The sequence below is a fragment of the Elgaria multicarinata genome, chromosome 2 (assembly GCF_023053635.1).
Source record: "Elgaria multicarinata webbii isolate HBS135686 ecotype San Diego chromosome 2, rElgMul1.1.pri, whole genome shotgun sequence".
Lineage (NCBI taxonomy): Eukaryota > Metazoa > Chordata > Lepidosauria > Squamata > Anguidae > Elgaria > Elgaria multicarinata.
Window position 1 is genome coordinate 5067906 of NC_086172.1, and position 144179 is coordinate 5212084.

The 144179-nt window shown below is 43.2% G+C and overlaps 5 protein-coding genes across 8 annotated transcripts in view; all 5 read right to left on the bottom strand.

Annotated features, from left to right (window-relative positions):
- Positions 1–4631: 4631 nt before the first annotated feature.
- LOC134392010 (cytochrome P450 2K4-like) lies at positions 4632–79281 on the bottom strand. Of its 3 annotated transcripts, none has more exons than XM_063115955.1 (9): positions 79231–79281; positions 28401–28563; positions 18221–18370; positions 17699–17859; positions 13860–14033; positions 12725–12869; positions 6291–6475; positions 5672–5813; positions 4632–5082 (listed from the first exon to the last, which is right to left on the bottom strand). In XM_063115955.1, exons 1-9 carry the CDS (start codon positions 79264–79266, stop codon positions 4895–4897), a joined length of 1344 nt encoding a protein of 447 aa, XP_062972025.1. In that variant the 5' UTR covers positions 79267–79281; the 3' UTR covers positions 4632–4894. The 3 variants fall into 3 exon arrangements, with proteins under 3 accessions (XP_062972025.1, XP_062972024.1, XP_062972023.1); XM_063115954.1 differs by lacking the exon at positions 79231–79281 and adding an exon at positions 31862–32596 and having other exon boundaries at positions 12725–12866; XM_063115953.1 differs by lacking the exon at positions 79231–79281 and adding an exon at positions 31862–32596.
- Positions 37785–54855, bottom strand: LOC134392011 (cytochrome P450 2K4-like). The gene is made up of 9 exons (XM_063115956.1): positions 54673–54855; positions 49329–49491; positions 48551–48700; positions 47516–47676; positions 45664–45837; positions 43597–43741; positions 40844–41028; positions 39165–39306; positions 37785–37972 (listed from the first exon to the last, which is right to left on the bottom strand). Exons 1-9 carry the CDS (start codon positions 54853–54855, stop codon positions 37785–37787), a joined length of 1491 nt encoding a protein of 496 aa, XP_062972026.1.
- Positions 67806–76433, bottom strand: LOC134392012 (cytochrome P450 2K6-like). Its single transcript, XM_063115957.1, has 6 exons — positions 76355–76433; positions 75317–75490; positions 74017–74158; positions 71530–71714; positions 70500–70641; positions 67806–68579 (listed from the first exon to the last, which is right to left on the bottom strand). Exons 1-6 carry the CDS (start codon positions 76358–76360, stop codon positions 68392–68394), a joined length of 837 nt encoding a protein of 278 aa, XP_062972027.1. The 5' UTR covers positions 76361–76433; the 3' UTR covers positions 67806–68391.
- A 13678-nt stretch (positions 79282–92959) lies between the features above and the next one.
- RHAG (Rh associated glycoprotein) lies at positions 92960–116916 on the bottom strand. Of its 2 annotated transcripts, none has more exons than XM_063115958.1 (10): positions 116671–116916; positions 113310–113493; positions 110620–110770; positions 107369–107516; positions 105207–105373; positions 101143–101280; positions 100054–100175; positions 98408–98481; positions 97427–97500; positions 92960–93166 (listed from the first exon to the last, which is right to left on the bottom strand). In XM_063115958.1, the coding sequence occupies exons 1-10, from the start codon at positions 116828–116830 to the stop codon at positions 93092–93094; spliced, it is 1293 nt and encodes a 430-aa protein (XP_062972028.1). In that variant the 5' UTR covers positions 116831–116916; the 3' UTR covers positions 92960–93091. The 2 variants fall into 2 exon arrangements, with proteins under 2 accessions (XP_062972028.1, XP_062972029.1); XM_063115959.1 differs by lacking the exon at positions 116671–116916 and adding an exon at positions 116134–116168.
- A 20895-nt stretch (positions 116917–137811) lies between these two features.
- LOC134393496 (cysteine-rich venom protein-like) overlaps positions 137812–144179 on the bottom strand; it is a gene marked incomplete at its 5' end in the record, with an annotated part of 27292 nt that continues 20924 nt past the window's right edge. Inside the window, 3 exons of the mRNA XM_063118522.1 lie at positions 137812–138212; positions 139769–139857; positions 140500–140594. Of these exons, the coding sequence (XP_062974592.1) occupies positions 138085–138212; positions 139769–139857; positions 140500–140594 (312 nt within the window). The remainder of the gene's footprint in view (positions 138213–139768; positions 139858–140499; positions 140595–144179) is intronic.

The window sequence follows — 144179 nt, forward strand, 5'->3', positions numbered from 1 at the left end:
GCTGACTCTGAAGAGGACTCTGAGCAGGAGGACGGTGAGATACCAATTCCTAAAGCAGAGGGAATGGCAGGAGCTAATATGTCTAGTTTGCATCAATTGTTGGAAAAGCTGAATGACTCTAACTATGCATTATGGTCTTACAAAATGCAAATGTATCTGATTCAGGCTGAACTGTGGTATGTAGTCACAGAGGATCCACCAGATAGAGCAGATCCACAGAATGCTAAATGGTTTAAAGACGATGCAAAAGCAATGGCAGTTATTGCATTAGCTGTGGAAGACTCTCAAATTTCCTTCATTCAGTTTTTGAATACATCAAAAGAGTGCTAGAATGCGCTACAAGCTGTATATCAAAGAGAAACAGCGGGCAGTAAAGTAATTCTAACCCGGAAACTGTATGGAATGAAGCTGAAACCAGGGGAGTCTATGTCAAACCATTTGAAAAGCATGAGAGAAATCTTCAATCAACTCAGGGCACGAGGGATGGAGTTTACAACTATACACCAAGTCTATGTGATTTTGTCAAGTCTTAATTCATCGTACGACGCGGTTGTCACCATGATGGAAAGTCAAGAAGAGAAAAATTTAACCCTCGAATATGTAGCTAGAAAACTACTGGAAACCTATGAAAGAAGACAAGCTTCAAAACAACAGAGCTTTAAACATCCTGTAGCTGAATTTCAACAAAGCCATAAATCTTCTGACGTGGTGGCTGCATTAAAGGCAAAGAAATGCTTTAACTGTGGTTCCACAGAACACTTAAAGCGGGATTGCAACAAGAAAAAGAAGAAGCTGTTGACAGCAAAATGGAGAGAAGAAAACAACATGAATGAAGCTGAATCAACAAAGAAGTGTCTTCTAGCAAGAGTCAAAGAGACAATGAATCCTTGGTTTTTAGACTCTGGGGCTTCAATAAGTATGGCAAAAGACAAACTTTCATTTGTAACCTTAGAAACTTCTACTTCAGAGCAAAAGTGTGTTACCCTTGCAAATAGAACAAAAATCCAGATATGTAGTGTAAGTAATGTATATTTTGATTGTCTGAGAGTTGAACTACAAAGTGTTTTATATGTACCAGAATTAGAAACAAACCTTCTAAGTGTGTTTCAGTTAACAGAAATGGGGTATGAAGTTTGTTTTACTGAAGAAAATTGTACTATAAAACAAAGAAACAAGGTGTGTGTACAAAGAATAATGAAAGAATCTTTATATGTGATTAATACTTGTACAGAAAATGAAGTTGTAGCCAGCAAAGTCACAACAAAAACAATAGCCAATTGCAAACCACACCAAGAGTGTATCCATTTAACTCATAAAAGATTTGGTCATGCTAACTATAAAACAATTTCTAAGATTCCAGAATTGTGTGAAGGGGTGAAAATCAAACCATGTTCTAACTATGTAGAATGTAATGTATGCAGTGAAACCAAGTGTCATAAGTCAAACATTCCAAAACATAGTGAGAGAACAACAAAAAGAATTTTTGAATTAATTCATGCAGATCTTGCAGGTCCTTTTGAGACAAGTCAAGGAGGAAACAGATTTTTCTTGTCTATTGTTGATGATTACAGTAGATTTGGATTTGTGTATGTGTTAAAACAGAAGAGTGAAACTTTTGGAAAGTTTAAAGCCTTTGTTAAGTGGAGTAAAAATAGATTTAAAGAACCTATAGCTAATCTAAGAACGGACCGGGGAGGTGAATTTCTTAGCAACCAATTTAAAAAATTCCTCAGTGATGAGGGTATACAACATAACCTTACTGCTCCATATTCACCATTTCAAAATGGAGTTGCAGAAAAGAAAAACAGAACCTTGCAGAACATGTTAAGAGCTCTATTGAAAGAGTCAGGATTGTCTAATCTGTTCTGGGCAGAAGCTTTGTCCACCTCAAATTATTTGTTAAACAGGCTTTACCACTCTGTACATGAAAAAACTCCATATGAAATGTTTTACAAAAGAAAACCTAGAGTGTCACATATAAGGGTTTTTAGAAGTAAATGTTTTGCTCATGTTCAGAAAGAAAACAGACCAGGAAAGCTAGCTCAAAGAGGTTTGGAATGTAAACTGTTGGGATATGATACACAAACAAAAGGCTATCGTTTGTAGTCTCCATATCACAAAAGTGTAATTGTGAGCAGAGATGTAGTTTTTCATGAACAAATGCAGGAAACAAAACAGTATGTAAGTTTGCCTGTAGAACAGAAAGCTGTAGAAACAGAAGAAATTCCTGAACAATCTCAGCAAGAGAAGGAGGGGGAAGAAACTGTAGAAGAGAAAACTATGCCTGTAACTATGCCAAGACGATCAGAAAGGGAACGCAAAGCTCCAATTCGTTATTCAGATGAATACCAAAGCAAACAGGTTTCTCATAGAGCATTACTAATAGCCTATGAACCTACTTCATTTGAGGAAATTCAGGAAATGGAACCTACAGAAGCTCAGGGCTGGCATGAAGCAATGTCAGAGGAAATCAGAGCAATAGAAAAAAATGAAACGTAGGAGCTAGTACCTTTACCTGAAGGTCGCAAAGCCATTACCTATAAATGGGTATTCAAAGTAAAACAAAATGAGAAAAGACAGGTGGAACGTTACAGAGCAAGATTGGTAGCAAGAAGATTTGCTCAAAAATATCTAATAGATTTTGAAGAAGTTTATGCACCTACAACAAAATACTCAAGTGTAAAACTTTTGTTAAAAATTGCAGCAGAAAAACAATTGAATGTATTTCATTTTGACATCAAAACAGCTTTCTTATATAGAGATTTAACAGAGAAAATTTACATGACTCAACCAAAAGGTTTTGTTAAAAATCCAGAGTTAGTTTGTAAATTGAAAAAATCCATATATGGTTTGAGGCAAGCAGCAAGGTGTTAGAATAAGAAACTGGACAATGTATTGATCAAAATGAGTTTTAAACAAAACAAAACTGATCATTGTTTGTACACAAAACAAGATGGTTCAAATGTAGTGTATTTGCTGATTTATGTAGATGATTTGTTACTGGTTTTTAATGAAGAAGAACAGAAAAACACATTTGTAAACCAGCTGCAAAGACATTTTGAGTTAAAAGACCTTGGTTCAGTGAAAAGTTATTTGAGAATGCAAATTTCAAAAGATTCTAACACAGAGTCATTTCTGATTGAACAAAGTGGCAAAATTAAAAAATTGCTAGAAGAACACAGCATAGAGAATTGTAAAATTGTTGCCACTCCTATGGTCACTGATTTTCAAAATCAGACAGACAGTACTGAAATAGAAGACATACAGAAATATCAGAGTGTGATTAGAAGTTTACTTTATCTAGCAAACCTAAGTAGACCAGATATTACATTTGCTGTAAATCTTTTAAGCAGAAAAATAACAAAACCTTCTGTAACTGATTGGACAGCTGTAAAACGTGTATTGAGATATTTAAAAAGTACAATCAATTACAAATTAGAAATATCTACACACAAAGATGGAAACTTCTGTGTTTATGCAGATGCTGACTGGGCTAACGCAATTGATAGAAAGTCTACCAGTAGAGCAGCATTCTTTTACAATCAATCCTTGATTGATTGGTATACAAGAAAACAAAATTGTGTAGCAACCTCTAGTGCAGAAGCAGAATATATCAGCTTATCTCTGGCTTATAATGAAATTGAGTGGTATAAACAATTATTTGCTGATCTAAGGTTAGAAATTGAGACACCAGTAACCATATTTGAAAATAATCAAGCATGTATTAGTATGGCTACATCTAAAAAGTGTAAACCAAGAACTAAACATGTAGATGTTCGTTATTCTCATGTGAAAGATATAATTCAGAAGAGCTGGATTAAGCTTGAATATTGTCCATCTGAAATGATGTTGGCTGATTTATTCACAAAACCAGTATCAATGATAAAACACAAAAAGATGCTTTTAAAGCTGGGTCTCAGATTGTAACACAATTTAAACAACATGCGCAAGAAGAAGACTGTTAAGTATATGAAAAGAAATACTTGCTTAGTCATTAAAATTGTGTGTGTATGGCTATCTCAGGGTTAAACAGAGAAAGTATATCTGTGAGCAATTACCTCGAGATAGAGGCTGTTCTGGGAACCTTGCCAAGATTCTAAGTTAGCCTCATCACAGCTGTATGTAATGTAGATAAGAATTGTGTAGATCTGTATATAGTTTCTCACTTGTGTAAAATGGAACTGATCACTGCTTACTGATCACTGCTCTATGATCACTGCTCTCTGTGTATGCCTCAGTGTGCTGATCTGAACTGAACTGCACAGAAGCCTGAAAGAAATAAACCAGCTCTGCTGTATAAGACCTGCGTGATGTGTGTTTGTTTCTGAGCACAAACAGAGTTCCAGAGAGAGAAAAGTTCTAGCACAATAACCCAACAAATGCAACCAACAGGTCTAATACGATGGGCATATAGGAATTCTATATCAGCACATTCTCAACATTTTGTCCACATCCTGTAAGCAAGACACTGAAACTAACTGCACAATGTGGATGAAAAGCCGAGTCTGTGGAATTTAAGTCACAGGCTTGGTTCTCAATTGCATTATCAGGGCCGAGAAGTTGCATAGTTAATCCGCATCTCAAATGCTATCTCGAAGAAGAAGAAGAAGAAGAAGAAGAAGAAGAAGAAGAAGAAGAAGAAAGGACTTTCAAAGCAGTGAATGGTCTTCTCACATATTTGATAGACTACAAGAAACTAGCTTTCTTGGTTTGTTCTTGATGCAGTGCATGACACAATTTTTAAGCTACGCTACATCTCAGTACTAGCTTTATAGGGCATATGGCATAATTAAGGTTTGGGAGAAAGTATGGGCCAGTTCCACCAAGATTCCATCAAAATATCCTATAGCTCGCAGAGCATGCGTGGAGCATAAGCAATGGAGGTGCTTGGGTTTTATAAACGTGGCAGAGCACAGATCTTGTAGGGCATGGGGGGTGTTGTAAACCCAATTGCAGGGGTAAGGTCCAGGTCTTCTCTAGTTGTTCCAGGGGCTGGTTGGAAGGTGAATCTCTGCAGGAGGCTTGTAAAGAACAGGAAGAGCTCCATTTTGGCAAGGGTCTCACCTGCACACACTCTCCGACCTGCAACAACACAGGATTCTTAATAAGATTTTATACTGCTTTTCCATAAGATCAAAAATGTGAAAATAGGCTAAAAGGCCACCATCTAAAAGTAGCTAATAATATATTGGAACAATACTAATCGTGAATGAATTATGAACTCCCAATAAGAACCACCACTCCTTTGATGAAAATGAAGTGCCGTGAGCATCTCACTGAGTGGTGACTAATGGACGGAAACGCTCCCATTTTCTAGAGTGGGCAATGTTCCCTGTCATAGTTTTCTTCCAAGTAAATGTGCTTAGGGTGACCTATTAAAGAAGCCTGCATGGGATATCAGTTCACATATTGCACATAAAGGAGGTTGAGATAGTTTTGACCATTTGAACAGCCCACACTTCCAGCAGCAACAGCATCTACGGCCTGAGGAATGGAGATTTTCCATCAGCATCCCCTTGGGACATTTGTAAGTCAGCAGGACCTTCTTTAAAATATGTTTTGTTATGTACTGATTCTCATATTGTCTGCTATCCTGGAACCATGTTCACAGGCAAAATGGCAGGATAGAAATTTGTTAAATAAAAAAGTAAATAAATAATAAATATGTTACCTGCAGAGAAAGGCATGAATGCTTCTTTCTTTACAAACTTTCCTTTGGAGTCAAGAAAATGCTCTGGATAGAATTTATGTGGCTTCTCCCATTGGGATTCATCATGGAGCACAGAGGACAGCAAAGGAACGATGTGAGTTCCCTGCAGAGTTAAAGCAACGCATGACTTAGAAATGAATATGGCCCATTATGCCCATGGCAATGGTATAATCCTTTAAAAATATGTGTAAAAATGCCACCCCAAATACTGATGTGAGCATTTGTGCTCAAGGGAGATGAGATTTGAGTTTCTAAGATAGAGTAACGTTGACGTTTCACAATCTTTTAAGGCAGAGATATAAAGCTAATCAATGGGATTTAGACATACTTAGGTGGCTGGAACTAATGATGGACACCTGCTTGAAAGGTTGCACAAAGTGTCATAATGTTATGAATAAAGAGTCTTCTCCAATCTGATGCCTTCCAGACGTTTTTGATTTCAACTCCCATCAGCCCTGGCCAGCATGGCCATGATCAGGGATACTGGCAGTTGTAGTCCACAACATCTGGAGGGCATCAGGTTAGAGAAGGCTGAGCTAAGACTGGAAAGTGAGCTGTGCAATTAAATGAAACTGATCACCTTTGGAATGAAGTAGCCTTCAAAAGTAACATCCACAGTGGTTGCGTGTGGCAGATTTGTTGGGATAATATCAGCAAATCTTTGAACCTCGTGGATTACTGCATCTGTGTATGGCATTTTTGTTCGGTGTTCCGTCCTTGGCTGAGCAGACCCAACAACTTGAGTAATTTCTTCCTGGACTTTACCTGGGAAAACAAAACAACCCTTTTCTTAAGATAAACTCCATTTGGAAGATAACACTAGAATGGAAATAGACTGGAATTTGGAAAATTTATTTTTTAGAGAAGGAAGTAAAAATTGGGTTGAAAGAATAAGTAATCCCTATTTAAAGTTCCATTGGGAAATTTGGAAAAAATATAGAAAGGAGCTACTCTCGAGTATTTCTCCTTTAACACCAGTGATTATGTTAAGGAATTTCCCTGGGAATTTAAAAAAATAGTTTGAGTAAAATTCTATTAGAGGAAAATAAAATGAGGTTAAGAGATTGGTTAAGAGGGATGGATACACGTGAGAAAATAGAAGAAGTGTTAAAAGAAAAGAAATTAACTTGGTTAAACTATTGGCAATTGGAACAATGGACGAAGAATTGGGTAAGAGTAAATGGAGATTGTAAAGTGTTTACGAAATATGAGGAATTAATTATTAAAAAAGAAGATTATAAGAGAGAAAACAGAATGATAAAAGGGTTAACGAGTGAGATTTATAGAATATTGCTTGGGAAAGGGGTGATGGAAGACTCAGGAAAGATGGTGTGGGAGACAGATTTGAAGGTACAAATAGAGCAGCAGAGTTGGGAAGGATTATGGAGACAAAGGCCATAGCTAGACTTAAGGTTTATCCCTGGATCGTCCAGGAGTCAAACCTGTTCATCTAGGTGACACACAGGGAATCCGGTGCTCAGGCAGGGGTGAACCCTGGATGATCCCAGGATAAACCTCAGGTCTAGCTGTGGCCAAAGAGTGTTAAGGAATATGTCAGTGAGAATAATAGAGAATTATTATAAAATTGTTTGGAGGTGGTATCTAACTCCTGTGAGATTAAATATGATAAATAAACAGTACTCAGCAAATTGTTGGAGAGGTTGTGGAGGAAAAGGAACGTATTTGCATATGTGGTGGGAATGCAAATATGTTCAAAAATTCTGGAAGATGGTGTTTAAAGGAATTGTAGGTATAAAGCTTGAAGAGACACCAAGAGTGGCATTACTATCACTTTATGATGATGTAAAGTGTATCAAAGAAATTAAAGAATTGATAACTAATTTGCTGACAGCGGCAAGATTAATTCTAGCTAGGAACTGGAAGATTCAAGGAGATTATTGCATTGAAGAATGGTATAAAGAAGTGTCGGATATTGCTATTAATGATAAACTGACATGTAATATTAAAGTAAGAAGAGGTATAGCAAAAACGAATGAATTTGAGGGGATTTGGAGACAGTTCCTTGTATATGTGTTTTCTAAGGGAAGTGGGAAACTGCCTCCAGAAGAGGTTTTAAGGTTTTGGAAACGGGAATGATCCCGAAGGGAAGGGGGAGCACTTTGTTTTCTTTTGTTTATGTTTATGGATAAAATTACATATGTTAACAGTTAAATACTCAAGTAAGTTGTTATGTATTATGATATGTTTCTGTGTGTGATGTTTCTGTTGTTGTATTATTATTATTATTTAGTTAGTTAGTGTTTAATAAAAATTATATTAAAAAAAAAGATAAACTCCATGGTTTTAGATCTTGACTTAGTCTTGGAAAATACTAAACTCTGAAGCCTACGGCTACCATGAACTCAGATCCCCATATTTCCTGGGAGAACTGGGTCTGGAATGTGTAATTCCAGTCTCCGTACGTTGTCCTGATAGTTGAAAGGGCTGCTTTACATCCACAAGGGATTTTGTGCATGAAGGTTTCTCTTCCACTGAAGAAAAGTAGCAGCTATAGGTGTCTATTGACAAGGGTTCTGCATACAAATGATCATATCTAAAAAATTTCACTGTTTAATAAACAGCTTAAAGTCGCAACATATTATAGAGATAAGGAAGATGCTAGCGTTAGAGCATTTTCTAAAAATACTATTATTTTTTTAAAAAATGTACAATACAGTACAAAATGCAATAACATTTAATAAATAAATATTCAGCAATAGAGACCTAGCTGAATGAGACTGGGGGATGAATTCCTCCCAGCCATGCACACCTGGGTTCTCTGTGTTGCAGCAGGCAAGACCTGGGGGTGGGACAGTGGCGTCACTGTGGTCTATCGTGATTCTGTCCCAGTGTCCAGGTGCCCCATCCTGTGGTCTTTCAGTTTGAAGTAAGTGTACCTGAAGGTAGGTGTTTGAGACAGAATAGCGATTCTGTTAGTGCACTGCCCAATAGATTCCCTTCCTGAGCTCTCCAAGGTGGTCTCATGACTGATGCTGCAGTCTGAGGGATTTCTGCATAGATATTGAGGCCACCTTGCTGGGTCTGACCCCAACCCTAACTGGGACAGACCCATAGGTGCGATGGAGGCCTGAGCTGGTGAAAAGTACTCCTGGCCACTTCCATGACTGCAGCTTCCGCAGTCAGTGCTGAGCCCACAATTCTCTGGGGAGAATATCATCAGATAGTACAAGGAGAGCAGTGGACTTTCTGAACGTAATAAGAATACTGGTTTTGCTTTTTAAACTCTGAAAAAGCTTTTGATTGTTTGGAGCGTAAATTGCTACATAAAGCAGTAGAGAGATTTAATGCTGTCATTTGCTTCTTAAATTGTATCAAAGCCCTATATGATGAACCATATGCCACTCTTTTTCTTAAAAACTGTAATTCTGAATTCTTTCAAATAACTACTTACCTGGTCTACTTTTTGACTGCTGTATTGACCATTTAGTAATCATGATTCATTCATCAAATACAATACCAGGTATAGAAATTGTTCCAACTAATTTTAAAATTAGTTTATATGCAACTAATATTATGCTTTCTTTAACAAATCTTCTTGTGGCTGTTCCATCACTTCATAATCTACAGTAGATTTTGGAAGTATATCAGGATATAAAGTAGGGGTGTGCACGGACCCCCCGCTCTGCTTCACTTGCAGATCCGCCATTTTCCGGATCGGGCCGCTCCGCCCCACCCCCGCTCCGCCCACTTCCGCTCCGCTCCGCCCGGAGCTCCGGATCCGGATCCGGAGCTCCGTTCCCCCCCCCATAGGCTTGCATTGAAAGCTAAAAAATTATACAACTTTTTTTCTGTTCAAGTTAGAAACCTCATGTTTGGCACCATGACACCTCATGGGGATATACACACGCACGCCAAGTTTCAAAGCAATCCCATCATCCCCTGATTTTTGGGGAATTTTTGAAAATCGGGCACCCCACACACAACATCCCTGCGAGGTGGGCAGGGGAGGAGGGAGGGAAGGCAGGCAGGCATGCAGCTGGCATTTCTGGGGGCATAAGGAAGTGAGCCAAGGATAAGCCAGTAATGCATATAAAATGGAATAAATCAATCAATAAACAAAGGAGGGGTGGAATTAAAAGCAGCAGTGTTGCTCAATAAACAGCAAGAAGAATTTTTTTAAAAAGGCTATATCTGTCTTTTACCAGCAATAGGGGGACGTGCCCGGGGGAGGGGGAAGTAGCTGCCAGTTGAAGACACTGACAGCCACCAACAGCTCTGAGAAGAAGTAAAACGCTCACTTCGACTCATAACAGGCATTGCTCTACCACTGAAAAGTGACCATTCACTTCAACTCATGATAGGCATTGCTCCACCGTTTTACTCTCTTTGGAAGGCTCTAATGGCCTTCCAGTGCAGGAGAGAGTGGGGGCACGTCCACGATGAGATGCCCTAGGGGAGCTCATCCCCTTGCACCACATCGATTCAGTTGTTCACCAAGGTTAGGGTGGGGAGCAGTGCTGTGTTTCTATCTCTTATTCTTGGCTTAGTATATGATTTCAGGTTGTATTTGTGCATTTGGTGGGGCTACTGTGTTAAAAAACACGGGGAAAAGCCCGTTCAGATGAAGAAAGAGAAGTTTCCCAGAATCCCAAGTTACCTGTTTTGCCTATGCCCTCCTCCAACTTTGGGATCATCATGACCGGGAGCTGACTCTGCCCCTCAGCCCTTTGAAAAAGGTATTTTTCCCGCCGATTTTTTAAAAACTTCTAGCCCGCGACCCGTACGATGCAGAAAGTTGAGAGTGGTCTCAAAATGACCCCCATCCACGACTCTCTGTGCACAAGAATTTTCAGAATGATAGCTTAAACCCCCCCCCAGTTATCCCCGATTCTTTCCCTCAATGCAATCCTATGGGCGAAAAGCCGAAAACGCAGTTTGAGCCGCGCGGTTGACCCGATTTTCACAAAAATATAGCACGCGACCCAGACAACACAGAGAGGTGAGAGTGGTCTCAAAATGACCCCCATCCACGATTCTCTGTGCACAAGAATTTTCAGAACGATAGCTTAAACCCCCCCCCCAGTTATCCCCGATTCTTTCCCTCAATGCAATCCTATGGGCGAAAAGCCGAAAACGCAGTTTGAGCCACGCGGTTGACCCGATTTTCACAAAAATATAGCCCACGACCCAGACAACGCAGAGAGGTGAGAGTGGTCTCAAAATGACCCCCATCCACGACTCTCTGTGCACAAGAATTTTCAGAATGATAGCTTCAAAAACAACGTAGTTATGCGCGATTATTTGCCGCAATGCAATCCTATGGCAAAATGTTTTCAAGATGGCGACCGGAGCGCTCCGCCTGAACTCGGAGCTCCGAAAAATGGGCGCTTCTCTTCGCCTTGCTTCTAGGGGGTCTGCGGTCCGCTCCTACTCCGCCTCTGGGTAAGGCGGAGCAGGCCAATCCGCTACTGCTTCTACGCTCCTAATCGGAGCGGAGCACATCCCTAATATAAAGCTAAATGTTCACAAGATAGAATACAGTCATGGCTCTTCTTGGGGGGATTCCTTCCCAGTGAAAGAGCTTGTCTCTCGGAGCAGGTGTCATCAGGAAACAGGTTACCTCCGATGACCCTGGCCCTTCCAAGATGATCTTGGCCCTTTAGGGCTGGTGCCTTCAGATCTTCCTCCTCGAGAGGCAGAAAGCTCAGCTTCTGAGGCCAAGAGCGAGGCCAAGCGGCCACCTAGTCCTGAAGAGCATTGGCTAATAGGGCCCCCTTAAGAAGAGGTGCTAAACTACCAAAGAGGACTCCTCAGGTGGAAGGCTGATGCAGCTGAGCCCTTGTGGGGCTTTGGCAGCTCTCGCTATATCAGCTCTCCCTTGAGAACTGCTGGAAATGCCTGATCTTCAGTCTCTGTATCCTGTCTTCTCCCTGATCTTGCCGTGTGTTTGGACCTCTGTGCTACTGAACCCTGGACTTCTACCTGACTCTGTTTTTGGACTGTGTTTACTTAATCAATCTCATAGCTTTGGACCGTAGCTGGGCCTCAGACATCACTTTGGAAGAACCCTTCTGTGCCTGGTAAATCTGTGCTTGACCATTTGCCTGCTAAATTGACTACCCTGTTACATACGTCTCTGTATTTGTTGAGCAAACGTCCAGGACTCCGTTTACAGCAGGACAAATATATGGGAATATTCCATTAGAAATCTGTAACATGATAGCTACCAAATATGAAATCAGGTGGATAAGCATGGTCAACTTCTGAAGGAGATAAATTATATCAATGTCATTATCAGCCTTTGTTCGATTTTGTGGTAGCTGACTTTAAAAAAATGTCTTCTGTGAGGATCTGTTGGATGGGCTGTTTGTTTCTGAAAATATTATATCAGTGTCATTACCAATTCTAAAGAAATGGCTGGCTATATTAGATTTTATATGGAAAGAGAAGAGAGTTGCAGCAAAGATCTTAGAAACCTCATGAGAGAGGAGGACTGGAAGCACCTAATTTGATAGCATACTATTATACGAGTCATTTAAAGGTGATGGCGCAATGGCTTAATGTATGTCCTAACACACCATGATGGCGCTGTTCAGCCAACACGCTATGGTGGTTAAGCTAAACATTATGCCATGTGAGCCATGACTTAGCGTATTGTGTGAACCATTCCTAACCATGGTGGCTACATTATAACCAACTCCTTTTCCGCCATTTCCCCATGCTGGAGAATGGCAGCCTCCACTCAGCCCGATCCCATGGCTTTTCGAGACAGAAGTGGCTTGGGCCATGGCGTCATGTTCCGCAAACCATCTCGCAGTGCAGGCAAGCGGTAGGACACCCCCCCCAAGACAACCCCCCCACTCTCATGAATTCCTTCATACTAGCTGAGCAAGAACTGGAAGCGTAACTCACTCAAGCTTCCTCTCCCCTCTCATTCTGGCGTGATCTGAATGTTGCCCTAAGTTTTTTTTCAGTTGTTTCGGGTGTTCTAATACTTATCTGTAACTGAAATCAAGATAAAATAGTAGAAGCCAAACACACGAAAGCACTTACTCTGAATCTCAGGGTACTTCATCATTAGCAGAAGGCCCCAGCGCAGTGTGGTTGAGGTGGTCTCCGTGCCAGCAGCAAATAAGTTACCTACAATACTTCTTAGGTTGTCATTATGGAAGTATTCATTAGTCTTGTTCTTGTTCTCCTAGAATGAAACAAAGTAAGAAAAGCTTAAAACAAATAGTATTTGAGAATTTTATGGGCAGATATTAAATAAATAGTAGAGGGCTGGGAGGACACTTCACAACATTCAGAGGGTTGGAAAGAATAGAGACATTGGCTGGGGAAGTCCTCTACTTTAAGGCAGGAATACCAGCTACATATAGAAAAATATAAATAAAATATGCTAAGTCTCTACAGATAAATCCCATTTATTCATCCATCCATCCATTTATAACATATTAATTCCACATTTTAGCCAAAAAGAGTTGTGCCCAGGAAAGAAATGTAATTGATGGGGTAAAGGCAATACTGTTTCCACAAGAGGTTTTGTTTGCATATTTTCTTGATCATGGATATAATATATATTGCATGCAACATTTCTTCCTGCAGAGGCAGATACATATTAAAGATTGTTGAATATTTGGAAATTGTTGCAAGGTATTATGTCACTAAAGAGCCTCATGTGGCGCAGAGCGAAAAAGCAGCAGTTTCTGCAGCTGTTAGCTGGGGTAAAGGAAGTAACGGCCGGGGAAGGCAACGGCAAACCACCCCGCTATAAGGCCTGCCAAGAAAACGGCGTCCTTCCAAGAGTCAGTAATGACTCAGTGCTTGCACGAGAGGTTCCTTTCCTTTTTCCTTTAGGTCACTATAATACGAACCCTTCCTTAAATTTTTAGCAAATTTCTCTTCACTTATAACAAGTAAGAGAACAAGTTTGATACTGACAACAAAGATTGCGTGGCAGAATATTTTCTTTGTAGTAGTCAAGGTATGTGAGTGAGTTGAATGCTATGTGGATGTGTGAACAAAAAAGGATGTGTATATGAAAAAACAGATCTCTGCTTGTTCAGTCAGATGAAAACTTGATAAAAGTTTTTCTGCTACTGCATGCATTTCATACGCAAACATATTTTCAAGACATTATGTGAAAATTTCACCTGTAATTCTTGGCGTATTTAAAAGACTCTGTTACCTCTTTTTGTTGGATGAGAAATGAATCAATAAAGCTCCGCTGGTCATTTTCATCCAGATCTCTGAGGTGTTTTAAGAAGGTGGCATTTATGAAAACCATTAGCTCATCTCTGTTTTTAAGGACAGTCTTTCGACCACCAAAAAGGAAGCCAAGCGTAGGAAACATGTTATACAGCTGAAAGTATATAATGCAACAAAGAAAGAAGGATGTTAAGAAAACCGCAAAGCAACATGATATTCTCAGGGGAACATGTCAAAGTAAATTTCTTGGTATTCCAACAATTATATTCTACAACTAAATAACCAATGACTTAGAAGAATAACACTGGAGCGATGTGTAGTAAATATCCCTTCAAGACTAAAAGCTTCTCTATACTGAGGACTTTTGAACTGCGATTTTACCGGGGCTTCTGGATTCTTTGCAAGATAAGACCAGCATTTTACTGGCTTCCCTGCACCTTTTCTCCCATTTATCTGCAAGAATCTACATGTTTCAGTAATAATGTCACCATCTAGTGGCTGTATGTATTGGCGCCATGTTCAAGCACAAGATCGGAGGATCTTCTTGTTAGCTCATTATTTCTGCTTCAAATCAAGTCATGGAAATGCTTGGAAAACACAAGAGAGGCACTGGAGGTTGACAATGTCATGGAAAGGATCTGCAAACCTCCATGAATAACCAACCTTAATCACAGAATAAAATCTCCATGTGAGAAACCCTGAGATCACAGTCCAGTAGGGTACAGGTATACAGAGAAGGGGAAGTTTTCATTGTCAGCTCTTATCAGTGAATGACCTCCTTGGACTCACAGGGCAGTATTCAATACTTCTGTGATCCCATCCATCCCATTGCACTGGTGGGACCTGCCACTAGCGCAGGGGGTCCTGAAATCACCCCAAAAGCAAGCTCTGCTCACCTGTTCTGTTCTGGAAATGAGCATTTGTTCTTGTTGCCAATGGCTCTAAGCACAACTCCCCACTGAATTAGCAGTGGATTCTGCTGGCATGTGGCCAGTATAAGATGCTACCCAAAACCTTTTGTGTCCACAGCTAGCAACAGGAAAGATCCCTTTAAAAACCGAATGCATATACTAGTTACTGAAGCTATTTAGTTTGACTGTAGAAGTTTTGGAAAAGCAAACAGAGAAATGTATATGTAGCATTTGCGTGGCATGTTTAGTTGGGTCCATGCGGCAAATGAAAGGAACAAACCAGACGTTCCGGTTAGTCAATTGGCCACAACTTTATTGTCCCCCACCTAATAGGATTGGCTGAGGCATAAGGCATGGATGCTGCCACTGAACAGGCTGCCTGCTGGCCGATTTCCCTTCCTGGCGTGGTGGTGGTGGATGGCAGGCTCAAGAGCCTGAACCCCTTTATGGGGCGGAGGGGAGGACCAGAGGGGAGCCTGCCTGTAGACACTCTTGCCCTGGTGTGCTGCCTTTGAGCTGATCAGCACAGGTGCCAGCTCCTTCCAGCTCTGTCTTTCCTTTGCCACAGATAGGGTGATCCTATTTGGGGAAGCAAAAGGAAGGACAACAGGGCTGGCCCCCAAGGGGGCATGCCCACCAACATGACCGGCCCCAGGGGGCATGTCTGACTGGATCCTAGCTCGTTGCAAGCTGCTGCTGCTGCTGTTGATGGGGTTTGTTGCTGGCTGGCCAGCTGGCTGGCTTTATTATTAAATTTCATTTTTTTAAAAAAAAAAACTTACGTACAATTGTCACAAGTTTTTCTACTCTAACATTAGGGTGGGTGTTGTGGGCGGTGGACACTACTTTGCCCATGCACACTTCTCACTTATATACATCAGCTCTCAAGGCTTGTGCGTTGGCACCACTTCACACATCCAGACTTTGAACTCTTGTCTACTTCCCGCACAAACATGTGACTCTGAGACCCTCTTTCTAATGCTCTGTGTTGCATGCCAGCACCATCGGGCTATCTTAAACAGGTGTCTCTGGGTTGTCTGTGCAGCCTCTGTTTTCTCTCTCTCTACGTTACTGGAGCCAAACCAAAGCCTCCAGCCTCAAACAAACTCCCGCTCCCCCTGCCAAAGTCTCCCAGTGGTCCAGCTGGGCTGCGCACTTGTGACTGGGGATATTGCTTATTGCAGCTTATTGTTTGGTCATGTCTGGTGACTCTTACTTTAAAAACCTCCGCCACTCGTCGCCGACGAGCGTTTCACTGCATGCTCATTACTGGGCACTCATGGATGTGAAGGACAGGGGTGCAAATCTGCGCCTCAAAAACTGCTGTTGCTATGTGGTTGTAAAATCTGCCCTCTATGCATGGTCTATGGTCTATTGTTTCAAATTGGCTGTGCCAGGCTTGGGTGGGGAAGGCGAGAGTTGGTGGCTGCCAGCCAAGGTCATCCCTGCCTTGAGCCAGTCCAACTCCCACCAGCACCTGGAGGTTATCAGGGTGGTGGAGAAGCTAACGGGATCCAGCTGTGGGGAAAAGAGGTGGGCCTGCCCTTCTGGGAGGGGGTGGGCAAAAGCCCGGGAAGGGCACTGGTTGGTCTGCCAGGGTCATGGGACAGGGGTCCCCAAAGAGATAAAAAGCCCTATGAAGAGCACCCTCCATCATCCTTGGTGGTGCGTGCGTATGTCAAATGGGAAGATCAGGTCCGAGGCAAGCAGGAGGGGGTTGCTCAGAGTTAGGAAGGTTTTTTATGTTTTAACGTGTGTGGGTGTCCTGGAGAAGGCCAGCCATTGTTTCGGCTGGGTGTGGGGACGTATGCTTGTTTCTTGGGGTAATGGCTAATCCTTAGAGCGTTTCCTCGCCTTCTCTCTTCACTCCCCTTTTCCTCATCTCCCTTCCCCCCCTTTCCCCCTTTCCCTTTTTAAGAGGCGTTTTACTGACCAAGGCTTTACGTGTTACTTTTAGTGATTGCAATCAATTTGCTTTGGTCCTTAAAGGTGTGTCTGTGTATTATTCTCTGAATCTCTGGCTCGTCCCGGTTGTGGACAAGGCTAGGGAGGTGGGTTGCTTGGGAGTTCAGGACCTTTGCTCCAGGAGCCTACCTTGCAGGGTTGTCAGGTGGACCCTGACATCTGTTACAATGGATTGCTCACATGGCGTTTCTGCCTCTCGCGCATCTTCCACCCCTTCTGGTCTTTGTTGTGCCGCAACCCCCCCTCCCCCCCTCCGAAAAAGTCTGGTTGCTGCTCTCTCCTACCGGACTGAATGGGGCTAATTACTTCCTGTTTTCAGGAAGCAACATTGGAGTGGCGACAGAGAAGCGATGGGAGCCGCGCGTTTCGACTAAGATGCGATGGGGCTCTATTATTACATGCAATAATACCCATTAGACCACTAGGGGAATTGCTGTAAGTGCCACATCCTGCAGAGTCCCATCCGGCAGGAACATGGAAACAGGTCTTCTCGGTGGTGGCACCTTCCCTCTGCAATAACCTTCCCTCTGTGACACATCACACATCAATAATGAGGTGCTTTCGACGATCATCAGGAAAGTACCTTTTTAACTCTTACTTGGCTTTCCCCAACCACTAACTTTTCTAAATGTTTTGCCATTAATATGATGTATTGTTTCGTAATTTCCTGTAAACTCTTTTGAGATTTTTTTTTAATAATGTGAAGTAGTATATAATTCTAAAATAAATAAATATCCCCCTGTTCCTGTCCAGTTTTCTAAAGTGGTACAGTTCTGGAAAGACTGTGCCACCCGCTTTTTCCAAAAATGATTTTAGGTAAACATTCACAAACATGTTTACAGTAACAGGTTCTTCTGCATGACAAATCAGATTCTATGTTTTGTAATGAATCCTAAATAACAAGGACTTCACCCTGCTCTGTTCACACTACATTGACTGTTACCATGACTGACGGACTTCCAACGAGCTTGATATTTTCACTGATTAACTTCAGTAGTCTTAGAAACGTGGTATCCTCATATTCACATCGCTTGCCCAGTAGTATGGACACTATAATATTGGCAACAGCTGCATTTATAATTGTAGTGGTCTCAAATGGTTTTCCTATAGAGTAAATATTAAAACCAAGCAATAATATTTAGGTAGTATACAGATTATGAAAAGACATAATAAAATTTGCTTTTCATTACTCCAGACCCCATGCATAGATTGCATTTTTTCTTAAAAACTGATCTTAAGTGCTGGTATATTTGAGGTTATTTGGACTAAGAAATGCTAAAAGCGCTTGAGGGTTATAAAAGGTCTTGGGATATACCTGCACAGTACATAGGCTGATTACGTCTCCACAGGGAATTCTGGGAGCTGTAATTGGGGAGTTTGGGCTATGCAACACAGCATTCTCAGCACCTCTAAGCTACTGTAGTGTACATATCCCCTGGAGCACTAGAAGGAAACACCAACCCACCTCTGTAAGATTCAAATGTTTTTATCAGAACATGGCACTCTTCAACAATTTTGTCCTCAATGGTCCTCTTGCCCATTCCGTAGTCCCGTAAGGTGGTCAGTGTAAACCGCCGCATCACTTTCCAGTTCTCACCATGAGAAAAAATAATACCTGAAGAAAAGGGAGGGAGAGAAAGGATGAGGTTAGCTTGATAGTCAGACTTGTGTTAAGGAGCTTTCTTCATAATGAACAAAATATGTGGGAGGGATTATTTTAGAGGATCTGTGGGTGAGGGAGGCTGTTGGTAGGGGTGGAGAAGTTAAAGTGTCTCTGTGTGATCCGTGCACAGAGGCATTGCACTTGTGGCCCTCAACATCCCTGTTGGTTCTCTGCTGGACTGAATAGCAGCTATTAATACCATTGACCATGGTATCCTTCTGGCTTGCCTGACCACAACGGGCTTTGGGGGCATTGTTTTATGGCGCCTACCATCTTTCCTAGAGGATCGTTCCCAGAAAGTGGTGCTTGCAGGCTTCAGATCCATGCCTTGTCTTTCAGCCTATGGTATCTCAGATTGCCTCCAATCTTTTTCATCATCTACATGAAACCACTGGGAGAGATCCTTCAGGATTTGGAGTGTGCTGTCATCAATATGCACATGGCTCCCAGCTGTATCTGTTCTTGCCATCAGATTCTAGGGAAGTTGTTGAAGTTGTAAATCAGTGTTTGGAGCCAGTAATGTGCTGGATGAAGGCTCATGATCCAAAGACGGGATTGGAGAACCAGCCATTTTCTAGCTCACTTAAATTCTCTGAAAGTCACATTTAAGCTTGCTCCCATTTTCATTTTCAATTGTTGGTTTTTTTGTTTTTTGTTTTTGTCAAATAGGAAAATCCCCCATTTTGAACAAGGGAAGTGTGCATTTGTATGCATATTTTTCAAAAACTGCACACTTCCCCTCCCATTGTCTAAAGTGTGAAAGTGCTTTTTAAAAGCTTTTATGAGCATTTCTCAGGTGGAAAGGGGAAGCACTCCTGTTTGTATTCAGGATTGTGAAGAGGACATGTTCACATGATTTGCTAATATTGGTAGTATTGATTAGGGTGACCATACGACTGGATTTGCCCAGATTTGTCTGGGTTTTTGATGGCAAATCCGCGAGGGGAGGGGAAATCCAGATATTTTTTTCCAAAGAGCAGCTCTAATGGGAATTAACAAAAATGCTTAGAACTCTGTCATTTTTTTAAGATAAAGACATGAAACTTGGCACAATGGTAGCTCTTAGGAAGGGCTTTAGTCATACCAAATTTGAAACAGATCTGTTCATCCATTGATTTTTTAGGAATTTTTTAAAAATTGAGGTTTTAAAATTATTATTTTTAAAATTGTCATTTTTAAAGTAAAAGAGATGAAACTTTGCACCATGATAGGATTTAGGAAGAGCTTTAGCCACACCAAATTTGAAACATATCTGTTCATCCATTGATTTCTTAGGAATTTTTTTAAAAATTAGGTTTATTTTTTTAAAACAGTCATTTTTAAAGATAAAGAGCTGAAAGTTGGCACCATGATAGCTTTTAGGTAGAGCTTTAGCTGTACCAAATTTGAAACAGATCTGGGGCAGTAGCAAACCCTGTTAACAACAGCAGCTTGCAATGAGTGAAGATACAGTCAGAAAAGATATTTGAGGGAAGGGGAGAATGTAACACACAGAGTGTAGCAAAAGTTTCAAAGTACAGCAAAACCTACAAAAGTAGGAGTGAGTGAAGTTAATTTCAGGTACATTGAATCTCTCACTTATTTCAGTGTTTTTAACATTAAGATGTTATGTAGAACAGATTTGTCTTAAATGTGTGCTGTAAAATCAGACATGTGACCAAGGCTATGTTCGGGTGGGCACATCCCCTTGGTACTGGACATGCCCCCTTCGGGGCGACCATGTTGTCCTCCTTTTTGGTTTCCAAAATATGGTCACCCTAGTATTGACATTCAAAGCCCTAAACGGTTTGGGGCCAGGTTATTTGAAGGAACGCCTCCTCCCATATGTACCTGCCCAGACCTTAAGATCACCTACAGGGGGTCCCTCTCCGTGAGCCCCTGCCAAAGGAAGTGAGGCAGGTGGCTACTAGGAGGAGGGCTTTCTCTGCTGTGGCACCCCGGCTGTGAAATGAGCTCCCCAGAGAGGTCCTCCTGGCACCTTACACTGTACTCCTTTCGTTGCCAGCTGAAGACCTTTTTATTCTCTCAGTATTTAATTTAAATTTAATTTAAATTTAATTTAAATTTTACTGTTCTAATTCTGTATTTTAATCTTATATCAATTTCTGCTGCGTGGTTTTATCCTGGTTGTGCTTTTTATACTGTATTTTGCATTTGTGTTTTTAGACTATTGGTTGTTTTATTATGGTTATTAAAACCATATTCTGTGAACCACCCAGAGAGCTTCGGCTATTGGGCGGTATAAAAATGTAATAAATAAATAAATAAATAAATAAATTCTTGTTTATTGGTAATCTAAAGTTTAATCCAGACAAGAACGAATTCATCCAGGGCCTCTTCTGCTGCCCCTTACGCCTGGAATGCTCTTCGAGAACATTTGAGAACTACAACTTCAATCGCAGCTTTTAAAGCTCAGCTAAAAACTTTTTTTTTCCTAAAGCTTTTAAAACTTGATTTTGTTCTGACTTTATACTGCTAGTTTTACCCTACCCTGTGCCTGTTTGGTGCATTCTCTTCCCCTCCTTATTGTTTTATTATGATTTTATTAGAATGTAAGCCTATGCGGCAGGGTCTTGCTTTTTACTGTTTTACTCTGTACAGCACCATGTACATAGATGGTGCTGTATAAATAAATAAATAAATAAATAATAATAATGATCCCATTATGGCAATTCTATCTCCCTCTTCCACAATTATACTTTGTAACACACACACAGGGCCAGCGCTTCCATAGAGGCCAGTTAGGCGGCCGCCTAGAGCGCCAAGGAAAGGGGGCGCCGAATGGCACACCCAGAAGTCGCCCTCCCACTCCCAGAACCACTTTGGCCGAGTGAGGGCAGCTTCCGGGTGCGCCGTTCCGAAGCCTTCCACCACCACCCCTGCCCCAGCGTCCCTGGCTTGGCTTCAGCTGGGGGTCCACCCAGCAGCCAAAGCCAACCTGGGACACTGGGGTCAGGGGGGAGGAATGGATCCACGTTCTGACTTCTGGCGCACGCTGAAAGTCAGAATGTGGAACTGTCTGACTGCCCTCCCCCAGTGTCCCGGCTTGGCTTCGGCTGGGCCCTCCCAGCCAAAGCCAAGCTGGGGGGGGGAACGGACAGAAGTGGAGCTGCCTGCCTGCCCACCCACCCCACCGCAGCGTCCCGCCAAGCCAGGAGGACTTTGGGCGAGGGACAGGTAACCTGTCTCCGCCTACCTGGGGTGGTGGGGGATACGGTGGGGTGGTAGGCAGTGTGGGGCGGGGGGTTCAATCACGCCCGCCTTGTGGGAATTCAATGCCAAAGGAATGTGCCTACGCTCCCCATGCAAGTACAAACATGACTGCCTCACAGGTGGGGGAGCGCACCCCTCTGCTAATTGCCCTAAAACACGCACACACAGGAATTCCTTCAAGGACGGGTAAGGAGGCCAGCGGCAGGGGAGCCAACAACAACCCCTCCTCCTAAAGGGCCCCAGCCCTGTTAGAATAGGCCCTCTCATGGCTTTATTATCTCAATATCCTAACAAACAAGACGCCGATCTGTTGGAAACTGGTTTCAAGGAAGGTTTTCGCATCCCTTTCAACAGTGTTAGGACCTCTTCTTTCGCTAGCAACCATAACTCAATCAATTCGATGGAAGCTTTAGTTAGGAAAAAAATAGACAAAGAATTAGCTGCAGGAAGGGTGGCAGGCCCTTACAAAGCTCCCCCGCTACCCAACCTCAAAGTCTTCCCATTAGGCATTGTGCCAAAAAAGTGCCCGGGTGAATACAGGCTGATTCATAATCTTTCTTTTCCCAAGGGTGACTCCGTTAATGATTGCATCCCTGAGCAACTATGCTCAGTGCGCTATGCATAATTTGATTATGCAGTTAAGATGATTTCTAATAATGGCAAAGGAGCCCTTATGGGAAAGTGTGTCATTAAATCAGCTTTTTGTATGCTCCCGATTCATCCAGATGACTTCAATCTACTGGGATTTCACTTTCAAGGGCATTTTTACATGGACAAAAATTTTCCAATGGGCATGTCGGTCGCATGTGCGCTGTTCGAGAAATTTAGCTCATTCCTCGAATGGGCGTTACAGGCCAGAACTGGATTTAAAAATGCGATCCATTATCTCGATGATTTTTTATTTGTCGGCCCAGCTAACAACAACCTGAACACTATGAATGAATTCAGAATTCTCACTGAGCATTTAGGTGTCCCTTTAGCTCAGGAAAAAATGGAGGGCCCCACAACAACATGAACCTTTCTAGGCATTGAATTAGACTCCAACAGGCAATGTTGCAGACTCCCACAGGATAAACTAGACGCATTATGCCAGAGATTGAGCCAACTGGCTCAGGCGAGGAAAGTGACCCTGCGGCAATTATAAGAAGTTGTTGGCCACCTTAACTTCGCCAGCAGAGTCATATCTCCAGGCAGGGCCTTTACACACCGCCTATGCGACGCCATGCTTGGCCTGAAACGCCCCTTTCACTGAGTCCGGGTTACTGAAGCCATGCAAGAAGATTTGAATATTTGGCAGGCATTTTTATCTGAGTTTAACGGCATCTCATTCTGGAGGCAGGACTTACTCATCGAGGCTGAGATGCAGATCCATTCGGATGCATCTGGTACATTAGGTTTCAGTGTAATTGGAGCGATAGATGGTGCACCGAGCGATGGCCCATGGAATGGCAGCTCTCGAATATCTCCGAAGATTTAACTTTTCTTGAGTTCTTCCCAATAGTTGTAGCGGCCCACATTTGGTCTGCTGAGCTGTCTAATTCCATGGTTCATTTCTGGTGCGACAACCAAGCTACCGTGCAGGTCATCAACACTTTAACTTCTCGGAACCCGCGGGTAATGAACCTTGTCTGCGCTTTCACTCTGCATTGCCTGCGCCACAATATTCTATTTCATGCCCGGCACATACCTGGCCTAGATAATTCCATAGCCGACGCTTTATCGCGTCAGCAGGTGCAGAGATTCCGGGACTTGGCACCATGGGCACGTCAACAACTGGAGCTCATGCCACCCAGCCTTTATGACATTGGCAGCAAGAAGTTGAGCGCGCCATATGGCAGTCGGTAGCCCCTAGCACAAAGACAGCGTACCTGTGTGCAGGTAAGGAATTTCAGGCATTCAGGGAAGCAAAGCAGTTGCCCCTTGTATGGCCCATCCCGGTGGAGCAGATTCTTGAATTCCGCGTGTCGGCCCATAATAAAGGCCTTTCCACAAGAATCATATCCAGTAAGTTAGCTGCTCTAGCCTTTTTAGCCAAAATGCAAGGTGTGCCAGACAACACGGTTGACTTTCGGATCAGGCGGGCCTTGAAAGGATGGTCCAGATCATCGCCTCAGCCCCACGATAATAGCCTCCTGTGGCGTTACACCCCACAAGTCAATTCCCAAAGGTATGCCTGCAGTTTGTAAGTCTGTGGTTTGTAGAATGTTGGCCTGAGTGGGCGGAGTTAGAATGTCTTGGGAGGGGGAGGAGTGATATATAAGGGAATGACTGAGGGGATGGAGAGTTCTTGTTCTGTTCGTGTTTGGTTCTGTTCTGTTCTTGTTCTGTTCTTTCCAGGGAGACTTGTTAGGGACTCTTAGAGTCTGTAGTGCTCTCTGTGTTTATGGTACTTAAATTCTGGGAAATTTGAGAGTCAGTGTAGTGAGTGGTGTCTTTAGAGTGTGGTGTGCACGTAGTGGAAGTATATTAATCAATACTGATAATAAAGAAAGTTCAAGAGTGATTGTGTGAGAGAAAGGAAAGCGCGAATGTGAGAGTGACAGGATTGTATGGAAGGTTTCAAAAAGGTTTTTAAATGTTGTTATTTGAAACAAAGCTTATGAACTTTTAAAAATAAATTTTGATTGTTTGTTTTAAAACTACCACAAAAATCCCACGTGTCTGTTTGGCATTTATCATCTTAAGTTTACATCATTCAGCACCCACTCTGACAATCATTCACCTCAACAGATATAACTCACAGCGCATTATTATATATATATATTAAATCCTTCTCCATTTTAAACCCCTTTCTCCACATAGTTTGGAGGAAGGTGGTTCTTATCCCTTGCCTCAGGCGTAGCAAGCGGTGGTGCTTGGCTTGAGCAGGGAGTAGCCTCGGCCGGGTCTGGTGTTCAGAGCCTGTGTTGCCCCATAATAAGTGGTGGCAGCCGTGAGGTCTGGTGTTCAGGGTCTGTGTCGTGGCACCTCCCAATTTCTCCGGATATATTGGTCAAGCTAAAATCACAGTGGCTCAGTTTATGCCAATCGCCTTACGAGGCAGCTTTATTCCATGCAGTATCTGCGACTGCATTCTTTGGGGCTTTTCGTATATCCGAGTTGCTAGCCCTTTCAAGACATGACCTTTCATGAGAGCTTTGCAATGCAATGACTGAACCTGGCACCAGTTACAGACATTTGTCCAGTGGCTGCACGACGGACTTACATTAGCTTCTGAGGCAGCGAGGCAGGCAATCTTTTCTGCCATAACAATCACAAGCCCCTCACAAAATTCCAATTTTGGACCATTACCAAAAAAGCAATTAATTCATTAGGCTTACAAGAGGCACGCTTCGGCACCCATTCATTTAGAATTGGGGCAGCTTCCACGGCCACAGTTCTAGATCTACCCCCGATACGATTCAGGGCATTGGCAGATGGCGATCCACAACATTCTGGTCTTACATCAGGAAAATCCGTCAGGCGGCTAACTTTCATGTCTATTTTAAATCGTTGGGGAAGACAGGTGCCGGTTCGCGTGATCATCTGTGGCCACAGTATGGTCTTCTGGGCTGGCAGAAGGGCGGCCACCTCTTCCTTCGGAACCCAACTGGGCATGAGCCAGTTTGCATCCATACAGTGGTTGGGTAGATGCGGAATGCGTTGGGAACGCCTGCTGCCCACATTATTCCAAGATCAGGTGGCTTGCGCACCACCACAAGTTGTAATGATACACCTTGGAGGAAACGATCTGGGGCTTCTGAAGGGCAAAGCCCTTATACCGCAAGCGATAGCCGATTTCAAGATTACTCGGCAACATTGGCCTGGTGTAGTAATAATCTGGTCTTGCGTGCTACCCAGGTTCACATGGCGAACAGGCTGCAACATCAAAGCAATGGAGCGGGCTCGCGACGCGTTAACAGCGAGATCTTCAGAGATCTAATTAAATATGGGGACTTCAGCATCATGCATGGTAACCTGGAGGGAGCTATACAGACAAGACGGTGTGCACTTGTCTGACATTGGCAATGATTTATGTTTACACGATCTGCAAGGGGGTCTGAGAAACGTCATACTAGGTAGATGGGGGGGGAGCGACTAAGCAAGTGGCTTGACGCCCCCCGTGGCAGGTAGGGACAGGCATCCAGAGGGATTTGAATGGCGAGCATTCATAGGCACTGTTCCAGTGATAGGTGATTCCCGAGGACTCCCAGTGTTGAGCCTTGTGGCCGGGCTGGGGGATAAGGACCACCTCTGAGGCCGACCTCTCTCACCCACCTTGAGCCTGGGGGGCTTGGGTTGGGGGTGACAAAGGAAGGTCTCCCTACCCCATCAGGGGACAGACAGCAGGGCGGCGAAAAGCTGAGTGCCACCCGCTGGGCCAAGAAAGCTCGCCCCCCCTTTACGTAGAAAGGTCTGTACGCAGGCCAGACTGAATGCCCGATAGGATACCCTTTGCAGATCTTGAATAAAAGTGGCCCAGTTTAAATCCAACAGTCTGTGTCATCTCTTATTTCTTGCGTCCGTCCCGCAATGGACTCTATGTGGTGATAGACTCATGTTAGATCTCTGTGACTCCACCTCCCCACCCATCAGAACTAGCCTGCTGCTGCATGCAGAAATTAGCTGGGTACAGCTGTGTCAGATCCACCCCCTTAAACTGAGCTAACCAGGTCCAGATCTTCACCTTGTGTAAAATCATTACGATCCCATCATGGTGATGCTGTATCCCTTTTGCACATAGGACAAACAATGACATTAGTTGCAGTATTTTGGATAATGTGGAATAAAAAGCAGGAAATAACACCATTAAAGCGGCATATGGACTGTGTAATGTGCCCAGCTGTTATCAGTGCACTTCAGTAACGCTAGAAAGCAGTAGGGTAGATCTAGCCCAGGTCTCGGTCAAATATGCCAGGTCAGCTTCTCCCTTCTCCTTCACTGGTCAGTTTCACTTCCACTGACACACCTCTCCCTGCTGAAACAACTTCAATAGTGGAATGCTTATTGCTTGTTATTGCCTCCTAGAGGTCTCTCCTTCTTAGATTTTGGCTCCTCTTTAGGTCTGAGTCCTACTATAATTACCCTGTCTTCCTCTTCACCAGATCATTCTGTCCTACTATTGGGCTGGAAGAAAGATAGTAACGGTGGCATTAATCTCTGTCCCTGTCTTGATTTGCTCAACTCATCACAGTTCTATAGACTGGAAAATGTATTTTGAAAATAATAATAATAATAATAATAATAATAATAATAATAATAATGAACCGCCCAGAGAGCTTCAGCTATTGGGCGGTATAAAAATGAAATAAATAAATAAATAAATAAATAAAATAATAATAATAATTGTTACCCAACTCTCCCTCTGGATCGAGGTGGAGTACAACACAAATACAAACACCATAAAATACATTTAACTAATTAAAATGTATAAAACTAATACATTATTAAAAGCAGCACATTATTAAAAGGCATCTTAAAATTGACCTGGGTAGGCCTGCTGGAAGAGATCAGTCTTTATGGCTTTCTTAAATTCTGCAAGGCTGTTAAATTGACAAATCTCTCCTGGCAGGCCATTCCATAACCTGGGAGTAGCAGAAGAAAAGGTCCTCTGGGTAATAGTTGTCAGCCTTGTTTTTGTTCACTGGAGTAAATTCTTCCCAGAGGACCTGAGTGTGCGGGACGGATTGTATGGGAGAAGGCGATGGACCCAAACCATGTAGGGCTTTAAAGGTAATAACCAACACTTTATACTTCCCCCAGAAACTAATTGGCAGCCAGTGAAGTGATTTTAAAGTTGGTGTAATATGTTCACCCCTAGGTGTACCGGTGACCAACCTAGCTGCCATATTTTGAACTAGTTGAAGTTTCCGGACTAGGCTTCCAACTCTAGGAAGGGGCACAGCTGGTGTATCAGCCAAAGCTGATGGTAGGCACTCCTGGCCGTTGCATCTATCTGGGCTGTCATTTGGAGTGACGGATCCAGAAGCACCCCCAAGCTGTGAACACAGTCTTTCAAGGGGAGTGTAACCCCATCCAGAACTGGTTGACACACTTCCAAACCCAGGTTTGCAGCCTTTGACAGCAAGCACCTCCGTCTTGTCTGGAATCAGCTTCAGTTTGTTTTTCCTCACCTGAGTTTACACTTGGCATAGACCAGACCACAGCTATAGTTACTAGGGGTGTGCACGGACCCCCCACTCCGCTTTACTTTAAGATCTGCCATTTTCGGATCGGCCTGCTCCGCCCCGCCCCCACTCCGCCTGTGCCCACTCCGCTCCGCTCGGAGCTCCGGATCCGGATCAGAGCTCCGGTCCCCCCCACAGGGGGGGTTACCGGGCCCTGCCGCCATCGCCGCCCATGCGGCGACGGCGGCAGAGCCCGGTAAGGAGGAGGGGGGCCTTACCTGCCTCCGTCCGCGGTCCGTCAGCGTCTTCAATTGAGCCCGCGGTTGCACCAGGAAGTCTGGGCCGCAAGTGCGGCCCAGACTTCCTGCTGGAACCAAGGGCTCAATTGGAGACGCTGACGGACCGCGGACGGAGACAGGTAAGGGAGAGGAGGGCGGTGGGTGTTACCGGGCCCTGCTGCTGTCGCCACATGGATCCGCCTTCACCTCGATCCTCTTCGCCACGCTCTGCCGGCCCCCCAATTGTCTTCGCCTCCGCCTTAAGGGCAGGCGAAGCCCCCCGCTCCGCTACTGCTTCTCCGGTCCGATTAGAAGCGGAGCACATCCCTAATAGTTACACATTTGCAACCAATACCAGTTACTACAGAGAATGAAGGACCTCACCAAAGCCCTTTGCGAACTCTTCAAACATTGGGATGATGGGCCTCTCTGCAAACGCATCAGCTTGGTTCACCAGCGCTTCCTTCACAGTGTTATACCCTGTCAACACCACCATTTTCTGGACTCCCATTTGGATGCTGAAGATAGGACCATACTGTTTTGATAACTGGAATTCAACAGAAAGGGGTGAAAAAGGAAACATAATTCTGAATATAAAGTAGATCCCTTTATACCGAGGAAAGAGTATCTAGATGTAAACTCTTTCTCACAATTCTAAGATTGAAATCTTACTGGTTCTCTTATTGGTTTTTTTTTTTTTTTTGGCATAGTTGTAATTCTGTTTTTTTATTATTATTATGGTGTTAGGTTTCAGTTATTTTAGTGTTCATTGAACTGTATAATTGGTTTAAATGTGTAAAATGTCTTATGTTACTTGGGTAGGGTGACCCTATGAAAAGGAGGGCAGGGCTCCTGTAGCTTTTGTAGTTGTGATGAAGAGGGGATTTCAGCAGGTGTCGTTTGTATGCATGCAGCACCAGGTGAAATTCCCTCTTCCTCACAACAGTTAAAAATGCAGGAGCCCTACCCTCATTTGTATCTGGTCAAGTGGGGCAGGGCTCCTGCAGCTTTAACTGTTGTAATGAAGAGGGGATTTCACCAGGCACAGCGTGCATACAAATGACACCTACTGAAATCCCCTCTTCATTTTTAACCTTGCTGTTTTAAATCTGTATTGGTATTTTAAATCTGTATAAATCTATTGCTGCTCAGTTTTACCCTGGTTGTACTTCTATATATTATTTTTATTGTGTTTTTATAATATTTTTTGTTTTATACCATTGTTTGTTTTGTACTTTGATGCGTGTGTGATACAAATGCAATAAATAAATAAATAAATAGTCTTCTTAAGAAGGGTGACCATATTTTGGAAACCAAAAAAGGAGGATAACAGGGTCGCCCCGAAGGAGGCATGTCCAGCACCAAGGGGGCGTGCCCACCCGAACATAGCCTTGGTCACATGTCTGATTTTACAGCACACATTTAAGACAAATCTGTTCTACATAACATCTTAATGTTAAAAACACTGAAATAAAGAACAAGTGAGAGATTCAATGTATCTGAAATTAACTTCACTCACTCCTACTTCTGTAGGTTTTGCTGTACTTTGAAGCTTTTGCTATACTCTGTGTGTTACATTCTCCCCTTCCCTCAAATCTCTTTTCTGACTGTATCTTCACACATTGCAAGCTGCTGTTGTTGTTAACAGGGTTTGCTACTGGCCGGCCGGATGGCTGGCTTTTTTTAATTTCAATTTTTTTAAAAAAGCTTGTGTATAATTGTCACAAGTTTCTCTATTCTAACATTAGGGTGGGTGTTGTGACAGTGAACACTACTTTGCCCATTCACACTTCTCACTTGTATACATTAGCTTCTCAAGGCTTGTGTGTTGGCACCACTTCGCACATCCAGACTTTGAACTCCTGTCTACTTCCTGCACAAGCATGCGACTCTGAGACCCTCTTCCTAATGCCCTGCATTTCATGCCAGCACCATGGGGCTAAGTTACAATAGATGTCTCTGGGTTGTCTGTGCAGCCTCTGTTGTCTCTCACTCTAAGTCATTGCAGACAAACCAAAGCCTCCAGCCTCAAACAATCTCTGTCTCTCTCTCCCCCCCCCCTCCAAAGTCTCCCAATGGTCCAGCTAGGCTGCACACTTGTGGCTTGGGATATTGCTTATTGCAGGTTAATGCTTGGTCATGTCTGGTGACTCTTACATCATCATCATCATCATCATCATCATCATCATCATCATCATCATATCCCGCCTATTGCCCAATACTTTAAAAACCTCTGCCACCAGCCGCCTCCACCTCCTCTCCTCCTGCACAACTCTGATACACTCTTAAAACACTCTGCGTGGCAAGCCGGCCTCAGGGCCAAGCAACAAGTGCATCTGGGTTGCCTTCAGCTTCTATCTGCCTTATGCCAGCCTGCCAGCCAACATTTCCAGCCTCAAATAATCCCCCACCCCACCCCTCTCTCTGCCAAAGTCTCCCAACAGTCCAGCCAGGCTGTGCACTTGTACCCTGTGGCTGGGGGTAGGGCAACAGCTTATAGCTTGGTTGCATCCGGTGACTCTTTTTTTAAAAAAAACTCCGCCGCCAGCTGCCTCTGCCTGCACCAAAACTAGACTCCGAGATACTCTTTAAAAGGCTCCAAAAGATGGTGTTTTTGGAGATTGAAGAAATTGTGGAAATGAAGATAGAACGAACACCAAAAGTTGAATTGCTGTCACTATTTGAAGAAGATTTTAAATGTAAAAAGGAAATTAAGGAACTGATAACGAATTTGTTGACTGCAGCAAGATTGATTGTAGCTAGGAACTGGAAGATTCAAGGGGAATATTCTATTGAAGAATGGTATAAAGAAGTATGGGATATAGCTATTAATGATAAATTGACAAGTAATATTAAATGGAGAAGAGGTATAGCTAAATCAAATGATTTTGCAGGAATTTGGAAACAGTTCCTAATATTTGTGTTTTCTAAAGGAAGTGGGAAACCACCAGCAGAAGAAAGTATGAGATTCTGGAATCAGGAATGAGATCCCGAGGTGGGGGGTGCACTTGTATGTTAATCTTGATTATGTTATTAAGATAAGATATTATGTATTCAACATTTCAACATTATGTAGTATGTTGTTGTTGTTGTTTTATGTGAAAATGTAAATGTGTATGTTTAAGTATTGTAGAAAAATAAATTTTTTTTTAAAAAAAGGCTCTGTGTGGTACAGCAGCCTCTCAGGGCTCAGCGACAGCCACCTCTGAGTTGTGTCTTCAGTCTAACTCTGTCTCTGAGAGATATGCCAGCCAGCCAAAGCCACAATAGCTATTTTTCTCTGGTATGCATTTCAAATGTTCTACATTGCATCCCAGCAGTGCAGTCAGAGCCTAGCTCTCAAGTGTAGTGGAAGCGAAGCAAAGCAATGATATGCCAGGTTCCAACATTCACAGCAAGAGGGCATCTGCAAAGAAGAGAGCCTCTCTCTCGACTGGAACCTTACTGTTGGTCGTGAGAGTTTTTCTCTAAAGATGACCCTTCATCGCCCACGATGTGGAAATTCTGTTTTGCCCTGTGGGAAGCTTTGAATGACCTCTCCGTTCCCACATTTTGATTTGATTTTTAACAGCCCTTTCTTCTGGCCCCTTTCTGAGCCCACTCCTGGTTTTGTCACATATTCTTCAGTCCCCTAGCACCCACGCCCTCCCCCCCAATTTTCTAATGGCCATTCGAAACAGAAACCCAGCTATTGCAAAGAAATAAGCATCATCAAAACAGTATGTAACATAGGTTTATTAATATATGCATATTGCTACCTGCATTTGGGTTGGGGCAAGCGGGCTTCACTGATCAATTTAAGGCAGTGATCGTTGCCCTGCCAAGGAAAGAACAGAAAGCATTACCTTGAACATTGATCTGTAGGGCCTCTTCAGATCCATTATGTGGAGATTTCCAATAAGTGGTAAAGGCCTGGGTCCTGGTGGAAGATTTTGAGAGCTCTTATTCCAGAAACTGGCCATTTTCAAAATGAATATCGTAGTAAGGGCAAATAGGAAAAATATTAAAAAGGGATCAGTCCAATCCATTTCCTTTCAGCAATGGAAGTTCCAATACTGCTTGTTCAAGGACAAGTGCTGCTAGTTGAGGTAACCCACACAAATGTTTCCTACAGCTGTATTAGTCATTGCCTAGACATCATCTCCAATGAATCATTAAACTATTTAGTCCAATGTCCCATTCTCCCATGCCCTACGCCAGTTTTCTGTCTCCTCCCCAGCTGTTCAGGTTTACATTTGATAGTTTACCTTTCACTTGGATACGTGGGTGGGTGGTGCCTCCTTCCTCAAATGATAACGTTGCAAAACAGGTCTCATGAACTTGAGGGCTAGCCAATACTCCGGATTAGCTGTAAGTTTCTCTTACTATGTATAACGAGCAGCATTGCCAAATCCTCCTGGGTAATTATTGAACTGTGAGTCCTGAGAGATTTTTGAAAGTGCTATTTATTTATTTAATATGGAGATGGGGAATGTGTGGGTCTCCAGCTGTTGCTGGATTATCTCTCCCATCATCGCTCACCATTGACTATGCTGGGAGTTGCAGCCCAAGAACATCAGGAGGACCACGTATTCCATACCGCCGATGTCAGGAATCCATGACATGGAGTTAATTAGTTTAGTAGGCCCAAAGAGCAGCACATATATATCTCTTTTTAAGTACTGAACTAATGTTTTGATGCTTTTCACAGCATTTTTATGTTTAAAGCCCTATATGGCTCGGGTTCAGGTTATTTGAAAGACCGTATTCTCCCTTATGAGCCTGCCTGTGCTTTGAGATCTTCTGGAGAAGCCCTTCTTTCAGTCCCACTATCTTCACAGGCACGCTTGGTGGGAACATGGGAGAGGGCCTTCTCGGTGGCTGCTCCAGTGCTTTGGAACTCTCTTCCCGGGGAAGCTAGGCTGGCTCCCTCCTTGATGGGCTTTCGGAAGCAGGCTAAAACTGGTTTGTTCCAGCAGGCCTTTGGAGAATAATCTGGCCCTCCATCTACGTTAATGTCTTATAATTTTGTTGTGTATTTTAAACATTTATGTTTCCCGACCCCTAATGTATGTCTTAAACTTTGTAAGGACGTAGGCCCAGCATTGGGCAAAAGGTGGGATACAAATAAATATAATAATAATAATAATAATAATAATAATAATAATAATAATAATTTTTCACTCTTTCTGCCACATCTTGTCTCTGCCTTCATCTTCCTCCAGACTCCTCTTTAGGCTAGCCATTTATGTATCAGCACAAATGAGGAAATATGTTACAAAAAAGAAGACAAGAGAAAAGATAGAGATTTGCAAACAATTGGCATATGCTTGTTTATAAATGTGTCAATGACCTGCCCTTTTAATGTCTATTTCTTCAAACTTACAAACAGCCTTGACCCAGATGTTGGCATCCATAGTCCCTTTGGAATACCACATATTTTTTGCTGAGGCTTCCAAACTCAGAAAACAGGAAGCTTTTTGATGTATCAAATGTGTCAGAGAGCTTTTCCATATGGGGCATTTATCCTGCAATTGGGAATGATAGTTTGCAAGTCCTTTAGATGATGTTGTCATCCTCTAGTGCCTGTCCATTTCTATTTTCTTTAAAATGGAGATAATGAGGTAATAAAAAGTGAATTGAATTCGTCATTATTATTATTATTATTATTATTATTATTATTATTATTATTATTATTATTGCACCAACAATGTACTTTGTGTACATTGTACAGAATATACAAATAAAACAGGGAGTTGCCCTATAAGAGTAGTGCCATCTAGTGGCTTTATAATGAAGCATATAGAACTTGCAGATAAAGGCAACCCCTGGGGAAAAAAAGAAAAGAGGAAGTGTGCATGTGAAGAAGCCGATCTTAATCCCACAAAGAACCCAGAAGCAGAAGCCCTGGTAAAGCTGTGGGATAAAAAGCCCTGTGTAGTGAAGCTATCAAGACCATCCCTTTTTTAATTAACACTTTTATAACCCATGGTCCAGCCCAAAAGGTGTGAAGAGGGGTAACTGCCTGCATGCCACACCTTTACATCATCTATTTAGTGCTGCATCGGTTTTGGAGTTCCTTGGTGGATCACATATGTCCTATCCTAATTCAGGGAAAGAGGATGCTCTAGAAGAGGTATGAGCAGAAAGAAGCTCTCCGGAGTTTTGGACTTCAACTCCCAGCATTCCTGACCATTGGCTATGCTGGGCTCCCGATGTTTTGAACTACAAAACAACTGGAGATCTACCTCCTGCTCTAAAACAGTGTCCCCCAAGCTGGTCATGCTTGCTGGCAATGATGGGACTTGCAATCGAACACATCCAGAGGGCACCAGATTGTGGAAGGCTTCTGTAATTTTTTTTTTAAAAAAGGGTCAGAAGGAGGTGGCCCTAAATTGCTCTTCATCAGTTGTCCACAACCCCACAGTCACCTCTGCTATCATGTTCTCCATCCTGTCTTCATGGTTTATCTGCTTTGAGAGAATGAGAATTTCACTTGCGCTTTCTACCTCCTGTCGTAAATCACCGAGGTTACAGAGATTAGAAGGCGAGAAATGTCAATAAACAGTCCGTAGTCGAAAGCCAAAATATCTGTCTGAAACCTGGTCAATAATATTGTTTTTATTGTGCTTGTTGCAACTATGGGTTGGAACAATAAAGCTTTGTTGTTACTACTACTACTACTACTACTACTACTATGTTAATGTACTTTCCCATTTATTTAGTAGTTTATTTCTTACAGTTCATATTATATACTTCCACTTCAGAAAGGCTCAGAAGCCCCTGACCTTTATTTATTTATTATAGTCATTTATATACTGCCCTTAATAAAATTCTCAGGATGTCCTATAATTATATATTTTTTAAAATCAGAACATCCAAACAATCAGCAATATAATCATTTAAACAAAATAAAAATCAATACTTAATCAAAATTAAATTTAACTTCCATTTTAATGCTATCAGAAAGTACAGCAGTGTATTTTCTTCCACATCAGTGGCCTTCTCAACTATTTGATGGATTGCAGCCTTACTTGTATTTCTTAGGTAATATTCTGTATTGCTGTTCAAACAGATTAGAGAGATTAGAGAGCTAGTCAAAATGGTAAGATTTTATTGTACAGCACCATGTACATTGATGGTGCTATATAAATAAATAATAATAATAATATTGCCTTACTAATTTGTAAAACTAACTCTCTCAAAAAAAGAGTCTTTCGAGAAAGACTGGTGTACAAAACATCACTACTTCAAATTACAGATGTTTCTTGTTTAGTTTTGTTCGTCTATCTGATAAACTTTGCTGTTTTCTGCACTTCAAATCCTCTAACACTGGGGGCCTTCCTAGACGAGGCCTTAGCGCGCCTTCTGACCCGGTTTCCCTGCTGTGCGTCCAGTTGACGCACAGGGGAATCCGGAGGCAGGCCATGCTGAGGCCTGGTCTAACGCGCCATAAGCGAATGCGCTTATGGCGTGCATTTTTCCCAGCTCCGGCCTCAGGCCGGGGCTGGGGGAAGTGTGGAGACTTCCGCGGCTCCTCGCTTACTCACGAGGAGCCGCAAAAAGCCGCGGACCTGGCACAGCGCTCATAGGAGCGCTGTGCCCATCGGCGGGGGGGGGCGAAGGATGGCAGGGGCAAGGATGGGAGGGTGGATGGCACGGAGGGAGGGCGGGTGCGATCGCGCCGCTCGCCGCCCGAGCAAGCAGGCAAGCGGCGCTTGCCCGGGCAATGCCACCCCTTCCCAGGCATTGCCCGGGCAAGCGCCGCTCGCCTGCTTGCTCGGGCGGAGGCGGCGCGATCGCACCCCCCTCCCCCCGTGCCACCCCCCCCTCCCATCCTTGCCCCTGCCATCCTTCGCCCCCCCCCCCCCCCCGTTTTTTAAAAAATAAGTAAAAAAGCCACTTACCGTCTCCGGAGTCTTCGGGCCAAACGCGGCCCCTTTAAACAAAAAAAAAATGGCGGACGACGCAGGGCTTGCGTCCTCCCTGCGTCTCCGCCGTCTGGAAGCCTGGGGGAGGCGCGCTAACGGTAGCGCGCCTCAGCCCTGCCTCCCTGCCGGCGTAAGCCAGCAGGTCTAGCAAGGCCCTAAATCTCATTTGGACATAATTAGTTGTTTGACTGAATGTGGTCAGTCAAACATTTAATTATGTTTTAGAGTGTCTCTACAGCAATCACATTGTTTACCTGAGGCTACTGCGCTTCCTTTTTCTTGGCGTCATTGATATGAGCTGATTACATGCGAGGAGAGGGGTGACAAGATGGCTCCTTTAAAGATTTGAATCAAGGGAGTGCCTCCTTTCCTCCTTGGTAGGTATGCAAAAGAGGGTGGGGAAGTCTTGTTTTCCTAGGTGAATATGTGCTGTACTGTTTCCTTGCAGCCCCCAGGAAAGCCAGAGCTTACTTCTGAGTAGATGTAAGATTGCGCTTTAAGTCAGTAACCCTTGGCACACTTACTTGGGAGTAAGCCCCATTGAACAAAATGGGACTTACTTCTGAGTAAACATAAGACTGCATTGTTAAGGCTATATTGAACTTAAAGGGGTGGGATGGGGTGGGGTGGGGGATCAGATCTTCCTCCCTTGGTTGCAGGGAGGGAGATTTACCCTCTTCTCCCTTGATCGCAGACATGGGAAAGTCCTTCCTTGGCAAGTTCATAGAATAGCAGAGTTGGAAGGGGCCTACAAGGCCATCAAGTCCAACCCCCTGCTCAATGCAGGAATCCACCCTAAAGCATCCCTGACAGATGGTTGTCCAGCTGCCTCTTGAAGGCCTCTAGTGTGCCCACAACCTCACCAGGCAACTGATTCCATTGTTGTACTGCTCTAACAGTCAGGAAGTTTTTCCTGATGTCCAGCTGGAATCTGGCTTCCTGTAACTTCAGCCCGTTATTCCGTGTCCTGCACTCTGGGAGGATCGAGAAGAGATCCTGGCCCTCCTCTGTGTGACAACCTTTTAAGTATTAGAAGAGTGCTATCATGTCTCCCCTCAATCATAGCACAACCCAAGCTCTACACGTTGCCAGTTTCACGCCATTAGGATTTATTTCAGCTTTTCTTTGATCTATTTTATAATGGAATAAGTGTGGGGGAAGAAGCTGTGGGAGACAACCTGGCTGATGTCGCTGTCAAATGGACGTGCAAACTTTTGGGAGTGGCCAGTCATGAGTGTGCTTTATATTGCTTGTGTGAAGAAACTCTTAGTGGGTGAAGAATATGAAACTAGACTATGTGGACGCAAGAAACCAGCTTTGGTGGGGGGTGGGGTTATGCGGCAAATGATACAGGAACTGGGGTCCAGTTTCTTAAGCACACCTATTTGTCAACGCTAACATAAATAGGGTGACCCTATGGAAAGGAGGACAGGGCTCCTGTATCTTTAACAGTTGCATAGAAAAGGGAATTTCAGCAGGTGTCATTTGTATATATGGGGAACCTGGTGAAATTCACAATAGTTGAAGGTGCAGGAGCTATACTAGTGTGACCAGATTTAAAACAGGACAGGGCACCTGCAGCTTTAACTGCTGTGATGAAGGGGAAATTCCCCCAGGTTCCCCATATATGCAAATGACACCTGTTGAAATTTCCTTTTCAATTCAACTGTTAAAGATACAGGAGCCCTGTCCTCCTTTTCATATGGTTACCCTAAACATAAAGACATATGGCGTATTTAAGGTTTGTGAGCCAATTCCACCAAGAGACTGCTGCACCAACATATCCTTGATGCCAAGAGTGTGCAGAAAAACATCACAGAAATATACACTGAGGCTAAACAATGCAGCAGCTTGTGTCTTATGAACGTGGCACAGCACAGATGTTGTGGATCATGGGGGGTGCTGTAAACCCAATTGCAGGGGTGAGGTCCAGGTCTTCTTTATCTGTTCCAGGGGGCGGCTGGAAGGTGAATCGCTGCAGCAGGCTTGTAAAGAACAGGAAGAGCTCCATTTTGGCAAGGGTTTCACCTGCACATATTCTCCGACCTGCAACGAGATAGAACAGCAGGGAAGCTAGGATTATTAATGATCATGTGAATGGAAATCCATTCGCGCAATGGGACTTCCTTATCTTATCTTTCCCCCTGCAGCCCTCTCCCCACTGCCCCACACCCCGCATGTCTCAGATCTGCTCCAGGGGTTCCCAAACCCTTCAAGCAAGATTTGTAGTGTGTGGGTAGGGGCTGGGTGCATGGGGGGAAAGAGACCATCTATTCTGTCAGTGGGTCTATCCCACTGGTGGAACAACAGCATTGGATACAACCCATTGGATTCTTAACAATATTTTATACGGCTTTTCCATGACACATTGCTCCAGATAGCTACCCATAACAACAACAACAAATTTTCCCCCCAAGTCAATGTGATTAGGATGGCCTATTGTCGAAGTTCACATTGGATCCATACACATACACATCAAAGATGTCACACTTTTGACCATGAAAACAGACATGCCTCAAGCGGCAGCAACATGTAAGGTCTGAGGAGAGGACATTCCTATGCTTGCTCTCCCTCCGCTCTCCCGCCCCAAGGATTCATAAGTCACCGCTGTCTGTTTTAAAATGGCGTGATTTATTCATTTGTTTATAATATTTATATACTGCTCCCCATTCAAAATTTTGGAGTGGTGGACAAGATAATATTCAATAAAAACTGAATAAAACACTTTAAAATAGATTTTTAAAAGCAAAATGAAAGGTGAATTGTGAACCGTGGCTGGCCATTAAGGAAAGGCTTCCTTGAACAATGACATTTTCAGAAGCCCCTTAAAGGAATACAAGGTTGGCGCCTGCCTGATCTCCAGAGGCAGGGAATTCCATAAGAGGGGTGGGGGCCACCACACTGCAGGCTCTTCTCCTGGTGGACTCCAATCAGAGGATGGGTCTATGTGGAACCACCCAGAACACCACCAGGCCTGTTATGTATTTGTTATGTATTCTCATATTGTCAGCTAGCTTGGAGGCCTGTGGTCATGCAGAAGGGCAGTATAGAAATATTTTATTTATTTATTACATTTCTATACCGCCCAATAGCTGGAGCTCTCTGGGCAATTCACAAAAGTTAAAATCATTCAACGTATAAAACAACAGTATAAAACCATAATATAAAATACAATATAAAAGCTCAACCAGATAAAAACAGCAGCAATGCAAAATTACAAATTTAAATGAATAAATACCTGCAGAGAAAGGCATGAATGCATCTCTCTTTACAAACTTTCCTTCAGAGTCAAGAAAATGCTCCGGATAGAATTTATGTGGCTTCTCCCATTGGGATTCATCATGGAGCACAGAGGTCAACATTGGAATGATATGAGTTCCCTGCAGAGTTAAAGCAAAGCATGATTTAGAAATGAATATGCCCCATAAAATATGTGCAAATATACCACCCCAAATACTTAGGTGAGAATTCCCATGCAGAGGAAATTATTGTTGTTGTTGTTGTTAATTATTATTATTATTATTATTATTATTATTATTATTATTATTATTATTATTTTCCCCCCAATACTGTGCCTCAAGACGGCTTTACAAAATTAAAACATATACAGGTAAAAGCTATAAGTAAACATATACAAAAGTTAAAAATAGAATTAAATAATAGAATTAAGTAAGTTTCAGTTTTAGTTTCTCAGACAGAAAAAAAAAGGTTGACATTTGAACGTCTTTAAGGCTAAGATATGATTTAGGCCTTTCCACACGTCGTACTGAAGAAGACCCGCCTTCTTCTGCCGAGCTCTCCTCGCCAGCCGGCGAGGGGGTCGGTGGGTGGCGGTGGCGGCAAGGACGCCTCTTCTTTGTCTCTTCCAAAGGTAAGCTAGACGATCGGTTTGGGGTCGCACTGGGGTCGTTTAGAAGCGGCTTCAGTACGACGTGTGGAAAGGCCCTTAGACATGCTTCACTGACTGAATCTGATGACTGACATTTTTTTTTAAAATGTAAGACACTTAGAGAGCCCCCCTATGCCCCCTAGACAGGGCTCCAACCTCAGAGCCAGGAATCCATGCTCCCTCCCCCTTGGAGCTGGTGTAGAGAAGAGCTACACTCAGAAAATGGAGTGTGGAGATGAGGGAAAGGGGGTGGGGAGGGACCAGGGAAGCAGCCATGTGACAAATCATTTAGCTGCCCCTGCCTCCTTCCCCCCCATCCCCAAAGCATCAGCTAGATGGGTGAAAATGCCCATCTAGCTTAAATACAGAATGGGAGGTCTGAATACCCACTAGGACTGTGCACCCACTCCCAATCCACCTTAGAGGCCAATCTGGAGCCCCCGAAACAGCCCCGATCCGCCTCAGGGCTGCCTCCAAGGTGACTCAGACTTTTCTGGGTGCCAGCTGCGCAGCCGGCACCCAGAAAAGTTTCCCCTTCTCCATTAACCTGGTGCCTCCGCCGCCTGCTGCTACTGCAGTCCTTGCAAGGATGGTGGCAGCAGCAGCAGCAGATAGTGGAGGCAAGTAAGCCCCTCCCCACTTACCTGCTGCCGCTGCCATCCACTGCCGCCAATGCATAAGCCCGGAGGTAGGCCGCAGCGGAGGCAGAGGCAGCAGGTAAGGGACCCACCGAGGGCTGGCTCTGAAGTGCTAAGGCGGTTCAAAGACTTGGAATCAATTGGCTTCAGCTTCAGGCCACCTTGGCCTTCGCCCGAAACGCCTCGGATCCCTGATTCAGAGGTCTGGATCACCCCAAACCACTTCGGATTTGGGTTTCGGATCTGAGGCGTTGCACAGCCCTAATACCCAGGGCAGATCACATTCTATTGCACCCTTAAAGTCTCATACTGTAAAAAACAGACCAATCTATCATAGGCACCTAAGCTGTAACTGCAAAGCAAACAATTCAATTAAATCAAGCTGATCACCTTTGGAATGAAGTAGCCTTTAAAAGTAACATCCATAGAGGTTGCATGTGGCAAATTTGTTGGGACAATATCAGCAAATCGTTGAATTTCATGGATTACTGCATCTGTGTATGGCATTTTTGTTCTGTGTTCAATCCTTGGCTGAGCAGTACCTACTACTTTGCCAATTTCTTCCTGAACTTTATCTGGGAGGCAAAAAACAATCCTTTTACCAAGTCCTTCTCCACACTGGGCTTATTTTGTACAATCAAGATTGGTTACTCAATTTTCACATCACCATCATCCTCCGGTGCCTTTCTTGAATTTTTTTATTCTGCCATGGAGCTCCATCACACCTACTTTTTTCTCCTGGCATGCACCCACAATTTTGACCTCAGTTTCATTAGTGGGGCAAGTGCTGGTCCCTTTCACAATCGTCACTATACTGGGACACTCTCTTTTCACTTGTTTGCTCTCCCACTATTGCTCCCACCCCACCCCACCCCACCCCACCCCTTCTCCTTCCTCCTCCAGTTCATTGGCTCTTGTCGGGTGATGGACATGGGTGCCTCCACTCGGGACCTGATTTATTTATTTATATACAGCATTTCCTAACATCGAAGTGATCACAGTGGTTAAAGTTTGGGGAGTCTCAGGCAGGACTTCCTTATGTCACAGAAGTCCCCAAAGTGTTTGGGAAGCGCTGAGTGGGGAGGAGTTTAAGCCAGGTGTGGAGTCCTCCTAACAGCACAAAGGTGACTTTCTTCACCACCTCTTTTCTTAATTTCCCAACTTTCACACACTCTTTTCCCCATGCCTTGTTGGAAAAGCATAACCAAGGCTGCCCCCCACCCCTTCTTTGGTGTTAAAGGATCTCAGCACATCCCCCATTTTCTCGCTTCAAACCCTAGATATTTTATCCCCCTCTCCCAATCCCATTTAATAACACTTAACAAATAAGATCACTGCACCCATTCTTCCCAGCCAAAGTCCCAATGAAACAATCAACAATTTTGTAGGTAATCTTGGAAAATCCCAGTGTGATGGACATAACCAAAATGCTTACAGCTCCCTCATTTTAAAGTTAAAGAGATGAAACTTGGCATCATGATACCTCACAAAGGGCTTTAGGCATTCCATGTTTGAATGAGATCCCTTCCTCGGTTAATGTTTTAAATGAATTTTAACCCCCCCCCCCCCTGAAACCATTCATCCACATAAACACACCCACCAACCCCTCTATGATTCTGCTTTAATCCACCCCTGCACATTTATGGAGGGAGCTTTTATCCTCCATAAATGCACAGGGGTGGATTAACACAGAATCAGAGGGGTGTGTGTGTTTATGTGGGTGAATGGTTAGAGGGGGGAAATTTTTAAAAAAACATTAAAAATATATACCGATGAACGAATCTTGTTCAAACTTGGCATGCCTAAAGCCCTACTTAAGAGCTATCATGCTGTCAAGTTTCCTCTCTTTATCTTTAAAAATGAGGGAGCTGTAAGCATTTTGGTTAATTCCCATGACTGTAATTTCGTGGCAGAGAAGGCCCGCTTTGCACACTCCTATTGTCTAATTTTACAATGCAATGAGGGTGAGGTTGGAGCAGTGAAAATCTTTTCAACTGATTCAGCATAAGCCAGCATGCTGGAGAAGCCTCCCCGCCCTCCTCTTTTGTGAGCAAGACCTCCCTTCAAAGCACACACCCTTAACAAAGGCCATGACATGAGAACAGCAATACACGGGGGTGGAAGAGCACTTTAATCCTGCATGGAGGAAATAAACCAGACTTTTCCCACTCTAGGCAAACACAATAAATGGAGGGGAAGAGGCAGGGTGACTGCAGCACAGGCATGACGTCATGTGAGTCTGCAAAACAGCAAACCAGGCATAAAATGCTGGTGTGATGGAGCCCATGATTTAACTCTCCAAAAATGTGGTATTAAAGAGGTGGTGTAATTCTGGGATCGTGCAATATCGCAGTGTCATCTACTTACAGTATAAATGGAACATATGGAACTTCCCCACAAAGGAAACACACCCACCCAAAAGGAGAGGCAGTATATTTCTCCTTTGTTTTTGGCTTTTCCTTCCTTCCCCCCGCCTTTTTTTTTTTTTTTTTTTTTTTTTTTTTTTGAGCGGGGGCTTTTGCAGTTATATTGTGCCAATTGCAATCCTGGAAAGACTCCAGAAAAAGGGTGCAGGATTTTTGCTTCAATGTAGAGTAGTGGTTTGGGATTTTGCATTAGTCTCTGAAAATATTTAACCCTGAAGAATATGTCTGCCGTGGACTCAGGTTCTCAGATTTCCTAGGGGAATTAGGACCAAAACTCCCAATACATTCACCTGTCAGTTGAGAGGTCAGCTCTCTGTAGCTTAAACTCGCAACATACTACAAAGGTAGGAAAGATGCCATTGTTATGTCAACTTCTAAACACGATAAGGATCCAGTATAGAAGTTGCTAACTTTCTGTTGAGAGCAATTATGGAAGGTGAGGGACCCAAAGTACACACACTGTGGCTGGTATAACATTAGAAAATGAACTGCGCTGGGTGAGTGACACAAACTCCAAATGTTTAAATAGCTCACAGAATCCCCCAGAATTCCTTGGGACCAACTGAGCAAGAAAAGGAAGTGCCATTCATACAAGCTTCTTGTTCCCTCTTCATTCAGAGAAATCAAAAGTTTTATTTTACCTGTTGTGATATTTACATATACCTGAAATAAAGGTATATTAGATTAATGGAGGCCAAGAAAATGAACAGCGCTCACTCTGAACGTCAGGGAACTTCATCATTAGCAACAGGCCCCAGCGCAGTGTGGTTGAGGTGGTCTCCATGCCAGCAGAAAACAAGTTACCCAAAAGAGCTATTAGGTTTTCCTTATGGAAATATCCATTAGTCTTGTTCTTCTTTTCCTAGGGTTTAAAAAGAAAAAAGAGAATTGGTTAAAACAAATTCCATGTCCTGATATTAAAATAAAAAGCAGAGGGCACTTTGCAAGAGACGTTGAGCTGCATCCCACCTACACTTTTCTCCTTGTTTTCCCTTGAATTATCCTATTTCGTTTCCACAGCACATGAAATCTTGCAAACTTACACCTGTGCACTTTTAAGTCCAAAGCCTCTTTACGCCTGTCCTGTAGTGCGTTGCTGTTTTGCCAAAGATGTTCACTCTCACACGCTGTTGCCTCCGCCCATTGATCTCCTTTGTACCTCCCCCTACAGTTTATTGGTTGTTGGAAGTCAGAAAACCTCCTTCCCCCCTTCCATGGACTGCATGTATATGGGGAGTGATCACTATCATTCATCTGCTGTAATTCCCTTTTCTATGCAACTCTTAAAGATACAGGAGCTCTGCCTTCCTTCCTGCAAAGGGGAAGAGTTCATTAATGTATTCCTTTAAATTCATAAAACAACAACAACAATGGATGATCCAATCTGAAACAATTTTGATATGCTGAAAGCCCTCCTTAAGACCTACCGTTGTGCAAATTTAGATCTCTTTATCTTAAAAACTTACGCAGATGTAAGCATTTGTTTAATTTCCATTTAAGAAATCATTAAAAAAAACCTGATTATCCAATTAGATTCACATTGGCCATGCTGAAAGCCCTCCTTAAGACCTATCAGTAAGGAAAATTTGATCTCTTTATCTTTAAAAATGAAGGTACTGCCGGCAAGGAGGGTACATTTTCAACATTTCTTTTAAGGTGAAAATGCCTACTCAGGAGGAAGCAGCAGGAAGAAAGGATTTGAATTGGCATTTAAATACATCTGCTGGAGAAAAAGCACACCCTTCTCTTTCATCAGCAATACCGCCCCTTGAACACTTTCGTCAGCCTATTTCCGTCCTTAGGCCTGGGTGGCAGTTGAAGCCACCCCACGGACCATGACGGATGGCAGAGCCAGGTAAGTGGGGGAGGGAGGCTTACCTGGCTCCACCATCCACCACCACCGCGGTCCGTGCAGCGGCAGATGGTGGAGCCAGGTAAGGGGAGAGAGAGGCTTATTCAGCCCCCATTTCCCCCCTTCCCCATTTAACTGCCTCCATCATCCACGATGAAGGCAAGTAAGTGGGGAAAGGGGGGTAAAATGGGGGCCAAATATCGATCCAGACCTCTAGATCTCGCTCCAGATCCAGTTCTGAAGTGGATCGGGGGAGGTCTGGATTGACCTGAATCGGTTCAGGGGGCGCACAGCCCTACTTTGCATGCAATTCGCCGTGACAGCAGACTATAAGGCTGGTGTGATAAAGCTCCTCAGTGAGGAACATCCTCTACTTTAATTCAGGATTACCTAGCTACCTATAGACAACAATGTACACAACACATTAAACTTTCCACAGATTTAATTCTGTTTATTTGTGTGGTGTTTTTTTTAAAAAAAGGTGTGTTTAGAAAAGAAATGTGATTGGTGGAGCCAATTTGTACCATAGATGTTATTTGCATATTTTCTTGATCAAGGTAAAGTTGCATATTTTTTGATACACAATCAGTGTTTGTTCCTGTTAAGCAGGGATGGGACAGTTGTGGTTCTCAGGTGTTTTTGCCTACAACACCCACCAGCCCTAGCCAGCATAGACAATGGTGAAAGATGGAGGGAGCCGTAGACCCAAATCTCTGGAAGGCCACAAAATGTCCTTGTGTGCTGTATAGGAACGGTCTGTAACGTGTTAATGATTGCTGAATATTTGGAACTCGCTAAACTTTTGTTCAGTTGCTCTTTTCAAAATGTAGGTTTCTTGCCAGCTGCATGCTTTTCATATGCAGGCATACTACTAAAACATGATGTGAAGAATTTCACCTGCAATTCCTGGCATACTTCAAAGACACCATTACCTCTTGCTGTCGGATAAGAAATGAATCAATAAAGCTCCGCTGGTCATTTTCATTCAGATCTCTGAGGTGTTTTATGAAGATGACATTCATAAAGGCAAATAGTTCTTCTCTATTTTTAAGCACAGTCTTGCGGCCACGAAAAAGGAAGCCAAGCGCTGGAAACATGTTATACAGCTGAAAGTATACAATATGACAAACCTATTAAGGAATTCTAATACCTAGTTGATATTCTCAGATGGACATCTCAAAGTATGTTTCTCAAAATTCGTTTGCTCACATTTTACAGAGGAACAACACAGAACGTTTAAGGTTGAAGCTATATTTAGTAAAGTTTCCTAAAAAGACTAGATCTGCAATATGGTGCAACTGAAATGATTGTGCCCCTTAAGATAGTAATCTTTCAGTCCCATGATCAGCAAAGGTAAAGAATATGACAAAGAAATAGAGATACTAATAAATCTAGAAACCTAGATGATATTCTCAGGTGGGCATCTCAAGGTACTTTTCTCAAAGTATGTTTGCTCAAATTCTGCAGAGCAAATATTCAGCAAATAACTAACTAACGACTTGGCAGAATAACATTGGAGCCCTGTGTAATCTCCTTAAAGACCAAAGCCACAACCCAGTACTGTACAGGTATACACAGCAAGGAGGGCTTTCATTTTTAACTATGTCACTGAATGACCTTTTTTTGGACTAAAAAACGTTTGCTTCCACAGCAAGCACTGGAAATAATAATTTTTAAAGGTAAATGCATGTCTTAGTCCATACAACAATTTAGACTGATCGTGCAGATTTGGAAATGCAAAGAAGCAAACATGAAAATGGCATCTATGAAACCAGCCAAAGGCCACTCTCAGATCCACACCAGCCTGGTGTGTGTGAGGCTTTACATCTGGCTGGCTGTATGAAACTGCAGTAACAAGTATGTGCCCAATTTTATTTTTTTATTTGTTTTATTTATTGCATTTTTATACTGCCCAACAGCCGAAGCTCCCTGGGCGGTTCACAAAAACTAAAACCATTCAAAGTATAAAACAAACAGTATAAAAACATGATATAAAATACACATTAAAAACTGATAAAAAAAAAACATACCATACATGATTAAAACATCTTTAAAACATCCTAAAAACATTCTGAAATTTCACTGGATAGGCCTGCCGGAATAGATCAGTCTATTGCTTTTTTTAAATTCTAAAAGACTGTCAAGTTGACGAATCTCCATTCCACAGTCTGGGAGCAGCAGAAGAGAAGGTCCTCCGGGTAACAGTTGTTAATCTAGATTTGCTAGCTGAAGTAGATTCTTCCCAGAGGATCTGAGTGTGCGGGGCGGATTTCAGAGAGTATTTGGGAGACGAGAGTTCTGAAGATGCAAGAATTGCTGCTCCCTCCCAGTCTTCTGAAGCGGTACAGACAGGGCCGGTGCTACCATTAGGCCAACTAGGCAGCAGCCTAGGGCGCAGACATCAGAGGGACGTGGTACTGACCTTTAAGGGTCACCGTTTTATACAAATTAGCTGTTTTAAGAAAACACATAATGAAAGGAAAATATAATCGTTCAGAAACTCTTCTCGAACAGCTGAATCAAAGTTGGCAATTTGGTGGGGGGATACAAGTAGCTTGCCTTGCCTAGGGCGCAAAATAGTCTGGCACCAGCCCTGGGTACAGACTGTGCCCACCTGCTTTTTCTGAACATTTTGAATCAGTTCCATGTTTCTTAAGATAACAGATTCTTCTGCACCAGCCATAAGGTTTTGTATGTTGATGTGGACCCTACACAGCACCCTGCCCAAGCCACATGGACTGTAATATAATTAACTGTTTTTACAAAAACAAATTGTTGGATTACCATGACTGAAGAGCTTCCTATAAGACGGATATTTTCATTGATTAACAATAGTAGTCTTATATATTTGGGATCATCATATTCATATCGCATTCCAAGTAGTATGGACACTATAATATTGGCAACGGCTGCATTCATAATGATGGTGTTCTCAAAAGGTTTTCCTATATAATAAATAATAAAAATACACCAACTTATATAAGTAAAACACAGATTATGGAACAGGCATCAGTATTAAATTTGCTCTTCACTACTAGTGTCTGCCTACCCATGTGTAGATTACATTTCCCTAAGAATCTTTATCGCACACTTGCCATTCCTGGTATGTAGTTTTGCAGCGCGGTCCTCACATGACATCGTCCCAGTCCTGCACTCATCTCATCACCCCCTTGTTGTGTTTTATTTTGGTGTAGGGAAAGACTGGATTATTTTCCTCTCTTGCTTTTTCCTTTGTTGGGGGGCGTGTGTGTGTGCTAACGGAGTCTTACTGACAAAAGGGGAGGGCAGGGTGGTTCTCCTCCTCCAGCACATCATCTTAGGGAATTGTTTGTCAGTTGAATGGACTTTTTAGTGCTCCAACTCGTCCCCTTTATTGCCCGCAGAAGTGGAGCCCAGATGAAACCTTAAAAGTAGTTGCTAGATAACAAATCCCATCAGACTACCACAATCAATGAACTGGAGGAGGAAGGAGAAGGGGCGGGGTGGAGAGGAAGAGTAAACAAGCGAAAACCCACGTGAAAGGGACCATGTGTGATGGAGCCCTTGATGCGGTTAGGAAATGGAGGTAAAAAAATGCAGACACAAACCAGAGGGGGGGAAATAGGTGTGATGAAGCCCTAAATGAGGGGTATTTGGGGTTATTCAGGTGAAGAAATGCTAAGAAGTACTTAAGCATTACTGGACCACTTAGTATATACAGGGAAGTAGACTTATTAAGGCTCCACAGGGAATTCTGGGGCTTGGAAACAAGCATTAAACACATTTAAACTACTACATTGTGGGTATGCTCTGGAGCACCAGAAGGAAAGGGCAACTCACCTTCATAACATTCAATTTTTTTTGTCAGAATATTACACTCCTGAACAATTTTTTCCTCTATGGTACTCTTGCCCATTCCATAGTCCCGTAAGGTGGTCAGTGTAAACCGTCGCATCACTTTCCGGTTTTCACCATGAGAATGAATCATACCTGAAGTGAAGGAGCAGGAGAAAGGTTTCAAGTTAGCTTGATAGTTAGCTTGTGTCAATGAGATTTCTATTATAATGAACAGAATGTGTGTGGATTGTGACCTCTTTATCCCTGATAATCTGAGTTTGGGGTTGGGGAAGCAATGTGTCTCTGTGTGACAGATTGTTTTTATGGTCCTCAACAGCCACCTCCCAAAACTAGTTGTCCATCTATCGCCAGTCTCTCATCTAGGTGATTTGCTTATTCCTGCTGTCTCGGTCATCTCCGTTACGCTAATATTGACACCTTGTGAACTTCCTCAATTTCTGCTTCTACTTGCAATATGTAGCCTCCTACTGGTCTCTTCTGCTCCTATTTAGAGTCCTCTTAACATCTGACCCTCACCATCCTTATCTTTCTCTACCTCAACTCGCTCAGTCCTAGTATTTGGCTGGTGGGGAGAAAACAAAAGTGGCAACGAGAAAGGCTTTTCCTTCACTTCTCCCGCTGTCTGTATTTGGCATATCCATCCCAGTTCTATGGACTGGAAAAAATATATTTCCCAATTCACTTTTGGCATAGGATCTCCATGGCTAAAGTTAAGTAGCGGCACGCAAGGCCAGTTACTGCCCAGAACAAAGGGCCTCACCAAAGCCCTTTGAGAACTCTTCAAACATTGGGATGAAGGGCCTGTCTGCAAACGCATCAGCTTGGTTCACCAGCGCCTCCTTCACCGTTTCATACCCTATCAACACCACCATCTTCCGAAATCCCATTTGGATGCTGAAGACGGAGCCATACTGTTCTGATAACTGGAATTCAACAGAAGAAGAAAAATGGAATTACAGTTTCAGTCACTAAAGCAAAGAATAATCATATGTAAAACCTGTATCACAATTCCAAGATTGAAATCCTATTAGTTTTCTCAGGGCTTTTCTACATGAGCTTTTTAACACATCACTTTACTGAGGCTTCTGTTTTTGGATTCCTTGCAGGAAAACACTTTACATGTGTTCCCCCCCTCCCCAAGGCTTTTGTTCTCTTCCTTTTCCTCGTGTTCCATTACACAAGTACTAGGTGTTGCTGTGGTATAGCGGCATTGACAGTTACACCAGGCTTTAAAGATCCTGCCATTCACAAGTAACACCAGATGTTGGGCAAAGGACCTGCAAACTATCATAAGTAGATATGGCACCAGTGTCTATTTGTGGGAACAAGCTTGCGGTTCCCACCAGTTGCACACACCCTCAGTTCATGGATCTCTGTGCTTGCCAGACTCAGTGGGCTCATCGACACCAAGCAGGATATAGCGGTATGAAAGTGGGAGGGTGACCCTATGAAGAGGAGGACAGGGCTCCTGTATCTCTAACAGTTGTATTGAAAAGGGAATTTCAGCAGGTGTCATTGGTATATATGGGGAACCTGTTGAAATTTCATCTTCATCACAACAATTAAAGCTGCAGGAGCCCTGTCCTCTTTTAAATCTGGTCACTCTAGTATAGCTCCTGCAGCTTTAACTGTGGTGATGAAGAGGAAATTTCACCAGGTTCTCCATATATACAAATGACACCTGCTGAAATTCCCTTTTCTATGCAACTGTTAAAGACACAGGAGCCCTCTCCTCCACTTCATATGGTCACCCTGGTATATGCTATGTCTCAATGGGCCCCAACAGTTGTCAGTGCACTTCGATACCGCTATAAAACAGTAGTGTGGCTCCTGCCTTTTATAGACCACTTTCATAGTGGAATATCCTGCTTGGTGTAGATGTTCCCAGTGTCTGCTGAATTGGGCAAGCTCAGCTGTTGCAAGCAACTGCGATCATCATCTGATGGTCACCGTGGGTTATTTTTGTTGCCTACAAAGTTGTGCAGCAAGACTGTTCAGATCATTGCCACTCTGCTCCTTGCAAGTGTTCTCTGTGAAATGGAAACAGTTTACACGGGCTATTTCAGCAGTGTCTATGGGGGGAAATTCACAATTTGAACACCCTTGAACCATTCATTCCAGCAGTAAGTCGGGAAACGCATTACTGTGTTTTAGCACTTCAGTGGTTTTGGGAATGCCAGCAATGTTTATGGGAGGTAATGTGCAACTGCGCTTTAGCAAATAAGCAAAAAAGTACTATAGTACTTTAGTGAATAAGTGAAAGAGTGCTACAGTGCTGTAAATGCAGTTCTACCAATGGGGGAAACACACACACAGAAATGGTGTGGGGGGGAAATGTTTCAGGGTTTTGAGGGTGTGTTGGGTGCCCCCGTGGCAGAGGAATCTGTGAGTGAGATTTTGTCATGTTCCTGCAAACTTTCAAGGGTTTAATTTTGTAAACCGCCCAGAGAGCTTCGGCTATGGGGCGGTATATAAATTAAATAAATAAATAAATAAATTGCACCACCCCTTTTTTTCCACTCCTTTGAGTGTATTTGCGCAGGGTTTTGATGCGGGAGGCTGTGTATGGAGTTTCGTGCCAACCCTGCAAATTTCTAGTGCTTAATGCCACTTGTTGGGGTGATGCTGGAAGCACTGAATTAACCTATCCCCTCTCATTGGGATATTGTGGAAGGTTAAAACAGGCTGCTACAATGTTGGGCGCCACTGTTTGGGCAGGAGGACTGGAGCAGGACAGGGGGCAGAGGGATGGCTCAGATTGTGCACAGTAGTTGAATAAACTATGCACAGTAGCTTATTTTCCAATCTTGCGGGGGATAACAGGAGCTTATTTCCAAAAGTGATGGTTTAAAGTGATGTTCAAACCCAACCATGAAACTAAAATCAGCTGAGACAGGGAGCCTGATGGATGCCAAGAAAGATGCCCTTGGAGCCAGACTTAGCACCTCTGGATCAGAAAATTCTTCCAGAAATGAGGAGGCTGAATAATGATACCTTCAATGCCAATGCCCGTACTTAACTTGACGAAAGCTGAATTATGGAACTCCCTGCTACAAGGAAATAGATGTGGCGAAGAATGTAGCCATTTTCAAAGAATGATTAGATATCAATATAAAAAGGTATCAGCAAAGAATATGCCAAACTCCACCTCCATCTCTCACCATTTTGTGATGGGAGGGTATCTATTTTTTTCAGCTATCTCAAGTAGGCCTCCAGGGTACAACTTTTGAAAGTCCCTTATCCAATAAAGCATTTCATTTCAACGTTCTAGCTTTTTTCTTTTTTAAAGAGTTCATGGAGAGCAGTATAGATTTGTTCACCCAGATCTACTCCCAAATGGCCCATGTCCTCCACTCTTTGTGCTCTAATCCAAATACGTTTTGTTTCATCGAACTCAACAAATCATAAAACAAGGGAAGGATATTTTCCACAAAGAAGAAAAGGATGTTTAGAAGTTATTGACCCTGTTCAAACAACACACTAAGCCATGGTGGTTAAGCATTTTGAGCTAAACATTATGGCTTAGTGCGTCATGTGAACCATGGCTACATAACCACAGTTTAAACATGGTAGCTAACCATTTGCTGCAAAAGGTTAAGTATTTTGGCTTAGCATTTTGTCTGAACAAGCCCACTGAGTCTATTGTCTGGGACACCTCCAAATTCCAGAAGCCAACTAGGGTGCTGGTCAGCTAAGCTAGAAACTCATTTATAAACATCAGGAAGCCACCTGAATCATAGAATCATAGAATAGCAGAGTTGGAAGGGGCCTACAAGGCCATCGAGTCCAACCCCCTGCTCAATGCAGGAATCCACCTTAAATCATCCCTGACAGATGGTTGTCCAGCTGCCTCTTGAATGACTCTAGTGTGGGAGAGCGATCATCCATACTATAAAGGTTGAAAGTTACTTCTAGTCTAAAGAAGTACAGATAGTGATCTGCTCATGACAACGGAACCATCTAGTTCCCCAAATCACGTCCTTCCTTTCCCAAACAGAACAGAGATCTCTGTAGGAACATGCCCATAGAGCCTGCAAATCTTCAATGTTTCTGCACCAATCACAATTCATATGTTTTGTGCATCCTCTACTTTTCTCAATCTTAGGCATCTACAAGAGCTAGTGGTGTTGACCTACAAGACACAGAATATTATACTAATACTAATACTAATAATTAATAATAAGAATTTCTTTATTTCTTACCCGTCTCTCCCTCTGGATTGAGGTGGGGAACAACATTAAATATATCTGTTTGGTGTGATTTCAGCTTAGGAATCAGCCCTCCAGGCCCAGAACCAAGATGCAATGAACTAGATGTATCCATTATCAATTTACATTTTCTGTATCCAGGAAATCAGCCTTGCAGCTAATTCAGAAAGCTGGGGAGTTGGCAAGTATTATGGGCATTCATTTAGGAATGAATGAACAGGGGAATCAAATGGGGCCCATTCAGTTCAATCTTCATTTATTCCAAATGAATTAACTGAATAATGAAGGTGTTTTTGGTATCCATATGTGCCAATTTGGAGGTGATGATGCTTACCTTTCTTTGGTATCATAATCAGAGCTGATTTCAGAGGTAACTCCTCTTGACCGCCATTTTATTTTGCAAGAATGCCCTAGACGTAAATCATCTCCCCCATCATCCCCCCCAATGATAGAAGAAATGTGAGTAAACAAAGGACTGAGCAAAGAAATGGCAGTTTTCCAAGGGTACATCTTGATGAGGGGTTTGCTCCGGGGTGCATCCAGAGTGGCAGCAAGTCACCTATATGACACAGCTGCCATCCTGAAGCCATCCAGGGGCAAACCCCCAAAACGCCACTTAAAAAAAGTCGGGCACTTACCCCAACTTTTTTTTTTTTTGCTGCGGAGGCATGTCACAGCCGATGGTAACCCCTGTTTGGCCACCATTGGCTGGACAGGGAAGGAGCAGACCTCCGGGAGCTCCGAGTCAAGAGAGCCAGGTCCGGGTATCCCTCTCTTCCTCCCCTTCCGGCTGCCCAGTTCCTCACCCTCTCTATTTTTTAATAAGTTGTTTTATCTGTAAATAAACATAAAGGCTTCGCATTTACAGATAAAAAAAAATGGGAGGGGGGTTAGGAATGGACACCATTCCCCTCACCATTTTTTAAATTTACTGATAAAAATCAAAAACGGAGGGGTGAGAGGAACAGGGCAGTCAGAGGGAGGAGAGCCGGTTTGGGTGGTGGCCGTCCCTGTCCTCCTCCCCCTCTGGCTGCCTCGTTCCTCCCCCCCCAGTGCTTGGCGCAGCAATGGTAGGGTGACCCTATGAAAAGGAGGACAGGGCTCCTGTATCTTTAACAGTTGCATAGAAAAGGGAATTTCAGCAGGTGTCATTTGTATATATGGAGAACCTGGTGAAATTCCCTCTTCATCACAACAGTTAAAGTGCAGGAGCTATACTAGAGTGACCAGATTAAAAAGAGGGCAGGGCACCTGCACCTTTAACTGTTGTGATGAAGAGGGAATTTCACCAGGTTTCCCGTATATACAAATGCCACCTGCTGAAATTCCCTTTCCAATACAACAGTTAAAGATACAGGAGCCCTGTCCTCCTTTTCATAGGGTCACCCTAGGCAATGGGGTGAGGGCAACTCCGCACTCACACTCCTTCCTGTGCAGATGCTGGGAAGGAGCGCCAGTGCAGGAGTCTGAGGCCTCGCGGCGCCAACGCAGCACAGTCAAGTTGGGGCCTAAATGAATAATTTTTTTAAATGAAGACTTGAGTAACAAAAACAAATGGAGTAACACAATGAGAAACAAACACAAAACGTGTACCACATTAGCAGTTCTGGAAGGGCCTCTTTTCAGCAGTTCCACCCACTGCCTAGTCCACCCCTTCTTCTTCAGCCACCCTGCTCCCATGTCCTCTCCCCACTGAATTGACTAATGCGCATTCCACACTGAAACATAGCAAGTGCAAAGAATTAAATGGACATCCATGCAGCGGTATGTGACTTAGGTATGTGATTAGGGTTACTGTGACCTGCGCTTGGGTTAGGGCAAGCTGACATCAACTGGCCTCATAGATCATTATAATACAGTGATCGTTGCCCTGCCAAGGAAAGAACAGAAACTTACCTTTAACATTGTTCTGTGGGGCCTCTTCAGATCCATTATGAGGAGATTTCCAATAAGTGGTAAAGGCCTGGGTCCTGGTGGAAGATTCTGGGGGCTCTTATTCCAGAAACAGCCCATTTTCAATGTGAACATAATCACAAGAGTAAATAGGAACAATATTGAAAGGGAATCAATCCAATCCATTTCCGTTCAGTAAGCAGTTTTCTCTAGTGATGACAATGAAAGCTGTGATGCCATTCAGTCAAAGCCAGTGTCTGCCTTTGGAAATTAACTGCACACAAATTTCAAACAATTGCATTAGACATGGCCGAAGTACTCTCTCTAGTGAATCATTAATCTATCCAGTTTAAAAGAATATGTCCCACTTTCCTCATGGTTTTCTGTCTCCTCCCCAGATAATTAGGTCTACACTTGATAACTCTTCCTTTGGATACTTGGTTGGGTGGTGTTTTCTTCCTCCAATAAAAACTTTGCAAACTGAGTTTAAAGGCTTGTATCCTAGAGAGGTCCAATATTTAGGGTTAGCTGCAAGATTCAATTATACTTAATTATGCTGGGTATAATGAATTATACTGTGAAATCCTCACGATTAATTATTGAAAGATAATTTGGAACAGGTTCAGAACAATTCTTCTCCTGTTGAAACTCTAAAAATATTTTGGTATTTTTAAAAGGAATCTAGGACTTGGAGTTAGTTTGTTCATTAGCGTCCAAGGTCCAAAGAGTAGCATATCTTCTTGAGCATATTTTAGCACTCAAATCTTTCTTATGATCAGGGTACAAAGTGGAAGAGACACGTCTGTAATTTTCCATTTTGCATTGCTTGGCCTTCTTCTTTGAGCCAGACAGGCTTCTGTGGTTTATTTATTATTGTTATTCATTTATGAAATTTATTACTCACTTTTCATTATAAAATAATCCTAAACGGGGAATAAAACTAACAAAACACAGTAAAATCATACAAACATCAATGGGGGTGGGGGAGAATAACCCAGATAAATAGCAATTTACAAGATGCAGCATCACACATTCAGTGGCATCGACTGTATATGATGGGGAGGCGGGAGTTCCACATCAAAGCGCCTGTATCAAGAACACTCTCTCCCATGTTGCAGCCTATCAAACTCCAGGCTAATGCAGCACCATCAAGAGACCATCCCTAGCATAGGCGTGCGCAGCACATTTCATTAGGGGGTTCAGCCAGGGATTTTTTTTTTAAGGTAAACATTGATTAAATATATAGTAATAAAGGACTTTTTTTCATTCATCAAACAAACAAAATAAACGAAAACTGAAGTAAACTGTATTTTTTTTAATTAACAAGTAATCTGTACTTTAAAAATACACATTTTAAAATGGAGACTCTGAATACTATTTTTTTGCTGTAGTGATAACCAGGCATATATAAAGATACAGTCAATTTTCACCATCTTTAAATTTAATCAGATAATGACCTAATCCAAACTTACTAAAACAGATTCACATTTAAAACAGATTCTATCACATTAACAACAATGAGTGTCATCTTAAGTTCCAGCACCATACAGAGAATACACCATACATCAAATGCCCTAATAATGATTTTAAAAGATTGCCCTGTGTGCTGCTGAGCAAAGAATTTGGAATGAGGTCCAGGAGAGAGTCTTCTGGGGTGAATATAGTGAGGACGAGGGGTGGCTGCGAGCCTAGCGTAAGAGAGGGCTGGCTGGCAAGATTTGGAAAACTTGGGGGAATGTAGGATTATTATTATTATTATTTATTTATATAGCACCATCAATGTACTGGAACTAGGGGCATCTCTGGAAGGCCGCGAAGGGGCTATTGGCAGAAGACAGGAGATGAAGGAGAAAAGAGAAGATGGGAAACCGTCACAAGGGCACATCAGTCTTCTTTACTGATCAATTGTAAGCCGCTCCGGGAGACTTTTAGGCTGAGGTGCGGGATAAAAATACTCTAAATAAAAATACTCTAAATAAAATAAGGGCAGAAGAAGAGGATTGGCGTAGGGGGAGCCCTGGGGAGAGAAGAGAGAGAAATGCCCCTATGTGTGGGGTAGAAGAGGGAGAGAGGGTGCAGACAGGAGAGGTATGAGTGTCCCGGAGGGGAAAGGAAACAGAGGTAATGTTTAGCCTTGAGGAGAAGCCTGAGGGGAGACATGATAACACTCCTCAAATACTTGAAAGATTGACACACACAGGAGGGCCAGGATCTCTTCTTGATCCTCCCAGAGTGCAGGACACGGAATAATGGGCTCAAGTTACAAGAAGTCAGATTCCAGCTGGACATCAGGAAAAACCTCCTGACTGTTAGAGCAGTATGACAGTAGAACCAGTTACCTAGGAAGGTTGTGGGCTCTCCCACACTAGAGACATTCAAGAAGCAGCTGGACAACCACCTGTCAGAGATGCTTTAAGGTGGATTCCTACATTGAGCAGGGGGTTCGACTTGATGGCCTTATAGACCTCTTCCAACTCTATTATTCTATGATTCTATGAAAACAGTAGTGTAGATCCTGCCTGAGACACCTGGGCCCTGTACACCTAGGAAACCCAATGCATGTTGTTCAGTATCCAAATTATAGCCAGCTCTTGCCAGGGCTGTCCCAAGACATTTTGCTGTCCAAAGTGGAATAGTCCTTTGCCTCCACTCATCTTCAATTGATGGGTCATCCCCCCCACAACTGGTTAATTATTTAGGTGGGGGGGGGGTTAAGTGAAAGATGACGACGAAGAGAAAGAGTATGAAAAAGGCAAAAATAGTTAGATATTGGGAGTGAGTGATAAGTACAGTAGCTTAGATCGCTTTAAAAAGGAATTCAATATAGTTATGGAAGAGAAGGAATCTGTGAACAGCTACTAGTCATGACGGCAACATGGAACACCCTATACGCATTTACCTGGGATTAAGTCTCACTGAAATCAATGATTACTAGACAACTCCAGGATTGCACTGCAAAGACTTATAGAGTGATCCTACACCTGCTTCCTCAGAAGAAAGCCCAACCAATTTCAATGAGACTATCCCCTGACTGGACTCTGTATTTTGGTGCTTTTTGGGGGGTAACTTTAGTGCCAATTACACTCTGATATTCTATGTTTTGCTTTTGTGCAGATTTAAGCCACCTTGAGACCAACCCATACAGGCCATATACATATATAAAAAGCAACTAGGGTTGCAATCTTCATGCCACTCTTCCATTTTTTAATACGTCCTCTTTTATTTGTCCATAGGAACTTAAACACACTAGAGGCCTTCAAGAGGCAGCTGGACAAGTATCTGTGGGGGATGCTTTAGGGTGGATTCCTGCATTGAGCAGGGGGTTGGACTCGATGGCCTCGTAGGCCCCTTCCAACTGTGCTATTCTATGATTCTATGATATATTGTTACCATCCTTGGGCTTAATTCTCTGCCTGTTCAGACAGAAAAAAGTCCTACAACTTCCAGAATGCCCAAGCCATCTATGCTGGCTGGGACATGCTGGGAGCTGTAGGACTTTTTCTGTCTATAGGACTGCACCCTAACTCAACCTAACTTCGCAAAAGCACAAGCTCCTGGAACTAGTTCTAACCTTAACCCTAAAAAGAGCCCTGTGCAACCCCATGCATGTCTACTCAGAAGTAAACATGCTGGCTGGGACATGCTGGGAGCTGTAGGACTTTTTCTGTCTCCAAATCATTCCCCCAAGTCACAGAAAACTACAGCCACCCCCACTACAAACATACATTCATTCAGTCAAACAGCCAGGCATCCCATTCAGACATCAATACACTCACACTGTCAGCACACACATACACACACTCAGCATCACTCACTCCAAAAACACACAGGCATGCACACGTGCATTCACTCAAAGACCCCATGCACCCCCACAGTCTCTCTCACAGTCTCTCTCTCACACAAACCTCAGTCTTGCCTCCTCCTCTATCTCCTCCTCCTCCTGCTTGCTTCTTCTTCTGCTTCTTCTTGCTTCTTCTTGTGCTTCTTCTTGCTGCTGCTTCTGCTTCTTCTGAGCTGGGGGGTGGGGTGCTGGAGGCTGCATTGTTGCACGCAGCCCCCAACCACTCACCTTGCTCTCATCGCCCACCCCACATGGCGGCCATCTTGAATCTCGCCCGAACTCACGTGAGATGTCGGCTGTTGGCTGGGTCTCACAGAGTTCCCAGCCAGCTGCCGAGATCTCGCGTGACTTCGGGCGAGATTCAAGATGGCCGCCGCCACTCACAGGAGAAAGTTGGAGTTGTGGTTGCTGCGGGCCCAGTAACCACAACCCCGGTATTTTGGCAGGGATGGGGCAAACATGGCGGCGGCAGCGTATTAGGGGGTTCAGCGGAACCCCCTGAACCCCCTGTCTGCACGCCAATGATCCCTAGTAAATCTAATATCTGGGCAGATACATAAAGGTTAAGGTACTCCATCAGGTATCTTGGTCCTAAGCAGTGTAGAGCGTTATATGTCATCACAAGCACCTATAACATGTTCTGCTAGTTTACGGGTAATTCAGGGGCAAATGACACAGGCAATCCCATGTAAAGTGCATGGCAGTAGTCCAGTTTTGAGATTGCTAGTACATGAATCCCTGTGGCCAGACTGTCCTTGTCCAGGAATGGCTATAGCTGGTGTATCAACTGAAGTTGGAACATTATGCATCTCCTTTTTACTTGTGACAACTGATTTCTGGATTATGTCAGTTATCTGTATGTGGTAGCAGGAAGGTAAGGTATGGTGGCCCTACCTTACAGCAGAGGCTGGATTGTCTTTTTTTGCGGGGGGGGGGGGATTGGTTTTATTGATTGATTGATTGACTGACTGCTTGACAGATAATTTTTTTATGGCAGGCCTTGAACAAACATTCTCTGGGCAGCTTACAAGTCAAAACAAACAAAATAAAATGTAGGAAATACCTGCTCGACTAACGTATTAATTTTACATCACTTTTTACCGTCATGGTCATCTCCCAATGTTGGGAGCACTCTGTGGTGGCAGTATTCGATGACAATGATTTTCTCTAGAGCTGTTTTTTCAACCCAGCTTCAGGCCTGTTTGGGGAATGAATCCTCTTTGTCCACCCTAATTGACAACTCATATCAGTAACTGGCCAGAAGAATGTAACCCTGTTGTCTCCAGTGGGAAGTATTCTATCCTGCTACTGCACTTCTGTTGCACCAGTGGGACCCACAGGTAGCACAACAGGTAGTTAGTGCTGTGCAAAGGAACTCCGAAAAGTGGAGGAACTTTTGTCTGGATTAGGACAGCCCAGCAAAGCGCCTCTCAGTGACCTGCTCTGCCCTGTTCCTTTATGAAGGATTAACTCCCATTGTGTTAGCAATGCACTGTGTTAGCAACTGGTATGTGGGCCACATAGGATACTGATACTCTCTCTTGAACTTCCCTGCCCTGAAATCTTACCAATTTTATTTGTCCTCATATCGGACAATCAGATCTTGCCTTCCACTGCTTACTATTCTTTGCTTTCTTTTTTAGGCTCATTTCAGGCCCCATCAATTTCAACCAGCAAAGGGGTCTCAGGACTCTATAAGACTAGAGGTAGTTAGGAGGACAAGGGAGGAGGGAGCTTACTCACCATACAGGGAAAGACTGTGCTACACCCAGGAGAGGACTGGGATGGAACCTCTTTTGCTGACATCTAGTTTTCTATTGCTTCCCTTTTCTGCACCTAACCCTTTTCGTCCAATAGTGGTCATCTCTCTCACCTGCATTGAGTACAGATAGTACCTTCCAAAAAGTTTTCTCACAACCTCTGTTTTCTTTTGGAAATCAAGTTCTATTCTTTGGGGTGAGGGGGTTGAGATTTTGGGGCTTGTATCAATTCAAATACAATATTGTCTATCCTGAATCCTGTGTAGAGGTACAGCACAACATTTGAACCTCTAATTGGACCATTGATATTACATTATCAGATTCCACTGTTTGTGTCTAATGATCCGTTGAACAGATTTTGGATGCTGCAAAGCACCACAGGGTTTGCAATCCTGGAAGATCCAGTTTACAATTCAAAGTGTCCAGTTGTCGCTGCCACATGCAAGTACTCAACAAGTTATGGCCAGCTGAATGCTTACTTTGTTCAGCAGAGGTGGGTGCGCTTATGTCCCTACAACATACCTACATAAAACATGTGGGTTTCTTTAGGGCGGGGGGAAGTGTTGTTGACATCCAAATAAGGGGAACAAATGGGGCCTTGGGTGGATGGGTAGTGGGTAGTATCATCTGAGGTTTCTTAGGTGTAGGGCTAGTATAATTCAGCAACAGGAAATCTTGACAGACTGTTCAGTCCAAATTTGAGACGTAGTACTCTCCCATTTTGGTAAATTAGGGATCTTTTTCCAGCTCAGTTAAAGTTGAAACTACAAAATAATGTGAAACTGGTGGAAATCTGTTGTAGGAAAGCAGTAGGGAGTGAGGCACGTTCAATCCCCTTGAAATTACAAATTCTGCAATTATGATTTTTTACCATTTTTAGCTATTATTATTATTATTATTATTATTATTATTATTATTATTATTATTATTTATTTATATAGCACCATCAATGTACATGGTGCTGTACAGAATAAAACAGTAAATAGCAAGGCCCTGCCTCATAGGCTTACAATCTAATAAAATCATAGTAAAACAATAAGGAGGGGAAGAGAATGCAAACAGGCACAGGGTAGGGTAAGCAGGCACAGGGTAGGGTAAAACTAACAGTATAAAGTCTGCACAACATCAAGTTTTAAAAGCTTTAGGAAAAAGAAAAGTTTTTAGTTGAGCTTTAAAAGCTGCGATTGAACTTGTAGTTCTCAAATGTTCTGGAAGAGCGTTCCAGGCGTAAGGGGCAGCAGAAGAAAATGGACGGAGCCGAGCAAGGGAAGTAGAGGCCCTTGGGCAGGCGAGAAACATGGCATCAGAGGAGCGAAGAGCACGAGCGGGGCAATAGTGTGAGATGAGAGAGGAGAGATAGGAAGGAGCTAGACCGTGAAAAGCTTTGAATGTTAACAGGAGAAGTTTATATTGGATTCTGAAGTGAATTGGAAGCCAATGAAGAGATTTCAGAAGCGGAGTAACATGGTCAGAGCGGCGAGCCAAGAAGATGATCTTTGCAGCAGAGTGGTGAACAGAAACCAACGGACTGATGTGAGAAGAAGGAAGGCCAGAGAGAAGAAGGTTGCAGTAGTCCAACCGTGAAATAACCAGTGCATGAACAAGCATCTTGGCAGAAGAGACAGACAAAAATGATCGAATCCTCGCAATATTATACAGGAAAAATCGACAAGATTTAGCTACTGCCTCAATATGAGGAATAAAGGAGAGCGAGGAGTCAAATATAAAGCCAAGACTACGAGCTTCCTTGACCGGAGTAAGCGTAACATCATTGTCAGTAAGGGAGAATGAGAGATGAGGAGAAGGTTTAGGAGGAAAAACAAGCAATTCAGTCTTTGCCATATTGAGTTTCAAACGACGATGAAGCAGCCAAGCTGAGATATCTGAAAGACATGCCGAGATACGATCGTGAACATCAGGAGAAAGTTCCGGAGATGACAGATATAGTTGTGTATCATCGGCGTACAGATGATATTGGAGGCCATGAGATTGAATAAGCTTGCCCAAGGGCAACATGTATAAGGAAAACAACAACGGGCCAAGCACCGAGCCTTGCGGAACCCCTACTGAAAGGGGAAAGGAGGAAGACGAGCTGCCATTAGCCAACACGCTGAAAGAGCGACCCGCTAGATAGGAGGCAAACCAGTTATAGACAGAGCCACAAAATCCAAGGTCATGAAGGGAATCTAAGAGAAGATCATGATCAACCGTGTCAAAGGCTGCAGTTAGATCAAGGAGAATAAGAACGGAATAATGGCCTTTAGACTTGGCAGTAAGGAGATCATTGGTGATCTTAGTAAGGGCTGTTTCGGTGGAATGCAGAGGACGGAATCCAGATTGAAGTGGATCCAAAGCAGAGTTACTAGAAAGAAAGTCAAGACAGCGAGAGTAGACCGCCCGCTCCAGGATCTTTGAAACAAACGGCAACAAAGAGACAGGTCGGTAGTTAGACAGAGATAGCCTATCAAGAGTAGGTTTCTTGAGAATGGGAGAGACTGTAGCATGTTTAAAAGCAGAAGGAAATGAACCAGAGGACAGAGAAAGATTAATAATATGAAGCAAGGAAGGGAGGATAGCAGGAATAAGATTAATAAAGACGTGAGAAGGAATCGGATCACGAGAACAAGTGGAAGGCTTCGAAGAGCGCAGTATTGTAGACAGTTCATCCGCTGAGACCGAAGGAAACACAGAGAAATTTGCAGGAGGAACTGACAGATGAGGAACAGGAACTGGAAGAGGAGCAGAGCTGGCCAGATCAGAGCGGATAGTTTGGATTTTAGCATTGAAAAAAGAGGCAAAGTTATTAGCAGACAGAGAGGCGGGGAGAGATGGCGGATTAGGCTTCAGAAGAGAATTGAAGGATGCAAAGAGCCGCTGAGGATGCCTAGCATTTGACTGGATCAGCGTTGAGTAGTACTGCTGTTTGGCCAATGAAATGGCAGAAGAGAAAGAGGAGAGTACAAATTTGTAATGGACAAAGTCCGCCCTGTCCCTGGTCTTACGCCAAAGGCGTTCAGCTGACCGGGAACAAGAGCGAAGGTAGCGGAGGAAAGAGGTGAGCCACGGTTGGGGTTGAGAAGGGCGAACTATCCGAGTTGTAGATGGAGCAAGATTATCAAGAGTTGAAGATAAGGAGGAATTAAAGGAGGAGACAGCTGAGTCCAAGGAGACAGCCGAAAAGACAGAAGGAAGGGAGGAGGCTAGAGACTGGGAAAAAGCCTCATAATTGATAGATTGCAAGTTGCGACAAGAGCGAGAAGCGGGACGTGAAGGAGGAGGATTATGAGTAATATTGAAAGAAACTAGGTGATGATCTGACAACGGAAAGTGAGCAGTAGAAAAGTCCAACACAGAGCAATTCCGAGTGAGAACAAGATCCAGACAGTGTCCAAGGGAATGTGTGGGTGCATCAGACCAAAGCTTAAGATCATAAGAGGAAGATAATGAGCGAAATCGTAGAGCTGCAGCATCTTGAGGGTCATCCACATGAATATTGAAATCACCCAAAATAAGAGTAGGACAGTTATCAGAGAGGAAAAAGGACAGCCATGAATCAAAATCAGAGATAAATTTTGAGGACAAGCCTGGGGGGCGGTACAGAACTGCAATCCGCAGTCGCAATGGAGCGAAGAGCCTCACCACATGTACCTCAAAGGAGGAGAAGCAATGTGAAGATGGAATGGAAAGAGGCTGGAACTGGCACAAACTAGATAATAAAAGACCCACACCACCACCCCGACCCTCTGGGCGACTAGTGTGAGAGAAAGAGAGTCCTCCAAGAGAGAGGGCAGCAGAGATGGCAGTATCATGGGCAGGAAGCCAGGTCTCAGTAAGAGCAAGGAGGTGGAGAGACCTAGAGATAAACAAGTCCTGGATGACAGGGGCCTTAGAAGCAAGAGAGCGACAGTTCCATAAGGAACACGAAAAAGGCAGCTGAGAAGGGGGGAGACACCGGATAGGAACTAAGTTAGGAGAGACAAGATTGGAACGAGCCATAAGGAACAGATATGAGGAGAAAAGAATTGAGAGGAGACAATGAGAAGATCGTATCCTGAATCAGAAAGTGGCAGCGACCGGACCGTGGCTGGGGTTTTTCCTGCAGAGTAGAAGTTCCGCTTGACCGGCTTCGCGCCGCTCTCGGCCTTCGGCTCGCGCCTCCAGCAGACTGGAGGCTAAGTACCTGAAAAGGAGAATCCTGAAAAGGAGGAGAGGAGCAGAAGCTGCAATTCAAACAGACCAATCCCTGTTAGTCAATGTTGCTCAATGGCTTCTCTTGCAAAGCTAAGTTGCTGCTTACTCTTCAAGCTGCAACTGCAGACTGGAGGCTCAAGTACCTGAAAAGGAGTGGAGGAGCAGAAGCTGCAATTCAAACAGCTGAGCATAACCTAAAAATATACCAAGGTGTTGTTGTTTTTTGCTACTGTAGAAGTAAAAATCAGCTATTTATATATGGCAGCACCTACAAGTCCATTGTGCTAGGCAAGCAGGAATGTTATATAAGCACATTCTCAACATTCTTTTACTCTTTCATGCAACCAACAGAGAACCCAAAAATGTGCTATCTGGATGAAGGGCTGAGGCCACAGAATGCAGGGACAGGCTTAGTTCTCAATGGGCGGAGTCATTGGAGCAAACAGTTGCAGATTTAACACGCATCCCAATACTGTCCTAAACTACAAAGGTGGAAAATCTGCCAGTTGGCTCAGTTTGCTGTGGACTAAGTCGGGGCAGCTGGCAGTTGTTGGACCACAGCCCATGTTGGTCCCCCAACATCCCTACATGTACGTAACCCAAAAGATTACGGATGGATGACAAACAAAGCTGAGAATTTTGTCATTGAGCGGATGCATGGACCACCAGCACCAATTACAGTTTGGAGGTGCTGTCATGCAAGTATGTGCATTTCTGTCAATTGCACATGCCTATTCAATGGATTTTCTTGTACTGCTATGTGCAAACTATAATCATGTAGCAACCGGAATAAACTGATGTAGACTTTGCAGCTGGACATGAGGACTCAGAAGATGACTGCAGCGGTGATGAATATTAATTAAATTAAATTAAAGATTTCAAATGGTAATATTCTAACATTTATAAATAAAAAGAGTTGCATATTGAACAGTTGCTGAACTCACAAAATTACTAGACATTTCTTTGCAATAGCATTAAGTTATCTGTTATCCATATACTGCATAAAATTACATGAAAATGGATACACTCATATGTGTCTACGGCCTATCAAAATTAATGTTGTCAAGCTAAGGTCTCTTAGAAAAGCAAAAGCGTACCATACAATTGTTTAATACTCTTTAGGTGCATACCTAGATCCGGTAACATGTCATGTTCAGTAGACTATAAAAATGAGGAAAATTTAAACTTTTTTATTTATTTATTTATTTAATTACATTTTTTTATACCGCCCAATAGCCGAAGCTCTCTGGGCAGTTCACAAAAATTAAAACCATAATAAAACAACCAACAGGTTAAAAACACAAATACAAAATACAGTATAAAAAGCACAACCAGGATAAAACCACGCAGCAAAATTGATATAAGATTAAAATACAGAGTTAGAACAGTAAAATTTTAATTTAAGTTAAAATTAAGTGTTAAAATACTGAAAGAATAAAAAGGTCTTTAGCTGGCGACAAAAGAGTACAGTGTAGGCGCCAGACGGACATCTCTGGGGATCTCATTCCACAGCCGGGGTGCCACAGCAGAGAAAGCCCTCCTCCAGAGAAGGATATATTTTTCTTGATATATGGCTTGTACCACATAAATGGCAACAGATAGGTCATTATTACAATTATTTATTTGTAAGAGAATTGATTAGCTTTCTAACACAGTTTTAAAATTTAAAATTGGACATTTTTTTTATACGCTACAGCTTAAATTACAAAAGTTAGAAAAAGATGGCTTCAACTATCTTGATAACGTCAAAAAAAGTGTAAGCCATCAGAATGGGTTATCACATGAAAATACAATCCATAGAGATACACCTTTCAAAAAATCAAAATGTAATTTGGCCACCTTACATGATACCGAAATTTGGTTTGGCCCATTTTACTGTTCTATCCAAGGCTACCTTGTGCACACCCGTCAAACATCAACATCCACAGATATTTTATTAACATAAAACCAAACCAAGAACAGTAAAGCCAAATACACATATCAGTGTCCGTTATTACTGTCCTTGCTAAGTTTCCATTTCAGAATGCATGGTGCTTCGTGATCTTAGAATCATAGAATCATAGAATAGTAGAGTTGGAAGGGGCCTATAAGGCCATCGAGTCCAACCCCCTTCTCAATGCAGGAATCCACCCTAAAGCATCCCTGACAGATGCTTGTCCAGCTGCCTCTTGAAGGCCTCTAGTGTGGGAGAGCCCACAACCTCCCTAGGTAACTGATTCCATTGTCGTCCTGCTCTAACAGTCAGGAAGTTTTTCCTGATGTCCAGCCAGAATCTGGTTTTCTGTAATTTGAGCCCATTATTCCGTGTCGTGCAGTCTGGGATGATCGAGAAGAGATCCTAATTAAATATGATATCTTAATCATATTTAATTAGCTCAATGAAATGGTCATGATTATTCCCAATATACAGATCGAAGATTGAAACAATGTGATTTACCCAGCATCACCCACTGAGATTATGGCTGATCAGAAGTTTGGAACCATAATATACAAGAAAAAGCAGTAATGGTAGCAGAACCTACTGTGTAGAGAAAAGTGGAGAGATGTAAATGCCAATATATTCTTCTCAGGGGGAAATTTAATTCACAGCAAGGCAATGGGATCTATTCAACAACAGTCTTCTGTCTCTTACATATATTTTTCAGGCAATATCTACATTAAGGCAGCATTGCTGCTCAAACAGAACAGAAAGCTCATCAAAGGGATGAACAGATCCAGTTGCCTTACTTATTTTCTAGCATTCCACAGCTACTCTACCTTTTTCTCCTTAACTGATTTTCTGTGGTAAGAAAAAAAGACAGAGGAAGCGGTGAAGAAACACAGGACAGTTATGACTGGAAGACCATGGGCTTTGATAGATGGAGGTTTCAGCCCGGGCTGACCCCAGGCTCACCTCTGTGCATCCAGATGACGCACAGGGGATCCCGGGGTCAGCCTGGGCTGAAACCTCCTTCGGCCCGGGCTAACTGGAACCTCTTTTGGCCCGGTATTACCCACGGCCTCGGGCTGAGCCCAAGACTGTGGGTGTCTAGCTTGTTCCGCCACTTTTCCCAGCTTCCGCGCTTATTCGTGAGTAGCCAGGACAAGCAGCGGAGCCTGGGGGAGGTGGGGAAACGAAGCCAGCAGGAGAGGGGGGGGGAGATCAGAGCCAGGGGGAGGTGTGTGGGGAGATCAGAGGCAGAGGGAGGTGGGGGGAAGATCGGAGGCAGGGGGAAGGGGGCTGGCAGGTGGGTGATGGAGCTGGTGGGGCTGGTGGGCGGGCAACGGAGCTGGCGGGGATGGCGAGTGATGGAGCTGATGGCGGGTGGGTGATGGAGCTGGCGGGGATGGCGGGCGGGCGGTGGAGCTGGCGGGAGAGGAAGGGACTCATTGCCAGGGTGGGGAGCGGGGAGAAGTTGTTTTTTTTTTTTTAAGGGCCTTACCTAAGCAGGAGCGTTCCTGCACCCGGCCCCTTTAAAAAATAAAAATAATGGCGGACGCGATGGGGCTTTGCTTTCCCCGTTGCGTCCACGTCTAGCAAGGCACGACAGCCCATGCTACTTGTAGCACAGGCTCGCTGCTCCTCCTGCACGGATTAGCCGGTAGGTCTAGCAAAGCCCTAAGTCTAGACACCAGTAACATCCCATCAATGAGGCAGGGTAATGGGATGATAAAAGCCTTTTCTGGGAGAACATCTGGTTCAAGAACATCTGCAGTGTGTGAATACATGAAACCATATTGTTCTTTATGCAGTGAATGACACAGCTAAGCTATGTCTTAGCACTAGCTTTATATAACTAACAGAATGGCAAATGAGACTCTTAAGGTTTGTGATGACGCTTGAGCCAATTCCACTAAGCTTCTACCAAAATGCACTTGGTGACCAAAAGAGTGTGCAGAAAAATCTCACAGCTGCATACATGGAAGCTAAGCAATGCAGGAGCTTGAGTCTTATAAACGTGGAAGAGCACGGAAATTGTAGGGCATGGAAGGTGCTGTAAACCCAATTGCAGGGGTAAGGTCCAGGTCATCTTTAGATGTTCCAGGAGCTGGCTGAAAGTTGAATTTCTGCAGGAGGCTTGTAAAGAACAGGAAAAGCTCCATTTTGGTAAGGGTCTCGGCTACACATATTCTCCGACCTGCAGCAACATAGAGACAGTAGGAAAACTAGAACTATTCATTCCTTAAGAGCATTTTATACTGCCTTTCCATGACACATTGCCTGAAACAATTTACCTTAAAAGCAGCAAGGACAAAAATCAAACACATGAAAATAGAATAAAATGCAACCATAGTTGTTAACAACATAGAGGAGTGATGCTAATGAATGAATAGTGAATTCCCAGCAAGGAAGTCCTTACAACACTGGAAACAAAGACCAGATCTACACCAAGCAGGATATAACACTTTGAAAACAGTTTGAAAACTGTATCTGGCATGTGTCTTGGGCCTCAACAGTTGTCACTACTGTTCTAAACCATTATAAAGCAGTAGTGTAGATCCTGTCATGGAGTCATGAGCATATCTTTGCAGTAGCAAATGATGGATACAAACGCTGACATTTTCTAGAGTGGGCAGTGGCCCTCTGTGACAGTTTTCTTCTTAGAAAATGTTCCTATCTCTAGGGTGACCATATGAAAAGGAGGACAGGGCTCCTGTATCTTTAACAGTTGCATAGAGAAGGGAATTTCAGAAGGTGTCATTTGGATATAGAGAGAACCTGGTGAAATTCTCTCTTCATCACAACAGTTAAAGCTGCAGGAGCTATACTAGAGTGACCAGATTTAAAAGAGGGCAGGGCACCTGCAACTTTAACTGTTGTGATGAAGAGGAAATTTCCTCAGGTTCCCCATATATACAAATGACACCTGCTGAAATTTCCTTTTCAATACAACTGTTAAAGATACAGGAGCCTTGTCCTCCTTTTCATATGGTCACCCTACTATCTCCAGTACCAGATTTAGACCATAGCTAGACCTAAGATTTATCCCAGGATTGTCCTGGGGTCATAGAATCATAGAATCATAGAATCATAGAATAGCAGAGTTGGAAGGGGCCTACAAGGCCATTGAGTCCAACCCCCTGCTCAATGCAGGAATCCACCCTAAAGCATCCCCAACAGATGGTTGTCCAGCTGCCTCTTGAAGGCCTCTAGTGTGGGAGAGCCCACAACCTCACCAGGCAACTGGTTCCATTGCCGCACTGCTCTATCAGTCAGGAAGTTTTTCCTGATGTCCAGCTGGAATCTGGGTTCCTTTAACTTGAGCCCGTTATTCCGTGTCCTGCACTCTGGGAGGATCGAGAAGAGATCCTGGCCCTCCTCTGTGTGACAACCTTTTAAGTATTTGAAGAATGCTATCATGTCTCCCCTCAAACCTTTTCATCTAAGGCCACAGCTAGACCTAAGGTTTATCCTGGGATCATCCAGGGTTCGCCCCTGCCTGAGCACTGGATCCCCTGTGTGTCACCTAGATGCACAGGTTTGACCCCTGGATGATCCAGGGATAAACCTTAGGTCTAGCTATGGCCTAAGTGCCACACAGGGCATCCAGCGCTCAGGCAGAGAAGAACCCTGGATGATCCTGGGATAAACCTTAGGTCTAGCTATGGCCACAGTAAGCCTATGTATCCCAGTTGCTGGGGAATGTGGGCAGGAGGGTGCTATTGCACTTGTGTCCTGCTTATGGGTTCTCAACAACAGCTGGTTGTCTACTATGTGAACAGAATGCTAGACTAGATGGACCTTTGGTCTGATCCAGCCTCAGGGCTTTTCTTGTGGTCTTACTAACAAAGCTCACATTGGATACATGCAGATGTCAAGGCAGATGTTACCACTGAAACAGCTACACCTCTAGCAGTAGCAACATCTCAGGTCTGATAAGTAGGCATTTTTCATCCTCATTCCTCCCACAAGAGCATTTATGAGTAAACACTGCCTGTTTTTAAAATGCTGTGATGTATTGTTAAGAATTCATTCTCCAGTCCCCTTGGAGGCCTGTTGTCAGGCACCAGGGTAGGAAATATTTTTTAATCAATCGATCAATCAATCACTATGTTACCTGCAGAGAAAGGCATGAATGCATCTTTCTTTACAAACTTTCCTTCAGAATCAAGAAAATGCTCTGGATAGAATTTATGTGGCTCCTCCCATTGGGATTCATCATGGAGCACTGAAAATAGTAATGGGATGATGTGAGTTCCCTGCAAAGTCAAAAGAAAATGGGATTTATTACACCTACGACAATAGTGTAATCCTAACATAAAATGGAAAATCAACCCATGTTCTATTGCTGGGTTATGCAATTATTATTTAAACCTCGTATAACTGATGGTCCCTGGGTTTGCTTGATGTGAGCCATGGCTGGGAGTTGAAAATGCAAGCCCCACTTGGAATGCACCACAACCGGCTGTGGCTTAAATAACAGATGTTGGCTATTTTAATTGTGCAACCAGGTCTGAAAACCCAACAAAGGTCAATTGGTAGCCATAACATACTGGTGACGTGTTTCAATAGGTGCTAGGATGGTCCAAGAGGGCATAGAAGACTGGCAGAGATTACTTGTCTTTCCTCTCCCCCACTAGACAAGAGTAGGGAGCCAGTGAGAGCTCTGTGTGCAGTAGGACACCAGTCTTCGCAGGAATGCAAAAATAAAAAGAAGGCAAAGAGCAGAATTTTCTCTCTGGGAAATCCTATGGCAGTATATGGGCTCCCGTAGAGGAATGTGTTGGGGAGCAGGAATGTGTTGGAGTGTTACTGCTGTGAATCCACATCTCAGCCTGTATGTATGTATGTATAAATAAGCCTTATATCACATGTAATTCCATTAATCTCCAGTGAACTTCTTCTCAAGAGACTGAATCCTGGATAAGTGCTGGACCCTCTGAAACGTCTCACTGCTCTAAAAGGGCTGCACATGTGTAACATGAAGCAGATCAATAGGTGTTAACCTGTGCTTAACTGGCTGGAAGTGATGCTCAACAGCTTCTGAAAATTAAATTGCCTAATGTGTCCTATCACAGTAATAGGTGTATCGTGGGCAGCTGAGCCAAGACTGGAAAATAACAATGCAATTAAATCAAGGTGATCACCTTTGGGACAAAGTAGCCTTTAAGGGTAACATCTACCACGGTTGTGCGTGGCAAATTTGTTGGGATAATACTGGCAAATCTTTGAACCTCATGGATTACTGCATCTGTGTATGGCATTTTTGTTCGGTGTTCCATCCTTGGCTGAGCAGACCCAACAACTTTCGTGATTTCTTCTTGGACATTATCTGGGTAAACAAACAATCCTTTTACTAAGAGAAACTCTGTGGATTTTGGATTTTGCATTAGTCTCTGAAAATAGTAAACTCTGAAGCATACAGTTGTCTTGAACTCAGGTCCCCAGATTTCCTAGGGGAATGTGCAATGGCACTCTCCATACTGTACATCCAACTGTCCATTGAGAGGGCAACTCTTTATGAACAAAGGGATTGGTGCATGAAACTCCCCTTGAAGAAAAGGAGCGTCAGATGTGCTTTGAAGGCCGTTTCACCCAAATGACGCACAGGGACTCCTGGGGCCAGCAGGGGGACAAGCACACATTTTTCCAGGGATAAATAATCCCTGGGAAAACCCAATTCCATTCATGGTCTCGGGATCATCCCAAGACCACAGGAGGTTTGTGGCCACCCATCCTGGCTTCTTCCCTCATCCCCACAAGTAGCGGGGATCAGTAGAGGGAAGGAGCAGGGCCGGGAAGAATCGGGGGTGGGTGCGTGGGTGAGTGGGAGCGGGTTCCCCCACCACCACACATACCTTTTGCTGGAGCACAAGCATGTTCCAGCTCCTGTAACTTAAAAAAATGGCCGCCTCCACTCGCATGACATCCCTCCTCCCATCCTGGGCGTCACGCTGGCCATTTGGACACGGGGGACAATCCCGGGAGGAAGTAAGTCTGAGATCGCACCCCTCCCTCCCCCTACACCTGTACAGAGTAGAAATGGCTGAAGAGGGCTCTTGATCTGAGCATTAGGGATGTGCATGGAACCCCGATCCGCTCTGGATCCCGATCCGCAACATCCGGATTGGGTCCGCTCCACCCCACATTGATCCACTGCGGAGCTCCGGATCTGGATCGGAGCTCCGTGTCTCCCCCCCATAGACTTGAATTGAAATTCAGTGCGCAGTTTGAAGCAAATCCGAGCATCCTGAGCCAGGTAAGGTGCCTCTCCTCCCTCACCACTTACCTGCCTCCGTCGCGGTCCGCCGGCGGCTTCAAATGAGGCCTTGGCCTCAGTTGAAGCCGCTGCTGGACCGTGATGGAGGCAGGTAAGCCCCCCTCCCCCCTTACCTGGCTCCGCTGTTGTCGCTGCATGGACTGCGCCGGCGCCAGAACCAGGTAAGGCCCCCCTCACCACTTACCTGCCTCTGTCATGGTCTGGCGGTGGCTTCAACTGAGGCCTGGGCCTCAGTTGAAGCTGATGCTGGACCATGATGGAGGCAGGTAAGCCCCCCTCCCCTCCTGCCCCCTTACCTGGCTCTGGCGCCAAGTAAGCCCCCCTCCCGCCACACTTATCTTTTTTTTTGGAGCTCCGGATCGAGGCGAAGGATCCGCTTGGTCTTAATCCAATTGGTCTCGATCCACAGCTCCCCCAACCTGATCTGTCCCCGCCTTTGTCAGAGGCGAATCAGGCCTCTCCGCTATCAGTTCTAAGAACTGAAGCGAAGTGGATCACAGCCCTACTGAGCATTAATGTAAAAATATCCTTCATTGTTTTATAAACTGGCTATATCTTAAACTCACAACATACTACAAAGGTAGGAAAGATGCTATGTTAAGGATCCAGTAGAGAAGTTGCTACCTTTCCTAAGAATTATTAGAACATATCTTAGTCTGCCTGTGGGAAGATAGAACCAATTAATTCTGCAGTAGAGATTTGGTGATACATACCCATGACCTTCCATGACTAACATTTCCTGTTTTTGGTACTAGGCCTTCTTTACTGATATGCATGAAGATTTCCATCCAAAGGGGAGATAATATAAGTACAGATTCACTTTGAGTTTACATTTTCAAGGCATAGAAATGATTATGTGTGGAGTACAAGACTGAGTGAAGTATCAATCCTTCATTAGCCAAACCTCGTCAGTCTTGGACCACCTAGGGCTTCTCTTGTCAGTTCTGTTGAGCAGCAATCATGGAAGATGATGGGGACAAAATACATGGACTGAGGCTGTGGTAGAAAATGGATTCTGTGCACGTGTAAAGTCAAGATGAGGAAACTACTCACACCCCACTCCTTCATACTTCTCACAAATTCCTTGGTGCCAGTTGAACTGGGCCAAGTCAAAGCGGAAGAATATCCTGACCACACGAACTTAAACTTCGATATAAAAAGATTAGAACAAAAAACTACAGAGCTTACTAGAAAAACAGAAAAAATGAATATATTTGAGTAAGAACAGGAAGTGGAAATCACTTGTGCTTCCTTTCCCTACCCCCATCCCATTCAGGTAACACCAAGGCTGCCATAATTTTTCTTTCAACTCTTGGATGAAATCATGTATGCCAACAAAATGAAAAGCGCTCACTCTGAATCTCAGGGTACTTCATCATTAGCAGTAGGCCCCAGTGCAGAGTGGTTGCTATGGTTTCTGTGCCAGCAGCAAATAAGTTGCTCACAACACCTAGTAGATTCTCATTATGGAAATAACTATTAGTCTTGTTCTTCTCCTAGGGTGAAAAAGTGGTTAAAACAAATGGAGTGAGACAATTCCATGCACACACCAAAATAAATACCAGAGGCACTGAGAGGACAATTCACAGCATTCACAAGTCAGGAGTACCAAGTAGACATTGAAAAATATAGTCTATGCTTGTTGTATTCATTTGGGTATACAACAAGCAGAGATGGCTAGGGAAAGTATGAAGTGCTGGAAAAGTCAAACTCCAACGTACTCAATTTGTAGAGCAATTAAAAGGAAGGGGGAAGCACACACGTGACCTTGGCCCTTAAGAGGGAGGGAAGGGAGGCACACTGCACACGCACAGAAACATCCTGTTTGCTGCAGTGGCAAAGCATTTGAAAATAGCTGCCTGTGGCGCCACTCCCTCTGTCCCCAAGGTAATGGGCGCCAGGGACTGTGCTTCCGGGCTCATGCCGATGACATCATCGCCGGTCTGAGGGAGCACAGGGTGAAGAATGGGGGCAGCCCAGGAGGCAAGCAGCCACTGCTACTGCCCCAGCAAGACGCCAAGGATGGTGAGGAGGACAAGCAGCAGTTAACAAAGAGCCCAGATGATGATGTGAAGGGTGGCTCAGTTGCTGGGATACCGCGGAGGGGTACTCTGGGGCTCTTTCTCCCCCTCCTGTCCCCTCCTTAAAGATGAATAAGTCACATTTCTTATTTATCAAATGAACACGATAAACATTATTCAGCGACCCAAGCAACGCCAGGTATATCAACTAGTCACAGATAGTCACCTGTGACCTCCGTCCAAAGGACTAAAGGCTGGGTAAAATACCCTTGGAGTTCAGAGGTGAGAACTGCGGGGAGCATAACGATACTACCCTATTTCTTCGATTCTAAGACACACTTCCCCCCCATATAAACATCTCTAAAAATGGGGTGCGTCTTAGAATCGCGGGTGTGTCTTAGAGGTTTTTTTTTCTGTTAGTGGTACTGAAATTAGGGTGCGGCTTACAATCAAAGAAATACAGTCATGTCTGCTGAATATTTGCAAATCACTCCAAGTTCGTTAGGCTGACCCTTTTCTAAAGTAAGGTTTCTTGCCAACCGCAAGATGTGTTTTATATGCAAACATACTTTTTAAAACATGTTATGAAAGATGTCACCTGCAATACCTGGACTACTTAAAAGACCCCGTTACCTCTTGCTGTCGGATAAGAAACGAATCAATAAAGCTCCGTCGGTCATTTGCATCCAGATCTCTGAGGTGTTTTTTGAAGGTGGCATTTATGAAAGCCGTGACCTCATCCTTGTTTTTAAGGACTATCTTATGAGAACCAAGCAGGAAGCCAAGCGCTGGAAACACGTTATACAGCTGAAAGTATACAATATGACCAAGGTAATAAGGAACACTGATCCCTAGAGCAGCCTTCCTCAACCTGGGGTGCTCCAGATGTGTTGGACTACAAAGTCCAACACATCTGGAGCGCCCCAGGTTGAGGAAGGCTGCCCTAGAGGATATTCTCAGATGGACATCTCAAAGTATGTTTGCTCACATTTTACAGAGGAACAACACAGAACGTTTAAGGTTGAAGCTATGTTTAGAAAAGTTTCCTTAAAAGACTAGATCTGCAATATGGTGCAACTGAAATGATTGAGCCTGTTATGACGGTATTCTTTCAGTCCCATGATTAGCAAAAGTACAATGACATGCCATATTTCTTATAATATACCTTCAACAACAACAACAAATATATTACCGTGACTGAGGGGCATCCCATTAAAAGGATATTTTCATTGAATAACTTGAGCAGTCTTAGAAATGTGGGGTCTCCATATTCATATCTTTTGCCAAATAGTATGAACCCTATAATATTGGCAACAGCTGCATTCATAATTGTAGTGGTCTCAAATTGCACAGTCCTGCCTATACAACAAATATTAAAAATAAACAAAAATACTCAGAAAGAATGAATGATAGGAAGGGCATCAGTAATCAATTTTCTCTGCACTCCAGTGTCAGTCTATTCATGTGAAAATTCACACTAAGAAATGCTTAAATGGGGCTGAGTGTCATAAGAAATATCTATACACTATATACATAGACATATTACTTCTCCATGGGACATCATGGGAACTGTACTTCTAGGAGTTAAGACCATGTAACAAGCATTTTCATCACTTTTAAACTGCTCTGGTGTAGATGTGCTTTGAGGCACTAGAAGGAAACACAACCCACCTTCATAAGATTCAAATTTCTTTATCAGAACATGGCACTCCTCAATAATTCTATCTTCTATGGGCTTTTTGCCCACTCCATAGTCCCGAAATGTGCTTATGGTGAACTGCCTCATTGCTTTCGAATTTCCAGCATGAGAATAAGATACTCCTGAAGAGGAGGGGAGCAAGGTTTCAAATCAATATGGCCATGATGGAAGTAAGGACAGCTCCTAGATGATCTCCCATCCCATACACAGATTTGGGGGGGATCTACACTATTGCTTTTAAAGCGCTTTAAAGCGCTTTGAAAACGTTTTGAAAACTGTATATGCAGTGTGTCCTGGGCTCAAACAGTTGTCAAAACTGTTATAAAGCGCTTTAAAGCTGTAGTGTAGATCCCCCCCAGGGCGACACCTGCTTAACTTCAGTGAGGTTACAGCTGCACATTCATTCAGACTCTGCCATGAGAATATACTAATGCATAACATTCATTATGATGGGTAGGGTGTGTGTGTAAGGAATTTTGGTACATTTCAGGGGTCCCTGCAGGGGGCCAAAATTTGTTCTGCCTTCTTCATGGTACGACTCAGTGTAAGCTGGGACACATGACGATGTCCACCTTTGTCCCCAGTGCAACCTTATCTGCATTGGTATTGGCATTACATTTCCATTTGACAGTTATTCCCTTCTCTGGATAAAGGAACGGAGGATCAGTTTGTGCTGCCCTCAGCTGTGTCTCAGATTACAATGGTTTCTTTTGCCCCCTATAGCTCAATGGGATTCATGGGTAAATGAGTCAGTCCCTATATTCATCCTCATGGTTGTTTTCCTGAACAGAAAAACATTTACATGCATATATTTTATATGCATAGACTTTTAAAATGCAGTTGAAGTTGCTAGTTTTATTGCTTCAATGTTTGTCTAGGAGATTATGTGTGGGAGAGATCCAGACAGTTTGGTGTGGAAACCTTCCTATGGCAAGTAGTGCTGTCAGGGCAGAACTTTGGGATGGAGTTCCAAGGCCCACTCAGTAGAAAGATCAGCAGGGATCCGGAATGCAGAAGGGATCTCCCATTCTGGAGTAAGTGGGGGCGGGGGGTGGGAACCATGGCTATATAAACTCCCTGGGTCCAGGTCTAACTGCATATGGCCAAGACCTACATTCTACTGTTGTTTCCTTTTCCACATTTGAGTTGCTGGCTTCCAAAGGATATCATAATCATCATCAACAACAACAACAACATTACCTTTGAATGCAATGTTGTTGTTGTTGTTGTTGTTGTTATCCTTTGGAAGGCAGCAGCAACCAAATGTGGAGAAGGAAACTATAGAATGTGGCCCTTGGCCATGTGCAGTGGTGCAATTAGGTTTTTCACTTACTCCAGAATGGGGGAAACTAGCTCTCTGCATTCAGGATCCCTCCTGATCATTCTACTGAATGGATGTTTTCAGAACTTGCTGTCCATGCTGCTGCTGCTGCTGCTGCTGCTGCTGCTGCTGCTTCTTCTTCTTCTTCTTCTTCTTCTTCTTCTTCTTCTTCTTCTTCTTCTTCTTCGAGTACATAAACTGCATTTTTTTCCAGTGCTACTTCTCATGGTTACTTCTGGGTAGGCATACACATAACTGATTTTGAGGCTGCTTAGTGGTGAATGTGCAAAGACATGGATTTTGGATGCTGCTGTGTTACCAAAGCTATTCCCCCTCCCCTCTCTGTGGGGCTCTCAGCACATCATTGTTGTTATCCCACCCAACCCTTCACACTCAGCTTTGCAGGTACGCATAGTCTCTCAATGTCATATTTCCCATTCTGTGGTATGAGTGGCTGGAGGTTCAAAAGACAGTTCTTCCTCCGGTGATTCCTTGGGTCTGCCTCTGGAGACCCTGCCCTCCACCCCACCAGCCAAAGTGGGTGATAGCTGCCACTGGCTTGCATGTCCTCCTTGATTCTGGGCCTAGATGGACCAGTAACTAGGGGCAATTTATTTGCTTCTTTTCCTCCAGTCCAAGTTTTGTCCCAGGGTTTCCCCATTGTGTTGTACAATAATAAATACTTGAGTTTTGGTAAGATGTCCAGTGCATGCTGCTGGTCTCACATATACAATAAACATTATTACCCTAATATCTACAGGTCACATAACTGAAAAATACTTCTATACAGGTTGCTTGAAAAATTGGCAAGTTATTTTTCTATCTATAGTTTAAGCCACAAATTAATTCTATAGATTGGGGAAACTCTAGTTTGCATTTCTCCTAGGATAACTTTTGGCATAGACTCTCCATGGCTATCGTTACATAATTGCAACCAATACCAGTTCAACAGAGAATGAAGGACCTCACCAGAGCCCTTTGCAAAGTCTTCAAACATTGGGACGGGGGGGGGGGCTCTCTGCAAACGCATTAGCCTGGTTCACCAGAGCCTCCTTCACCATCTCATAGCCTGTCAACACCACCATTTTCTTGAGTCCCATATGGATGATGAAGACAGGACCGTACTGTTTTGACAACTGGAATTCAACAGAAGAGCAAGTGAGAAGCACAGTTTTTGTTACCAAGATCCCTTTAGGCTAAGCAAGGTGTTGTTAGATGTAAATAATCTCTCATGATTGTGCATACTATTGTAGTTTTATGTACCATTAAGTCTTTTTATTTTAAATATTGTTTGACCATTTTATTGTTTATGTACGTTCTTTCCATTGACTTGGTTTTATCTTGGTTTTGGCTCTCTTTCTTGAGTGATCAAGGACAGTCTCTTCCGGCTCCTTCCGCCACCCTACATTTTCATCTTCACCTCAGCTGTTCTCCACCCTGCACTTGGGACAGGGCATTTCTCTGGCCGAAGCATCCAGCACAACATAATGGCCTTTGCCTTGCCATGGAAAGGACAGAAAGCATTACCTTGAACATGGTTCTGTAGGGCCTCTTCAGATCCATTATATGGAGATTTCCAAAAAGTGGTAGAGGCCTGGGTCCTGGTGGAAGCTTCTGGAGGTTCTTATTCCAGAAACAACCCATTTTCAAAGTGACCAGAACCATAAGGATCAATAGGATCAATATTGAAATAGGATCAGTCCAATCCATTTCCTTTCTACAAGCAGTTTCCTGCAGAGATTAAAAGAAAAGTGTCAACCAACTTAAATGAGCTGTACACATATTTCATACAGTTGCATTAGGCATAATCTATAATCAATCTTTAAGCTATGGAATGTGTTTTGGTCTCTTCCCCAACTATTCAAAGGTACACATGATAATTTACTCTTCACTTCGATACTTCAGTGAGTGGTGTCTGCCTCTTCAATAGGACACTCACTTGAAACTTTGCGAGGTCCAATACTTAAGATTAGCTGGAAGATGCAGTTAGTACAATTAAATTACCGACCTAGTTTGATCAATGACAGTGTGTGCCAACTGAAATGAACCAGACATACATTTTATACACTCACATTAGCCCATGAATAAGCCATGTGGGGCCCACCAACACCAGTGTACTTCCAGACAACTTCCTTGGTGCCACCAAAGTGCCTAACCCGTTCCACTTTTTTAAAAATAAATACACTTTCTTACTGGCAAGTAGGACACTTCAAAGCAAAGTGAGGGCCTCTAGGTGCCCCCATATTCATTTCTCATGAATGCCTCTGGGCTGCATGTGGGGGTCAGAGACATTCCTCAGAAATGAAGATGGCAGGTGGCTGTAGTCCAATGTTTCCCTCTGCAGCATGCTCAAACCCCAGGAAAAAGGAAAGGAAAAGGAATTCTTGTGTATCTGTCTAGTAAGTTTAGGGATCTAGAGAGAGCAGCAGAGAGGGGCTAGGAAGGGAAGTGGTAAAGCCAGCAGTGGGCCAGGGTGGGGCCAGGGAGAGCAGCAGGGAGCCCGTGGGATGGGGCAGTCAGGTAGCAACAACCTGTGGAGGGCGAGGTGGCTGGAGGGAGGGGTATGAGCTTGCATGTCACTGCATGTATGTAAGAGACACACACACACAGAGAGGTAAAGAGAAAGGGTTTAGGGTTATTTTAGAGAGATCCTAAAAAAGGGTCTGTGAGAGTTTTCATGTGCTTGCAGTGAAAACAAGAAGCGAAAGATGCGTGTGAATGCATGTAAGTGTGCATGCATGCATGATGGAGCCACGTGGTGATTGTGTGTGTGTGTGTGTATAGAGGATGGCTGGCATGTGTGTGCCAGAGCATGAGAGAAAAAGAGACAGGGGGAATGAGTTGGCTGGCAGAGGACATGGTGAGGGGAAGAGGAAAAGGGGCTGCCTTCCGTTGGTGCAGAAAACCATTGGTCCGAAGGAGTTGTTTAGTGTGCTGCTGCTTGGACTGCACCTCTGCTCTGTACTAAACTCAGTGTTTGGGGCAAGTTAATGGTCCTTTGACACTAGCCACACCTCCCATGGCAGCCATGCTGTGGTGGTGCCCAGTGCAGTTTCTCAAATTTCTAAATGTGCCGCTGAGCCCCAAAAGGTGGCCACCCCTTGCCTTAGACACTGTCTAAAGCAGTGGTGGGCAATCTGTGGGCTGCATGTGGTCCTCAAAGACCGCCTGTGCAGCCCATTGCAGGTGCCTCCCAGTTCCCCCTGTCTGGGCCAATGCCAGCCAATTCTGCTGAGAAACAGGGTGCAGAAGGATGGTTCTCCCCATAGATCCTGTTTCCAAGAAGAACCAGCCCCTGGCCAGACCACCAATAACGGTGCCCTCCTCCTGCACCCTACTTCCCAGCACCAATCCTGATCAAGGTTTCTGAGGGAGTCGGGAGAGGCGATAACTCACTAACACATCAGAGAAACAGAAATCCTGATCCCTGGGAAAGAGGCAAGGTTCTTCTTCCCTAGACTATCCTGTCCCTGGGCCTGTTCAGACAACACACGGAGGCCTTAGCTAGCTGGGGCTTTATCCCGGGGTGAACACCGGGATCGCCCCTGTGCATCCACATGACGCACAGGGGATCCCGGGATCAGGAGACCACGGAACGTGTGGCCCGTTGCCAGGGGTTGCCACGATTCCTCTTGCAGAGCCAGGAGAGCTGCGCCCATCGGGGTAGGGTGGTGGGACCGGGGAAATTAAATTATTATTTTAAAAAACTTACTTTTCGGCGCTCCTGTTGCTTTAAAAAAATTTTTTTAATGGCGGGCGTGACACTTCTCCTGAGGTCATTGCACCTCAAGTGTAAACGGAGGAGGGATCTGGTGATAATCACATTGCGGAATCTTCCCTCCTCCGTGGTGGAATAAAAGGTAGGTCTAGCTAAGGCTTAAGCCATGCTTACGCCACTACCCTTTTGTATCAAATGGTTAATGAGCATGTTTAAACCATGGTCATGTAGCCACCATGGTTAGGAATGGTTCACACAACACGCTAAGCTGTAACGTTTCACTCAAAATGCTTAACCGCTGTAGCTTAGCGTTTTACCAGACAGGGTCTCTGTGTGTCTTTGGTGTGTGGATGCGTGTACTGTGTCATAGCCCCACTCACCAGCCCTGACCACTTGTGTAGCCCCAGAGCAATTTGTAGGGGACAAAGGTTGCCCGCTCCTGGACTATTATATTGTCTCTAGTGAATAACTTGAACTGTCCAATTCACGGAATGTGTTCCACTATTCTGCCCCCCACCCCTCCGCTGCCCCAGCGTTCTGTTTCCTCTCTTTGCAAAACAGAGTTAAACTTTTCTGATCCTCGCTGGAGGCTCGGATTAGCTGCAAGAGAAGAAAAAGGGCATTGCAAAATGCACTTGGGTAATTATTTAACTGCAACTAGGGAAAGATTTCTGGAAGTGTATGAGACCATTTTCTCATTGAGCCCTTTATAGATATGTTGCTACTAAGGTGAGGAATTTTCTTCATGCCAGCCGGTTCAGAGACTGAGATGGAGGAGAGTTGCACACTTTTGCGTAGCTTCATTTTCTTTCTTGACTCATGTGGCACCATGTGCTCTGCAGATGCCTTTCACTGATGCCATCTACGGGTCTCTTAACATGCAGAACTTGTTCCATCCCTGAGGCTGATCTGTAAAGGCTTTTCACAACATCAACAACAATAATAATAATTTTATTTATTTATTACCCACCTCTCCCTCTCATTCGAGGTGGGGTACAACATGAAATACAAAAATATTATAAAATACATAAAACTAATTAAAACATATAAAACTAATACATTGTTAAAAACAGCCAGACTTCTTAAAATTTGACTGAGTAGGCCTGCTGGAAAAGATCAGTCTTTATAGCTTTTTTATATTCAAAAAAGACTGTTAAGTTGATGAGTCTCCTCTGGCAGGCCATTCCACAGTCTGGGAGCAGCAGAAGAGAAGGTTTTCTGGGTAACAGTTGTCAATCTAGTTTTGGCTGGCTGGAGTAAATTCTTCCCAGAGGACCCGAGTGTGCAGGATGGGTTGTACGGGAGAAGGCGATCCCGCAGGTAGCCTGGACCCAAACCATGTAGGGTTTTAAAGGTAATAACCAACACTTTGTACTTTGCCCGGAAACGAATTGGCAGCCAGTGAAGAGATTTTAAAATTGGTGTAATATGGTCACCCCTAGGTGTACTGGGGGCTGTCTATAAGGGTTCTTTACCCTGACCTAAACGTGCAGATTCATGTTTCAGGACACATGACGCAGCTGTCCATTCGCTGCAGCGCCAGGTTTTTAATGCGATAATGCGCACATTCATAGTTGCGATTTACCGCAACGTTTGGATCAACATCTGAGTGTGCACTGCGTTAAAGTTATGTGTTGTTGGGGGAGTTAAATTGCATTTTGACATGTGGGCATAGCTTTGAGGGCAGGACAAAGTGATTGGCCGATTTCCCACCTTCCCACTTATCGCGTCCTCCTCTGGCTCCCTCGTTCCTTTGCACCATTTTCATGTAGAATTATATGATTCTGCTGAGCTCCACAGACAGAGCTTATAATATTAATACAAAGAGGTTGGAACAGTCAGCCAGAGGGACAAGACGTGTTCAGTCCCCCTCTGGGCTTCTCCTGCCTTTAGGAAACCTTTTTTGTTTGGAGGGTTGTCCTTTGCAACACGCTGCTTTCCCCCTTCTCACATCCTCCTCTGCTGGCTCGCTCCTTCCCCCACCCCAGAACTCCAGAGATAAAATTTATAGCTTCACTCATCATTACTCTGTATTATCGTATGCGCGCATATGTGCATTAATAACTGCACTACAAAAAATAATAATTCAGGAGACAAATCGCTGTTGCTGCTGCAGTGCGATGCTCTTTGCCTAGATTCGAATCAACTAGGGCTGTGCACAGACCCCCAATCCACTCCGCACCCAATCCGCAAATTCCAGATTGGGCCCGCCCTGCCCCGCATCGATCCGCCTATGGTCCGCTCCACTCCGCTGCAGAGCTCCGGCTCCAAATCGGAGCTCCGCAGTGGTGGGGGCAGCTCCAGGTAAGGCCCCCTCCTCCCCCCTTACCTGCATCCGTCGTGGTCCAGCGGCTGCTTCAACTGAGCCCAAGTACTCAAACAGGAAGACCAGGCCGCAGTTGTGGCCTGGTCTTCCGGTTTGAGTCCTCAGGCTCAGTTGAAGCCGCTTCCGGAATGTGACGGACCCTTCCCCCCAGCCCCCTTACCTGGCTCTGCCACCATCGCTGCATGGATTGCGGCAGCGCCAGCTAAGCCCCCACTTACCTTTTTTTTGGAGCTCTGGATCGAGGCGAAGGATCCGCTTGGTCTCGATCCTCTTCGCCTCGATCCACAGCCCCCCCGATCCGCTTTGTCTCCGCCTTTGTCAGAGGCGAATCAGGCCACCTCACTATTGCTGCTACACGCCGATGTGAAGCAGAGCACAGCCCTAGAATCAACGAGAATTCAGGTTTATATTCAATGAGGAGCAATCCCGTTGTTGTATAGATGGTTGCCTGGTGACCAGGCTGGCTGCCATATTTTGAACTAGTTGAAGTTTCCAGACTAGGCACAAAGGTAGCCCTATGTAGAGCACATTGCAGAAGCCAAGCCTCGAAGTTACCAGCGTGTGCACTATCATCTTTAGATAGTGACTAGCTTTGCTACTTGGGTTAGTAAATAACACCAATGCCTATTCCCCCTGCCCTAGTGAGTCTCACATCAGGTGGCCTCCAAATGGGACACTGACTGGGAGGTGGGCCAAGGATCCTGTTGGTGCCTCCTACTGGGTCAATAACACTTATGACTTTGTAATATTTTATTGACTAGCCCATACTCAGTCACGGAACAAGGAGTCTCAGGAAGGCTTCTGTGGAGCCAAGCGACTGACAGTTTTGTTTGACTGCAGCCAAATTGTGCCCAGTCATAGTCACCTTTGGATTCTTTGCCTACAACCCAGGTCCTCAATGTGATCACAGGACCCAGCAACACAGACACTCTTAATGTGTTTCTCCCAGGGACTTGGGCACATTGCCTGTTCCTCGTGATCTACTCCTGGGATTATCCCTCACTCTGGGGCCAAACTCAAGTTTCCAGGCCCAGAGCTTTCCACTTGCATGTGTTAGATTACTGCCTTGTCTGCCCAGATACAGCTTCACTCCTTGTGAAACACCCGCTGCTTCATTTATTTATTTATTAAAACATTTGTATCCTGCCCTATATCGTTTGGATCTCAGGGCGGTGTACAGATAAAATCAACCAGTATAAAACAATAAACAATGTACACAGCTAAAAACGTATTAAACCATTAACAAGCTAAAACCAGTGGAAAATTTAAAAGCAATTAAAACAATTAAAACTATGTGCAACTGGTGTTCTCAAAAGGATTTGAGAAAAAAAAAGTTTTAATTTGGCGCTGAATCAAAGCCAGTGCTGGTGCCAGTCAGGCCTCCAAGGAAACAGCATTCCCCAACTGGGCTGCCACAACAGAAAAAGCCCTCTCCCATGACCCACCATAATGTATGTCTCATGTTGGTGGAACGCAGAGGAGGGCTTCTCCAACAAATCTCAAATCATGGGAGGGCATATAGCCCAAGTATAAAAGTCCCAAGCTGTTCAGGGCTTTAAACATCATTGCCAAGGTTGTCTGTGTGACAACCTTTCCAGGATTTGAAGAGTGCTCTCATGTCTCCCCTCAATCTTCTCTTCTCCAGGCTAAACATGCCCAGTTCTTTCAGTCTCTCCTCATAAGGCTTTGTTTCCAGACCCCTGATCATCCTGGTTGCCCTCCTCTGAACACGCTCCAGTTTGTCTGTGTCCTTCTTGAATTGTGGAGCCCAGAAATGGATGCAATACTGTAGATGAGGCCTAACCAGGGCCAAATAGAGGGGAACCAGTACCTCACGTGATTTGGAAGCTATACTTCTATTAATGCAGCCCAAAATAGCATTGGCCTTTCTTGCAATCACATCACACTGTTGGCTCATATTCAGCTTGTGATCTACAACAATTCCAAGATCCTTCTCATTCGTAGTATTGCTGAGCCAAGTATCCCCCATCTTGTAACTGTGGATTTGGTTTCTATTTCCTAGGTGTAGAATTTCATCCTGTTGTTTTCAGCAAAGCACTCCAGCCTATCAAGATCACTTTGAAGTTTGTTTCTGTCTTCCAGGGTATTAGCTATCCCACCCAATTTTGTGTCATCTGCAAATTTGATCAGCGTTCCCTGCGCCTCCTTGTCTAAATCATTAATAAAAATGTTGAAGAGCACTGGGCCCAGGACTAAGCCCTGCGGTACCCCACTCGTTGCCTCCCCCCAGTTTGAGAAGGTTCCGTTGATAAGCACTCATTGAGTCTGATTCTGTAGCCAATAATTGTTGCATCTACCCCACTTCTAGCTAATTTGTTAATCAGAATATCATGGGGCATGAGATGGATGTGTGAATTTGTCAAGTTTTCTTTCTCTCACATGAATTTTTAAAAATGTCAGCGAGGGGTTTTGTTGTTGTTGTTGTTGTTGTTCCAAATATGGAGAACTTTGTGAATCTTAGCAAACCCTTATCAAAACCAAACTGAAACAAAACTTGCATCCATCCCCAGAAAGGCAAACTCATGTTCCATGATGTTTTCAGTTCAAGCACGACTTTTTAAAGCAGTAAACCAGAGCTCCTTAGCAAAGTCTCCGGTTGGATTTGGGGCAAAGGTCTCTGGCGCTCTTTAACTTAAGATACAATTAAGGCTCTTTAGCTTAGAAAACTGAATAAAGTGGAACATTGTAGAAGTGTATAAAATGATACGTGGTTTAGAGAAAGTGGATAGTGATAGCTCATAATTATCCATGGAAACTGAACAGTGGGAGATTCAGGATCGTTAAAGGAAGTACTTCTTGACACAGCACATAGTTAACTATGGAATTCGCTATCACAAAATAAAGTGATGGATTAGACAAGCTCACGGGGAATGAGGTTATCAATCGCCACTAGTCATGATGCCTATCTATTACTACTAGTAGCAGAGTTTGTAGGCTGCTCTGCACCAGTTGTCCTGAGCTGGATGTACACTATTGCTTTAAACCGCTTTATAACGGTTTTGACAACTGTCTACGGAGTATGTCCTGGGCTCCAACAGTTGTCAAAACTGTAATAAAGTGCTTTAAAGCACTAGTGTAGATCCTGCCCTATTCTGGACTTCCAAAAGACATTTGGCTGTCCAGTAGTTGAACAGAACGCTGGATGAAGTAGCCCTTTGGTCTGATCCAGCATGGTTATTCTTATAGGAAGGAAAGAATACTGTAGGGAAATACTATGGGTTGTTCCTGTAAAGGTAGCCCGAGGGGGCATAACCAGCTTACACCCTGACTCCACTGCCACCCACCCACCCCAGAGGTCTAACACCAAAAGCCTCTGGGAAAGGGCACCGGAATTCTGGCACAGTAGCCCTGGATTTAGCACTGACCCCAGCAGCAAGAAGACAGCAGCACACACAATGGAGGTAGAGATGGAATTTACTTACAAGTAAGGGTAGGGGTGCTGGGAAGAATGAAAGATAGAACAACAACCATGCAAGCATGCATAACAACGTAGGGAACCCAGTAACCTTAAGACCATAAAACCTAGCTAGACTCTTTACTTACTCCAAAGTAGGGCCTTGCAGTCTGAGCCAGCCACGGACATCTCCATCCAAACCAAGACCAGGCTGGAGGGAAGTTCTCCAAACTTTATACCCTCAAAGCTCTCACCTCCCTTCATGCTCCCCCTCCCTCTTTCACACCTCTCCAGCTGCAGGGCCTCCTTCCTGCCGCCTCAGCTGGTTTATGGCCTTGAGGCTTGATAAGAGAGTTCTCCTCCGGCACCAAGGTCTCTCCTATCTCTCCGCTTCCCTCCCCAGGTGTCCTGATGTTAAATCTTCTTCTACATATCATGCTGAAACTACCCAAATGCTACTTGATATATGCGCAGTCTCTCAAGTGACCCACTCCTTGACACTCCCTTCACCCATTTTAAATCAATTCAAAAGTCATTGCCCCATCAGGAAAGACATCTAATGCTACACATCAAATGAGTAAGCTGAACTATTAGACCCTTTTGAGTTGGATGAGAAATGAGCTTGGGCAAATCTATACAAAAGTTAATTTGTCTAGCTAGTTTCTAAAAACAGTGTAAGTGTTTTTTAGTTTGTGGAGTGCTGCTGGTTTTTATTTTGGTTTTATTCTGGTCTTTTTAAATACGTTATTAGATTTCCCCTCAGAATGCACCAGAAATAATCCGAAGGGACCCAGTTTGGCTCAGTCTATGGCCGAATCCAATCTGAACCAGGCCATTGTGTTTTTACATTGTATCACTTAAGCTTTCATCTATTGGGCAGTGCAGAAATAAAATAAATAAATAAATAAACCCAGTTACTTGTGTGCATGACACCCATTTTGACAACAGAAACTATTAGGCAGTTGCACATGAGATGTTTTTACTACATGGAAGTGCAACATTCTGTTTTGTTACAAGTGCATGGGCAGCAAGCCAGAACATTTCCATGGTAAAAGAATCTCTTGATAACTTTATTACTTCAGCTGAACATTGGAAACAAGCTTAAGTGTATATACATTGTAAGAAACTTAAAGACATAAGAACTAGAGGGTCCATCTAGTCCAGCACTCTGTTCACACAATGGCCAACCAGCTGTCAACCAAGGACAAACAAGGCAGGACATGGTGCAACAGCACCCTCCCACCCATGTTCCCCAGCAACTGGTGCACACAGACTTACTGCCTTGAATACTGGAGATAGCACACAACCATCAAGGCTAGTAGCCTTTGATACTCTTCGCCTCCAGGAATTCATCCAACCCCCTTTTAAAGCCATCCAAATTGGTAGCCATCACTACATCTTGTGGTAGTGAGTCCCATAATTTAACTATGTGCTGTGTGAAGAAGTCCTTCCTCTTATTTGTCCTGGATGTCCCACCAATCAGCTTCATGGGATGACCCCGGGTTCTAGTATTTTGAGAGAGGGAGAAAAATCTCTCCCTTTCCACATTCTCCACACCAGGCATAATTTTGTACACCTCTATCATGTCTCTCCTTAGCCTCCTCTTTTCCAAGTTAAACAATCCCAGTTGATTGTTCCCTCATAAGGGAGATGCTGCAGCCCCTTAATCATTTTAGTTGCCCTTTTCTGCACTTTTTCCAGCTCTATAATATTCTTTTTTAGGTGTGGTGACCAGAACTGTACAAAGTACTTCAAGTGTGGTCGCACCATAGATTTGTATAAGGGCAGTATGATGCTGGCAGTTTTAATCTCAATTCCTTTTCTTATAATGCCTAACATGGAGTTTGCCTTTTTTACAGTGGCTGCACACTGGGTGGACATTTCCATTGAGCTGTCCACCACAATCCCAAGATCTCTGTCTTGTTCAGCCCCCACCAACACAGATACCATCAGGTTATATTTGAAGCTGGGTTTTTTGCCCCAACGTGCATCACCTTACACTTGCTTACATTGAACCACATCATCCATTTGGATGCCCACTCCCCCAGCTTGGAGAGATCGCTTTGGAGCTCATTCAGTGTAGGAGGACAGCACCATCATAAATGGATAGAAGTGCTAATAAAGGGTTTGATGCAATTTGTTGTTGTGTCATGTTTGAGATGTCTTTAACCAAAAAGCTTGCCCATGAACACATTTCCGCCACACAAGAAACAGTATCCCCCTGGAATGGTATCGTTGTTAGCTCTCAGTTTATGTAGTGTAATTTCAGCAGGGTGAGGAGCCACCTACATACAGGTTTCAGCATTGATTCTTTAATCCAGATGATGTGGTTTCTTCATGGTTGTTTTGACCACATTGATTCCCAGCTAGCTTCCAATATTATTCCCATGTGGACAAAACAACATCATCAATTTTGGTAGGAATTCCAGGCTTAAGGAGCTGAGATGGGACTGCTCAAATTGATGATATTTGACTGAAAAGTTTTATATTTACCCAAGATATTGCTTTGTCATTACAATTGAGATATACTTGTGCAGCATCATAGTATATTTTAAGAGTGGGGAAACATGGCCCTCCATTTCTTTTCTCTTTTGGTGCCTATACCAAATTCGATTGCTTATTCTTGATTTTTTCCCCTTCCATGCAAAAGTCTTCCAACTTCCTCCTCCTCCACCTCTTCCCTTTTTTTGCAATTTCTTAATAAAGTTCTTCTTCCTGCATCAGCTAATTGCCTCTGGGGGCATGAACCTGTCTGGTCTTTTGCCATTTGAAAGGAAAGGAACCTCTCGTGCAAGCACTGAGTCATTGCTGACTCTTGGAGGGACGCCAGCTTTCGCTGACGTTTTCTTGGCAGGCCTTATAGCGCAGTGGTTTGCCGTTGCCTTCCCTGGCCATGATTACCTTTCCCCCAGCTAGGTGGGAACTCATTTTACCGACCTTGGGAGGATGGAAGGCTGAGTCAACCCGAGCCGGCTGCTTGAAACCAGCTTCCGCTAGGATCGAACTCAGGCCGTGGGGAGAGTTTTGGCTGCAGAAACTGCTGCTTTACCGCTCTGCGCCACACGAGGCTCATCTTTTGCCATTTAGGTTGTGATAAATGTATTCATTTGTTTATCCAAAACAGATGATAATAATAATTTTGCATCTTGGTTTAGTAATGCTATAGGGATGATCCCAGGGACATGTGGTCTTTCCTTGGCTTTAAGCGTGTCTGTTTCCATGTCCCTGGTATCTCTCGCCCACTTTCCAAGAAGTTGTTAAAGAGCCATGCTAACTCGGGGACTAAAACATCTTCCATTACCCAATAGAATTCCCGGCTGAATCCATCTAGTCTTGAGGTTTCCCCCCTTTTCCAACTTTTTTTTTTAATCATCTCCTTAATTTCTTGCTTTGAAATTTCTTGCTCTATTTTGGTTTAAGTCTCTGGAATGATCTTAGATAAGTGATTTTAAACTATTTTTTCTTAGATATGTTTCTATTTGGTTGTTGTCTAGATTACTAGAAGTAAACACATTTTGATAAAATTTAGCTAATATGCTGTTTATTTTCAACGCTTTGTGATATATTTGTCCTTAACTGCCCAAATAAAATTTCTTGTTCGTTTCTTTGTTAAGACTCTTGTGATCATCAAATGGGGGGAAATTGTGTTTCCTTACCATTGCTCTTGTTTCCTGCTGCTCTACCATGTGACCCAATCAGTGTAGTGGCACGGCACCCTCTAGAGCAGCCTTTCTCAACCTGGGGCGCTCCAGATGTGTTGGACTACAACTCCCAGAATGCCCCAGCCAGCTGGGGCATTCTGGGAGATGCAGTCCAACACATCTGGAGTGCCCCAGGTTGAGAAAGGCTGCTCTAGAGGGCATTTTATAGCAAAACTTCTCTGCACATGGCAGGAAATGGCGACCAATTTTGTTATAACTCAGAAGAGTCACATTTTGTTTGGACTATTTTACTCTGAAAAAAATGGCAGAAGGAGCAGGAAACCAGTGGGGGGCACGCAGGAGGCAGACAGCGTGGTGAGAGGGACCCACGAAAATCCATGAGTGCCCAGTAACGCAACTCTGTTTTGGGCTTTTGGGGTGTCTCCTGCAGTAATATAATATCTGGATTTTCTCTTTAAAGCAAAGCCATTATAAGGGATTCTTTTGTAAGACTCATAGAATCATAGAATAACAGAGTTGGAAGGGGCCTACAAGGCCATCGAGATCACTTTACATGGAGGAGCACTATTTTTCATCTGTCCAACATTTATTTTGTATTTTCTTTACCAGCCATTGATAGTGTGGCACATCAAAACTTGTATGCAATTCTTCTGCTAGAGCAGGGTGGACTTTTGAACTCAAAAGTAATAAAAGCAACAGGACCAGCAGCAGCAACAACTTTAAACAAAAACCAAATTGCACCCCAGGACTAGTACTGTCATTGACACGCCTATATTTTTAGCCACCTCTCTACCATGGGGGACGTAACTTGGAGTTGGGATTTTAGTATCAAGTTGCCCATGTATTTGCTGCTTCGTAATAGTGCATTGTACTTTCATTTGCTTCCATTTGCTGTGCATGTTAACCTTCCTTCATTTCAACATTTACTGGCAATAAATGTTAAAAACAGTTAAAAACAGATACTTAACAACTAGAGTAAAGATAAAGGATATTTTATCCTCAGCTCTAATCTTCTTCTGGAAATCTTCTTTCATCTTCTTCCTTGATCTTGTTTTCCCTTTCCTTTTCATCTGCTGATTCCACTGCTCTGGACTGGTGTTTTTCTTTTCTATTTCATCTTCATCTGAACTATCAGTTTGAAGGGGGAAGTCCAGCAATAAGCAGGCGGGGTGGGGGACAGGGAGCCCATTTTCCAGCCCTCCGGAAAGTACGCAGATCGGTTAGCCTGGCTAGGGAATATCTGTGCATGTGCAGTTATCTGCACACTTTCCAGAGGCCTGGAAAACAGGCACCCTGCTCCCCCGTCTGGGCACCAATCAAGGCCTGAAAGGGCCTCTTAAAGCTTACACATGTTTAATTATTCTTTGTAAATGAGCGGCAAACAATTTGCTTGTTCCTTTTACCATCACTGTCTTTTGTGACAATTGATCATAGAATAGCAGAGTTGGAAGGGGCCTACAAGGCCATCGAGTCCAACCCCCTGCTCAATGCAGGAATCCACCCGAAAGCATCCCTGACAGGTGGTTGTCCAGCTGCCTCTTGAGTGCCTCTAGGGTGGGAGAGAGCCCACCACCTCCCTAGGTAACTGATTCCATTGTCGTACTGCTCTAACAGTCAGGAAGTTTTTCCTGATGTCCAGCTGTAATCTGGGTTCCTTTAACTTGAGCCCGTTATTCCGTGTCCTGCACTCTGGGAGGATCGAGAAGAGATCCTGGCCCTCCTCTGTGTGACAACCTTTTAAGTATTTGAAGAGTGCTATCATGTCTCCCCTCAATCTTCTCTTCTCCAGGCGAAACATGCCCAGTTCTTTCAGTCTCTCTTCATAGGGCTTTGTTTCCAGAGCCCTGATCATCCTGGTTGCAAAGATGTAGTGAAGAGGAATTAATTAAATCCAGCATTTTTTTCAAAGAGCCTTTTAGGCTCTGTCTGATCTACTCTAGTAGGATTAAAATTAGATTTTAACATTATTGGGGACTTAGCATCCTTCTTATCACAAAGCCTTCTTTCAAAGGACTTTACTGCCAGATTATGCATGCATTAATTAGAAGCACGTACTTCAAGCAGATTGTATGTGATTGTAAACTCATTCTGCACATGTGTAATAGTCAGAATATTCATCAAGGAAAATACCTAGATTACATTTTGTTGTGGTTTTATTTTTTGCTGTAAGTCAATACAGATATAGATAGAAAAATAATGTATGGTTCAGCTATTTCATTAGAAATTTAAAACAGCACAGGAAAAAGAACAAATTGCGGAGAGGTTTTTTATGCTTCAACAGTGAGTTTGCCTTGATCGTCTTGGTAAATGTTACATTGCTGTGACATTTCTTCACTGGGAGTCTAGGAGGGGGGGAAAGATGAGAGGGTTATTTCGTGCAGATGACACTTCACCTGCTTTCATGCTTTAGCAGTTATGTGTACTAACATTTGTCCTTTAGGCAAAGCAATTAATTTGTAACAGGACAAGCCTGCCAGACACTGGTCAGCATTTCTGAGCTTGGTTTTTGGCCAGTTGTTTGGGCCATTGCAAATACTCCCTCTAACAGCAAACTCAGGGGGTCAGTGCTGACAAAATTGGAGCACAAAGGGCCTCTGAGAAACAAGAGGGAAGTTGCAGCATACCCAAGTAAGCCCTGAGGTATGCACAGATACAAAAGAACAGGGAGCAACCAACCAACCAAAACAAACAAACGAACCAGCCCAAGGAGGAGTGAGCAACTGAGTATGCTCAACAGCCAGAGAGCATTAAGTGTCAGTTGGAAAAGGAAAAAAAAAGGGGGGGGGAAGGCAAACGGTGAAGTGGAACGCCTGTTTGGGCTCCTAACAATATCCTGGATGAGGGCAGAGTTGTCTGGCTGAAACCCTGAACAGGAGCATTCCTGAAAAGAAGTGGTGACATTTGGGCAGGTTCCACTTGTACTATTCTCATCTGCCTTGCTTGCTGAATGTTTACATACACCAAGTCATAATAGTAGTTTTGACTTGAAGCACCATCCGACAGTGTTTTATTGCACGCTCGTTACTGGGCACTCACGGAGTTTGCTCGGGGCCCTCACATGACGTCGTCTGCCTCTCGCACACCTTCCGCCCCTTCTGGCCTTCCTCACGCAACAACAACAACAACAAAAAACCCCTCATTAAATCCGAAGTGTTTTTAAACTCATAATTGCTGCTCTAAAGCAGCGCCATTAGAACAGCGGACTCAATGGGCCTTGTGCTCATTATGTACTTCCTCTTTTGAAAGAGGAAGTAACTTCAGGAAGCAAAACACAGGCAGAGAAGCAACAGTAGGGAGCATTCCCCGCCCCCCCGCACAGTGTGATGGAGCTTTGAGATGCTCTACCCAGAATTTTTGAAGACACATAAAGGATTACTTTTGTCACATAAGGAAACATTCACTTGGCATAAAACTGTCTCTATGATCTGCTCCTTTATCTGTTGTATTGATATAGACATCTCTGTTGACCTCAAGAAGTCTACTCAGAACCACAAAGGGAATACAACAGCTCGAGAAAGAATGGTACCCCCCAGGACTCGGGAACAGGCATTTGTCTGGCTCCAAGAATTCACTTAACGTAACTGAGCCTTCTGGGTTCCTTTACACAGACATTCTCCTTCACAAGCCAGGTGGGGCTGCAGAAACTCCTTCCTGAAACCCTGGAGAGCTGATGCCAGTCAGTTTCAACAATATTGGGCTAGATGGTCTGACTCGATATAGGGCAGCGTCCTCAATTCCTAAACCCAAATTAAATGAATGGGAGTCGGCATAGGAAAACATTAAAGTCAATTTAGCCCCTTGAGATTATAGTAAATGATGACGCGTAGTTATGACCTTAATTGTCCCTCATGTCAAAGTAGCCCTATATGTTCCAAAGGTTGTTAGCTTCATCGCACCAGCGTTATACTGTGCAATCGCTGCAAATTACATGCAAAGGACTCCGAAGTTTTCCATCTTATAATCTGCTTTTACTGTGAAGTACTCCCAGGCATCCTGCTTTAATTGTGCTTCTTAGCCAAAAGAAGCGTTGTATTTTACTACCCCTTTAAGAGCAAAACTTTTGTTGTTCTCCGAGTGGCCACTGGGGGCTCAGGAGGAGGATTTTATATGTTTAAACTACAAATTAAACAAACGCTTACATCTGCGTAGGTTTTAAACATAAAGACATCAACAGTGGCACAGTAATAGATATTATGGAGGGCTTTCAGCATACCAAATTTGAATCGGATTGGGTCATCTGCTGATTTTTTTTAATGATTTTTTTACATTTCTCCCCCTTAAACCCTTTTATTGATATGCAAAGGATCTTAGGAGCGCTGCCGCCCAGGGTGTGATTTACCTAACAACAACAACAATAACAACAGCTTTACGCTATGGGGGTAATTCAAGGGAAATGGGTATGAGGGATGAAGCTCCCTGTTTAATTTAAACTGTTGAGATAAATGATACCAGACTGCATTGAATTTCAAGTGCAGTTTCAATACAGTTGAAGTCTATAAAAGTTGGTGGTAGCAGTGAAGATGGATGAATGACTTTAAGGTGTTCTACTGCGGAAAATAATAATAATTACATTGCCTCTAGATTTCCAGTAGTTTCTGACAAAAGGATTTCAAAAGAGAAAGCAATTTCGAAAGTCAAACAAACAGCAACTTGCATAAAGCTGTATTCATAAAGTGCACATATAGGTTTCTTAAATGGGGCTTTGCAGTTTTTGTCAGTTTCCTGTTGTAGTTGGTGACATATAGAATCATAGAACAGCAGAGTTGGAAGGAGCCTACAAGGCCATCGAGTCCAATCCTCTGCTCAATGCAGGAATCCACCCTAAAGCATGCCTGACAGATGCTTGTCCAGCTGCCTCTTGAGGAAGTAAACGATGAGCACGAGGCCCATTCAGTGGACTGTTCTAATTGTGCTGCTTCTCCTACACGCAGCAGCAGAGAGCAACAACTTCCATGTTTAAAATATATTGGACTTTGTGGAGAGATTTTTTTGTCGCGCAGGGAAGGCCAGAAGGGGTGGACGGCGCACGGGAGGCAGACGACGTCATGTGAGGGACCTGCAAAAAATTCGTGAGTTCCCAGTAACGAGTGTGCAATGGAGCTCTTAGTCCTGGTAAAGGGAGTGATCCTGATGTACCAGACTCAGCGGATGAGGGAGACTCTTGCTCTCAAGTAAACAGGCACGTAAGACCCCGTTGCATTGGACAGTGCAGTGCATGCAGTGCATCCTTCAAGGCTGCAACCCAGGAAATAAACCTCACTGAACTCAGTACAATTTACTTCTGAGTAGAACATACATAGGCTTCCACTGAGCTGCTCTCAGGTTGCTTTGAATCCCAATCTGATGTAGTTTTGATATATGAAGGTTTAGGCTGCAATCATGGATTTCAATGGGACTGACTTCTGAGTAGACATGCAATAGGATTCCACACCATACATTTCTCAGGGGAGGGGTGAAGGGAACCAGCATTCACAACAAATGAAGTCAGGATACCCCCCATCAGTACAACCACATTAAGGGGAGGACTTGTTGGTGGGGAAGAGGGCAGATGATTCAGAAATTCCAGAATTCACACATTTTCTTGCAGTTGCTGACATCCATCACAATGTCACGACCAATGAACTGGAGGGGGAAGGAGAAGAGGCGGGGTGGGTCCGGGCGCAATAGTGGAAGAGCAAACAAGTGGAAAGAGAGTTCACTGGTACAACGACGATTGTGAAAGGGGCCAGTGCTTGCCGCACTATTGAAACAGAGGTCAAATTCACGGGCGCATACCAGGGGGGGAAAAGTAGTGTGATGGAGCTCATGGAATGGTGCAAAGAGGAAGGAAAAGAAAAGAGAGAAAGTTGAAGAGGGAATAAGAAAGACCACTGTGGGGTCAGAAAAAAGGTGGGTAAATAGAGAAGGGGTTAAAAAGAAAACACTGTTGAAATTGTAAGAAAAAAGCATTTCTTCTTCTTATTATTATTTATTTATATAGCACCATAAATGGAAGAGTGCAAAATGCAAAGGGACGTTCCGAGCAATTTGAGTTGTCCACTCCAGCCCACTCTCACCAAAGCCCAACTGCCATATGAGATCTTAAGAACCTTAGGCTGAAGAGTACACATAGCAATTCATAATGCAGCCTACTAAGTTCCAGGATTCTCACGGGGAACAATGAACCCTGGAACCTTGGAGTATCATCAGATGGGGGGGGGGGATTGTGGTTCCCTACCATCGCTTCTCCACCCCCGCTCCTGTCCTACAATACTTCCTCTTTCTCCCCAGAGAAGAAAGAGGAAGTAAACAAAGACCACATGGCCCATTCAGGGGCCGTTTTATCATGCCATTTTCCCTGCACACAGCAGGAAATGGCAGCACATTCCATTTCCGGGGGGAAAAAGTCAGATTAAAAGGGCTCCATTTTGCAATGGATAAAAGGCAAGAAGGAGCAGGGGGCGCATGGGAGGGGGACGTTGTCATCTAAATGACACGCAAAAAAAGGTGAGAGGGCAGGAGTGAGCATGCAATAAAATGCTCATCTGATGACCCCTTGGTCTGACCCAGCATGGCTCTTCTTATGTGCTTGTACTCTTCTTTGCTGTATGATTATGTCTTACCTCCCAGTACACGGAGTCATCATAGCAATTCTGATCAGGGGGCTGTCCCAAGAAGGGCAACTGTAGAATGAATCCTGCATCATGGGGGGAAATGCAATTGTTAAAAGTGGGCAAACTTTCTATTTACAGATGCTATATAAAAGTGATAGGTTGGGATACCAGAGAAAGAGGAGCTATTGGGCATGTCCAGATGATGCCTTATCCCGGGGATCACCCCGGAATCATCCCTGTGCATCTACATGACGCACAAGGGATCCCAGTGGTAGGGAGGGATGATACCTCTATTTTCCTGGGATTACTGGGACGGCTTTTAGCCTGATTTTTCCCCACGGTCTCTGGATCATCCTGAGACCGTGGGAGGTGTGGGCAGCTGTCCTGTTTCGTCCTGGCTTCTCGCAAGTAAACATGAGGAGCCAGGAACTGGGCACAGGGCTCTTCAGGCGCTCTGTGCCCATCAGGGAGCGGGATCGTGTTTTGTTTTGTTTTTACCCTGCAATGTTTGCTGGAACACTCATGTGCTCTAGCTCTTCTTGTGTGTGTTTTTAAAAAATGGCCGCCACAATGGGCCCGATGCCCGGGATGTCGCGTGCCGTGTGTGAACTGACGGGGGAGGATCTCACGATTAGCATATCATGAGATCTTCTCCCTCCCTTGGTATAGACTTGCCCATTGTCTCTTTCCATTTGTGTACATTTAAAGTACCTCACTAAAACAGTGGGTTTTTTCTTGATAATAATAATAATAAATGCTACAGAAGCCCAAACAACTTGTAGTGTTATTACTTAGCATCTAAAAAGTAAAAAATAGGCTTAGCATTAATTTCTGTGGAAGCTTTGTGCATTCATATTCTTTGTTGAAAAGGGGGATAAAAATGGTTGTTTCTTTTTCTACCCAGCATGTAGAATATATTTCTCTACGAGAGGCTACGGTTTCACACATGTGTTTTAAGACAGCATTGCTGTGGGGTTTTATTTTACTGACCTGTGACTGCTCCTCCTACCAAAGCAATGGCAAGGGAGCATCCCAGAGCGGCAGCCTGCATCCCAGTAGATATACTAAAACGGGGGAAATAAAATACAAATTGCATCACTTTTGCCTCTGCTGAAAGGAGTTTGTTAGCTGCATTCTTTACACAAGTAACGAAATTAGAGCAATGTGGTATATGGGGATTTCATGACAAAAGACATGAAACATTTTATACAGGGTGAGAAACGTGCCCACTGGCAGGACCCCTCTCCATCACTATGAGTGATGGAGAAGGGTCCCTGGGAGGTCTTTAGTTCCCTGTGATCTTTCTTCAAGACTTCACTGGTGCCCGAGCCTTGGGCTTCAGCAGGAGAAAGGAAGAAGCCTTGGGCTTCGGCAGGAGAAAGGAAGCCCACAGTAGTGTTCAGGGCCTCTTGCCTTTCTGAGAAGGTGGGGCAAAGGGCAATAGAGGGAAACTTTCAACCTGTAGAAACCTTTAGTAGCCTATATGATCTGTGAACGGCCCTGTTATATCCAAAAGGGCACTGAGCAAGCCAATGGACTGTAATTTACTTTCCAATATAGAAAGGTGCAGACATTTTCCTTCAAAAATGCAATTCATCTCAGTCGGCTGATAATTTTTATGATCTTATGATTTGTTTTGTGAACTGCCCAGAGAACTTCATCTATTGGATGGTATAGAAAAGTAATACATAAATGACAGACATTTATGTGTGATTCTTTCTCTATAGTAGAGAATTCTGAAGATATATTCTCTTGACTCACAGTCTAAGGGGCAGCCTGATTCTATGCTGTGCTAGGCATCTGGGGCAAAATGTCTACATTTCTTCCACCAATTAATTTGCAATATTTCACACATAAGAACATAAGAAGCGCCCTGATGCTGGATCAGACCAAGGGTCCATCTAGTCCAGCACTGTGTTCACACAGGGGCTAACCAGCTGTTGACCAGGAACCAACAAAGCAGGATATGGTGCAACAGCACCCTCCCACCCATGTTCCCCAGCAACTGGTGCACACAGGCTTACTGCCTCGAATACTGGAGATAGCACATGGCCATCAGGGCTAGTAGCCATGGATAGCCTTCGCCTCCAGGAATGTATCCAACCCCTTTTAAAACCACATGCAATGTTCTACTCATGGTGGGTGGATGAAGCCACTTTTGTCCTAGGAAGGCAGCGCAAGTAAATACAGGTGGCTCAATTGCATTGCCATCCTCCCCATTTCCTGTGTTCAATGCTCCCGAAAAACTTCCTGTGTGATGCCAGGCTGCCTAAGAACTCTTTTGCCCCAATACTCTCATCAGAAACTCAAGATGGCTGCTGCTGCTGTGCTAATTCACTGACTGGACCCAGCTCCAGTCCTATTATTGGTCATGTGTCTGATCCACAGACTAATACTGCTGCTGCTGCTGCTGCTATTGCTGTGTGGCAGAACGCAGGCTGTAAAACAAACAGGCAATCAAAAACCAAAACCATTTCATCCATTCTTGGTGGGTTTGTTGTTTTTACTTTTGACAAAGCATAGTTTGCAATCCAGTTAACGACATTGTTATACCACCACGTACGAACTGCCAGGCAGTCTATGCCTAAGCAAAACATGTTTGTGAGGGCTTAAGATTTAATAAAATGAAAACTCACTGGGAGTCAATCTGTATAGCACCTGCAATGACACTTGCAATGCCTCCCAAAATACCAGGTAAGCCATGCAGGTTATGGACGCCACAAGTATCTTGAATCTTCAACTTTGAAGCAAAGAATGGCTATAAACAAGGGAAAGATTTTTTGTGAGTCACTTTGAAATGGACTATCTAGAAGTAGAAAAAGAAAGAAAGATTGCTCATCCCACATTTCCATATCCTTGTCGTTATAAAGAAGAGCATGTCTTATACAACTTTCAAATGATACTACAACATTTTGGAATATCGTCTGTTTTTAAGACTCATTTGGAGTTGTGCTCCTGCTGAGGAATGAGGGTGGGCTACAGCTAACAGTTCCTCTAAGCAGTAAGAGTACTGACTCAGGCCGTAGCTAGACCTAAGGTTTATCCCTGGATCGTCCAGGGGTCAAACCTGTTCATCTAGGTGACACACAGGGGATCCAGTGCTCAGGCAGGGGCGAACCCTGGAGGATCCCAGGATGATCCTTAGGTCTGGCTGTGGCCAGAGAATCTTGCTTCCTAGGCTATGGACTTGGGCTGCCCGTGTGCCTGCACCTGGCCAGAAACATGTGTGTTTGCACTAAGAGAAGTCCCAAACATGTTCTAGAGGACATTTTCTTCTCAACTCCAAATATGGAATGGAAGTCATTCTAAGTGTTAGTATAACTTATCTCCCAAATCTTGTCAAAGACATTTGAAAATGATTTCAACTCATCACGTAACAATTTGCGGCTGACCCTAATGCCCCAGAGGAAGGGGAGGGAAACCTTTAACCTAACAGGTAACAACTGAGATACCAAAATAGTCGGAATCACTCCTGCTGAACTTTTCCCTGCCCAGTTTTATTAGTTTTTATATACAACCAGCCTCTGCCTGCTATCAAGGAAGAGAACCCTCGCAGCAGGAGCTACAGTAAGAATACAATAAACGAATCAGCGTGGTGGTGATCTTAGGCACCCTAACATAAAATTAAGAAAGCCTATTCACAAAATCAGTGTAGCATATGCAACAAGTAGTACCAAAAGCTTGAATCCATTAGATTGGCGTTACTTAAAAATCATAATACTCACAGTCAAGTATTTGAAGCCGATAACTGAGATTATTCCAGCTATGCTGCCAATTAACATGGCACCAAAGGGCAGGATGTCCAGGTCAGCACAAGAACCCACAGCAACTCCCCCTGCCAGGGTAGCATTTTGAATGTGCACCTATAAGAGACATATAATATTGGCAAGAGAGGCCTAAATTACCCGATGTGTTAAAGATGTAGCATGCAACTTGGGGCCTTGCTAGACCTACCTTAAAATCTGGGCGTGTGGAGGGGCCAGCCCGCGCTAGAAGTAGCGCGGGCTGTCGCTCCTATCCACACGTTGACGCAACGGAGTAAAGGAAAGCCCCATCGCATCGGCCATTTTGTTGTATATCTTAAAGGTGCCATGTGCGCAGGAGAGCACCAACAATAAAGGTAGGTTGTGCTGTTGTTTTTTTAAAAAGTGTTCCCCGCTCCCCCTGCCCCCGATTTCCCCCCGGCCACGGTCCCCCCCACCTGCTTGCCCGCGATCTCCGATTCCCCCCATCCTCCCTGGCTCCATTTCCCCCCCATCTCCCACCCCCCCTGCCCTGATGGCTGCAGGGCTTCTGCAGAGTTCTGCGTACTGCTTTTCTCAGCTACTCACGAGTAAATGCGGTAGCTGGGAAAAGCGGTGGAATGGCCTACAGGCCCTTGGTCTCGGGCTTAGCCTAAGTCTGCGGGAAATACCAGGCCACAAACGGTCCCGGTTATCCCGAGCCAAGGGAGGGTTACCCCTGCCTGAGCCCGGGTTACCCCTGCCTGTGCATAATCTGGATGTACAGGGGCCAGCCTGGGGCTCGCACTGGGCTACCCCATCATCTAGCAAGGCCCTTGGCCTCTCTTTTTGACTTTCATGTAAGTGTATAGGGCTGTGATCCAGATCAGGACCACTGTGCATGGGTAGAGGAGATTGAAATCTTGTCTCCTCAATGGCTTGTTTTCCTAACACACACACACACACACACACACACACACACACACGCACCCCTTGCACACAGAAGCTAAAGAAAGAAAGAAAGCTTCCACTGGAAAATAAGACCAGTAAAACTAAGAGACAATTTGCCTTTCTGTTAATTGACTAATACTGCATTCGGAGCAGGGCTTTCGGTTGAGGCCAAAGAAGTCAATTTCTAAAAATGGTACTAAGTAGACAGTCGAACTAATGCTCAAGCTGGACTTGGCATCCTCACATTGCCCAGGGCAGGTCTTATGGAACATATGAAAGCTGCCTCGTACATAGCCACACCAATGAACAGATCTCTGGAACTAAAATTCCATGCCAAGACTAGTACTTGAGTGCCACTAATTGGAAATGCAACCTGAAGCCTTATATAGACAAAGTATACAGCCTGCCACAGACTGTATACAATTCTAAGACGCACTTTTCCCCCCATATAAACATCTCTAAAAATGGTGTGCGTCTTAGAATCGCAGGCGTGTCTTAGGGTTTTTTTTTCTGTTGGTGGTACTGAAATTAGTGTGCGTCTTACAATCGATGGCGTCTTACAATCGAAGAAATACGGTACTTTACACAGTATACTGTATACTTTACTCTATACTTTACACAGCAATCGGCCTTTCCCCCTCCCCAGCAATAGTCCACCTAGCCCAATATAGGCAGCTTTGCTCTTTGGCACTCTAACTGGATGGGATTTGCTTGAATGTAAAGCACTTCAGACTTGCTAAATGTGCACTCTGCCTAGGGTGACCAGAGGGAATGGACAGCAAGACTGCCTACCATTAGTAGTTGAGCAGAAACGGCACCGTCATGTCAAGCACTGCACATACCCAAAAAACAGTATAGGAGTCCTGCCTTTAGGGGAATCTGGTCACCCAACACCACCTTTGAGCAATCACCCCTGATTCCCTGGGAGAAGCAGTGCTACATTGGTGCCCTTCCTATGCCTGTAACTTCAGTGTTGTGACCACGGCTATCTTACCTGCTCAGCTATTGCAAGTCAGTAATGTACTGTGTGACATCAGTACATTTTGAAAACATTTTTTTCCTAAGAGGCTTCAAAACCTCCTCCTCCTCCTCCTCCTCCTCCTCCTCCTCAATTATGTCTGTCTGTCCATCAGTGCCATAGCACCAAAACGGTTAAGCCTAGCCACCTGAAATGCATGCAGACCAAGGAACCCTAGGGGGGTGCATCTCAGAGTTGTATTGTTTAGAAAACACATTGGTTTTTATTTATTTTAAGTATGTCTGTGTGGTTGAAGCCTGCAATAATATTTTCAGTCACAAGGAGCAGTACACAGCTTTGTAGTTCACACAGTTTGAAGCTACATGAGATTGGCAGGCCCAGGGACAGAGTTATATACACCTGCTCCCTCCCAGTGCTGTGTAGGGCAGCCCCTCCTCAGGACCGGGCCCTCCCTTAAGGAACTAAGGGCACCTGCAGTCATGGCTTCATTCAGAAGGGTGGGCACAGTAACTCTCTGACAGCTGTGTGAGTTTGTTTTTACAGCCTTCGCTCTGCTATTCCCACCCACATGAAACCAGGTCTGTTTGCTAGTAATAACAATAAAATGCAGCTTAAGATAATTATCCACAGATTAATGTCAAAATGGTAAGGAATGGATTTATATGTGTAAACACATATAAAAAGGACATGGAACAGTAATAGTAATATATCCATCCCTAGTCCTAGGCCACAGGATGCAACCCTATACATATTCAGCTATTGGGCGGTATAGAAATGCAATAAATAAATAAATAAATTTAGGCAGAAAAAAACTTCTACAACTCTGACTATTCCCCAGCAAGCTCCATGTAGTCAGCATTGCAGTTTCATTCTGAATGTAACTCGTGCCCAGCTATTCAGTCTGAGATGAAACTAGCAGTGCAACATCTCACAAGCAATTTGTATCAATAGTTCAAGTGTTCCAAAAACTGGTACTTTCAACTTAGTTGTAGTGATACAACCCATTATCTCTCCAACAAGGTGTGTCAGACTCAGGCCTCCATCACACCAGTGGTTCCCCACCCCCACCCACATGCCTGGTATGTGGTTTTGCAGCCTGGTACTCACATGACGTCCAGGCTGTGCACTCATTTTGCCTCTTCCCTTCCATGTTTCATTTCTTTTTGGTGCAGGGAAAGCTGGGTTTTCCCCCTCCATGCAAAATAAATGCTCTCCTCTCTCCCGTGTATTGCTGTCCTTGTGTTCTATCAGACTATCCCATTCTTTGTTGGGTGTGTGTGTGTTTCAGGGCGGTCTCGCTAACAAAAGAGAAGGGCAGGGTGGTTCTCCACTCAACTGTGAAGGGGGAGAGGTCCCATTTAACTCTATGTTCTTACTCCTCAGTAGGCATGACCAGGGGTACATTCTCACCTTAAAAGAAATGCAGAAAATGCATTGGGACAGGGATGGTGGTGGTTCACCCCTGCGCTTCCCTAGAACTGCGAAGCTTCACAGTTTAAGACTTGGGGATTTTTCTGGAACCTGAGCTGCAGTGCACATTCGCTCCTCGTCTCCCATAAGCCTTTCCCAAGCCATGGGGCAGCAACAGTCTCAGCCCAGGCGCTCCCTCCTGCTTCCTACAAATGGCCTCCCTTCCTGGGAGTTTGTTTAATATGATCTTAGGGGAAAGTATAGTGTGCTGTTTTACTGTGATTGCGCAGCTTTAGGCTGCAGTACTATTGTATTTGCACAGAAATCAAAAAATGTTTTTTTAAAAATAAAAAATTTACTGCAGGGGAAAGGAAAATGTAGAGGGTGGAACATTTCGCTGGTATAGTAGTGCTCCAGAAAGATACATGAGCCGAAGGAGCGCAACAACACAGAGACGTGAAAGTGCCCAGCACTCAGCTCGCTAAGGAAACGGAGGGGGAAACCACAGGTGAAAACCGGAGTGATGTCGCTTTAAAACATCTATGGAAAAGATGCACGTTTTAAAAATTCACTTAAACCCATGAAAAACAACCCCTGACTTGGATAGGCGTGAGGCTACAACGGATCTTCTGAGAAATTCAACTGAACCCCTATGTGAAGAACTCTTGTTAATTGTGATTGATATGCAAGGATTAACAGAATCTCCGGACTTCAAGATTAATCTTACCATGTCCAATTTGCCTCTGTGCTCAACCAGGATGGAGGTGGCAAATGCTGTGAGCGTGCATGCTGCCAAGGAGAAGTAGGTATTGATGATTGCTTTTTGCTGGGCATCTCCTGGTTCTGCAATGGCTGAGTTAAAACTGGGCCAAAACAGCCAAAGAAAAAGAGTACCTACAAAAACACATTGTAAACAATGAGAAAACAAAATGTCATTAACTTCCCCTTGTGTTTTTAAAAGGACATAGCAGAATAGGTAGAGAGAGCCTTCTCCCTTACCAACCTGCCTGGTCACTGAGGTCATTAGTGGGCTGGCTCAATTGGAGGAGAGCCTTCAGTGTGGTGGCCCCTTCTCTTTGGATTACTGGGTTTATTTATTTATTGCATTTCTATACTGCCCAATATCTGAAGCTCTCTGGGCAGTTCACAAAATTTGCTTTTAAATTTATTTGCTATTTTAATCTTTTTATCTTTTTACTGGTTTTACTGTTTTATTCCTACATTCACCACTCCATAATCTATTTTAGATATAAATAAATAAATAGGTAGCTGCCTTAAAACCGGTCAGACAATTTCCATATAGCACATATTGTCTACTCTGACTGGTAGGGACTCCCCAGTTTCCCAGGGAGGGAACTTCCCCATAATCTGCTACCAGATCCTTTACACTAGAGGTGTTAGGGGTTGAACCTGGGATCTTCTGCATGCAAAACATGACCTCTACCACTGAACTGTGGTCCCTTTACGGAATTGTTTTCCAACTCCAAATATCATACATCTACTTCTCCCACCACGTGGCCTTCATGAACCCTTAGTTGGCACAATTTTAAACATTTATGCTAATACAACCACCTGAAATTCCATTGTACTGGTACACCAAAATTGGGGTATTTGGTGAATTGTGTCAGTGCGACACTTACACTTGCAGCCAAAACACTTACTGGCTACTACTACACACCTTGGATTCAAGCCATATGTCCCTGTTGGAATCTGGCACCCCACCATTAGATACAAAGGTGAGAAAACTGAGAGCCAACTACTGCTAGAAACATTAAAGCACTTTAAAATTTTAAAAGTGCTTGTGAAAAGTTGAAAAGGACCAAGTTCTTCACATTATAAACCACCCTTTTAATCTTTAACACATCATCAACATGTAAAAGAATGAAAATGTGGAACAAAATTACTCTGAAATCACTTATTAACTGATGACAAATTAAGCATATTACCAAAGTATGGCCAGAAATAATGGGGGTGGGGGGTGGGCAGAAGATAAAACTAATTTAGGGAGAATCTGGATGAAATGAGTTCACTGGAGGTGGGGATCTGGGGAAAACCTATAGCTTCATCCCACGTACCTGTTTCCCTTGAATTATCCCCTACAGTGCTAAGTTGTCACCGTTGTTGTCATTGCTAGCTAAATGGAGCGACAGTGCTCCTAAGATCCTTTGCATACCAGGAAATGGGTTTAAGGGGAAAAGCGTAAAAAAATCATTAAAAAATCAACTGATGAACACATCCGATTCAAATTTGGTATGCTTAAAGCTCTCCTTAATATCTATTACAGTGCCAAAATTTGATGTCTTTTGATGTCTTTAAAACGTACGCAGATGTAAGCATTTGTTTAATTTTTCTTTAAACATATCAAATCCTGCTCCTGCGCCCCTAGTGGCCACTCGGAAAACAACAAATGATTCGCTCCAAAACTAGGAGCAAAATAGGGCGGGTCTTTTGGCTTTGAAGCACAATTAAAGCAGGATGCATGGGAGCGCTTCACAGTCAAAGCAGATTATAAACTGGAAAACTTCAGAGTCCGTTGCACGCAATTTGCAGTGATTGTACAGTATAACCCTGGTGTGATTAAGCTCCTATTTTCAGTACCTGTGGGGCACTGGAGTGATGATCCAGTGTTCGCTGATGTCTCATGTAGGATCCCACTGATGTCCGTGGAAGAATTAAGTGCATGCCTAAATTCCTCCTATCAAAATCAATGGTACATAAAAGTACTTACCTTGGACCCATACAGTTCCTTTGTACTGACCTAATTAAACATACCAAGTTCAGTATATGACAATTGCTTTATGAAAATGCGTATTCTGCTGACCATCCCCATGATGTCACATTATTCTTCAGAAACAATATCATGAAAATTGACACAAGCCTCTTACTCACCAATCATAGCAAATAAGTCTGAGTGGTAAGAGGAGCCTTCGTTTTCGTGCCCGTTTTTCAGGCTGGGCCGGTATAAGACCCGGGCGACAGCCAGGCCGAAATAGGCTCCAAAAGCGTGGATGACCATGGACGCGCCGGTATCAGTGGCCTGCAAAATGGCAGAATTAGCTGCAGTGGTTAGTTGTGGGTTATTTATTTATTTATTTATTACTTGTAACACATACCGCTGGCTATAACAAAAATCCTCAATGGTTCACATTAAAAAATACGCTAGCAAAAAATACAATGTTAAAACCACTTCCAAATAAACAAAGACAGTATCAGGATCCGTAAGATGGAGCAGCATGATTAATTTAATTACAGCCCAAGGAAATCCTGTGTGAACAAGTGTGTTTTCAGAAGGCGTTTAAAAGATTTTCTGCCACCCGAACTGTACAAGGGGGATTTTCCAGATGGTGGGTGCTGCCACTGAGAAGTCCCGCCATCGGGGTATTGCAAGGTGGCAATTTCGGAATTTGGGCTGGGTAAGGGAAGGTGATCTGCTAAGTATCCTGCTCCTGTTTAAGGCTTTGTATGACAATTACATAACTTTGTATGTGACTCGGTAGCTAATGGGCAGCCAGTGCATTTCTTTTTAATGTAGGTGTTATGTGAGCATAGCTGGGTGTCCCACAGAGCACTCTAGCTGCTGCATTCTATACTAGCTGCAGCTTCTGAACCAGGCACAAGGGCAGCCCCACATAGAACACATTGCAGTAGTCTAATTGTGAGCTTGCCAGTGTGGCTAGGCTAGCCCTATCTAGGAACGGGCATAGTTGGCATATCAAATGAAATTGGTAATGGCAGCTCTGGGCCAATGAGATCACCTGGGCCTCCAGTGATAAAGATGGATCCAGGAGCACCCTCAAACTACAGACCTGCTCCTTCAGAGGGAGTGCAACCTGAGCCAGAACAGGCAAACATCTCAATTTCCAGACCCGGGAACTGCCAACCAATAGGTCTCTGTCTTACCGAGGTTCAGCTTGAGTTTATTGGCTCTCATCCAAGCCATAACTGCACCCAGGCATGGCCTCTCCTGATTCAGATGTCATGCTGGACACCTCAACAGTCACTGTGGTGCTTAAGGCCGCAGCTAGACCTAAGGTTTATCCCAGGATTGTCCTGGGGTCAAACCTGTTCATCTAAGTGCCACACAGGGCATCCAGCGCTCAGGCAGGGACAAACCCAGGATGATCCTAGGAAAAACCTTAGGTCTAGCTACGGCCTAGGTCAGTATAAAGGTGAGCAATTTTATCCTTCAAGTGTCTTGCAAATTCATCACAGTGGGCCTCCAAGGATACCAGTATTGGATTTACTGGATTTGATGTAACCCACCCACCCCAAACCAGTCTGCCAGCTACACTGCATCCTCAAGTAGCTGTCCAGATGAACTTTTCTAAGTAAGCCTTCTTTGCTGCCTTCACCACCATGCCGTAGGTGAAATTCAGTCACCTTCCAGAAACCCCACTTATGCCCCACTCGTCTTCTGACCTGTTTCATTGTCCAGAGCTCCCCAGTAAATCAGGGAGCTTTACGAGCTCCACAATGTCGAAAAGGGCACTCAGGAGTGACTGTGTCAACGGCCTTTCACACCTCGCCCTTCCATAGTGTGACAAAGGTCTCAACAGACTTGCCAGCTCTGGCTACTGAAAAATCCCCCAGAGAATTCACAAAATGCCCGGATTCCATTACACCATTTTAATGGGTCCTGCACCCCTGCAGGGACAGACTGGCACCATGAGAACAAATTTCAGATGGAAGTGGTCTGACCATGACAATGGGGTCATTTCCACCACTGCCTCCAATATCCAGACCATCCTCTTTGTGCCCAGAGGCAAAGGCCCTGCCCTAGGGTGCCATCACACCAGTTGATGGCACCATATGCAAGGTGGCTACAGGGTTCACTCACTCCCTGTTCTATGGATGATGCCTGCATAGGACTGCATGGTTGAGGAGTGAGTGCATCACTGACTCCTCCACCATGAAGGGGTTTGAACTAAGTGGCTACAAGCCCCTTCGATTTGGCTGCTAATTGTACTGCAGCTGTGTGTGTGTGTGTGTGTGTGTGTAGCATTGCAGCTCTATACTCTCTCTTTAAATTGGAGGAAGATGAACTGCAAGGTGTTGTTTGGTTCCATTGAGTGCCTGGAATTAAAAACTGAAGGAGAGTTGGATCTGAATAAGGAAAATGTGCCCTTTTCTTTCTGTGGGGGCTAGGAGAAAATGGATTTTTGGTAAGAGATGGGCAATTACATATTTAATGTCTACATGCTGAGGGAAATCAACTATTTACAGAACTTAAGCTTAACGAATCTCACACTAGCTTTGAATAAGCAGGTACTTGCCAGAGAATTAATGACTGAAACACCAGCGCCATCTTCAGGATGTTATTCAAATCACTGGAACAACCATAATGCCCAGAATACTTTCCTGACATACATACAGAATGAGTGCAAGCCCAGTTCAGAGTTCAGTATAATTCATTGATTCAAACTGAACTTGAAAATGCTAGCCTGGATAGTAGACACTGGTTGTATTTCACACAACTACACAGGAAGCTTGGTTCTGCTGTCACCAAAAGGTTGTGCTGTTGCTGAGAGCAAGCAGTTCCACATAGCCAATCAGGAGGACGCTGACCCAGCTGACCTCATGGCACATGCTGATTTATTGATGGCCTCTGTCTTTTGTATATGCCATAGCACAGACTACTAAAGGCTCAAACTACACATGAGAAAGCATTGCACATTTTCCCCGCCATTGAAAACACACAGAACCTAATCACCCACAGAAGTTGGCGTGGAGCAGGACAAGTGGCTGTTCAACCCAACCATTCTCCCACATATCTTCCCCGATACAACACTGAAACCAAAACATTACACAAGGACAAAGCAAATGGAAAGGGGAACAAATGCAGGCAGAAAGTCTTGAGGCACACCAAACTAAACCAAACCAAACCAAGGCAGGATCTACACTACTGCTCTAAAATGGTTTATAACAGTAGTGACAACTGTTGAGGCCCAGGACACACTCCATAGACAGTTTCCAAACTGTTTTCAAAGCGTCATAACCTGCTTGGTGTAGCTCAGGACCAAACCAAACTGATAAAGCTGAAACACAGGAGACGTTCCCCCTATAAAATAGCATTTTGATCTGGGTAGAACAAAAGCTAACAGCTTTTCTTCCTCAATATATATGTCACAGAAAATCCCTACCTTTAGTATTGTCACGACAAGGTGTTCATTGCATGCAAAGAGGGTAATTTCCAAAATGGCCATGATTAACATCTGGACAGGACTTGTTTTCCCCAGGACAGCTCCAAATGAGATCAGGACAGTTGCTGTGCTGAAGTCTGCATTTATCATACTTTAAAGAGGGAATGAACACAAACAAAGGCAGGTTAACTCGACTTCATGCATGTGCCTGAGAAGGGAATGACAGCGCATGGCGATGTTCTTCTACAGTAGAGCCTGACCATCATGGCTCTGTAAGCTGCCCAGATGGTAGACTATGTGGGCTGTATGAAAGTGCCAGCCTATGCATTACATTCTTTATGCATTTGGGGATTCATGCTTTTTCAGTTGTCAAAAATGAACATAAACATGGTTGTGGGGCATTTTACTACCCCAAGCCATTTTTCAATGTATCCTGGAGTAGCAAAATGGCCCCACAAGCATGTGTCTGTGGTGTTAGAGAAATATATATTATAAATGCAAAATATCAGAAAAGTATCATAAGCTGTCAAGGTAAAACTTTAGCTAAATCTTTTATTACGAAAAACTAACATGTTGTTTCGACCCCATAGCAAATCTGTCTCTGTTGTAGTAAACGTTCCCCAATAAAATCGCAAGTTTTGTGTCAACCTACTGACACCCAGAGTATTTAAAATTGCTTCCCTAGACCGGTTTTCTTTAGAAAACCCATCAGACATTTTTGCACCCTTGATATGTTGCATGGTTTTGGGGAAATGAAGGTACCCCCATGGCAGAATCAATCGATTCTGAGGATATTTTATGCCCCACCTTGAGGATCCCCCCTGAAAGAGAACAGTAAGTGGCTGAACATAGGGGACATTATGCAGGTGACAGAAAACAATGACGTTGTGGGATGATGATCTTGCAGGTCTCCTTATGTATACATTCCGCATTGAAAAGTGCATCTGATGTATCCCTTTAGGCCAGCTCATTTTGCTTAAGCTGAAGGTCGCTTTTAAGTTGAAGAAAAAGCAGATGTGGCGCCTCAAAGCAGGCCCCCAGGGTCCTTTTGCTTCAAACTAAAAATGCCCTTAACATTAAGTATATTGACCCAAAGCCACATGATCTAGGAAGCACAGAACTGGCCTTACTCTGTGTCTCTCTTTCTCCAGTATAGTATCTGAAACAAACAACAGGATATGGCAGAGTTGTATGATTCATCACTCTGCAACTGCATCTCATGGTTGCCTGCTGTTATCTTTATTAGATGCTACAAAGAAGAGAAGGAGGAGAGACACGTAGCAGCTGCAGCAGCAATATGTGCTTTGTAAAGTCTAGCCTGGCCTCAAGCTCCTTGAAGGAACCGAAGGGAACATGTGCAATAAATAAATAAAAATAAATAAAGTTGGATATTGCGTTGGTTTAAAATAATCAGTAGAAATGGGACACTGATGGTTCATCAAGCCAAACATGGTGCAACTACAGAATTTCCCTTTGCTGCAATCCTCTTGCAAGTCCTTTTCAGTGACAGATCCTTGACTGGACATAGACCAGGTTAATCCCTTGATCAGAATCTTGTCTGTTTCATTTCCTTCCTGTCAAATGGGGGGATGAAATTTACTCAACTTTTAACAGTCATGGGTGACATACACCACAGTATTGCAGAAAGAGAGCGCATTGCCTTCCAAAAATCAATTTAATCATAAAAAATAAGTATTTGTACAGAAAATGGAGGACTTGACCAGGGTGTGAAGAAATTGATGTTTGCTAGTTTTTCGTAGTTTGGGCTGCAATCCTCTATCCACTTACATGAAAATAAGCCCAATTGAATGTACTTTTAAGGAGCTATCTAGAGGATCATGCTGTTAAAGAACTAAATGAGTTTAAACCTCAATTACTGGCTGCAGTAGAAGAGTACTACACATATACATTTTATAAAAACATAAAATCAAAGTTTTAATAAGTGTCCTAAATGAAAAGTAGATGAGAGATGGAGTTGTGCCTACAGGCTTGCCCTTTTAGCAAAGACACTGGCTGGTTCTCACAAGGGCGGTCAATAAGCCACGGTGTCTTGTTAACCACCCCGTGCATGTTGGTTGTGTGTTGGCAGTTTTCCCTAATTACCCTCGCTGGGTACAGCTTCTTGTGTCATTAGAACCTGGCAAGGGTGGCTTGTGGGGGTGCTTAACAAAGCACCCAATACTCATAGCCTGCTGTAGCGTTGTGCAGTGGTTTGGTAACCTCGGCAGGTTCAGATGACACAAGAAGCCACAGGGGTGATGGCTTGAATTGGCAACCTGGAGCCCACAGGTACCACAATTCAGTGTGGTCATGGTGGTCTGAGTTGATCATGCGAACCAAGTCACTGAATTCACCATAACCACAAATGAAAGGGTGCCACCTTGAAGAACTCAGATTCCTTGCAGCAGTTGTAATACATTTTTAGATGGGGGGGGGGGAATGGTGTCTGTGACATTTGCAGAGTGCCAGAAACTAATTTTGAGCCTGTTAGCACTCCTTAATTGCTAGGGCCTCAGCAGAAGATCTTAATGTCTGGGCAGGTTGCTATGTGAGATGATGTCCCTTAAGGCATATATACCTGCAAAAACATATACCACACTAATATTGCTAGCCTTTAAGGAGCCATAGTACTCCTCATGACTCTTAGTGGGCTTTCCAGTGGAGGAGGCCTCTGGTAACTGACCCCTTACCTTTTAATGTTAATATGGATTTTATTTGATGTCATATGCCAAAATCCTTGTAGCAGAATGCCCCACTGGAGACCCAAGGCAGCAATAAGAAAGGTGTTACCAATGCTGCTGAAGCCATATTTCTTCAGGAATGTCATCAGGAAACCAAATCCAACAAATATCATTACATGAACATCCTGAAAGACTGGAAGGGAAAGAAAGACTTTGAACATATTGGGCTTATGATTGGCTGCATCTATTTATTTGCAATTATCTACCGTAAACAACCAAATTTTATAACAATAATATCACATTTCCTCAATTTCCTATGTTGAAGCATAAGTGCCATTACTTACGTGGTCCAAACAGTACCATCAGCACAAAGGGGAGACATCGACAAACCCAAGGTTTGCAAAAGTAACCCCCCCCCCCAAAAAAAAGTCTTTAAGGAAAAAATCTAAAGTGGGGAGGTAAAACCAGCCCAATACACATACTCAGTTGCCATGGGATGCTGAATGACTCTGTGTGTGTGTGTGTGTGTGTGTGTGTGCGTGTGTGTGTGTGGAGAGGGGTCAGGAAAATTGAGTGGAGAAGGGGAAATAGACAGGAATATTCCATACTGCAACATTTAGCAAATCCCACTTTATTTATTTATTTATTTATTACATTTTTATACCGCCCAATAGCCGAAGCTCTCTGGGCAGTTCAACCTGTTCTTGTGAACAGACTATTCTCAAACACAGAAAATCTACCAAATAACCAGGATTGCATAAATATCGGTATTTCTGGGGTGATATTGCAATATATTTTAGAAATGATAATCAACAGATATATTTTTAAATGATCATTTGCATGTGTTTTAAAACTCCCACCCATTATTAAAGTGTTTTGTTTTGTTTTAAAAAAGAGGGAGCTGAATAAGTAACCTCTCTTTGCTCTTTGTGGCAGCAATGGGCATCTATTGTGACAGGTCCTACCACATCCCATATGAGACAAACAGGCCAAGGTGACTCAGTTCAAGGTTATTCTGGTCAAGATTATTCAGCCTTTGCCTCTAAAAGCAAGGGAAAATCCTCTTGCTAAAGTTTTCAAACTAGAGGAATTCATTAATCCTAATTCATCAATTGAATTCAACAAGTTTGCATTTTACTAGGTGCCTTTTGAGATCTTGAATAAAGTGTGGAATCTTATAATTTAATAAACAAAAGCTATTGCTCTTTGTTAGACTTTTTGAAAGAACGTCTCTAAAGTTTTCTTTTCCATTTCCTATTGTAGCAATACATGGAACAAGGTAGGCCTAGGTCGCAATGTTATGGCCCCTGTAAGGACATCTGGATACACATTGTACTTCCATTGTTGCTAGCAGTGGCAGGGATAGAGTGAGCTGTGTCAAGATCTTTGGGATGGAGTGGGGAGTGGAGAGCACAGGCAGGGGAGAAATCAGTGGTGGTGGGAAGTTCAGAGCACCGTTAGGAGGGGTGCAGTAAAAGCCGTGTATGTGTGTGTAGCCACTGGGCCACAGGTTCACTCCTGCTTTATAGTAATGCGTAATGTATGTAATATGTAATGTATTTACATATATCTCCACCCCAGCAACTGCTTATCTTCTAAATACTCAGGAGTAGTGGCTGAAACCCAAAGGGTGGCAAATTTAGCTGCTTACGCTACAAACATTTTAATGGCAACCTGCAAGTTTCTCCAGAAGTAAAACCGTGATTCGCCAGGGGCAGCTACCAGAAAATCAGAATTGTGCTTGGGAAATAAGGGCCCAAGGGTCTGGGACCATCTGCAAAAACAGTTCTATAAGCATCACAGAATATTGGCGGCGTGCCATGATGCTTCAATATTACAGAGAGATGCCTGGATGTATTGGGTTAGCGCGAAAGAACCACGTGCATAAAAAGGAGTACATACGTTAGTGCTGTTCCATGATCGCTTACACAAGGGCTAGGGGAAAGTAGCTTGTCGTGCCACAATGCATTTAGTTATACGAAACAATAAATAAGGGAAATACAGACTGTACCAGTAGCCCATCAAAAGTCTTGTGAGTGAACAGTCTTATGTAAGACCTTGTATGAAACCCTTCAAGATTTGGTGTCACTTTCCTCATGCAATAGTCTTCTGGGAGGTCAGAAGCAGCTCTTCAATAAACAGAAAGGCACCTTTGGATCCAATGCATTGTTGCTGTTGTTTTGCTGAACATGACTGGCTGGAATCATGAATAGGAATATTCTACACTGCAACATTTTGTTGCACCCCCCACTTGTGAAGAGACTATTCTCAAACATAGAAGGTGTACAAAATAAAGAGGATTGTGTACAGGTCTGGGGGAGAGACATTGCAATATATTTTAGAAAAGATAATTAACAGACATGTTTTTAATTATCATTTGCTTCTGTTTTAAAACTCCCACCCATTATTAAACTTAAAAAAAAAAAAAAAACGGAGGGAGCACAATAAATAAGTTCCTATTGCTCTTTGTGGCAGAAATATGGGCGTCTATTGCAATGGGTCCTGCCACATCCTGGGTGCAGCAAACAGGCCAAGGCGATTCATTTCAGCTCCCTTTGCATCTAAAAGCAAGGGGAAATCCTTCCAATAAAGCTTTCGAACTAGTTCATTAAACATAATTATCAATTAAATTAAAAAGGGTTTCATGTTATTAGGTGTCTTTTGAGACATTGAAGAAACTTTGACACCTTATAATTTAATAAACAAAAGCTATAGTACATTCTTAGACTTTTTGGGAGTACATCTCTAAAGTTTTCTTTTTCATTTCCTAGTACAGGAATATATAGAATGGTGTTTTTTTATATATATATATATATATATATATCCAGCTGACCTTGCCATTTCAAGAGGAAAAGTGGTCCTCATCAAAGCCAGCAAGTTAGAAGACATTCGTTATAAAATAGCTTTGGTGTTTTAATCTGGCATGTCGGTCCTGTCTCTGACAAGCAGGAATGCAAGATAGGAATTCAAAATAGTAAATGAGAATCCCCTGTGAAGGCAGATAAATTCAAATCCACAAGGACAAAGGACTAAATTTTTAGCAAACCTTATAGAAATAGAGTAAGATCTGACCTGACACATACTAAATTATTTTGTGCTGAGCCAGCTGCATAGAAACAATGTGCTTCCATTATAAGTAAATTTGGCACTTTAATGGCACTTTGATATGCTATCAGTATATGGTGTAAAAAGTACACATTGCAACAGATGACAGCAAATTCTCTGAGTTTAGCAAATGAATCTAAGGTTGGGCACAGTGCTATAAAAACCCAAAGAATGGCAGAGCCTCACCAGACAGGGCTAAACAAACCAGCATTGACCATTGGGTGATATAGAAATAAATAAATAAACATAAACAGACAACACTTACATGGGTACAAGTGGGATTCATCTGTGATGTTGCCCGATCTCCCCTTTGTCTCATATTTTACAAATATCCCAAATAAAACAATGATGGCCACCTCCAAAATAAGGGCAAATACAGGAAACTTGATCCTCATGGTGGTGGAGAAAGAATTTGTGCTGGCCATCCGCGCAGTCGTATGCAGAGGAGTGATAATGAGCAGGGTTGTTTGTCTTCAACTGGATTGCATCATAATGACATGTCAAAAACTCATTCTTGTCCAAGTGTCAAGCCCACTGAAGGAGGGACTTCATTTTCAGGGACTTCCCACTTATTCATCTTTATTTTAGGATTTATATCCTACCTTTCAAAAAGTTTCTCAGGGTCGCAATATTCTATTGGATTTCTAATGCCAGGAAATTATCAATTAAGCAAGCAACTTATCCTTATATTGTTTTTAGAACATATTTTTTATTTCTAACTTCGTTGCCTTGCATCTTGTTACTTGTAAAAATAGCAACCAAAATGAATTCATGTCTAAAATGATCATTAGGGCAGAACTGTTCAAGTCTCCACGGGATTAAAATGGCATCCTGTTTCTCCAAGCACATGTTACTATAGATAAGGCAAAATTAAAACCTTTTTGTCAAGTAAAAAGTAGTACAAGCAATATTTTAACCCACGATGCCAAGTTTAATGCATGCAAAGACTTTATTTTACTTTCTAGTATTTAAGTATGTAGACACAAGAATGTAGACACAAGTATAATCATATTTGAAAGTCTGGTGTGACTTACAGCAGAAATGCTTTATACAGAGAAAGTGTGGCAAGCCACAGCATTTAGTATCGGAGGCAATTGTTGTGTCTCTGATTGCCTCTGCTTTGGATAGAGGAGAAAGGCTGAATAGCTGAGCCTGAGAGGAGGAGCCCTTCACAGGAGCTAGCTGCAATCTAACACAGCAGCACAGTATAGAGAAAGTCTGGGATTTTTTATGATTTTTTATTTTTTTTTGGAGGGTGGTGATGGTGGGGTTTGCTGGAAGCAATTGTTATTCTTCCGTGCCTTTGCCCTTGATCCTTGCCAACCAGCTCCTGAACCTTGCCTAGACCTAACCTGACCTTGGACCAGACTTTGACTATGCTTTGAGGCTTCCTGATTCCAGTATTGTTGACCAAGTTTCGGACAGATACTTTGGCTTTTGACTATGGACTGTTTATTGACATTTCCTTCCTGCTTATCTCTGCAACGCGGGTGATTTATGACAGCAATCAACACAGGCTAGAGCCAGTTTAAAAGAAGTTCCAATCAACTTACCTTGTTGTTGTTGTTTATTCGTTCAGTCATTTCCGACTCTTTGTGACTTTATGGACCAGCCCACGCCAGAGCTTTCTGTCGGCCGTTGCCTTACCTTAGGAGTGCTTTTATACACATTGTCAGAGAAGGCTGCCTAACACTGTTTAACTACAAGTGTGACCTAAAGCTGGAAGCACAAGAGCGTAATTTAGCAAAGAGATATGGATACTTGCTTCCTTCAGGGAGCGAACTGTGTGGCACTTGTTGCAGAGGTAAGAGGAAGAAGAAGGAAGAAAGAAGTGGAAGGAGAAGCAGGGCCGGTGCCAGACTATTTTGTGCCCTAGGCAAGGCAAGCTACTTGCACCCCACCCCCACCCCAAAAATTGCCAACTTCGATTCAGCTGTTCAAGAAGAGTTTCTGAACTATTATATTTTCTTTTTATTATGTTTTTTCTTTGTTGTTTATTCGTTCAGTTGCTTCCGACTCTTCGTGACTTCATGGACCAGCCCACGCCAGAGCTTACTGTTGGCCGTGACCACCCTCAGCTCCCTCAAGGTCGAGACCGTCACCTCCAGAATATCATCCATCCATCTTGCCCTTGGTCGGCCCCTCTTCCTTTTGCCTTCCACTTCCCCTAGCATCAGCCTCTTCTCCAGGGTATCCTGTCTTCTCATTAAGTGGCCAAAGTATTTCAGCTTTGCCTTTAATATCATTCCCTCAAGTGAGCAGTCTGGCTTTATTTCCTGGAGTATGGACTGGTTTGATCTTCTTGCAGTCCAAGGCACTCTCAGAATTTTCCTCCAACACCACAGTTCAAAAGCATCTATCTTCCTTCGCTCAGCTTTCCTTATGGTCCAGCTCTCACAGCCATAGGTTACTACGGGGAATGCCATTGCTTTAACTATGCGGACCTTTGTTGTCAGTGTGGTGTCTCTGCTCTTAACTAGGGTGACCATATGACCGGATTTGCCTGGATTTGCCTGGGTCTTTGATGGCAAATCCGGGAGGGGGAGGGGAAAACCGGGTTTTCTCCAAAGAGCAGCTCTAATGGGAATTAACAAAAATGCTTATAACTCCATCATTTTTTAAGATAAAGACATGCAACTTGGCACAATGGTAGCTCTTAGGAAGGGCTTTAGTCATACCAAATTTGAAACAGATCCATTCGTCCATTGAATTTTTAGGAAATATTTTTTTAAATTGAGGTTTTAAAATTATTTTTAAAATTGTCATTTTTAAAAATAAAGAGATGAAACCTTGCACCATGAAAGGATTTAGGTAGAGCTTTAGCCACACCAAATTTGAAACAGATCCGTTCATCCATTGATTTTTTAGGATTTTTTTTAAAAATTGAGGTTTTTAAATTATTTTTAAAATCGTCATTTTTAAAGATAAGAGATGAAACTTTGTACTATGATAGGATTTAGGTAGAGCTTTAGCCACACCAAATTTGAAACATATCCATTCATCCATTGATTTTTTAGGAATTTTTTAAAAATGAGGTTTTAAAATTATTATTTTTAAAACTGTCATTTTTAAAGATATAGAGCTGAAAGTTGGCACCATGATAGCTTTTAGGTAGAGCTTTAGCCATACCAAACTTGAAACAGATCTGGGGCCAGTAGCAAACCCTGTTAACAACAACAGCAGCTTGCAATGAATGAAGATACAGTCAGAAAAGATATTTGAGGGAAGGGGAGAATGTAACACAGAGAGTATAGCAAAAACTTCAAAGTACAGACAAACCTACAAAAGTAGGAGTGAGTGAAGTTAATTTCAGATACATTGAATCTCTCACTTGTTCTTTATTTCAGTGATTTTAACATTAAGATGCTATGTAGAACAGATTTGTCTTAAATGTGTGCTGTAAAATCAGACATGTGACCAAGGCTATGTTCGGGTGGGCACGCCCCCTTGGTGCTGGACACGCCCCCTTGGGGGCCACCATGTTGTCCTCCTTTTTGGTTTCCAAAATATGGTCACCCTATCTTAACTATTTTATCAAGATTTGTCATTGCTCTCCTCCCGAGAAGTAAACATCTTCTGATTTCCTGGCTGCAGGATTTTTTTTCTTAAAACAGCTAATTTGTATAAAATAGGGTGACAATATGAAAAGGAGGACAGGGCTCCCATATCTTTAACAGTTGTATTGAAAAGGGAAGTTCAGCAGGTGTCATTTGTATATATGGGGAACCTGGTGAAATTTCCTCTTCATCACAACAGTGAAAGCTGCAGGTGCCCTGCCCTCTTTTAAATTCGGTCACTCTAATATAACTCCTGCACTTTAACTTGTGATGAAGAGAGAATTTCACCAGGTTCCCCATATATACAAATGAGCCCTGCTGAAATTCCCTTTTCTATGCAACTGTTAAAGACACAGGGGCCCTTTCCTCCTTTTCATAGGGTCACCCTAGTATAAAACTGACCCTTAAAGGTCAGTATTGCACCCCTCTGAGGTCTGTGCCCTAGGCGGCTGCCTAGTTGGCCTAATGGTAGTGCCGGCCCTGAGGAGAGGGTGCAGGAAATAGGAATCAAGCTGCAGGACATTCTCTATCACCCCCTGGTGTCTGCAAACATGTGGAGTTGTTCCTTATCCAACAGTTCAGGCCCTAAACACAGGGGTGGAGAGCCTCAGGCCTGAGGGCCAAATCATGTCTGCTCATGAAGGTAGTGCTAAATTGTCTGAAAGCAAACATGTGGACTAGTAGTAGGCTCCTGTTCCAGCACCCGCAAGTTAGCCTTTCTTTCTTCATTGCTTGCAAACCCTCTGTCAATCTCGAATTGGAGTGATCCATTTCAATGCAAGGTGATATTTTGCTTTGTTGCATTTTTGAGTACCCCTTCATTACAACAACCTCACTCATTTTTGGTCTGTTTCTGGGCCTGTTCAAAGTGATAGTTATGACCATTACAGTCCTAAATAGAATCAGAGAATCATAGAATAGCAGAGTTGGAAGGGGCCTACAAGGCCATCGAGTCCAACCTCCTGCTCAATGCAGGAATCCACCCTAAAGCATCCCTTCCAGCTGCCTCTTGAAGGCCTCTAGTGTGGGAGAGCCCACCACCTCCCTAGGTAACTGATTCCATTGTCGTTCTGCTCTAACGGTCGGGAAGTTTTTCCTGATGTCCAGCTGGAATCTGGCTTCCTTTAGTTTAGGACCAAGATATCTGAAGGAGCAACTTCTCCCATTGGAGCCTGCCCAGATATTAAGGTCTCCTGCAGAAACCCTCCTGTGCATCTTCCTAATATCTGAGCTGCATTTGGCAGAGAAGTGTAAAATGGCCTTCTTTTAAAATGCTGTTCCCTGCAAAGAAAGGTCTATTTCCCCCACTCACATTGTAACTTTTCATTGCTGTATTTTCTAACAAGCCTTATGCCTGTAAAATTGCTAAATAGTCAACACTAGCCATTTTAAGGAATCATATTGTGTTTTGTAGGGTTACCATCCAAGCGGTTTCCCCCAGACATGTCCTGAAAATGGAAGGCAAAGCCAGGGTCCAGGGAGGAAATCTCTTATTAAGAAAAAATCTGGAAAACTTGCCACCGGTGAGATGCTGGAAAGGCCTGTTTCGGCTCCTTGGTAAACAGGCCTTTCCAGCTCTTCCCATGTCACATCTGGGCTTCTGCTGGGTCATCATCATGGCGATGACCCAGCAGAAGCCTGGATGTAGGCTGGGCAAGGCTGGGAAGGATGCCCACAAGGCCTGCTTAGGCTCTTCTGGACCTGGGCCTTCCCAGCCACCATCTGGGCACAGCAGGATCTTCCTGAAAGACCCTCGCCCTGCTTTCTCCATCCATGCTTTTCAAGATGAACTGTGGCATTGGGGGCTGCTAGGAGACACTCATGAAATAGAAAAATATTTGATTTGGGGGGAAAGCTTTTCGAAACAAAAAACAAATCAATTTAATACTTTATGTACTTTAAATTAAAGATCAAATCTACCTGGATTACTTTAAAATCTGTAAGGGTCTGTAAGCTCTGAGGGTTAACAAGTTGCTTGTATGGAAAATGCAGGTTTGGTCTTGAAGTGAAAAGTACAAATAGGGAAACAGCTTATCTTCAATGCATTTTTGTTTTGCTCCATACTACATGGCATATGTTAGAAAAGGTGTAGCTGTTAGTATGAACTACTTGATGGTGGTTACCACAGTATAAATCTAGTTTCAATTACATTGGAAGCAAAAGAACTTTGTCAAAGTTTCATGGAGTGTGATGTGGTTTAATTAATATGTGTCTGTAAAGGTGTGTAATTCCTATGATGTTACCCTCTGGAATAGATTATTTGATGGTGTAATGGATTTTAATATGTTACTAACAATTGTAGTAGAATTCCTAAGATGGGATTTGTAGTGGAAGCTTCTGGGGTGTTGCACAGGAAAAGGGCCTCTTGTTCCAAGCTAGAGGAATGTGAGTTGCTGTGGCAACCAAGGACATAATGTATTTATGGTCAGATAAGAGAGACAGAAGTCTCTCTCTCTAGAAACTTAACCATCAATGTATATACCTTCGAAGAGAGATATAAAGGGGGGAATAGTTTGCTGTTTGTATGGCATTATAAATACAGGGAGCTTTGAGGCAGAGTTCAATCTCTGATTTGCTAATTAAAGCGCCTTTTGCTTTTGAATGCTATCTGAGTCGTTTTGGCCAGTGTATTGGAAATCCATGACAATGGTTTTAAAAGGAAACTATTAATTAGGAAACTTTATAAAGCTGCACTATTTATCCTTATTACGATTACTATTCATCCATGTTAGGACTGCAGTTTACACTGAGAGGATATAAATCTGAAAACATGTTTTACTGCATTCAGAAAAATACTTTTATTTGACTTTCATCAGCCTTCAGGAGAATGTAGCACACAAACCACACAGGACAAAAAGTTATGTTCTGTGAGAACAGTACATTCCACCTGTAGCTCCATATGAAGACAAATAGTTTTGCTTTAAAATCTTTTGTGTGGTTTTTGTTTTTTTGTTTTTAAGAAAAACCAATCCCCTGTGAATAAATTTACAAAGGTGTTTGACATCCCTTCAAAGTACTGGAAATGATAGAATGAAGTGCACAAGACACTGTAGATTTTCAGGGGCAATGCATGGCTACATGTTTCCCCTGATACAGCAGACTAAAGTGTATGATCTCAGTGTTTTTAGTATGGTATATTGTTAGCTCCAGTGATGAGCTTTCAGGTTTTTTCAGGGTTGCCAAGGGAACAAAGTAGTCAGACTCACATGTTTGCTTACCAGGAGACTAAAAGCCTCGTCCCACGTAAACTTTTGTTCTGGTTTACCCTTGAATTATCTCATTTCGCTTATATGGTGCTTATATAGCATATGAAAACTCGTAAACTTACACCTCTGCTGTAGCGTGTTGGGGAGATCCGTTGAGGTTCACTCACACATGTTCTTATCACCACTCCCCAGATCTTCTTTGTACGTTCTCCTCCTCCCGTTTATTGGTTATTTGAAGTGGGGACAACTCCCCCTCTGACAACAGGGATTTGGATTTGCTTATCTTGTTACTGAACACCAAGGTAGAATGTTACATAAGACTGCAGTCAACTCTTTTGCATGCTTACTCAGTAAATAAATCCCATTGAGTTCAATGGAATGCATTTCCAAATTAGAGCCCCTCGGATTGCAGTCTTAATTTTTGCAACTTTAAAAAGGAAAATAACATGGGGTGGGCGGGGTGGTAGGAAGTGGCCATCTCAACTCCCAGGGTATGGAGGAGGAGACTTCAAATGCAGCGCCAGGACCTCCAATGGCAGAGGAATTGAGAGGCAAATCACAGTTACTGAGAGGATTAAGCCATCCTTTCCCATGTGGGGGCTCCCAATAAAAACTGGACTCCCCATTGTTAAAAAAAGAGAAGAAAAAGGTGGGGAGATGCAGGATCCCCCCATGCAGAACACTTCCATCTCTGCTTCCCCCTGTTTGTGTCTCCTGCCATCCCCCGCTCAGCTTCACATGTTCAAAGGAAAGAACACATACACACACATATTCATTCAGAAGCAGCCAAAGGACTTCACTTGAAACTGACCAGCCTTTGAAGAGCAGGCTCTGACAGACCCACAGTAAGGAACATGTTCCTTTGCAGTGGAAAATGGTTAAAAACACACATAGATCTAAAGAGTCTCTCTCTCCCACCCACCCCTTTTCTTTCCTCCCTCGCTGTCCAGTCTACTTGATTTGTATATATGTGGGTGAGGGTTGCTGATGCAAATCCCATTGATTTCAACTGCTAACATGACATGCTGCCCTTTGGTCTGTGCTTAGAAAAAGGGTGCAGAAAGAGGGGGAAATCTTTCCAGCTCCCCCTTCTCTCCCCTCCAAGCACAGACCAAGGGGCAGCAGGTCACGTTAGCAGTTGAAATCAATGGGATTTACTTTTGAGTAAAGTAAATCCTATTGAAGATGCACAGTTTTGGATGTTCAAAGCCATGGAAATGCGATCCTAAGTTCCTTCGCAGTAACAGACTATATAAGCTCCAATGGATTTGAGGGAGGAAATGTAAAAAATCGTAAAAAATCGGCGTATGACCCAATCTGGTTCAAATTCGGCATGCTGAAAGCTCTCCTCAATACCTACTACTGTGCCAATTTGGATCTCTTTATCTTTAAAAATGAGGGTGCTGCTGGCAAGGAGGGTGCAGTTCCCACATTTCTTTTAAAGAGAAAATGCATGAGTTAAGATGGAAGAAGCAGGAGGAGGAAGTATTTGAATTGTCAATTAAAAACACCTGCTGGAGACAAGACACACCCCTTTCTTTCATCAGCAATTCTGCCCCTTGAAAACACACCCACAGAACACCGGATTTAAAAACGAGGGATGACCATATGAAAAGGAGGACAGGGCTCCTGTATCTTTAACAGTTGCATAGAAAAGGGAATTTCAGCAGGTGTCATTTGTATATATGGGGAACCTGGTGAAATCCCCTCTTCATCACCACAGTTAAAACTGCAGGAGTGACCAGATTTAAAAGAGGGCAGGGCACCTGATGTGATGAAGAGGAAATTTCACCAGGTTTCCCATATATACAAATGACACCTGCTGAACTTCCCTTTTCAATACAACTGTTAGAGGTACGGGAGCCCTGTCCTCCTTTTCATATTTTCATCCTATACATGCTGCAGTTTGAGTGATGTGCTTTCACATGCCTGGAAGAACCAGACTTTCCCAGCACCAAAATATTACACATCTTTTGGCTTTATAGCACAATTAAAGCAGGATGCGTGGGAGTTATTTACAATAAAAGCAGATTATAAACTGGAAAACTTCGGAGTCCTTTGCACGCAATTTGCAGTGATTGCAGAGTATAACGCTGGTGTGATAAAGCTTTATATTTATTGGCATACCTTACAGCACATCACGTATATCCCAATAAAGATAGACCAGACTGTGAAAGCTTCCTACAAAGAAGACCTTCAACCAGTCTGGACCCCCACCCCTGGGTTGCAAGAATAATTATAGCATAGCTTGGACTTGGCACTGTTGCCAAGTTAAGCAAGTGATTGATTACTAGGTTTACTAACAAGGTATTACATTCTCAGTATAGAAAAGCATTAGAAATAATGAACCTTACTGATAGTAAGACACTTCTGGACATCTCTTTGGCACGAGTAAGCTCTACTAATTGGGTTTCGAAGGGTGTTATGGCCAGGTTTTTGACTGAACCACCTTGGAATGTAAGCTCGTTAGTATGCTCCATGAGAACCGTGCTTGGACTCATCTTCCCCTGGACAGAGGAACGTTGCAGACTAGTACAGAAAAACAACCATTTGCTTGCTTAGAAGCAGAAGCAGCCATTCACCCATAAACCTTTGTGGGTAGCCATGGTTTGCAGGCCTGTACGCCCTACATATATGTATTCATAGAATCATAGAACCATAGAATAGCAGAGTTGGAAGGGGCCTACAAGGCCATCGAGTCCAACCCCCAGCTCAATGCAGGAATCCACCCTAAAGCATCCCTGTCCAGCCGGAATCTGGCTTCCTTTAACTTGAGCCCGTTATTCCGTGTCCTGCACTCTGGGAGGATCGAGAAGAGATCCTGGCCCTCCTCTGTGTGACAACCTTTGAAGTATTTGAAGAGTGCTATCATGTCTCCCCTCAATCTTCTCTTCTCCAGGCTAAACATGCCCAGTTCTTTCAGTCTCTCTTCATAGGGCTTTGTTTCTAGACCTCTGATCATCCTGGTTGCCCTCTTCTGAACACGCTCCAGCTTGTCTGCGTCCTTCTTGAATTGTGGAGCCCAGAACTGGTCGCAATACTCTAGATGAGGCCTAACCAGGGCCGAATATAGAGGAACCAGTACCTCACATGATTTGGAAGCTATGCTTCTATTAATGCAGCCCAAAATAGCATTTGCCTTTCTTGCAGCCATATCGCACTGTTGGCTCATATTCAGCTTGTGATCTACAACAATTCCAAGATCTTTCTCATTTGTAGTATTGCTGAGCCAAGTGTCCCCCATCTTGTAACTGTGCATTTGGTTTCTATTCCCTAAATGTAGAACTTGGCATTTATCCCTACTAAATTTCATCCTGTTGTTTTCAGCCCAGCACTCCAGCCTATCAAGATCACTTTGAAGTTTGTTTCTGTCTTCCAGGGTATTAGCTATCCCACCCAATTTTGTGTCATCTGCAAATTTGATCAGCGTTCCCTGCATGTTCCCTATATGTCATGTAGACATATGTACATCTCTGTTTCTCATATAGGAGATTGATCCCACATTATACTTTGGGCTGTTTTAAAATAGTTTTAGATATCTCAAAACAGTAATTGTTAGAACAGGATGGCCCTATCTCGAAATATCTTGATTAAGTAAGTTTTGGGGCCTTAAGGATAGATTTTAGATAGTTCTCTTTCAGTCTTTGCATTTTTCTCTCCTTCACTCTCTTGATCCTCTTCCTTCTACCCTGTTTCTCTTGACTCACACACATATGTGGGGATTGATGCTGATTCTCCTATGACACATCTACCCCAAGAAGGATATAAAACTATGAAAGCAGTATGAAAGCATTATATGGCATGTGACGATGGGTCCCAACAGTTGTCAGTGCTCTTCAATACTGCTATAAAGCTGTAGTGTGGCCCCTGCCCTCATCAGCAGTGTGCACAGGATTGCACCAAGGGTCCACAGCATGAGTCATATCCTGCAGGATCTCTCCCCCACCCCCCATTTTGAAGAGGTGTGCTTTTTCCCATGCTTATCCCTGAGAAGTAACCTAGGTGAAATGACAACTTCATACAGACACATCCCTGGCAGTTGCTGTACACTGTAGGATTGAGAACAAGTAGTACCTTGCTTGGACCATGGATGATCAGATGCACAGTGAGGGTTGAGGCATCAGCGGAACTTGAAATCACCTTGTTTCTCCCCCAACTCTCCTTGAGCTTGTTTTGTTTTTGTTTGTTTGTTTATTTCGGTCATAGACCAGCACAGCCGAAAACATCATCACAATAATATTTTTTAAAAAACCCAACATGCAATAACATACATAAAATACAAAAAACACGGCAGTCTCAACCTAAGTCTAAGGTACAATAAAATTCTTCAACATCAATTTCTGTCGGCTTATGGCAGCAGCACAAAAACTGGCCACTTTTAGAGTAACCTGAGGATTCTGATCCGATAGAAGATGTTTTATGTAATATTCATCTGATCTACTGGGAGTTCGCTGCAAGATAGAGGTTATAAATGTTTGGCGCAAATCTTGATAAAAGGAACAATACAGCAGAACATGGCCTACTGTTTCCACTTTACCCATCTCACAAGGACATACCCGTTCTTGGTGGGGCATATTTCCAAACCTTCCATCCAAAAGGGCTGAAGGCAGAACGTTAAACCTGGCCAGAGTGAAAGCTTTCCTGAATTTAGGAATATTCAAGTCCACCAAATATTTTGCATAAGCAAATATCCTCCCATTATCTCTAAATCCAGGATACCTTGAAGCCAAACTCAAATGATTTTGCAATTCCATATCCCAAATACATTGTTGAATTGTCATTTTAGCTTTTTCATAACCAAGAGCAACTAGGGCGTTTGGTGAGAAGCCCAGAACTCTCAGTTTTTCATATAGCGTAGTTTTCCATTTTGTCTGGAATGTATCAATTAATGTCAGTGGGGCCAGGCCCACTGGGGAGAAAATCAGCTTCAGCCAGTAATGAATCCTAAGGATCCATATACGGGCCTCAATAGAAATTTGCCCTGTCTCTAAACGAACAATTACATTTGGCACACAACTTGGGACTCCCAACACTGAACGCAAAAACTTCGTTTGAGTGACTTCAAAGGGGGCAAAACTTTTGTATGCACACAACTGTGATCCATATAACATCTGGGAGACGGCCTTCCCCTTGAAAACTTGAATGGCTGAGGGAATATATTGGCCTCTTTTCGTATAGAAAAAGTAGAGGAGAGCCTTGATGCTTCTCTGTGCATTCTCAATTGCATTTTTAGTTTGCAAACTCCATAAGGCAGAAGAATGAAATGTTATAACCAATTATCTAAAGGATGAAACTTGTTCAATAGGATGGTTGAGCCGAGTCTCAAAAATCTTGTCTCAGGGAAACGCGTGTAACCTTCCTGTGGCTGCAGTAAAGGGCATTTTCTTTCTTCCGCTGTGACTTTTGCGTGCTATCCGCACCCTGCCTTGGCCATTTATTTATTTCAGTAGGCGTTTTCTTATCCAGATAGCAGTTTCTACCCAAATTGTGCATTCATACTCCACAGACCACATACTTTTTGTCATGTGCTCCTAACAAATAACATTTATGTATTCTCTTACCATGAATTCCCAGAGGGAAGATAAGGCCATAGAAGGAAATTTAGTTAGTCTAATTTAAACCTACCCAGGCCACAGCTAGACCTAAGGTTTATCCTGGGATCATCCAGGGTTCGCCCCTGCCTGAGCACTGGATCCCCTGTGTGTCACCTAGATGAACAAGTTTGACCCCTGGACGATCCAAGGATAAACCTTAGGTCTAGCTGTGGCCTCAGTCTCTTCTTTCATCCCCCCTAAAGGATGGAAAATATGGAGAAGACAGACTTGTGTTTTTTTTTTTGCAGATCAGGCCAAAGTCAGACTAGTTAAGTATGGTCTAAAGCTACAAAAGTAGGAGTGAGTGAAGTTAATTTCAGATACATTGAATGTCTCACCTGTTTTTTATTCCAGTGATATTACCATTAAGATGATTTTTTTATTTCAGTGATTTTAACATTTAGAACAGATTTTTCTTAATTGTGTGCTGTAAAATCAGACATGTGACCAAGGCTGTGTTCAGGTGGGCACGTCCCTTTGGGTCTTGACACAAACTCCTGCTGGTGGACATATTGGTGGGCACCCCCCCCTTGGGAGCGGACACATTGTCCTCCTTTTTAGTTCCCAAAATGTGGTCAACCTGCTGCTGCCCTGTTTTGATTATAGACTATCATTTATGGTTACGCTTTGATGCTTTTATCTTTGATTATATTTTTTATCACTGTTAACTACCTTGGCCATCTTTAAAATAAATTTATAATCAATAAGTTCTTTTGTTTCTGCATGAACATACTGGATTTCTCCATTGATTTCTATGGGCAGCTTTGGGGTTGGGAAAAATTGCTGTATGTGTTCAGAACCAGTGTTCTTTAGCAAGACTGGGAGATCAGTTATTCTGAGATAAGTCTCCTTTTCTGTGCAGGAGTTGGCAGCCGTCTTCAGGCAGTGAGTCCCAGCTGGGAAGTTGGAGGATAGAGCCTTGTCCATAAACAGCTGCAGTAATCACAGGCAGCCCTAACTATTGAAAATGTTCAGCAGACAATACAGTGTGGAAATTTATTAGTCTGAAACCCAGTTTGTTCAGATTCATTTCCAACACTGCCTACAGGGAGGAGGAGGAGGAGGAGGAGGAGGAGGAGGAGGAGAAGAAGAGGAGGAGGAGGAGGAGGAGGAGGAGGAGATATCTATTGAAATGGGGTGGGGGTTGTGATAGACTTGTTTTACAGGACTAACATGTGCAGATTATTCTGCTTCTACATAACCCCCAAAATGTTTATGTAAGAGCTACTGGGTAAAAATTCCCCTCATGATTAAAAAGACAGCCTACAACAAGCTGTTCAGAAGAGATAAAGGCTTTCTTGTCTATCGCTATGTAACTAGGGGACAGAGCCAAAGAATTATTTAGCTCTGGACTCATCAAGGGTGGGGATACATTCATTTTCTACCACTCCCAAACTTCAGGTTCTATCCTAATGTTGCATCTGGTATTATGCAGGAAAGCTGTGAATATCACTATGGTTACAGTCTTTACCATAGGTCATTCTTGTTCTGAAATCGGCTGGGATGAAAAGCTCTCCTAAAACCTGCAAATAATTCATACCCAAGGTAGTGGATGCAGGTGGGTGGGATCCTGCAAGAAATGTGATTTGAAAAGATATCCATTTTATGACATTCATTTATTTGTTTTTTGTATTAGTAATACTTAGATATTGCTTAATATGGAAAAATCACAAAGCAGATTTGGGTTTAGAACGTGCATTGCATTAAAGGACTGCTCCTAGAAGTAGAAGTGAGTGCGGGAGGAGCTCAAACACTGGAGGAAAGGGAAGGAAGGAGACCACTATGCTGGGAGGGACTCGGGGGGGTTAGGGGGTTCCCAGCCTGGACTGGAAGATCATTTCTTTGATAAAAACAAATAAATGCCAAATTCTAGATCAGTTGAGGCTATTTATGTAAACTCGGCTTCCCATTGGTGCCAGCGGAGGTGGGGGGAGGGAGTAATCTTACGCTGCAATCCACTCCACCTGGGCGTAAGTCCCATGTTACTTAAATTTAATTTCAGTGGAACTGTAGCATCCCTCCCCCTAATTTTCCTTTCCCTTTATTTAGGGTGACCATATGAAAAGGAGGACAGGTCTCCTGTAGCTTTAACAGTTGCATAGAAAAGGGAATTTCAGCAGGTGTCATTTGTATGCATGTCGCACCTGGTGAAATTTCCTCTTCTTCACAACAGTTAAAGCCGCAGGAGCTATTCTGCAGCTATACTGTGACCAGATTTAAAAGAGGGCAGGGCACCTACAGCTTGAACTGTTGTGAAGAAGAGGGAATTTCACCAGGTTCTCCATATATACAAATGACTCCTGCTGAAATTCCCTTTTCAATACAACCGTTAAAGATACAGCAACCCTATCCTCCTTTTCATATGGTCACCCTACTTTATTTATTTATTTATTTATTTATTACATTTTTGTACTACCCAACAGCCAAGGCTTTCTGGGCAGGTCACAAACATGTGCACTTGATGTGTGGCAAATGTACATAGGTTGAATTTGTTTAAGTTGTCTTTTACCACCCCAATGAAATCTCACCCTTCATATGACAGTGTTATGCAGTAAAAGTTATACAGTATTACATTTGGAAGCACAAAGTTATATTATGTTTGCGTTCCAAATTTACGATGGAATAGATTGCTCTGAAAGTGGCAGAGAAGGTCTGCTAATCCCCCCCCCTGCAAACTCTCCCCCCCACCTCCCACTTGCACCCACACACTGGAAGCCTCAAGGTGTTACACCATCAATGGCATGGCCACCATCTCTGTTGATGGCATTGGACCAGCAACCTGTTCAGGTCAGAGAGAGAACCACCAGGTTCAATGTGCAAATAGTGACATTACCACTAAAAGACACTCAAGGTGTGTGAAAATATGCCAATTTTTTTTTTAAAAAAAAAACCACCACAGGATCTACTGTGCTTATTTCCCCAGCTGCAGATGACAAGCATACTAATTGCCAAATGGAACAGCGATTCATAAGGGTGCAATCCTAGACAGAAAAGAATGTCCTACAGCTCCCAGCATTCCTGAGCCAGAAGTGACTTTTTATAGGACTTTTTCTGACTCAGAGCTTCATCACACCAGCGTTATACTGTGCAATCACTGTGAATTGCGTGCAAAGGTCTCTGAAGTTTTCCAGCTTATAATCTGCTTTTATTGTAAAGTACTCTGAAGTTTTCCAGTTTATAATCTGACTGTGAAGTACTCCCATGCATCCTGCTTTAATTGTGCTATAAAGGGGAAAGGATCAAGCTATTTTGCTAGTAGTTTTTGAGCAAATCATTTGTTGTTCTCTGAGCGGCCACTGGGGGCGCAGGAGCAAGATTTGATATGTTTAAAGAAAAATTAAACAAACGCGTACATCTGTGTAAGCTTTAAAGATAAAGACATCAAAATTGGCACAGTAATAGATATTAAGGAGAGCTTTAAGCATACCAAATTTGAATCGGATTGGGTCATCCGTTGTTTTTTTAATGATTTTTTTACATTTCCCCCCTTAAACCCTTTTCCTGGTATGCAAAGGATCTTAGGAGCGCTGCCGCCCGGGGTGTGATTTAGCTAGCAACAACAACAACATTAACTTAGCACTGTAGGGGATAATGCGAGGGAAACAGGTACGTGGGATGAAGCTATCAATGTGCCCTGAACGATCTTCCTCCCCAACACATGAGGCAGGACGTCTGCCCATTAAAGTAATTTTATATTGTAAAAGGTGTTTGTGATTGAGCATATATTAAGCAGAAAGATTTATATTGTTATATAAAATTCAGTTTAAAAACAACAAAGAAAATAAAGAAACTTGAACAGAATGTTCTTTCCTTGCCTTATTAACACAAACACAAATTTATGATATTGAAAAAAAATACTTTGCAGAGGGAGAGAGAAAGACAGACAGACAGATTGGAGAGGCCTTGTGGCCCCCATATCTTTCCTTTCCCTTTTTTTCCAGGGGTGAGGTGAGGTGGGGTGGGGGAAATACAACACAACCAAAAAGAGTTCAAAAATAGATATATTTATTTACAAAAATTGGGGGCTGCATGGACATTCAGTTGTCTTCAAGGGACTATCCTACACAAAGTTGGCGTTCATCTAAAAATAAAGGAACATTTTTGTTTTAACTCTTTAGTGGCACAGACATTTCTAGGCAAGAAACCTTTTCTTTCTTCGCCAGTGGGGACCCCATGTGGCTTAGAAAGCAATCTGTTGCCCAAGCAATTCTTTCCACTAAACAGAGCTATTACACCAGTTCCTTAACAAAAGAGAAACACACACACGCGCGTACGTGCCCAGATACACAAAAGGATTAGCCAGTATCCCACCCACCCCAGGATGGATTGACAAATCCATCAGTTTCTCTTTCTCACACAGTCACATTTTTTTAATAAAAAAAACCCACATGTTCTTTCCATCTGGAATGTGAGGAAATTCACAAATGTTGATGAAGGGTTATCAAAAACAAACTGAAATACAATTTTCACCCAGCCCATTTCCTTTCCCATCGCTCTTAAAATGACATGTAACTGCTACAATAGCAAATGCCAATTGCCTCCCCAATTTGACCCCACTCATACTTCTGGTGGGCTATCTGGGCTTCATTGTTTAATTTTATATTTATGAAGTATTTTCCTGCCACAAATGTGGTACCTACAGTGGCTTCCCGCATAAAATAATGCATAAAATAATTGTTTTACTCTGTACAGCACCATGTACATTGATGGTGCTATATAAATAAATAATAATTAATAATAATAAGAATAGCGTTTTTTAAAAAAATCATCACAACAGCACACATAAGCTAAAGGTCAATTAAAGCTACAGCAACGAAGGATTCCAAATCAAAGTCGTATAGCAAAATAATTTTAAACACACACCTGTGGAAGACCACGGGAGACTGTTTTTATATACCTTCTAATGGCTGAGAGTGAGGGGGGCAAAAAGATCTCATTACTTAGGGAGTTCCAGTGTGCAGGTACACAGCCAATAAGGCTTTGGCCCATGTGATGAGATTAACTTTAGATGACGTTGGGACATAGAGCAGAAACCTCATGATATGACCTCAGTGGATGGGCAAAATTATGCAGAAGCATTATGCAGAAGAGGCCATTCAGCACCCTTGCCCCAAAGCAGATACAGCTTTTGGGATTACAACCAGCAGTTCCAAGTATGTTTGGAAACATACTGGGTGTCAATGCAAATCAAAGAGCATCAAAGTAATTTGCTGCAAATAGTGGTTCCCTGATAGCAGCCTGGCCGCAGTGTTCAGTATGAATTGCCATTTCTGAACATTCAATGCTAGTGACCAGCCAAAATATTCCTGGCCACAGCAACCATCTGACCACCAAGGAGCAACACCAGGCCCAGAGGCTCCACCAAATGGAAAAGGTGGTCTTCCAAAGGGAGGGCTACCCCATCAATAACAGGCTGAACCCATTTTAATCATCTTATTGATTAAAAGCACTTCTCTCTTGCCTTTATTATGCTTCAGCTCATTAGCCCATGTCCAACCAATAACAGTCACCTGGTGCCAGTACAGAACCGCCACCTGCCTCCTTGGAAATGGATAGAACGGAGAGGCACACCTGCATACTGATGGCACCACGCTGGAAATCTGTCCGCTCCCAGGGGTGGACAGCTCTTCTAGATTTGTTTTTGTTTTTCATTGTAGAGAATGTTGAACTCCTGAGTTGATATGTACCTCATTCATGAGTGATAGGATGAGCTTGAAATTGTAATTATCTGATCCCTGCTCAGATTATTAAAGAATCCCCCAAATTGTGGTGGGCAAGCCCTTTTCAGCTCATCCCTTACAAACTGGGCCTCACCCATGCCTCACCTCCACTATTTGTAGCTGAAGACTATGGGACTTGCAAACACCCACAGTCTCTGATTGGAAAAAGATGCAGGAGTCACAGCTGTCAGGCAGTGGAGGCTGGTGGCTCCAATTTTGGTGGGGTTGTAAAACCATTCTGGGTTTTAGTCAGAACCAGCCAGAATTCTAAAGCAGCTGCCCAAGGTGCCAAATCCTATGCCCAAAATAGGTTCAGCACCTTGGATCACTCCTTTAGATTTCTGGCCAGTTCTGACCAAAACCAAGAATGGATTTACAACCCCTCCAGAATCAAAGCCACCAGCCACCACTGGCTGACAGCGGTTCCATGTGCGCCATCTTGGGCTACAGAAGGCATCTAATAGACCAGGAGGCTTGAGACTGTCATGCAGCTGACGACTATGAATGCTATTCAGTGCTGCTTGTGCTTAGGGATAAAAAAATGTAATAAATAAATAAATAAATAAATAAATAGGGATAGACAAATCCATAAATTTTGGTTTCTCTCAATTTCTCATTTTTCCAACCTTAAGTTAAATTCATCTCAAATCTTGAGAATTTCTCCAGGTCTAAATTCAGTTCTTCCCAAACTTTGAGACTTTAAAAGAAAAAAGAAAAAAAAGATTGCATTTTGTGTGCATCTCCTAATTCATGCATTTTTTCCTTAATATACACTTCTTTTTGCAAACAAATTTCTTAATGCATTTTTGAACATTATTTTCACTAAAATACATACTTTTGAAGATATTTTTTTAATTGGGGAACTCTATTGCAAAATCTGAAAAAGGGCAAATTTTGAAGGATGACTGAGTTTCATATCACCTAATGGTTCAAACATGCAAAATTAGGTAAGTTCACATTAAATTGTGATTCAAATTAATTTCTCCCCCATCCAAACAATGCCCATGATCTTGGACTGCAAAGATGTTTTTTTTTTTTTAAAAAAAAAAGATTTATACCTCGCTGTTGCTATCTAGCACACGGTGGCTTTTCGTCAAGGTATTTGCTTTGTTTGACTTGAACAGTTGAGCAGCTGGGTTGATTTATGGGCCAAGCAAACATCCCCTTAAAAGGAGGGCCTCTGATTGAAGAGTGGGGGCATAAAGATGGGGCTTCTTGTAAATAGGGGTCTGTTCTATTTGGGAGGGGGGATGTTTCCTGGTAAGCATTCACTCCAAATAACATTTTTTATGGAATCCATCATAAGAATAGGAAGTCTATTGTGTTGGGCCAATTTTTAAGGCAGCTTGTGCAGGTATGGGTGTAAGTGTTAGTAGACCAGAAGCCATAAACTTTCTCCACCATGTCCTCCTTGCAAGATGAAGAGAAGAGCTGGTATGTTTCTCCAGAGACAGGTGTTTTTGTTTCTTTCCTCCCTGTACCATGACCGACTGTGGTTTCTCTGGGTGAGGGACAAAACCCAAAACAATTAAAACATTTAAGAGCAGGGAAAGTAATTAAAGCAAAACCCAGTATTGACACAATCAGAAGTGTTACAATCGTCATGTGTTGGGCCAATGACAAACTGAGACAGCCCCATGGTTGTTATGGAGACCACGAAGTCCCGAGCTGGAGCTCCAGAGACAGCTGTGGCATGGAAGTTAAAGTCACCCAGAACCACTGTCCTGGGTCCCTCCAACTCTGCCACCTCAGGGAAGAAGGATGCTGGACAAAGAAATGGGCAGGACACCAGCAGCACCCCCATTCTGTCTCTATGGCCCAACACCAGCTGCAACCTGTCCAGACCTGCTCCAAGGTGGAGTGTTCTCCTGGTGATAGAGATGGAGGTTCTATGAACCATGGTGACTCTCCCCCACCAGCCCTCCTGCCTATGTTCATGCAGCTCTGAGTACTCAGGTGGGCAGAGCGGAGTTGGGTCAACCTTGTCCAACTCACTGACCCAACTCATGGTAATATACACCAGATTAGCCTTCTCAGCCACAATTAAATTGTGAATGAATGCAGTCTTATTGTGGACCAACGTGGCATTAAATTAATTTAAACAACTGCATAGGTTATTTTAATGAAATACTCAACTGAATTCTAGACAGGTGCACCCTGAATAAGAGACCCTCCAAATCTTGCGCCATGCTTCAAGCCGTCAAAGTTGACATGGGACTCCAAGATCTGTAGTGAGTAGTGATTCTCAGGACCTGGGAGTATATCTTTTTGTCTAAAGTCCTCTAAATGAACCAATTTCTGGTTTCCACTCCCATTAGTCATGCTATTACTTATGGCACAAAATGATTAATTATAACACCCCAGTGCCTATCACATTTAATTGAAGGAACTTGGGAAGTGAACGATCCTCACAATAGAAACATGATATAGAAATATTTATTTATTGCATTTTTATATTGATGCTACATGATTAGAACTTTCTATGAACAATCAAACCAGAAATCCAGAACTTCCTGCAGTTAAATGACTTGCCAGGGGTCAGCAACGGAGCACTTCTCTAGGAAACAATGAAGGCTTACATGCTTGCAAGATCAAGTCCTATCTTAGACTGCCAATTGGGAAAAAGAATGGGCCAGGCTGGAGTCAGCCTTACAGCAACTTCAGGAAGAAGTGAAACAATATAGTGCACACCACATTTCAAACCTATTCAGCTCTTTGGAAAACCCAATATGAAGAACAGAATACTCACACAGCAAGTTTATTTTAAAAATTTATGCAGTTGCATTTTATTTTCAGGAAAGGGGAAAATAATATCTGTGCAGTCATGATCTATCATAACATTACTATAATATTATTATTTGTAAAGCCATGTTCTTAATTCCTGTCTTCACCTCAGTAAATGCTTGTTATATATGACATGGCCCTTAACTTGCTGCAGAATTGTAACCCTAGCTGATTTTTCCTTTTCAAATTAAGAGCAATCTGTTACGTTCCAGAATGCATGTGTTTGGCAGGATTACTTTCATTTTTACAACCAGTAAAACGTTCTGAGGCAAAATTAAAGACAGGTAGAAAGAAAGAATCTTAAAACGTAATATCCAACAGTGTTTTTAAGTTTATTTCAACTCTTGCTGAATTTAAACAAGAAAACTAAACAAGAAAATAATGGAAATATTATTCCGGCGTTCCAAGCATATATCAGTTCATATACAGCATTAAGGACAAGTTTACTGAACAAAATATAGCACATAATAGCACAGAATATATTGTACTTCAATTACTGCTTTGCCAAGAATTGAAATATTGAAGATAGAATTTGGTGGGGGAAATATTATTGAATATTTTTGCAATGTTCAAATGTTTAGGTTTGAAGGATTCAAAACATTTTCTAAAGCAGCATAATATATAAATAATAATAAGAGGAGTTGATAAAGTTGTCTTCTTTGCAAATGACTCTTGGAAATGCCCTTTTTTACAGCAATTATTTTAAATTCAAAATTTTGACCAAGTTTAGGGGGGGAAAGTTTCCTTTTAATGCTGAATTTCTGTTTTCTTCAGTAAAAACAGTCATATTAAAATCAATCTTCCATTGCTCATGTGTCTTACATGATCCCGGATGGGCATCTACAAGTGGCTTTACACATATCTTGCATAACTTTGTGTTCACAGGCGAACAACCTTATCATCTGTTCGCAGTACACGTTTTCATCATAATACTCGCATGGCTGAGCTGAAAGTAAACAAAACAAAGTTAGATGCAAAAGTAACCACCACTTTTTAAAATCTGTATTCCTCTCCCTTCTAGTTTGCACACTGCATTAAATAAGATATATATATATATATATATATATATATATATATATATTTGTTGGCCTCCTTGTGAAGCATTCTGTCCTGAAGGACAGGGCTCTTGCCATTGTCATTTAACCATTAAATTTATTTCTGTAACACACTTTATTTAGAGCTGAATATTTGGAAAATATTCAGAAGTTAGTTTTGGTGCAGAATACTGCCCAATGTAGGAGGAACTGCAAATCAAAGAAATGATATTACTCACTTCGTGCTCAACTCTACTGGCTTCTTGACTGTTTCCAGGTTAAACTGAAGGTGTTAATTACTGTGATTTCTTCTAAGATCTTTCCAAGAGGTCTGGCTTTAGGGTTCTGCTCCTTTGGGAGGTCTGTCCTGCAACTGCTCAAAATATAGCCGCCTTTGTCCTAGTTCACCTAATCGCAGCCCACAATGGCTTATCAGCTATGGTGGGTTGCACACCCATGGGCACAAATTTGGCAGTGCAAGCTCCCCGCCACCCCCACCGCAGCTTCTGGAACTATCAGCAATGTTATAATAAACAGCTGTTCCTACCTAGTTGTTAAGGTCTCTTTTCCTTATGTCTCACATCTCTCTGTACCAGTCAAGCCTAGTACTTCACGGAGCAGACAACTGCAAAAACCTTGTTTAAAGTGAGTACTGATTTTTATTTGTGTAACATAGATGATTCTTCGCTGTTTGTTATACTTTGTATAGTCACACTTACAGGCTGAATAATGATGTATTGTAACTTTTAGTTTTAAATTTGTATGTCTCTTTATACGTATTGTTTTAAATTATTTTCTTTCAAAATTTTATGTATTTCAAGGCATAGTTACTTGGAAAATGCTTTCTATTGTAAATATTTTGTTACAATTTTTTTTTCCAGATAAGCCCTGAGGAAGGACGCATGGCGTCCGAAAGGCGTAGGCACTTTCATTGAACTTTTTTACAAATAATATTTTGCAGAAGATATCCTTGGTTCCGCCCCCGCCTTTGGCTTGCTTGTCAACTACCCCAACAACCCATCCTTGTCAAGTTTGCCAAAAAGCTACAGCGCACACCTGCCATACACTGAATATTCAGGATGGTGACCACTGCCACAACAAAAAGCCCTTTGGGGAAATTCACCTCTGGTAGCTTCTAGTTATGTGCAAACTAGGTCTTTGTGTGCAGTGCTACCCACGGCCACTCAGAAATAAGATTTTCAATGGAGCTTGCTCTAAGATAAGTGGTAGAGGATTGCAGTCTAAGTGATAGAGTTTACTTCCACAGAAACTCACAAGGCTAGATCATGATATAAAGTAATGTTAGATGACTATAAGAAATAACACAGATGACTGCCCCCCCGCCCTTGCAAAAGCCCTAGATAGGCAGAGAGTTTGGAGTTATTTACTATATTTGTCACGGCTACTTGAGAAGAGGGTTAATATTATCCAAAGGAGAATATTTTATATGATATCACCAATAACTTACTACAGAGCTTATTCTCACAGCTGTGAGGGCAATCTTCACAAGATGGGCCTTCTTTGTAGGGCGTTGCAACTTTCTCTGCTATATTTCCCCTGAAATTGCAAAGCAGTGCAATCCATTGATGATGGAAGTACACTTCATTTACATGATAACCAATGCAGAATGGTTTTGAAAGGCGAGGGCCAAGCTAAAAGTTGCATTAAAAACAACTAAGTAGCATTAACATGGGAGCCTGATTAGGATTGCCAAATTATAGGCATAGAAGTAATTTGAGATCTGTTTCACACACACACACACACACACACACACACAATCTGAGCTCTGCTTTAGGGTTAACTATTCTTCTGTATTGACAAGGCTCACGTCATATCAACTGTATTTATATTACAATATCAATATTACAAGCTGTGCTTTGTAGTGGAGCCATCATAACTTGCTAAGTCGTGGGACTTTTCTCAGAATGTATTTTGCAATACATTTTTATGGATTTTGGACATCCAACATGAAAGCTGAATTTTCCCTAAACCCACAAGAACTGCTCCATTTATCTGCCGGGTCAACAGGTTGGCAAATGCATTCCTCCCCTTGTATCCTGAGCTGCTTCCTCCATTGAAATGAATGGGAAAGCCCCAGCACACAGGAACTCTGTGTGCACAGCACCAAGCACGTTGGGCTCTTTAAAATGATAAATTAAGAATGTTTTTAAGAACATTTGTTCCAGAAGTGATACTTACACAGGGCAGTAAAGGCACACATACACAAATTCGTACTTATTATCGTTGCAGAAGGCAAGTGAACATCCAACCTTATGTGAATTATACCAAATCATCTATGAACATAATGAAAAGAACACATTAACATTACATTACAGTCCAAGTTTTTGTAATCTATGTAATAGAAAGCTAGTTAAAAAAAAAGTAATATGAATTATATCCAATCAGCTTCAAGGAGGAAGGATTCTTCTTAACCCATATAAAGCAAATTTTGAATTACACTTTGATTCTTCTAATATCCTATACAGTTGGAGTCCTGATTTCCTGGCAATTGTAGTGTATGTTGCCCACGTTTCTCTCTTTAGGCTTACATGTGAAGCATCTGAAGTGTACACGTAGAAAGGTACAGGGTTTCTGAATGAGGAACAATAGGAGCAACTGACTAGCCCTGAGTGGTAGCTTGGTAGTTGTACATGTGGAATTCGAGGAGGAAGGCTCACTATCAGAAAAGAACTGGATAAGGTCTGCATTCATTCCTAAACGCAACTGCTTCCTCCAGTTTCATGCAGTTTAATGGAGTGTTGAAATTTACTATAGTGCAAATCCATGCAGGTGGAGGGCCCAGCCCGTGCTAGAAGTAGCAGGGGCTGTCATTCCTTTCCACACGTCAGACGTGACGGGCTGCACAGAAGCCCCGTCGTGACTGCCATTTTGGTTTAGTTTTTAAGGGGACAGATGCGCAGGAGCGCACCAGCGATTACGGTAAGGGTTTTGTTTTTTATATAAAAAAGGGTTCCCTACTTCCCCCTGGCTCCGATTCCATCCCCCCAGCTGCAATCTTTTCCCCCATCTCCCCCCGGCTCCGATCTCCCCCCCGCAATCGCCGATTCCCCCCTACCCCTGATTTCCCCACCCTGGCTGCGATCCCCCCACCCTGCCCCGATGGGCTCAGCGCTCCTGCGGATGCTGCGCCCCATCCGCCACTTTCCCCAGCTACTTGGGAGTAATTATGGTAGCCGGGAAAAGCGGCAGACCGGTCTACATGCCCACGGTCTCAGGCTCAGCTCGAGACCATGGGAAATACCAGGCCAGAAGCGGTGCCAGTTATCCCGGGCCAAAGGAGGGTTACCCCTACCTGAGCCCAGGATCCCCTGTGCATCATCTGGACGCACAGGGGCAAGCCCGGACCTCGCACCGGGCTAACCCACCATCTAGCGAGGCCCTGAGACTGAAATCTGATTTGGACAGCTTGGAAGACTGGGCTTAGAGGAACAAGATGTCCTTTAACAGGGAGAAATGTAAGGTATTGCATTAGGGAGGGAAAATGTTGGGAACACATACAAGATGAGGGATTCATGGCTTGAAAGCACTACGTTGGAGAAGGATTAGAGCATGGTTGTCAACAGCAATCAGAACATGAGTCAGCAATGCTAGATAGCTGCTAGAAGGGCTAAAACAGTTCTGGGCTGCATTAGAGGAAGCATTGCATCAAAGGCGTGTGAAGTTCTTATTCCTCTCTACTCGGCATAGTGAGACCACACCTGGAGTATTGTGTAAGATTCTGGGCACCACATTTCCAGAAGGTCATCGATAGGTTAGAACAGGGTCAGAAGAGGACAACAAAGATGATTCAGGGACTTGAGGACATGCCCTATGAGGACAGGCTGAAGGAACTTGGAATGTTCAGTCTGGAGAAAAGAAGGCTGAGGGGAGACAAGTTAGCAGTGTTCATGTACATAAAAGGATGCCACAGGGAGCTATTTTTCATGGCCACAGCAATTAGGACCTGAAATAATGGGTACATGTTACAGCTTCTAGATTCTGATTAAATATAAGGAAAAACTTCCTGGTGGTAAGATGTGTACAACAGTGGAAAAATCTACCTACGGAGGTTGTGGGTTTTCCATCTCTGGTGTGTCTTTTAAGAAGAGTCTGGGGCAGCTACCTCTCATGGATGGTTTTATTGATTTTCTTACTCAATGCAGAGCATTGGACTAAATTATTCTTGTGGTCCCTTCCAACTCAACAATTCTATGATTCTTTGGCAAACATTTTCTTTTATTCCTTTAAGAAAAATGTTTAGGTTTTACTGTAATTTAAACCAAACAATAATTCTGGGCCTGTCTTTATGTTTCTTTCAGAAAGCTTGCTTATAGATGGTATTGCTACAGTGAAAAAAGATGTGGAAAGGCCCTGCTTCAGCTCATGAGCCCAAACTGTCTTCCTTGAAATAGTGCTGACCAATTATTCTATGTCTGTCCGCAGGCAGATATGAGTCTGCAGGGCTACTCTTCTGTTTTGCTCTTGATTTGTAAAAGAAATAAACTTTTGCCAAAATGAAAAGTTGATATTATTATTATTATTATTATTATTATTATTATTATTATTATTATTATTATTATTATAGACATTTCTATCCCGTCCTATATCACTGAGATCTCAGGGCAGTATACAGATAAAATCAATTCAACAATATAAAACAATAAATGTGCTTTTTATACTGTATTTTGTATTTGTGCTTTTAACCTGTTGGTTGTTTTATTATGGTTTTAATTTTTGTGAACCACCCAGAGAGCTTTGGCTATTGGGCGGTATAAACATGTAATACTGTTTTACTGTTTTACTCTGTACAGCACCATGTACATTGATGGTGCTATATAAATTAATAATAATAATAATGATAATAATAATAATAAATAAATAAATAAATAAAGTACACAGCTAAAAACATATTAAATGATTAATCAAGCTAAACAAGCTAAAACCAGTAAGAGTCTGTCCTTATTTCTCCTTCAGTTAAGCAAATATGGTGGATTACTTTTTCTGCCATACTAGTGAACCAAACTTTTTGTTCCAGTCATCTATACGTGTTTCCTATGTATCCTTCCAGTGCTTTGCTAAAACATACCTGGCAGTCACTAACAAGAATAAAATTAACTTACACAATATTTTCTATTTGTCCCCATCAAAAATATTAAGGACAGCAATTGTAGGATCCTTTGTCTCCCATACTTGAGACAATCTCTTCAAAAACTTTAAGCCAGAACTTTTCCACTATTGGGCACATCAACCACATATCGGGTGGAATCCAATGGGGTGCATACGCCCACAGTGGTTATCTTGTGCTTCACAGATTCTGTTGTGCAAGTGGTGGGTCCTGCCAATTCTGTTGTGCAAGCAGGACCCACCACTTGCACAATAGAGACTTAGCACTTCCCAGAGGAAGCCCTGAAACCATTGGAAACACTAGTATCTCAAATGGGACAGGTTGGCAGAGCTACCTTATGTGAGCTCCACTATTATTATTATTATTATTTATTTATTTATTTATTTATATAGCACCATCGATGTACATGGTGCTGTACAGATAACACAGTAAATAGCAAGACCCTGCCGCATAGGCTTACAATCTAATAAAGTTGTAGTAAACAATAAGAAGGGAAAGAGAATGCAAACAGGCACAGGGAAGTGTAAACAGGCACCGGGAAGGGTGAAGCTAACAGTATAGAGTCAGAACAAACTCAAAGTTTAAAAGCTATAGGGAAAAGAAAAGTTTTTAGCTGTGTTTTAAAAGCTGTGATTGAGTTGGTAGTTCTCAGGTGTTCTGGAAGAGCATTCCAGGCATGAGGGGCAGCAGAGGAAAATGGACGAAGCCGAGCAAGGGAAGTAGAGACCCTTGGGGAGGCAAGAAGCATGGCATC

Coding starts and splice junctions, on each gene's coding strand:
- LOC134392010 (XM_063115953.1), bottom strand. CDS start 32,044: ATGGATTGGACTGATCCCTTTTTAATATTTTTCCTATTTGCCCTTACT. Junction 28,564..31,861: donor CCTACAGATCAATGTTCAAG/GTAATGCTTTCT, acceptor GTTGAATTCCAG/TTATCAAAACAGTATGGTCC. Junction 12,870..13,859: donor TTCTCATCCAACAAAAAGAG/GTAACAGAGTCT, acceptor GTTTCATTCTAG/GAGAACAAGAACAAGACTAA.
- LOC134392011 (XM_063115956.1), bottom strand. CDS start 54,855: ATGGATTGGATTGATTCCCTTTCAATATTGTTCCTATTTACTCTTGTG. Junction 45,838..47,515: donor TAGGAAGCTCTTCAGTCATG/GTAATCCAACAA, acceptor GTATACTTTCAG/CTGTATAACATGTTTCCAGC. Junction 43,742..45,663: donor TTCTTATCCGACAGCAAGAG/GTAATGGTGTCT, acceptor TTTAAACCCTAG/GAAAAGAAGAACAAGACTAA.
- LOC134392012 (XM_063115957.1), bottom strand. Junction 70,642..71,529: donor AAGGCTACTTTGTCCCAAAG/GTGATCACCTTG, acceptor TTGACTTTGCAG/GGAACTCACATCATCCCATT. Junction 68,580..70,499: donor ATTCATGCCTTTCTCTGCAG/GTAACATAGTGA, acceptor ATGTTGCTGCAG/GTCGGAGAATATGTGTAGCC.
- RHAG (XM_063115958.1), bottom strand. CDS start 116,830: ATGGCCAGCACAAATTCTTTCTCCACCACCATGAGGATCAAGTTTCCT. Junction 110,771..113,309: donor ATCCATATTAACATTAAAAG/GTAAGGGGTCAG, acceptor CCCTCTTTAAAG/TATGATAAATGCAGACTTCA. Junction 101,281..105,206: donor ACAGAGGCAAATTGGACATG/GTAAGATTAATC, acceptor TGTCTCTTATAG/GTGCACATTCAAAATGCTAC.